At 35.2% G+C, this 144,179-nt stretch overlaps 9 protein-coding genes and 1 long non-coding RNA gene across 20 annotated transcripts; 3 read left to right on the top strand and 7 right to left on the bottom strand.

Annotated features, from left to right (window-relative positions):
• Positions 1–3,633: 3,633 nt before the first annotated feature.
• Positions 3,634–4,273, bottom strand: LOC117905154. The gene has a single exon (XM_034818074.1). The coding sequence runs from the start codon at positions 4,123–4,125 to the stop codon at positions 3,751–3,753; it is 375 nt and encodes a 124-aa protein (XP_034673965.1). The 5' UTR covers positions 4,126–4,273; the 3' UTR covers positions 3,634–3,750.
• Positions 4,274–6,361: 2,088 nt separating this feature from the next.
• On the bottom strand, positions 6,362–16,487 carry LOC117906621 (AT-hook motif nuclear-localized protein 8). 2 transcript variants are annotated; one of them, XM_034819735.1, is made up of 5 exons: positions 15,825–16,487; positions 15,686–15,735; positions 11,051–11,182; positions 7,395–7,556; positions 6,362–7,047 (listed from the first exon to the last, which is right to left on the bottom strand). In XM_034819735.1, exons 1-5 carry the CDS (start codon positions 16,258–16,260, stop codon positions 6,769–6,771), a joined length of 1,059 nt encoding a protein of 352 aa, XP_034675626.1. In that variant the 5' UTR covers positions 16,261–16,487; the 3' UTR covers positions 6,362–6,768. The 2 variants fall into 2 exon arrangements, with proteins under 2 accessions (XP_034675626.1, XP_034675617.1); XM_034819726.1 differs by having other exon boundaries at positions 15,686–15,738; positions 15,825–16,484.
• A 967-nt stretch (positions 16,488–17,454) lies between these two features.
• LOC117933418 (AP-2 complex subunit mu) lies at positions 17,455–42,012 on the bottom strand. The gene is made up of 13 exons (XM_034854778.1): positions 41,766–42,012; positions 32,953–33,130; positions 32,535–32,625; positions 28,029–28,123; positions 27,739–27,828; positions 27,608–27,656; positions 27,395–27,533; positions 20,735–20,851; positions 20,267–20,357; positions 20,054–20,196; positions 19,730–19,844; positions 18,051–18,095; positions 17,455–17,974 (listed from the first exon to the last, which is right to left on the bottom strand). Exons 1-13 carry the CDS (start codon positions 41,846–41,848, stop codon positions 17,894–17,896), a joined length of 1,317 nt encoding a protein of 438 aa, XP_034710669.1. The 5' UTR covers positions 41,849–42,012; the 3' UTR covers positions 17,455–17,893.
• A 619-nt stretch (positions 42,013–42,631) lies between these two features.
• LOC117933715 (conserved oligomeric Golgi complex subunit 6) lies at positions 42,632–62,783 on the bottom strand. Its single transcript, XM_034855220.1, has 10 exons — positions 62,274–62,783; positions 59,678–59,825; positions 59,461–59,568; positions 52,802–52,869; positions 45,708–45,831; positions 45,480–45,626; positions 45,099–45,362; positions 44,729–45,013; positions 44,083–44,229; positions 42,632–43,356 (listed from the first exon to the last, which is right to left on the bottom strand). The coding sequence occupies exons 1-10, from the start codon at positions 62,543–62,545 to the stop codon at positions 42,847–42,849; spliced, it is 2,073 nt and encodes a 690-aa protein (XP_034711111.1). The 5' UTR covers positions 62,546–62,783; the 3' UTR covers positions 42,632–42,846.
• A 10,886-nt stretch (positions 62,784–73,669) lies between these two features.
• Positions 73,670–80,628, top strand: LOC117933920. Its single transcript, XM_034855508.1, has 2 exons — positions 73,670–73,992; positions 80,086–80,628. Exons 1-2 carry the CDS (start codon positions 73,762–73,764, stop codon positions 80,320–80,322), a joined length of 468 nt encoding a protein of 155 aa, XP_034711399.1. The 5' UTR covers positions 73,670–73,761; the 3' UTR covers positions 80,323–80,628.
• A 582-nt stretch (positions 80,629–81,210) lies between these two features.
• On the bottom strand, positions 81,211–81,953 carry LOC117933928 (late embryogenesis abundant protein 18). Its single transcript, XM_034855516.1, has 2 exons — positions 81,726–81,953; positions 81,211–81,610 (listed from the first exon to the last, which is right to left on the bottom strand). The coding sequence occupies exons 1-2, from the start codon at positions 81,813–81,815 to the stop codon at positions 81,314–81,316; spliced, it is 387 nt and encodes a 128-aa protein (XP_034711407.1). The 5' UTR covers positions 81,816–81,953; the 3' UTR covers positions 81,211–81,313.
• An 11,684-nt stretch (positions 81,954–93,637) lies between these two features.
• Positions 93,638–104,055, top strand: LOC117906436 (ferredoxin C 2, chloroplastic). Its single transcript, XM_034819461.1, has 6 exons — positions 93,638–93,964; positions 94,335–94,398; positions 100,635–100,723; positions 102,753–102,821; positions 103,570–103,614; positions 103,770–104,055. Exons 1-6 carry the CDS (start codon positions 93,710–93,712, stop codon positions 103,812–103,814), a joined length of 567 nt encoding a protein of 188 aa, XP_034675352.1. The 5' UTR covers positions 93,638–93,709; the 3' UTR covers positions 103,815–104,055.
• Positions 104,056–106,472: 2,417 nt separating this feature from the next.
• LOC117928104 lies at positions 106,473–113,325 on the top strand. The gene is made up of 2 exons (XR_004653510.1): positions 106,473–106,531; positions 112,734–113,325. It is a non-coding gene; the product is annotated as an uncharacterized LOC117928104 (long non-coding RNA).
• LOC117928093 (protein LOL1) lies at positions 110,261–113,878 on the bottom strand. 5 transcript variants are annotated; one of them, XM_034847932.1, is made up of 6 exons: positions 113,840–113,878; positions 113,369–113,555; positions 112,767–112,880; positions 112,494–112,607; positions 112,254–112,363; positions 110,261–110,662 (listed from the first exon to the last, which is right to left on the bottom strand). In XM_034847932.1, exons 2-6 carry the CDS (start codon positions 113,427–113,429, stop codon positions 110,624–110,626), a joined length of 438 nt encoding a protein of 145 aa, XP_034703823.1. In that variant the 5' UTR covers positions 113,430–113,555; positions 113,840–113,878; the 3' UTR covers positions 110,261–110,623. The 5 variants fall into 5 exon arrangements, with proteins under 5 accessions (XP_034703823.1, XP_034703797.1, XP_034703815.1 ...); XM_034847906.1 differs by lacking the exon at positions 110,261–110,662 and adding an exon at positions 111,354–111,470; XM_034847924.1 differs by lacking the exon at positions 110,261–110,662 and adding an exon at positions 111,354–111,470 and having other exon boundaries at positions 113,369–113,526; positions 113,840–113,872.
• A 3,208-nt stretch (positions 113,879–117,086) lies between these two features.
• On the bottom strand, positions 117,087–130,793 carry LOC117934251 (eyes absent homolog). 6 transcript variants are annotated; one of them, XM_034855945.1, is made up of 7 exons: positions 130,699–130,793; positions 128,284–128,563; positions 127,972–128,139; positions 124,492–124,585; positions 119,896–120,087; positions 118,201–118,485; positions 117,087–117,546 (listed from the first exon to the last, which is right to left on the bottom strand). In XM_034855945.1, the coding sequence occupies exons 2-6, from the start codon at positions 128,539–128,541 to the stop codon at positions 118,226–118,228; spliced, it is 972 nt and encodes a 323-aa protein (XP_034711836.1). In that variant the 5' UTR covers positions 128,542–128,563; positions 130,699–130,793; the 3' UTR covers positions 117,087–117,546; positions 118,201–118,225. The 6 variants fall into 6 exon arrangements, with proteins under 6 accessions (XP_034711836.1, XP_034711816.1, XP_034711823.1 ...); XM_034855925.1 differs by having other exon boundaries at positions 118,206–118,485; XM_034855932.1 differs by lacking the exon at positions 130,699–130,793 and adding an exon at positions 129,655–129,892 and having other exon boundaries at positions 118,206–118,485.
• Between the last annotated feature and the right edge of the window lie 13,386 nt (positions 130,794–144,179).

Here is a 144,179-nt window from a genome sequence, read left to right as displayed (position 1 = left end):
GTCATAGGAGATGTAATAACGTGTTTGGGATGCAAGAAAACTTATGAGGAAATTCACTCTCAGGATGAGAAATAAGTCATGAGTGATCAGATTTTCAAGGATTGAAATGATCCTGGCAAGTCTTCCAGTTCTTGTTTTTTCTTTTATTTATTTCTTTCATGATGATTCTGATAAGAGAGAGGAGGAAAATGACAAACAGGAAGAGTCTGTAAGGACATAAATTAAAGATCTTAGTTTACCAACTGAAATAAAATAGTGCAAGTGTGTTGCATTAATTAATCAAAAACATTGATTGAGATCAGCGGTAGCGACCGAGTCATACGGCTAATACATTATTAATTAGGCCTGCCTTTGTCCACACAATTTGGTTAAGCTGTCACCCGAAAGCTAGTTTGATCAAGAACAGTTGAATTTCACGTTACGACAAGACAACAAAGTTGAATGATCATTTCCATCCCTCTCTCTCTCTCTCTCTGGATGTGGATGTGGAAACATTTTAAGGGCTTCCTTTTTACTTTTGTATAGTGATCATTAGGGCAGCAACAAGGATGATGATCAGACAAAATGTCTATGTTCTTTAGGTCAGGTTCATTTGGTACGAGATTGAAAGCAGTTTTCTAAATGATCTTTGTTCCTCCTGTTCCTGACTAGGATGATGAGTTTATGACACACAAACAGTAGAATTATGAGCTCCAAATCACGATGAACATTTGATTAATGACCCATCATGGTATCGACAGAATGATTTGTATACCCCAGATGAAAAGAGAGTGGTTTGTGCAGACAGAAATCACCATTAAAACTTTGGTTAAGTTGATAACCGACAGTACTGCCGGTGAGAGTAGATACAAACAAGCATAAGGCCATATATAAAAATTAAAAAAAAAAAAAAAAAAGTTGCTGCTCAATGGTTGAATATTCATGGCTTAGAAGCATATATATACATATGGTTGGGAACACTCTTTGTAGAACAATTACTTGGTTATATTACTGGTATGGACATGGATTGAAACTTCAGAGCCTCTGGGGATAACCTACTACGAGGTATATATAATCAAAGGCATTAGGGCAATGGGATGACCCGGAAGTTATATTTTGGCTAGCTACTTCCCTGTCAAAATGGGAGGGAGGTGTAACATGCACCAAGGGCTGAACTCCAGTGACAACACTGGGCTGGGCCCAATCCAAGGATTGAAAAGCAGGCCCTGGTTCAGCCTTGAGCTTTGCAAACTGCTGTACTCATCATGGGCTTGGAGTACCCCCATTAGTGTGTAATGGTCCAAGATATATAAGAGATGGATGAAAAGTGAGTTGAAGGAGGATATCATCAAATGTATACGCAATTGAGGCAGCCGAAACCAATTTTTGCTTGGGTTTTGTGGGATTGTATTAATCACTGGATATGAATCAAGTGAAGGCAGATGAACAATTCAGATGATTGGGTCCCCTCCCCTAACCCACCCTTTTTTTATAGGGCCAATGCACCATTGACTTGATACTATGCCATTAGTTTGTATAGGAAACATGTTTGGACACCACGAACCATGCCAATTAATGAAGTATCCTTTGATAAAGAAGACCCATATATATAATTAAAGGTTTTCAAATTACAAAAATAAAATAGGAACTTTCTACTTACAAAAATATAATTTTAATTTTAAAATTTTAAAATTTAATTTAATTTAATTTAAATTTTTTCATGCATACAACATCTTAATTTTAAAATAAATAAAATAATTATATTAGATCATGTATTATTTAATTATTCACATTATAGGAATTTATAATTATATCTATATTTTAAAAATCATGTATTTATACCAAAATTTAAATAAAAAATGCAACACAATTTCAAAATACCAACAAAAAATGAAATAAAGTTATATATTTTTTATTAAAATGAAAATTTATATAATATAATTATAATTTGATATTTTTTTAACTATAAATAGAGAGTATAAATAAAATGAACATTATTATATTCAGTAATAAAAATAATAAATATTATAAAAATATTAAATTAGGTTTGAATTATACTTAGATTGTTCTAATCTTAGCTTAAATCCAACTTAAATTGAGATTTGATCGAAAAAATTTAACTCAATTCTAACTTAAGTGTTAAAAATGATTGCTCAAATCCACTCAAAGCTAGTTGGATTTGAGTTAAGCCAAATCAACTCACTAAGTTATATCCCTAGTATTAATAAATTATTATTATTTTAGTAATTAAAATATATTTAAATATTAAAGGTTGAGTTTAGAATTGTCATTTATATGAATTAGTAACTAATGATATATTTTATGATTTTAAGACATAATTAGTTTTTAAAATCCATATCTTATAACATAATTTACATTTTATAACTTTTAAATAAACATTTTATTTATAAGAGATTTCATTATATGTATTTATAACCCCGTGAAAACCATAGATGATAATGGATTGCATCATATTGTGTTTTGAAATAAGAAATAATGAAAATTTATTTAACCTAAATATGACTCATTTAATAATTATAATGTGACATAAATACAACAAGTTCATTACGTAGGAAATAAGAATTTATTTAATAAATATGTTAAGTTGGACAGAAATAAGCCAACATAATAATAACTCGTTAAAAAAATTAACATGATTATAATCCTTTTAATCTATTTTAAATTTTAAATTTATAAATATATTAATTTCATATAATTTTTAGTTGTTTCAACTTTAAAGTTTTAATTTTAATTTTTAATTTTTATAATATAAAAAGCAAATTAAAATTTTAGCTTTTATTTATTTATTATTTTATTTAATATTTTTATTTTTATTTTCTAAAAAGGAAAACAATAATAAATTTTACATAAAAAATTAGAATATATTATACAAAAAATATAGATTTTTACCTTATATCAAATTTAAGTAAGAGTTATCATATTTTTTAAAATGTTACTACTTTTTTCTCTAAATTCAAAAAGAAAAACATATCCAAACAATTTTTGTAACTATATGTTAATTAAAAAATATTTTTAATTTTTTATAATTTTTAAATATATAAATATAATTTTTTTTTTTTTTTTTCTTTTATAGATTTGACATGGGTAACCCTTCTCACCGGCCCAAGACCTCTTTCTCATGACCCACAACCCTAATCAGCTTCTTTATAGCTGGCATGGAGTACTTACACGGTTACACCCCAGACCCACTTGCACACCCTGCAAAGACACCAAAGAAGAAAAATGGTGTTTGGGTCCAAGTCTGAGGCTTGAGAAGTGGACTACTTCCAACACAGATTTCAACCTTGCTGTATTTTATCTTCCAAATGCATCATTGTCACAAATTGCAAATTTTTTTCTTGGGAAGGACTATATCAAGATTAGTAAATTGAATCAATGAATCGATGTGGGTTTGATGATTAGTGTACAGACAAAGCAACATAATTTTACTTTGTGGATTGCTGCCTAACATGAGTTAGACCAACTCTATGGACTTGGCCAGGATTGAAACGTAAGATCATCTAGGAAGTGGCAATCATTTTGACTAGGTCAGATCAGAGTCCTAATTTTTATTGATGGTAATCAAAACAAGAGATGATTTCCAAAATCCAAAATCCAATCCCAAAATAAGCCCAATTGGTAAAGCTGAAAGCCTGAAAAAACAAAACATTACTGTATATATTGATGGGAATTATTTGCTTACATGGGATGATCAAGGGGTGTATTTTACAAAGGGAAAACTTGCAGAAAGAGATACCTCCATGGCTGTATCTAATTATCTTGAGCATAGAAATCAATGATCTCCCTAAGATTAAGCTGAAAGAGAGAAGAACAATCATTATACATCAACCAAAGCATATGCTCAAACAGTATGGAATCCACGTCCACATATATAACTCTCTTCTCCTTCTTCTCCTTCTCCCCTCTCCCTCCCATTTTTTCCTTATTCTCCTTCCTCACCATCTCCAACAACACCCGAAACGGGCTCTCCTCCAAAACGAAGGGCTCCACCAGGAACTCCCTCTCCTCCTTCCCAACCACCACTGTCACCGCCTCCTCCAACCCCTCGTCAGAGAGCTCCCGGTAGCCCAGCCGCGACGCTGACCGTCTCTTCCATATGGAGACCGGCAAGACCAAGCAGTCCATCACACAGACGTACGTACAGTTGTATGGGTAGGAGAACGGAAGAAAGAGTATGTGAAAGAAAGGAGGAACAGCAAGTTAAAATGTGAACGAGATCATAAATATATAGATAGAGAGAGAGAGATGAAAGCTGGCAACGGCTACTGAGGAATTGAGGGTAGATTTAGGATTGATGACAATTTTGAGGTTGATGTTTGGATGTAGTGGGGAAAGAGCCGTTGGAGCGAGGGAGATTATCTTCCAGGCAGGATTGGCTATTGGCTATTGGCGCGTGCGTTACGTGTAGGAAATAATATGACCTTTTTAATCCATTACCAATTATTAAATTATTACAAATATTATTTTTCCCAAATTTTTTTTTTAAAAAAACATTCTATATATTTTTCAAAATAAAATGAAAGCTATCTTTTGCTTATAAAAAATTGAAAGAAAAAATAAAATAAAAACAGAAAAAACAACAAAATAAAATAAAATATTTAAAGTTAATTAATTATTTTAAATTTTTAATGTAAATATTAAATAATTTAAAAATACACATATTTTAAATTAATTTTAATTATATTTAAAAAAATTATTTTCTAATAAAATGAAACATAAAAAAAAAAAAAATCATTTTATTTCAACATTTTTTTATTTTATCCACTCAAATGCTTAGGGAAAGAGCTTATAATGGAAAGTGCTTAAGATAATGTTTTAATTATTTAGAAATTAGAGTTTTACATCATTTTTGTTAAGGCGAGTTTGGAAGCAATGAGAAGAGGGCGAGTGGGGATGGGGCTGGGAAGTTGGAAGCATTGGAAGAAAGTGCTTTGTGATTAGATTACTACCTACTTTCCTTTGAAGTCAAATATACTTCGGAGTATAATTCATTTCTAGGTTGTCATGGGTTGTAATCTTCAACTTCGAATACCCATAAATATTTTTCCTCTATAATTAAATTCTAATATTCCCAATTACCTTATTAATTAAATTATCACATAATTAAATATATACAAATAAATAGATGAAAATTGGAGGTTCCATGGAGGTTGGAATTCACTTTGGAGTGGGTCAAGGTTGGACGGTTAACGGCGTGTCCGTGTAGGTGAACGGTGTCCCACAGTAGTCCACACGCGTCTACCATCTTGGTTTCTCCGTTAGAATTTTCTCATTTCTTGTTATTTCCTGTTTTACCGTTCGTTTTTTCCCTGGTTGAAGAGATGGGGGTGATTTGGTTGGTGGAGGAGATCATAAAGGGTGGTTGAAGCCCATGAGTGTCAACCCATAAATATGCTTAATCACAAAGGATGCTTAGGTGTCAGTTTCTTATAGTTTTAACGGGATATTCAAAACGATTAAAGAATTTTAGCTTTTTGGCAATCGATCCAAATAAAGCCTTAGAAGCCTTCACGTGGCCTTGCTTGCCTTGTTAGCCTTATTAAGTTCTTAACCTACTTATTCATCGTGGACGCTTTCAAGGGTCCAAGTAAAGTTACAAAATTACCCTTGAAATGACAGATGAAATTTAGGACATGGACCTCCATGAGGGGACACTTTATTGAAGGACATGTATTGTGCATTGCATTCTAAGGAAAAACCCTTCTTCTTTTTGAGGGTCCAAGAAGATATTGAAATGATGGATGATCACATTATGTCTTTCTGTCACTTAGTGATTTTTTTAAGCCCTTTTCAGATGGAAATGACTCTTTTATAAGGACTTTCACCATAGATGCTTTTTATGAAAGGAGCCTCTCTCCCTCTCTTGTCATCTAGAGAAAAATCTGAAGTCCTGTATTTCCCAAATGCATTTGACAAGGTCCAAGAAAATAGCCTCATGGGTTTTTTTAAAGTACTTTGGGTTGGTGAGACCGCACCATAAAGTATTAATATTTGATAACTAAGCAGATATGGCACCATGTGTTTGTAGGTTTAATGCTGATAAACCACAAGGCACCATTATTAATGCGTTGAATAAATTAATAAAAGGAGGAGACCAAGTCCTTGGCACAACCCTTTCCTAAAAGGATGAAACCACATGCAAAAAACCAAGGGTTTTAATTGTTCAATTTGGAAGCATTGTATGAGTTAGGGAATGTACAGCCATGAGTAATCACAGAGCATACATTGCAGTTATGGATCTGTTGAATTGTAAGTTTGGAACCCTAATCCCTGAAAGCATGAGACAATCAAATACCAAATCCAGGGGGGAGAGTCTCATTCAAAACTATATCACTACCCACAAAAGAGAGAGAGAGAGAGAGAGAGAGAGATTATTTTGTTATAAGGAATAAAGAAAACCCATTCCACTCTCTTTTTGAAAACTTCAGTACAGCTGATGGATTCCAAGGTAAGTTTCCATCTAAGATCAGGAAACAATAAAGCGGAGGAAAAAAAAAAAGAAATACTCAAAAAGCAACTTAAACTTCGGGGATTCTAAGAATTTGGTGTGGTGAAGAAATCAAGCTCTCGGTTTTCAACAATTAGCCATGTTTCCACCTGATCCAAGAACTCATTTGACTAACTCATAAAGAACAAAAAACTCGGTCTACAAGGGAAAAACAAGACTTCCTCTAATTTCTTCAGCACTGCCAGTTAGCATTTGAAATTTAACATCTCATCCATCATGAAGAACATTAACTTACCCACTACCCAGAACCAGGGTCCTTTTTAATTCGGAAGCATCTTCATGGTAGAGTTTGGCCAGCCCATGGCTGCGTACATTGGCATTTGATGCATGGGCTGGCTAACATTATTGTAGGGTAATGGACCACGGTTAAGAGGGCTACCACCATTTTCATCGGATGATTCGCTTGAGCCCCCTTGAGAGGGACTGGCCGGTACCACAGGTGCACCAAAGTTCAACATCTGGGCTGGAGGTGCTGATGAAGACCCAGACTGATTTGTATTTGTTTTCTTCCCATCTGCAATGAAGCTACCTACCACAACCTGGTAGCAAAAAAATAATAATAATAATTAAAAACATGGTTAAAAATCAAGAATATAAACATGGAATGACTCCACTCTTACCAATTCTTATCATGTTGGACATTCACTGGACCCACTTGGTGATATAAGCATGCTCAATTCTATTTGCTTCTCAAATGTGCGTATTTTTCTTATTTCCTAATTATTTCACTACACAAAATGCTTTTATATCCACCAGTATGGGATATACAACCCAAAAATACTGATTCAAAAATATCAGTTTAGTAATTCAATCAGATGCTACTCTTTTCAACAAATATCACTTAAAACACATGAGAGGTACGTAGTAGTAGTAGTAGTAGTAGTACCTGTACAGGTGTTGCTGCCGTTAGCATTCCTGCAACTCCACCACCCAGAACTCTACCATCCGAACCTGCTAAGGACACACTCAAACCACCAGTTCTATGGCGGCTACCATTATCTTCTGAAAGCAAGAAGGAACCTGACAGAGAGATAATATCAAATCGACCCTGCAAAGAAAATGTCGCTATGAAATGAGTAGTCATGCATAATTTGAAAGGGAAAGATAATTTCAAGGATCCACATATGTGTATCTATGTACACTCGTATTTGGAGCAAAAACAAAAATTTACTAAAGACAAGAAATACATCTAGGACAAGTTAACAGGGAACTTACCCGAGTACACTGCACAAAATACCCAGAAAATCTGCTACCATATAAGCCCTCATTCATATAAAGTTTACATTAACAGAAATGAATGATCCTATTGCATGATTTATATATTGGACCAAACCCCATAATTTCCAACATGGATTCACTTGACTTATTAGGACATCAATTCTTACATTGGATCCCACTCCATGAAAATAACTTCATTGCTATGATTCTTAGTCAAGAATCCACCACCTTAGTTTCCTTGCATTCCACCATCATGAGTGAAATTCCTTTCAACTATGATAACCTGCTAACAAATGTCAGCCTTACATTCTCTTAGAGTCCATCTTGAATGCCTAGATAAGTCAGTTCTCAGGTTTGTTCCAGTTTCCCAAACCCCAAAAATTGAACATATGTATTTGGAGCAAAAACAAAAATTCACTAAAGACAAGAAATACATCTAGGACAAGTTAACAGGGAACTTACCTGAGTACACTGCACAAAATACCCAGAAAATCTGCTACCATATAAGCCTCCTCATTCATATAAAGTTTACATTAACAGAAATGAATGATCCTATTGCACGATTTATACATTGGACCAAACCCCATAATTTCCAACATGGATTCACTTGACTTGTTAGGACATCAATTCTTACATTGGATTCCACTCCACGAAAAAAACTCCATTGCTATGATTCTTAGTCAAGAATACACCACCTTAGTTTCCTTGCATTCCACCATCATGAGTAAAATTCCTTTCAACTATGATAACCTGCTAACAAATGTCAGCCTTACATTCTCTTAGAGTCCATCTTGAATGCCTAGATAAGTCAGTTCTCAGGTTTGTTCCAGTTTCCCAAACCCCAAAAATTGAACAAACTAAAATCGTTTCAAGTTAATGTAACCTAAGAATGGTCAAGCACACCTCCAAATGGAACCGAATAAACCCAAGTAGAGCTGAGTTGGTTCAGCAGTTGGGTTGCAAAGACAAACTTGTACACCTCGAATACAACTACAAGGGTGAGCAATGAGGCTGAATGTTATTTACTAAAGATATGGTTTTAACTGGGCAGTAACAGCAGTGCAGATGACTCACTGGTAATCCCAAATGCTAGAGAAAAGCCATTAAAGTTTGGTAATCATACCATCATTACTTGACCCAACGTTCATCACTTGAGACAAAGCTCACCTCATTGTTGCTTCAAATTTACTCTTTCGACTTTCGTTAATTAAGTGCACATTTAAACATCCAATAAAATTTAATGGTGACATAAGAGTTTTTGAGAGCATTGACATCATAAATCCCTCAACATGTTATCAATGTTATAGACAATAGTTTTTTCAAAATCAGATAAATGATTGAGTTCATCAATTGTTCCTGCTGAATCTGCAAATACCTATGTATCACTAAGAGAGGACTGTGAACCTCTGCAGTCACTTTAGGCAGTTTCCTTTAAATTTTCCTTTTACTGAGTCTTTTAAACGGCACTGTAGGAAACTCATACATTTCCAGTTGGACGAGAACTGCCTATAGTTTCCCAAAATTATTGTATTAATGTTATCACATATGTGAAAACTTGTATGGAAACCCAAAGGATCCATGGAGCTTCTGCTTTTGATTGAGAATGCCAACAATATAATTTATACTGTTCAAAACTAGAGTGCATATCTTTCTTTTTTCTTTTAATAAAAAATAGATTAGATATTTTGAATTCATTAAAAAGATCCAGAAGGACAAAATATCCATCCACAATATAAAAATCTGATCAAAACAAGAGAAGAAACCCCTTGACAAGCAGAACAACCAAGAAAGGTCAAAAAATAGCAGAGCATAAACAAACACTAACTACAACTCAAGGAGGCAAAAATCTCCAACTAAAGACAGCAAATGCTCTGATCCATATCTTCATTAACCTGAAATGCATTTCGTCTCTTTAACTATTTAAATTCCTATTAAACCCAAAAACTAGGAGACCACATGCTGCAATATATTAGGCATCCTTGGTCTTTTTCATTCCCAGAATGTGCTCAACACCGAAGTTACGTGTTACTCAACTCAACAAAGCCCTAAATCCTAGCTGCTTAAGTTGGCATTTGAATAGTTTTCAGCATACAGTAATACTAGAGCCATATCGTTCACAATCAACTATTTCCTCACTACCTCAATCCAAGCTCCTTTGGCCTTTCTACTTATGGAGTTCTCAACTTGTATCACTCACTCCTAACTGGTGCATTATTGGTCCCAATTGCACATAAACTGCAACATTTTAGACAATGTTCCCCTATTATGTCCTCAGTTGTTGCCAACTTTAAATTTTTAAAAATGTATTCACTTCTTATTCTTCAAGAAGTATTACTGCATCTCCATCTCAATGTCCTCCTCTCAACCAGACTAATTTTTCAGACATGATCCTACATGGCCAAACGTTATGTAAAGCATATTCAAATGCTTCACCACTTCATAAACCGTGCTATGATTGATGGATAGTGCGCTCTTCAATCTCCAGATAACTACCCAAAATCAAAACAGTCACTTCCAGGAATCTCTGGGGCATCAATTTTCACAATTACCTCGTGCCACTCGTTTTTTTAAATTTACATTCCATAACTCTTACTCCCGGTTACCCTAAAACTGATTCAAAACACCTCTTACAAAGTGTAGTGAACTAAAACTATACCTTCTACAGATATTACCATCAGATGCCCAATAAATCATCAACAAGCCAAGTTAATGTCAAAATTGATGTTAGCATGTTCTACCCCAAAACTCCCTTGTCTCTGTGAGGAACACTACATAGATGAATTATACAAGTAGTACTTTGCAAAACCCAGTCATTTTGAACTAATGGCAACTCAAATCAACAGGTATTATTTCTTTCCATGACCTTGCTCTAATCAAGTGTGACCATTCAGTTGAATATCTAAGATTGGACAGCAGCAGCACCCGGAGCCTCAAGACAGCGTTCACAGAGGATTCCTTGCAGAGAAACAAAATTAATATATGAACTCTTAGGATGACAGATTTCTAAACTCCAGTAGGTTAGTAGTTCCTTCAAGGAAAAACAGAATTACATTTCAACACAGCAGCACTACCCATTCATCGCCGCTTTCCAGATTTCAATAATAAATTAGCTGTCAATAAAGACGTCTATGTGAAATTCAAGGGAATTCACACATACCACCTAGCAAAGATATAACAATAAAATAAATTCAAAGCACAATGAAGAATTATTATCTGGAGTTTATAATAGTAATATTGTTATAATAATTACTATTACTAGCATTAGTATTAATAAGGAGCTTGCCAAATTATTAAAAAGCTATCTATATACCATTGCACACAAACCTCATATGAAATAGTACCACCAGACATAGCTGGCTGGCGAAGGGTAACATTGCAGATGGCACCATTTGCAGAGAGGATGCAAACTGTTCGGGGCCCCTGCTGTGAAAAGGCCATGATCTTTGATGCTATGTCCTGCAAAACCAAAGGGATACCCAGATGAGAAAGCACACTATAGTTTTAGTATTGAACCAAAAGAAAATAATACGGCATCAATGAAATAATGATACACATATTGACAAGCCCAAATAATTGAACAAAATAAATATGGGCCTCATTGGCTTGAAGGACACACAGTCCTTTGCATGCGCTAGCGTAAATCTGTAGAGCCAGGATCAAGTTATACATGTGTAAAACTTACTTTGCAGGACCCAGAAACCATAGGTACACAACCCTCCCCCAAGGAAGGGTGTATCAGGTAAGTCCAATGCTCAACCTAGGACAACTGCCATTCCTGAGGAGTAGGCCCTTCAAATTGAGCTGCCCCTGGGGTTCATCAAAATTTTTATTATTATACCCTTCAACAACTTTTTTGTAAGGTTTGCATTTCACGAAGTCTATAGTCAGAGAAGAAGTGCTTCTCATGCCCATCATGATAGGCATATGAGACCAGTGTTGTCAAAAGTAAAAGGCGATATCAAGGCGATAAGACTCCTTTTAGCCTAAGGCGAAAGGCAGAAAATAAGGCAATAGCCTAACTATAGTAACACGATAAAAAATATACATATATTTACCTATTCAATATTCAATCAATATAAGTGTTGTCTTCAACAATCAACACTATTAATTTTTCATCACTCACAATGTCTTATAAAATTAACAAAATTAAGGCTCTGGTTAGCTTTTCTGAGTTACCAATTTAACCTAAAAGCTATAATTAATTGGTAATAGGATTTCAATAAAAATTTGAATAAGCCTTAAAGCTAAGAAATCTTTACAGACAACAAGGAACGCAATGATCCAGACTGTTCCATTAATGATGTCAGCAACTTGAGGATTCTAGAATTGTCTATTCTCTCTCTAAAAATTAAAAGGCTTGAAAGAAAGCTCTGAACCCACTCTATTATCTCCTTTCTTCTCTTTCTTCTTTGTTAACTGTTTCCAATAGTACCAAAAACAGACAACGAAAAAGGCCCCCCTGGTTCCATTGATCACAGGGAAAAATTTCAATGACAGGAAGTTCAGTATTGAATGTAAGAAGTTTCCCTTGAAGGTGCCTTAAAAATCTGCATGAAAAAAGTTTACAAAAACTATATTGTCTTCCAACAAATGGAGAGTAAATAAATTTTCTTTTTTCATTTATTTTGAAGTGCTAAGCACGAGTTACATAGGAAAAAAAAAAGGTGTTAAGTATTAACTCAATGGAGCAAGGGTATAACGCCACATAAGGTTAAATTTGTCACCTACCAGCTGCAGCAAAACCCTAGGGATGGCATCAAGGAAAAGGCAGCCCATCCTTATTCTGAACCCAGACTACCCACCCCATGCCCAAACATAAATAAATAAAACAATCCCATGACAGGTAAGAATTAGAGAGGATCAAATACTACATGACCCGAGGTACCATCAAGCTTCTCAACATAGACACAAAACACAGAATAATGACATGACAAGTTGCATTTTTAAACTGACATACTCATGCAAAAAAGGCACTGACCCTTTTCCCTTATAATGGACATGATAGTTTCACCTTTAAACTCCTTATTGAGCAAGGCCCATAAGGATCCAAGGGAACTACTTTCTCCGAAACTAATTCCCCTTAGCATTACTTGTCACAACAAATTCTAGAGTCTTTTCAAACACCAAGGTTCCTAATAGCAAACATAAGAGAGATAACCAAGGCTGTTTTAGAACCCTGAGCTTAATGAACATTATTCATGTGTACTTTGTTGTAGTTATCAACCAAAAGCAATGCCTAATCTTTGGAGAAACCTTGGTCTTCCAAACCATCTAAGTAGGAAGAAAATCTGGGAAATGATCCCCTCTAATTGACAAGCACAAAAGAGGAGGCAAGGAAGAAATTTACATGGAAAGACACGTGTCTCTTAAAATATCAAGAAGGGAGGCTGACCTCGGACTACCATTGAAGTTTCATAAAAACCAAATGGAAGTTCCAAGGGGAGGATTTGTTGAATGAACAAAAAAAAAAATCATGACAAAAGCCTTCTTTAGATTTAAAAGGTGATTAATGTAGGGAAAGACTGATAAAAGAGCTCCTTTCCCACTTCCAATATTCCCAAAACCAAATGCAGAAACCATCACCTGTAATGTAACTTGTGAGAGGGGAGAGAAAAACAAAGATTATGAGATGAATTCCTAAAAACAATGATGAATCAGCATCCCATCAATTTCCCTAAATCCAAATTGGCTCTTGATCGCCAAGTGCCTTAAGGAACTTCCAATATTCCCAAAACCAAATGCAGAAACCATCACCTGTAATGTAACTTGTGAGAGGGGAGAGAAAAACAAAGATTATGAGATGAATTCCTAAAAACAATGATGAATCAGCATCCCATCAATTTCCCTAAAGCCAAATTGGCTCTTGATCGCCAAGTGCCTTAAGGAACTCCTTTACTTGATATCTTCTTGCCCAAGCAAAGTACCCGTCAAGCTTGGCTCAATCAACAATTTTCCATTTATTTAACTGGTTTTCTTGCTATCACCTAACCAAGACCCAAAGGATTTTATTCTAAGTTTCTCAATCCCATCAACCACCTCAACCAAAAACCTAAACAGGGAAAAAAAAAAAAAAAAAAAAAAAGGTAGTTTGTTTTCTAGGTAACTTTTATAATACTTACAGGTTGCTTATCGAAAAGTCTACTTGATTTTTAGGGCGGACAAAAAAGGGTACTTGTTGCAACTACCATTTTATGCCTTCTCTAACCTAATTATAATTAGATCAAGCTTTATGTTCTATATTGATTATTACTAGATCAAACTCTATATATTCGCCATTAGATGCAATTATTATTATTTAGATCTCCTAATAGGCTATTACTAAATCAAAGTTTGCACATTATTAGTTATAAACCTCATTGTTTTGTACCCTTGAATTAATCATAACCGGATCAGGTTTTGTATGTTACTAACTACAACCGTCATTATTTGCATTCTACATTTGGTTATAACCAGATCGTTCTCAACAAGTAAACTCGAGACTAAAATAGTGATGCAAAATCCACAATGAACAAGACACCACTGTATTGAGACAAATATAACATGTCACATGACTTAAAAAAACATGTGCTATCATATCCCTATGTACTTATGTGCAGGTCAAGGAAAAAAAATTTAAAAAATAAAATTTATTTATATTATACATTCTAAATTATCAAAGTTGTGAAAACAATATTCCATTTAAAATTGAGAAAGTTAAAAATTCTTAATAGTGGTCATGCCTTAACATATTATACTCCCTAACTTTTATAATACTTACAGGTTTCTTTTCTTTATTATTATTAATTTATTTATTTATTGTTTAAGTTGAGGCTTACACCTTGCTCCACCTCGAAGCTTACACCTCACCTCTTTTGGAAAAGACACCTCAAAACCCCCTTTAGCCCTTTAAAACATTGCCAAAGATAGCCATTAAGGCTGAACTCTTAGCACTCCTGGGAAGGACTGATTGCGGTATCTAATTGAGCATAAGAGGCCTCCAAATGGATGGAAATTCCTAGGTCAATCCTAGTCATTAGTTAAGGATGATTCAGGCCTTATTGAGGGACATCTTCTCCTCCATAGTTTTGGAAATTCCTAGGTCAATCCTAGTCATTAGTCAGAGTGTCTAATGAAGTAGCCAATTGTGTGGCCAAGATGGAAGCTAGATCCATAGGGAATTCTTTCAAGGAGTCCTAATCCTTCTTATAGCAGAGTTAGCTTTTTGTGTTAATTGTTGCATTGTTTCTTGGTTCCAAAGGGGGCAGTTGGACATCCCTAGAAATTGATCTCATCCCATCCTATCTTCGGTAAATTTTAAAATAATTTCATTTTATACTTATAACATCTTAAAAATAAGGATATTGGTGTTGCATATTCATTTTTGGTAGCAAGTAAAATTTTTTATTTTTCAAAGGATTCATACAGTAACAGACTTGCACTTCAAATTTTATGAAAGATAGAACGGAAATCCAAATTCTTAATAAGAAAACTCAACAGTTTATTTATTTATTATTTAATTTCTAACTCGTTTTGTATAATATAAATATAAACACTTCATCTAGCAGATACTGAAAAATAGAGCTGTATTTTATTTCCAAATACCAATATAGTCTAATTAGAGAATTGCTCAGCCCATACATAGGCCACAACTAACAGACGGCTTCTTCTACCATTATAGCATATGTAAATTCTTTGGCATAAAATGGCAACCACCAGTATATATACAATCTCTACACCATATAAATGCATTGATTGATTAAATTTAAGCAAAATAAGCCATCATAAATTATTACAAAGAATTCAATGAAGCATGCAGCCTAATATGGAGTTCAGTGAAAGCAAAATGAGAACATGTATAGTATTTAAATATAGATATTTTCTTTAATAGAAAAAGTATAAATGCAATTAATTTTGAACCACTTGAAAAGGAGGTCAAGAGAATCCAAGAATTGTTCATATAATGTATAATCAGCACCATACCTCACCAACATTCACAGTAATAACATGTGGAGTAAAGCCAACTCCCGCCGCTCCTGACCACAACATTCAAACTCAAGAATCAGCGTTTTTCTAACAATGCACAAAAAATTATGCAGGTATCCACAAAAGATTCAAATACCTAAAGCGTCAAGCTGTTTTTTGCCCGACCCTGGGGGTCGTCCCCTATTCCGCTTCGCCGGAGGCTCCGAAGATGGGGTGCCAGTAGCGTCCCCATGCGCGGCAGTGGAAGAAATAGGGGTTGGGGCCAAGCCCAATGCAATGTTGCCATCGGGGGCGTACTTCCTCGGCCGCCCTCTCTTCTTTTTAGCGGGCTCAATATTGAACCCACAAGGCCGCAAACCAGTTGACGATCCATCGCCGTAAGGAGAATCTACGGGCTTTGAGGCGACCATAGAAGTGAAAGAGAAACGATTATTCTGCATGATAGCCGCGGAATTAGGGTTCATCATCGGAGATGTGTTCGCCATGTTCGTATGGTATGAATTTGGGCCCATCATCATCCCGTGTGGAGGATGCTGCTGCTGTTGCGGTTGCTGCGGTTCATGTGAATCCATTTCACAGAATCGAGAAAAAAAGGAAAGACTTTCAGATTCTCAGATTTTTCCTTTCGGGGTTGTTTGATTTCTAAGAAAATACAGGTCTGGTTTTGAAGAGAGAGTAGTAGCAAAGGAGCAATGGGATCAGCAACAAAACAATAAAAACAGTAATAACAATTTTAAAAAATATAAAAAATAAAATAAAAGGAAGCAGAGAAAAAGTAGGGTTTTGGATGTTAGGGTTTTAAGTTTTTAACAGCCCTCCTCAGTTCTCACCCTTCCCATTCCCCTATCCAATTAAAATCCCTAACATTATCATTATCAAACATTAATGGGACTGAAACTCCCCTGATAAGTATTTCATATGAGCTCCAATATCCCATTTTAAGTGGAGATTAATTAGCTAAATTCAAAATTAGATTAGTTTCAAGTTTCAACTCCCTGATCTTTAAATGCCCACATTACTTTGAATTTTTCTACTAAATTCGTTCAAACTTTAAGTCAATTTTAATGCTACAAAATCACTTAATCAGATTTTTGTTCAACAAACCTACCCCTTCAAATATCTACCTAAATCTAACTCTTTCTTATTTTTAAAATAAATCATTTTATAGAAAAATATAATTTCATCCTATATATATTTTTATAAATTTTAAATTTTAAATTTTAAAACTCTACCTTATTTTTTTTTACAGTCTTTACAGTGTCCCATAATAATTAAAGAGCGGGTGGGTGTCAATGATGATGTGTAAATTTAAAAGACCAAAAGAAATTAAAAAAAATAGTAAATTTTATTAAAATAAAGAAAGTAGGTAAAAGTGTGGTGTTGGGAGGAGAATTATGTATGGTACCACCGTTCAGGATTCAACCAAGATCAAGGTTACAGCAGCACCCAAAAGCTATACAATGATATGACGGGAACAAAGGTATTCTTTCATTCTTTTTTTCCTTTTATGGAAGTGTTTCTCTTCTTTTCACTTTTCTCATCACTTTCCTTTTACTTTTACTTTGCTAAAGACCAAAAGGAAAAGTGCTTGAGTTTCAGGACTGTTAGCAACCCGGATTGGGATTGTGCCTTCCAACATACTAATTCTAATAAGACCCCATTCGCAGTGGCATACTTGGAATGCCCATGATACTAATAATTGAAGATGATTCAAACAGAAAACAGTAAAATGCATTGGGAAAATGGTCAGTAGTTGAATGTTTGAATGGCAGGTTCCAAGACCCCAACTCCAAAGCAATTGGACAATCTTTTATTTGTGACAAATATGAGATCAAACCTTTTTAAAAGGAAAAAAAAAAAAATTGTTGCAGAGTGTAGTAGTAGAAAATATTCAGTGTTTTTGAGATAGGACTACATATAGCCTTTACAACACAAAAACCAAATCACAATATCAGTTTTCCACTCCAAATAATCAAATATATTGACAGAACACTGCTACCATAAATGACAAGTGCCTGGATAATACAAGAAACTAGATTGGAAGCAGCATCTTTTGAGAGGGATGACTGGAAGCTACTTCACCATGTCCACGTGAGCAAAATTATGGCATAAATCCTTACAACCCACCCCAGCTGCTAGTACATGTTTCCATTTCTCCACCCTGATCATGTCTTCTAAGAAGCCTCACACCTGCATTTCACAACTCTAGCACCTAATTTCATATGAACCGGCTTTGGTAATATAGCGCACCCACTCAACGGTATTGTACCCGCTCTTCTCCCAGACCTGTAGAAAGTTGGTAAGGGTGAAGCTGCTTTCAAAAACATTGGCATGGGCATTCTGACTAGTTCAGCATACATACCTTAAGAAACCGAACGCGTAAACCAGATGCTGTAAACATGGGAACCTGCAGGAACAAGGGTTCAGATTGAATCACTATTCTCCCCTGTTAAGAGACTGTATTATCACATGGCATGAGATTGGAAATACATTTTTTTTTATGAGAAACAACAGTATGGTATATTGAAGTAAGTAAAATAAGCACAAAAAAGGATGAAAGATCCTCCAAAAAGTACACAAAAATAAAGCAAGAACCTCCAATTTTAAGAATCTATACAGCTATGAGGTTCTACAACCTATGTCCCATGTGGGAATATACAAAAATAATCTATCCTAGCTAGCCCACTCCCTTGGAATTACACAGCAACATCCAATCAAGTTGGATCGAATTAAGGGGAACACCCTTAAAAGTTGTGTAACAAGATGCCCAAAAGGAGGCTAGTTAAAAAATCATGACCCAAGACCCACTGAAGATCCCGCCTTATCCTCAAAGATCCTAGCATTTCTCTCCAGCCACACTATCCACATCAGAGCAAGACAAACAAGCTTCCACAACACCTTGCCTGTATTGGTGTTTCCCAATCCTCTATATGAAACACTCATTATGTTGCACATATTCCTAGGAGGAACCCAATCCACATGAACCAAGCTGAATAGTCTGTGCCATAGCCCCAAACTCAATGGGGCAATGTAAAAAGATGTGATCTACCATTTTGCCACTCTCCATACACAAAAAACAAACATTAGGACTGAGGGTTTTGTAGGATCTGCTCAATTGTAGCAAGTCATTGGTGTTTATCTTCATGAGTATCTAAACATACATGTTAACGATACTATGAATTTTAGATTTAGTGGTGCTTAGGAGTTAAGAGTAACAACAGGTTGTCATATAATCTTGGTGTCAGTCTATTATCAATAATAGGTTACACTCGATGAAAGTATAGAAACTATTTATCAGCTACATAACGGAAATATGCAGAACAATCAGATAAAAAAATTATGAGATAGAAGGCTGCAAATGCGAAGAAAATAAGAAACAACATAATTAATTAAAAAAAATATACTTGTCCAATTGATAAACCTTCCTTTTTGTTAAAGTGGGGAATGAGAGACCAGATAGGCATCTATAGGTTTGATGCGTAAAAGTGGATTTGCCCAAAAGAAGACAAAACAAGCACTATCATTCGAAGAGAATAATAGTTAAAGAGAACCAAATACAAACTATTGTTTCAGACATGAATCAATATACTTGAGATTCCTCCCAAGTTCGTATTGGGTTTGAACCCACGGAGGCACTATTGCTTTTTATTGTTCCTAGTTCCCAACCCCCCAAATGAAAGGAAATCCCATGATTACAAGAATTTCCTATTTTCATTAGATTGGTTGATATTTTCTGTTTAGATCAATTACTAAAAAAAAAATGGAAGAATAAAAAAATGAGAATAATAAAAAAGCAGCACCCTGCTGCTTAGTACAATTACCAGTAGAATTTTCCTGAAGAAAAGTTTCTTATCCGACCCACAAAGAGCCATCACACAGATGTTAAAATAGAAACATCTGAAAAATGGAACCCAAATTTTTAACTGCTTCTACTTTTATGATTCCTGAATTCTGGCATTAACCTCATCAGAATGCATTATAGTAGTAAAACATTATCATATAAAGCCACTCTGATGTACAGAAAAATATTTTTTTAGGTACCTGGAATTCCATCTGAATCGGTGGCCTGGTCCAAGACTTCTTTTCTGCCATCGTGGAAATCAACTCTACTTCTGCACTCATTGTTGGCTCAGTTTGTCCAGGAAACTTTCTTATCCTACAAAGTTAAAAAGAAAATTACATACATAAATTAGCTATTAACCCCCCCTTCTGAAATGTGACATTTAAAAGAAGATTTCTTTTTGTTTTTTATTTTGGATAAATATGACATTTAAAAGAAGACGGACAATATTGGAGTGTACAAGATAAAGAAGAAATGAAATTAAGGTGATAAACAGTTCATAGATTAACATCTGTTGTACTCACTTCCAGATCAAACAATCAGTAGCAGCATTATACTTTGCTCGACCTGATGTAACTTGGAAACTCGTTTTTGCTGTCTGCTTTGGTACTGGAATCTTAATAACAACTCCAAGAGCAAACATTTTTGCACCAAATACACTCTTGACCTGAAGATTGGGTCAATAAGATAATTGCACAATCTTGAATATCATATCATTTAAAATGTGAATTACAAACCTTGACATTCACTTCCATGCGTGTCCGACCCAGTTCCTTAATTGTTGGCAATACTCGGAATGGAAGATTTACACCCTCGGTGATACGATACCTATGGAAAATATAATCGTAAAGGTGGAGGTATAAAAATTAAACAAGGATCTTCAGTCTGGAACCGTTAACCAGCTACAACACCCCATCTGGTATCTCTTTAAGAATGTTATGACCAAAAATTTATCCAAAATAAGCATCGTCAAGGATCTCATTGTAAAAAGGAAAGTATACCATATTCCTTAGCATTCTAAAATTTGCCTACAGCTGGGATGGTGTATCCAGATGCCAACTTTTACAGTAATGTTCAACACAGAAGGAAAATTATGGAAAACCAATCAAGATGTCATTAATACGTCATCACTACTAATTTACAAGGCAATACATAATAAAAAGAGGTTGAACGCATGAGTAAACAAGAGAAAATTTTGAGCTTACTTCATCAATTCAAATTCACCATCTGGTGGCACAAAACTGACGGTCTTTTCTGAGTTAAACCTCGTCAAATTTACGCACTGGTGGAAAGTAACATCATCAAGCTCAATGGTTTTGCCACTGTAAAAGGTAGCATTATCAGAGACTAAGTTATCAAATCAACCAACATCACAGCCTAAAACAAGCCATTTGAAATAAATATGTGATAAACAAAACTGTAATGCCCAATATACTGCAGTAACAAATGAAATAAAAGCACATTCCATATGTCAGTGAGAAATAATAATTTCAACTAGAAAAGTTATGTTAAAAGAAATATAACCAACAAAAACTTCCCAAAACAAAACAGGAACAACATTAACTATCATAATTAGGAACCTCATACTGAATCCAAACTTCAAAGTGTACTTTCTAGGAATGGAAACATTTAAGGATTGTGAAATATGTCCTTCTATGTATCTAGGAAGGCTTACAAAGAACCAATCTGGATTAGATTAAGAATAGAAGTCAGGCCGAACCACATAAAATTGGTTGCAGATGACGAATGCAGGGAGAAAGTGAGCAATTGGGATATAACGATAATCTTAAAGCTGAGGGTAATGAAACTTAAACTAGAGGAAAAGAAAAGAAAATAGGAAAATTTTAAATAAGACACAATTTACAGAAACAGAGAGGATAATAACCTTGCTTCGAAATACTTCTAGTAGCAAAATATAAACCAACAAATCCTTTGCCCCCTCCCTCTCCTCTCTAGCACCCTAATCTTTTTTAATGAATAAAGCCGGTTCCACAATTGGCAAAGAAGTCCTATTTTAAATATGTTAACATTAGTTAAAGCCTTCCAGAAGTGGATCCTCCAAATTGATAAAATTAAAGTTCCCACACAGTAAACAACATTTTGATACTGTTGAAATTTGGCATTCAAAGTTAGGGTTTTTTAATTTAGGAAAGTATTTTAGGAATAAAGAAGGAGAGATCATTTAGGATGATTCAGTTTCCTAATTTTAGGAGAGAATCAAGCTAGATTGATTTTTCTTATTCAATCAGTTGTGAATATATATGTGTATGGTGTGTACCTAAAGAATCAATAAAGGAATTCAGAAATTCTTCATGGTATCAGAGCCAGTTTTCTGAAACCCTAATCCCTTCTGGCCACCTCGTATTCAGGCCATCATTCATTCCGGCCAAATCTCTCTGGCCATCTCTCAATCCGACCATCTCTCATTCCGGTCATCAGTCCCTGTTCTCAGAGCCAAGGGAGAAAACGCTTTCCAATCGGTAATCGTCGTCAGAAAAACATTCACCGCCGGCGAACTTTTCCGGCGAACTTTTCCGGCGAACTTTTCCGGCGAACTTTTCCGGCGAATTTTTTTTCACACCGCAAGGAGCGTCTGGAGGAGATCTACAACTTTTCCAAAAACACCGGAGCCAGAAAACCATCCACGCGCCGCCCACGCGCGTTTTTCCGGCCGGCGACTGCATCTCACGCGCCGGCGCGTGAGGGCGCGTGAGCCACTTTCCGGCGACGCGCTTCCTACTCCAAGCTCGCCTGACGCCGACCAGCCACCCTACGTACCTGTTTCTGCCATCCAAGCCCTGCACGTGCCTCTTTTGGGGTCTTTTTGCCTCCGCGAGCCCTCCGATCAGCTTTTCCGACGTCCTCCGGCTATTTTTCCTCAACTCCAATCCCTGCACGTGCCTTGGGAAGTGTTCTTCTACCTTTCCGGTCCATGACGAAATACGGAATGGCATCATCACAAGTATCCAGCGTCACGTCACCAGAATTAGGAGGCAGATCTGAAATTCCAAACCTTGGTGGTAGTGATTCCTCTCCTATTCTCATCACAGGACACAAATTAAATGGCCATAACTACTTACAGTGGTCACAATCTGTGTTGCTGTTCATTTGCGGTAAAGGAAAGGATGAGTACCTCACTGGAGAAGCAGTCATGCCAGAAACTACAGAACCGGGTTTCAGGAAGTGGAAGATTGAAAACAGCATGATCATGTCATGGCTTATCAATTCCATGAATAATGACATAGGTGAAAATTTCTTGCTGTTTAGGACTGCAAAGGACATATGGGATGCAGCCAAAGAAACTTACTCAAGTTCTGAAAATATTTCAGAACTTTTTCAGGTTGAATCAGCCCTACATGACTTCCGCCAAGGAGAGCAGACAGTTACTCAGTATTACAACACACTCACAAGGTATTGGCAGCACCTTGACTTATTCGAGACTCACTCATGGAAATGTCCTGATGATGCAGCAACATACAGGAAAATTGTGGAACAAAAGAGACTGTTCAAGTTTTTCCTAGGACTAAACAGGGAATTGGATGATGTTAGAGGCCGAATCATGGGCATTAAACCCCTGCCAAGTCTCAGGGAGGCTTTTTCAGAGGTTAGGCGTGAAGAAAGTAGAAAGAAAGTGATGATGGGATCCAAAGAGCAACCTGCCCCAACATTGGATGCCTCTGCCCTTGCGACTCGGTCATTTAATAGTAGTGGTGGAGATCGTCAGAAACGGGATAGGCCTTGGTGTGATTATTGTAAGAAACCAGGCCATTATAAGGAGACTTGCTGGAAGCTTCATGGCAAACCAGCTGATTGGAAACCAAAGCCACGGTCTGACAGAGATGGCAGAGCACACGTGGCTGCCAACTCTGAGAGCACCTCTGTTCCCGAGCCGAGTCCATTCAACAAAGAGCAGATGGAGATGCTACAGAAACTATTAAGCCAGGTTGGCAGTGGCAGTACTACCGGTGTAGCCTTCACTGCTAATCGAGGAGGAATGAAGTCGTGGATAGTGGACACAGGTGCTTCTGATCACATGACAGGAGATGCTACCATTCTTCAAAATTACAAGCCAAGTAATGGTCATTCATCCGTCCATATTGCTGATGGTTCAAAGTCAAAAATTGCCGGGACAGGTTCTATAAAACTTACTAAAGACTTGTATCTTGACTCTGTTCTCCATGTTCCAAACTTGGATTGTAATCTTTTGTCCATTAGCAAATTGGCCCGTGATCTCCAATGTGTTACTAAATTTTATCCAAACTTGTGTGTTTTTCAGGACTTGAAATCGGGGAAGATGATTGGCAGTGCTGAACTGTGTTCCGGGCTCTACCTCCTCTCATGTGGTCAATTCTCAAACCAAGTTTCTCAAGCAAGTTGCGTACAGTCTCAGAGTATGTTAGAGTCTTTCAATTCTGTGTCAAATTCTAAAGTCAATAAAGATAGTGAGATTATAATGTTACACTATCGCCTTGGTCATCCTAGCTTTGTTTACCTTGCAAAATTGTTTCCCAAATTATTTATCAATAAAAATCCAGCATCTTATCACTGTGAAATTTGTCAGTTTGCAAAGCATACTCGAACAGTCTATCCTCAAATCCCATACAAACCTTCGACTGTTTTCTCTCTAGTACATAGTGATGTGTGGGGTCCCTCCCGGATAAAAAATATTTCTGGCACTCGATGGTTTGTGACATTCGTTGATGATCATACACGGGTAACATGGGTTTTCCTTATGAAAGAAAAGTCAGAGGTCGGGCACATTTTTCAAACCTTCCATCTTATGGTTCAAAATCAATTCAATTCCAAAATTCAAGTCCTCAAGTCAGATAATGCAAAGGAATACTTTACTAGTAGTCTCAGTACTTATCTTCAAAATCACGGCATTATCCACATAAGTTCTTGCGTTGACACCCCACAACAAAATGGGGTGGCTGAACGCAAGAATAGACATCTCTTGGAGGTTGCCCGGTGCCTTATGTTTTCCTCTAATGTTCCAAACTATTTCTGGGGGGAAGCTATTCTCACAGCTACTTATTTGATTAACCGTATGCCATCCAGAGTGCTTACCTTTCAATCCCCACGTCAACTTTTCTTAAAACAATTTCCTCACACCCGTGTAGCCTCTTCTGATTTACCACTCAAAGTATTTGGTTGCACGGCATTCATTCATGTGTATCCTCAAAATCGTAGCAAATTTGCTCCTCGAGCGAATAAGTGCATTTTCCTAGGGTATTCTCCAACCCAAAAAGGGTACAAATGCTATTCTCCAACCAACAAAAGATTTTACACCACCATGGACGTCTCTTTCTTTGAACATGTATTCTTCTATCCCAAATCTCATGTTCAGGGGGAGAGCATGAATGAACATCAAGTTTGGGAGTCTCTTCTTGAGGGTGTACCTTCTTTTCACTCAGAGTCACCAAATCCTTTTCAATTCGCGCCCACTGAGTTGTCCACACCCATACCGTCATCAGTCCAGCCATCTCCTATGACCATCCAGTCTCCCATGCCTATTCAACCTATAGCCCCACAACTTGCTAATGAGAACTTACAAGTTTACATCAGGAGGAGGAAAAGACAGGAATTAGAGCACGGATCACAGTCAACATGTGGTCAATATATTGACTCCAATTCAAGTCTTCCTGAAGAGAACATAGGTGAGGATAGGGCTGGAGAGGTGTTAATTCCCAGCATTGATGATTCTACTCTGCCGATTGCATTGAGGAAGGGTGTTAGGAGATGTACAGATCACCCAATTGGGAATTATGTTACATATGAAGGGCTATCACCATCTTACAGAGCATTTGCTACTTCTCTTGATGATACTCAGGTTCCCAACACAATACAAGAGGCATTAAAAATTTCAGAATGGAAGAAGGCAGTACAAGATGAGATTGATGCACTTGAGAAGAATGGGACGTGGACTATCACAGATTTGCCGGTTGGGAAGAGGCCCGTGGGGTGCAAGTGGATTTTCACCATAAAATACAAAGCAGATGGATCAGTCGAGAGATTCAAGGCTCGTTTGGTAGCTAGAGGGTTTACGCAATCCTATGGGATAGACTATCAGGAGACTTTTGCTCCTGTTGCAAAACTGAACACTATCAGGATTCTTCTCTCATTGGCTGTCAATCAAGATTGGTGCTTGCAACAACTGGACATAAAAAATGCGTTTCTAAATGGTGACCTAGAAGAGGAAGTCTACATGGAAATACCACCTGGTTTCGAAGGAAGTATGGCAAAGAATCAGGTTTGCAAACTCCAAAAATCCTTGTACGGCCTTAAACAATCTCCCCGAGCCTGGTTTGATAGATTCACAAAAGCAGTCCTGAAGCTGGGCTACAAACAAGGTCAGGCTGATCATACTCTATTTGTCAAGAAGTCTCATGCCGGGAAAATGGCCATATTGATAGTCTATGTTGATGATATTATTCTATCTGGGAATGATATGGAGGAATTACAGAATTTGAAGAAGTATTTGTCAGAGGAGTTTGAAGTTAAAGACCTTGGAAATTTGAAATATTTCCTTGGTATGGAAGTGGCTAGATCAAGGAAGGGAATTGTAGTCTCTCAAAGAAAATACATACTCGATCTTCTTAAGGAGACCGGTATGCTTGGATGCAAACCAATTGATACTCCTATGGATAGTCAGAAGAAACTTGGTATCGAGAAAGAAAGTACACCGGTAGATAGGGGGAGATATCAGCGGCTCGTCGGGCGCTTGATTTATCTCTCACACACTCGGCCAGATATTGGCTTTGCAGTGAGTGCTGTAAGTCAATTCATGCACAGCCCCACTGAGGAACACATGGAAGCAGTCTACAGGATTCTTAGATATTTAAAAATGACACCAGGGAAAGGTCTATTCTTCAGAAAGACAGAGAACCGTGACACTGAAGTATACTCAGATGCGGATTGGGCAGGAAACATCATTGACAGGCGGTCCACTTCTGGATATTGTTCTTTTGTTTGGGGAAATCTTGTTACCTGGAGGAGTAAGAAGCAATCCGTTGTAGCCAGAAGTAGTGCAGAAGCTGAGTACAGAGCTCTTGCACAGGGAATCTGTGAAGGGATTTGGATAAAAAGGGTTCTTAGTGAACTGGGGCAAACGAGTTCATCTCCAATTCTGATGATGTGTGATAATCAGGCAGCTATAAGCATAGCAAAGAACCCCGTGCATCATGACAGGACCAAGCACGTTGAGATTGACAGACACTTCATCACAGAGAAGGTGACTAGTGAGACGGTTAGATTGAACTATGTTCCTACCAAGCACCAAACCGCAGACATCCTCACCAAAGCTTTACCTAGGCCTAACTTTGAAGACTTAACTTGCAAGCTGGGATTATATGATATATATTCTCCAGCTTGAGGGGGAGTGTTGAAATTTGGCATTCAAAGTTAGGGTTTTTTAATTTAGGAAAGTATTTTAGGAATAAAGAAGGAGAGATCATTTAGGATGATTCAGTTTCCTAATTTTAGGAGAGAATCAAGCTAGATTGATTTTTCTTATTCAATCAGTTGTGAATATATATGTGTATGGTGTGTACCTAAAGAATCAATAAAGGAATTCAGAAATTCTTCAGATACAACTAATTTCTGGCATACAGGTTTGATAAAGCATTTCTTCAAGCCAAATTCTAGTGTGCATGTTGAGGAGGGGAAAAAGAAGGAAAAAAGACACTAGAAACACAAGCTCATATAAAATTTCATATTATTATGTCAAGAGCAAACTTATGCAAGCAGAACCATTAAAGAGAAATCAAATTTCCGAAGGAGACACAAATATTGAGCTAACAACTGGCAAAAGAAAAAAATAAATAAAGAACCATGAAGAATAAGATAGGTGTGCCTCAAAAAGTTACCTTTTAGCAGGACGGGATTTAAGTTGGGACTCTTTCTCAAGGCCAATTTTATCATTTAAACCCAACTTCAAATCAGGCATTCCAGAGAGGAAGCATTTCATTAGAATTTTTCCAGTTACATCACAGCGTAGAACGCTACCTACAATCACCAAATTTTACTAAGTAAGCAAACAGAAATGCATTGCACAAAATATTTCCAAGAATAGCATTCACCTTTGGAAGACATTAGAAGATTAACACTTTCCACAATATCCAGAAACACCTGTAATGAACAGATGTCAAAAATCCATCAGAATGACCAAAATCACCATGGAAAATTGCAGAAAAAGAAAAGGATAAATCACCTCATTCTTTTTATAAACAAGGCCCTCTCTCCTCCAACCAACAGCACCTGTAACTTGTAAAGTTGCATTGGGGACTGGTTTATCTGAAGGCTATTTATATTTTGGCACATCAAAGAAAAATAGTATTAAGGAATCTTCAATAAAAAATTCACTTTAATATAAAGGAATCTTCATTTTAATAATGTATACTTAAAATATAAACCATTAAGTACAACTTAGAAATCCACGGTAATGCCTCATCTGCTCAAATTACTAGATTCCAAAATATATAGCTAAAATAAACATCTAACCTTGGATGAGAATGGAGACCGAACTCCTTCTTGGGTGATGTAGAGCTTCAAAATTTCTGGAGAAAGATTTTGTGGATAACCAAAGTCCATGATTTCTGCAAGTTCAGAGTATCAAACACTCATCCATTTACATAATGATTTCAATGCTGCATGAATATAGTGCACCCTTTCATTTGTTACATGGTGATTAATACAGAAAGTTCTCCATGAAGTTGAATACACACATATTTATAGATAGATTAGATTAGATTAGATTAGACAGAACATAAAAAGACAAACAACAAGCAGATGGTCCAAAAATGCAGACAATTTATCCCAGAAAATTAAAAAGTCTAGACTCTAGAACAAACAATCTGTATGTGGCACCAAGCGCAAATAAGTGTAACCAATGAATGTAAAGAACACAATACAAAAAGGAAGATCTAACCAAAAAACCTAGAGATATAATAACAACTACTCAACTCTCCCCCAGTCTTTATGCAACTTCCACTCTCTCTCTCTCTCTCTCTCTCTCTGTGTTCCATTAGTAAAAAAAATAAAAAAATAAAAAACTACAGCATGGACCTTAAATACTAACCAGCTAGAGTAGGATTCCCTTGGAGAATTAAATAAAACACTACATTAGCAACATCTCAACAAATAAATGAAGGGTAAATCGATCACAGATTCACAACTCAGGAAATGATAAATCCAACAATTTTAATTAGAAAATCTCAGCCTAGACTTGAACCTAGAAAGTGGCACATCCTACAAGTCTACATTAGATTTTACCAGCTTGATGGTGTCCTATCTAGTGTGCCATATGGGTCAATTAACAATCTCCATGTGCCACCACATGACAAGTGAGTCCTAAGAAGTATGGAAAGATATTTGAGGGACACATCCATGCCAAACAAACATCCTGGAGCCCACTAGAATGCCACCATGTTTCTTTTCATATCTCCATGGCTTCTCCTTCCTATGCCAAGGGATAGAGGCACCCTAGTATAGACATTCAACCCTTGGGCGAGATGCAGATGCTCACCTGGCATGAATGCCAAGAAAAACATCCAATCACTTTACTCCTTCAGGATGAAAAGGCTAGCTCAATGCCCAGGCACAGCTTTCTCCTTAAGATCAAAACAGAGAAGTCACTAGCCTGGCTGCCCCTACCCTTTGTTGAGGGCCTGATTCAATAAGGGGAGCTTATACATCACTAGCTGATCTTCAAATCAAAGGACCTAGATCCATCCCCATGCACAATTCTTTAAGATGCCCTCTAAGCACAGAACCCTGAAACTGATACTTCCATCCAACTCAGAGATGGGGGAATCTGACACAAACTCAATGCACCTTATGGTGGGCCTGATCTTCCCACCACCAAGAACTTAGAGATAAGTTGAGTCTTAATTTGCAGCTAGAACAAGTAGTTCACCAATGCAGGAATGGATCACATGCTGAAACTGTTTCAGCCAGTTTGGGGAAAAAAAAGCATGGATGCCCATGTACAGGGTAGACATGTAAGAACCAGCAGACTTATTATCTTATCAGTGATAATTATCCACGGGACACTCTAACTCCTCATAAGAGAAATTCCTATGAAAAATAAAGTTACTTGATAGGAATATTGTTCTAGAACACCATTGTTTATGATTCCCAACAAATCTCACTCTTCCTTGTTGCAAGATTCTCCTTGAGTTTAGTACCACATTCTTTAAACCCTCTCTCTCCTCTTTGTTAGACTCTGACATCTTACCATCAAAGTGATCGACCTCCTCTCTTACTAAGAACCAACAACAAGCATAACTTACTATCTCCTAGCATACAGCTACCAAGTAGTATCCTATGGATTATGGCATTGATACAGACAATCAATGTTGACACAATGGACATTCAGAGAGCCACATTGGTGAGGTTGTTAGCACCTTCGAGGAAGAGCCCTTTCTCTAGTGATTTAAAGATGAAGGTGGAAGCAGATTTGGATACAGACTTGCCATGGGTTACTAAAGGGAGTAAAGCTACTAGCAGTATGGTCTCCAGTGAGTGATTAAATTAAACCTTTGAAGGATGCACTCTAGGCAACCTAGGTCATCTAGGAAATGGAGGTACCATTAGCATAGTCGTTAAAAACTTATGATATACGATACGGTCCAAGGATACGATACATTTTTTATGAGAATCTATATGTATCACAATTTGTATCGTATCTTAATCATATCTTAAGATACATATACAATCCACAATGTTGTACTTTGGGGCACCTTGGTGTTTTTTGTTTATGACATTCCCTTGCATTACTCATCAAATATATATCTATCTATCTATCTATCTATCTATATATATATATATATATAGACACACACACACATTTCATAATACAATACAAGATACAACAATACAAGAATACATACACATTTAACTTTTTTCATAATTTGTAAGAAAATCAAATTCAAAAATTTTCTTTCTTAAAAGAATTATTGCATCAATTATTTAAAATATACAATAAGGCTATAAATTAATTATAAAAGGGATGGAGAGGTAAAATAATTATATATGAAAAGCTACATTCATGTTATTAAAGGTCATGTTGGAAGTTAAGTAAATTTATTCTTACAATGAATATTGGAGAAGTTCCATTTGAATGATTTGAATTTTGACATTGAAAATGATAGTTATTGGTGACTAAAAACTTTTTTTTAAATATTAGTTTTTCAAGTATAAAAAGTTGGAAGCTTGGCGAAGATATATAAAGACATATAAATCAACAAAACTTATAAGAACATATGTGTAATAAATTTAGAGCTAAAAATTATATCTAAAAAATTTAAAAAGTTATTTTTGTGAATTTTGTGATGATATATAAAACTCATAACTTGTTAGATTAAACTTTTCAAAAATCTAGTATTCAATGTTTTCATATGGTATGCTATGGTTTAAAATCCTTAAATCCTACTATCTTTCATGAGACTAGTTATCGGTCATTTTATATTTCATGCTTCCAATATTTATGTACATGTATGCGTATTTTTTGTATTTAATTTTCCACTATATAAAAACTTACTATTTTTTATATGATACAATACACGACACAAAAAATAAAGAAATGATACATAATATTTTTATGAGTTAACAACTACAATCATTAGGCACATTAGGGATCACAATGGTACATGTTGAGAGCCTTCTCAAAACCTATAGAAGAAGACTTGGCCATTGCAGCAGAGCTTTGAGTCTATCAATTTATGGGTGGAAGGGGGTTTTGCTATTATGATTTCATGTGTCCAACTCCAAGAGGGGTCTTTGGAAGTATGACAGATGGCTTCACTTACGTTGATCTTTTTCTTGGCTTCCACATTCAGGTATGCAAATCAATTAGTAAAACAAGGAGCTAAGCAAAGGATTTCTTTGGCAAGGGATATCTCTTTGAGTTGTGCATGGTTTCTCTATCTTGTACATGCTCTTGTTTTATCCTTGACTTGTATGGTCATATTACTACTCTACTTAGTTGGTTCTCCCTTCATTTTTTCATCATCCTTTGTTTTTTCAGAAGGATCCCTCATCCTTTGCTTGTACTTAAAAAATTATACCAAGGAACTGCATATGCTAATTGGAAGAGGAGGATCTTGCAAGTACATAGATATAGGAGATTCTTTCTTGTGGAGATCTGTGTTGATAACCCAACAAGTGAACATGTTGCCACCGGAGGGAGCCAACTCCTTTGTCTCTTCTATGGGGGGTACAATTCCTAATCACCCTTGATTGAGAAGGCCTTTTGTACATGTAGTTTGTGCCTTGTTTTATTTCTCTATTTTATATTTTGTTAAGGTTCTCCCATCCTTCTATGTAAATTCTCATATGCTTGCTCTTTGTTTAAGAATATCTTCCAAATTCTACCGAAGAAAATGTTAACAATCTTAACCATTATGCAAAGTAGTTTCCTTAGTTTCAAATTTTTCGATAATTTTAAACTGAACCACAAACATCCTCCATATATAAACCTAATCACATTGGGCAAGTATTTGTAACATAATAAAATAAGTATGAGTAAATTGGTTAGAATAGCACCCAACCCAACATTAGGCTGAGTTAGCATTTCTCAACCCAAACCCAATCCAAGTTTCAAAAGCTTTAGCCTGATGAAGTTAGATTGACTCATTCCATGCCATTTCCTTCCTAGCTAGCCAAGATCTCCTTGCTTTTCTTTTTGTTTTTCAATTAGCTATGATGCAGTGTGGTTGTTCAACTTCTCCCATGCCTTTGTTATTTTAATATTGTTTTTCCCTTTTATATGTACTCCCATTCAAATGCTCTATGTTCTTTACTTATAGGTAATACTCCTATGTTCTATCAAATTTGTTATTCTACTTAGTCAATGAAGTATAGTTAGGGTTGCTGTGGATCTAGCCTAACAAACAAGCATATCTTCCCCTGGTCATGCCAGGTAAAGGTGCAAAGCTATAGAAAAATGAAAGAGTTACCAACTGCGACCTAAAACCATTAATACAAAATATCCTCCAAATTGCGTACCATCCAATAGCTCATAAATCAGAACAAAGTTGTTACGAATAGCATCTTCATCAAAAGCCCCACCAAAATAAGATTTGAACAGCGCAACAGCCTGTGTACAAGATAAATAGTAAAGGTATCAACTATTGCAAAAGACAGAATATCCCTTTTTACAATTAATGACTATTTAAGAGGAACACCCAAGGGACAGGAGAACAGAAAACAAAAGCCAAGAAGCCCTGGCTAGTGACTACAGTCACGAGCCAACAATAGCCTGTCAATTAAATCCAAGAAATAAACAAGTTCACCATCCCTAAAAAATTCTTAGGCCACAGAACAACCAATTCAAAGACTAACCTTGTTGACTGAAGCTTATTGCTCATTTATATGGACATAGTCAAATTCGATAAGATGCAAAAAACAAGGAGATGACAACTACCTCAACAACAAACTTGAATGCACAAGCTACATTGGCATTGCTGCTGACCACAATCACAATGTACACATTGCTGATTCTCATATAAAAGAAAGAGCAACCTCCAATCTGCCGCACAGGACATGTGCCAAGTTCTTTTGTTTGCATTATATGCATCCGAAAGGCATCCACCATGTTTCCCCTGAAAATTTTTTTATAGAAGATATTGAGCATAAAAGGTATACATTATAAATCATAAAATAGCTATTTATTAAAGTGCAGCTTACAACAGAATGACAAACATTAATTTGGACGGAGGGGAAAAACAGATGTTCTACATGGCAGAGTTAACAAACTGACAAGAAAAAATGCCAAGGAATCAAGATACTTACTAATGCATTAAATAAACACAAAGAAAACTTAGGGCCTGTTAGGGAACTAGCTTTTAGAACAATTTTCTATTCTCCAGAACAAAAAATTACAGAAAACACATTTAGCAACCAAAAACTGTTTTCTGTTTTATGTTCTTAAGAATAGAAAATAGGGTGCTTTTAGAGAACATCTTTTAGCTGTTTTCTATTGTTTTCACTTATTTTCTACGGGTTGTTTTAACAAATAATTATACAAATATATAAAATAATTAAAAAAAAAACACTAGATATAAAAATTATTTTTAAAACATATTTAAATTTTTTTTTTTTTTTGATAGATAATCACAAATATATTAAAGGGCAAAGGCCACAAAGCATACAAGGAGTATACAAATCAGCCTAAAACAAGAACACAAAAAACAAGCACCCTCACCCACCCTTAAGTGGCCGCTAGCCACTCCAAAAAGCCTAAGAGTGAAGAGGACTCCTCTCCAATATATGCCCTAGCCCAACTCCACAAGGTACATACAAAAGAATTTTTTAGTTTCTGTATATCTAAAACACCCCCCCTAAAAGCTAATCTATTCCTCTCCTTCCATACCGTCCAAAAAATACACAACGGGATGAAATTCCAAATCTTTTTCCTTTTTTTCCCCACAAAAGAGCCCCTCCAACTAAATAACGCCTCTTTAACTAACTCTGGGAACACCTACTGAACCCCAACAAGGGCAAGGACGACCTCCCATAGGGCCCTTACCACTATACAATGTAAAAGAATGTGATTTACATTTTCCTCTTCACAACCACACAAAAAACAGCGGTTAGGGAGCTGTCATCCCCGTTTTTTAAGCCTATCCAAGGTGAGAATCTTCCCCCACGCGGCTTCCCAAGCAAAAAAGGCCGCTTTGGTTGGGACCTTGTCCACCCAAACGCATTTAGTCGGAAAGGCGCATGCATTGGTAACAGCCAGCACATTGTAGGCATCCTTAACCCCATATTTGCCATGACCCCTACCTTTCCATAGCATTGCGTCCTCCTCTGAAGATATCCTGAAGTCCCTGAGCATATTAAGCAATCCTCTAATCAAGTCCAGCTCCCAATCATTAAAATCTCTATGAAATCTAAGATTCCAACCTCCTTGACCAATGCTTGGGTCCCACATCTCATTAACCGTTGCATTCATGTGAACCGCCAACTCAAAAAGCTGGGGGAAAGTTTGGGACAGCGTCGCGTTGCCATACCACTGGTCAGTCCAGAATTTAACTCTAGTCCCCTTCCCCACCTTAAACTTTATGTTATCCCAGCACCACTTTGCCTCCTTCATAATCACCTTCCAAACCCCCACTCCATAAGTCCCACGGGCTTCTTTAGTTCTCCACCCAAATTCTTCCTGACCATATTTCACCCCAATCACCATCTTCCAGAGATTATCCTTTTCAACGACAAATCTCCATAACCATTTACCCAACAACGCTTTGTTCAAGGGATCAATCTTCCGAATGCCAAGGCCACCCTTCTCCTTTTGAGTGCACACCACCTCCCAATTAATTAAGTGGACTTTCCTCTCCAAGCTTCCCCTCCCCAAAGAAAGTCTCTTTGTAATTTTTCGAGTCTATTTGCAACACTCTTAGGCATTCGAAAGAGGGACATATTGTAAATAGGCAAGCTGGCCAAAGTGCTCTTGATTAAGGTGATACGCCCACCCTTCGATATATATTGTCTTTTCCACTGGGCTAATCTTCTGCTCATTCTCTCTTCCACCCCATCCCATATAGAGATAGCTTTGTGATAGGCTCCAAGGGGCAGCCCCAAGTAAACAGTGGGCAGAAACCCCACTTTGCACCCAAGCTCCACAGCCATTTCCTCAATTTCTTCCACCTCACCAACCGGAATTAAGACGCTCTTATCTAGATTAATTCTGAGACCAAAAGACGCCTCAAACCAAGCCAAAATCCAGCTTAGAGCGGATAGTTGCTCTTTCCTAGCTTCACAAAAGATGATTGTATCATCAGCAAAAAGAAGATGTGAAACTATCATCTCCACTTCCCCTCTCCCCCAAATTCTGCAGCTTAACAAGAAGCCCCCATCAACCGCCCTTCTTATCAGATTGCTTAGCACTTCCATGCCCAACACAAAGAGATATGGAGAGAGAGGATCTCCTTGCCTTAGCCCCTTGGAATTCGAGAAGAAGCCAGCCGGCACCCCATTGATCATGACTGAAAATTTGGCGGTTGAGATGCACCACCAAATCCACTCCATCCACCGCGACCCAAAGCCCATTTTAAACAGAACTTTCATGAGGAAATTCCAGTTGATGCTGTCATAGGCTTTTTCAATGTCCAATTTGCAAATCAGCCCTTTCTCGTTCCTTTTGTGCCAGAAATCAATCACCTCATTGGCAATAAGTGACGCATCCAAAATCTGTTTGCCCCTCACAAAGGCATTTTAATCCCCATAAACCACCTTGTCTAACACCTTCTTCAGCCTATTCGGCAACACTTAGCCAAAAGCTTGTACAAACTCCCTAACAAACTGATTGGCCGGAAATCTCCCAAGTCTTCAGCCCCTCCTCTTTTAGGGATAAGGACTAAGAAAGTGGAATTGAGGCTTTTGGCAAAAGATCTCGTCATAAAATTCTTTAAACAGGTCCACAATCTCCTCCTTCACAAGCTCCCAGCTTGATTGCCAAAAAGCAACTGTGAAGCCATTTGGGCCTAGAGCTTTATCACCATTCATATCCATTAGGACAACGTAAATTTCCTCTTCAGTAAACGGCATCTCCAAGACTTCAGCTTCACTGGAATTGAGGCGATTAAGGTGCAGCCCCTCAATATCTGCTCTCCAGCCTGGCTCTTCTGAGAGCAAATGCTGAAAAGAATTCACTATCCCCTCCCTCACCTCCTGGTTCTCAGTCATCCATACTCCATTAATTTTAATTTTATCCAGAGAATTATTCCTTCGGTGAGCATTTGTCATCCTATGGAAAAAGCCAGTGTTCCTATCCCCTTCCTTAAGCCACAACTCCCTTGACAATTGTCTCCAGTGGGTCTCTTCCATTAAGACCCATTTTTTAAAGGAGTCCTTGGGACTCTTTTTTCAGCTCAATTTCTCCTTCAGACAGGCTCCTCTCACTTTCCACCCCGTCCTAGAACTCCACTTGTTGAAGAGCTGAGTTCTTATTGGCTTCCAGCCTACCAAACACCTTCCTGTTCCACACTTTGATTTTTTGCTTCAACTCCTTTAGTTTAGTGGCTAACCTGACACTGGCCCTCCCTCTCACCTCAAATCCCTGCCACCAACCCCAAAGAAGGTCCGTAAAACCATCAGTTTTAAGCCACATATTTTCAAACCTAAACGGAGAAAGACCCCTCCTTAACCCACCCCCCATCAACAAGATAGGAAAATGATCTGAGGTAGGTCTGGGCAGCATGCTTTGCACGACCTCATTGAAATGATCAAGCCAATTCTGGGTCACCAGGAACCTATCCAATCTGGCCCAAGCCTGATTATTCCTCCCCCCACTCCATGTAAGCACACCCCCTTGCAATGGAAGGTCAATGAGCTCTAACTCATCAACAACCTGGGCAAACCTTCTCATTGCACTCGTTAGCCTTCCCTGATTACTTCTTTCCCTCTGGGAAAGGATGACATTGAAGTCACCCCCTAGACACCAAGGATCATCCCAAATGCCTCTAATTGCTCCTATCTCCTCCCACATCCACTCCATTTCCTCTCTAGAGAAAGGCCCATACACACCAGTAAACATCCAAACTAGCCCATCTTCCACGTTCCTCCGCCTACAAGAGATTGAGAAATTTCCCACTTCCATTTCAATCACTTCCAGGGTCCTCTTATCCCAGCAGATCAATAAACCTCCCGCAGAACCATGGGCATCCAAGGTACCCCAATCAAGAAATCTACCAATGCCCAAGCTTCTCACCAGCCCCTCTGTCATTGCCTGAATTTTGGTCTCCTGGAGACAGAACAAATCCACCCTTTGACTCTTGATCATGGCCTTAATCACCTTTCTTTTTGAACTGTCGTTAGCTCCCCAAACATTCCAACTCAAGAGTCTTAACTTCATTTAACCACCATGATCTGACACCCTCTTACTTGCATTCCACACTTCTGTTTCTTCTCCCTCCCCCTCGTAGTTAATTAAGCATTCTAGTCTTTTCAATTCCCTTTTGAACTTAGATTTTTCTAGAAGGTTTTTGTTGTGGACTCTTTCCCTTCTCTTTCGGATTTTAACCAAAAAATCCAAAATTTCTTTCTCCAGACCTTCTGTCAAAAACCCCAAAAACTTGCTGAATTTGGCCAAATCACTCTCCTCCCAACTATCCTCCTCCCATCCCTTTCCTTCTCGTGGCAAAGATTGAACTAAACACAACTCATGTCCACAGTTGTCCTTGCAGCCATTAATAACCTCCGTCAATTCCCAGCGGCTGACCTTCTCCTCTTCTAGGGGTCCCGGGGTGAGAAGCATGCGAAAAGGGATTTCCCTCTGGTAAGTCACCCTGACATCCCCAGAAAGGTCGCAATACCCCCCCAATGGAGTCCGACCAAAAAAGAAAGAAGGAGAAGGTGAGGACCCAGACAACATATTTAAAAATAGGTTCAAAATATTTTAGGTTTTCAAACAGACTTTCATTCTACAAAAATTAGAGAATAATTTTCAAAAACTATTTTTCAAAATTATTTTTTAAAGCAACTACCAAACAAACCCTTAACATCCAAAAGGCCATCTTTGTGTCTGAAGAATTTTAATTGAGAATTCAAACTCTTCAAGTTGAATTTCCAAGAAGTGAGATTCATGATGTTTTAATATACATCAAATTTAGAAAACGCACATCACTTTTGGTTGATTATTTTTAGTTTAAACAAAAAAGAAACTCATTTTACCAAAACAATCTTGTTTTAGTAAGTTCACATTTTTCTAAGCCAAACAAACTGCATAAGTCACCACAGTACTCATGTTTGCAAAAATGCCGCCAACATAGACCGGTCATTTTTGGTTAAGCTACACAAGAAAATTTTGAAAATCATCTAAATATAGAAGTTTATATAAAATTAGCAGTTCATGCTAAGTCGAGAATTTTGAGATAAAGGAATTAGCAACTCTTTCCTGCAATGTTTAAAGTTAGAACTCATATGTTTCAGAGGAATTGGACTCCCCATGGGAATTGCAAAATCCCAAAATCTTGTTGAAAAACAATTGAACTTCTAAAAATTCCTTGGAATTCACAATTCCAAGCTTAAATCTAAGGTAACAAATGGGCACTAAAGAAAATAGAGGCATATATTCTACCAAGCTTAAAAATCATGGACAAAAATAGCTTCCACTCCTCAATCCCTTATAGAAGTCTTCAAGAAGCAACCAAATTTCAAGATAACATTTCAGTTGACCTTTTTCCAATCCAAGACTCCACAATTTTTTTTACTGAAGTTCAAGTTCTCAAAATTTTAAGACAGAATCATAAACTTGAATACGAGCAATGAATGGTAAAACTAAAACCACGTTTAAAAGGCTTAAAAAAGAAACCCTGGTACATGAAGGTTTTTTTACACCGAGTACACTCAGACAGTGGTTTTCAGTTTTCAGAAGTCAATTTTGCTAGTAATTTGGAATTTGTTCTATTTCATTTGATAGAGGAAAATAACAATGATAGACTGCATTAAGTGATCACTCAAAATGTATGTGCACAATCTTCGTCAAATTCTAAGAATTTTCTCATCATTGATCATGATCCACATCAAGGAATGCAATGATTATTATACCATTGCAATTCAAAGATCCCTGTCGATATAAATTGCTTCTAAACTCCTATCACTAACCCTAAGATCATTGGACTTGGATTTGGAAGCCGACTCATGAGTTTTTAGTTTTTCCAAATGCTAACCCAAGTAGTAATAGCCATTGTTTAAAGGCTATTGAGGCTCACCTCAAGGCGAAGCGAGGCTCTGTCAATTAGCCTTGAGGCTTAAGCCTCGCCCTATTGAGGCTTACAATTTTGAGGCTATAGCCTCAAGACTATTGAGGCCTAATTTTTTTGATAGATAAACATAGAAAATTTATTAAAAGAAGGGAGCAAGAAGGCAACCTGAAGTATACAGGGAGTATACATGAGAAGCCCCTCAACAAAAAACACAAGGAAGCAAACACTCACCAACCCTCAATTAGAACCCAACCAATCAACAAAGTTAATTAAGGAACGGGGTTCTCCATCTAAACAAGACTTAGACCAAGAGAAAAGATTACAAACGAAGGAGTTTTTCAATCTTTGGATCGACAAAGCCTCATTATAAAAAACTATCATATTTCTTTCTTTCCAAACGTCCAAAATAAACAAAGGAGAGCTGCCCGCCAAGTCTTTCCACGCTTCTTGTCCACAAAGGAAGTGGACCAACCAAGGAGAGTGTCTCTAACCGTAAGCGGAAGGACCCAATTAACCCCAAACAACGAAAACACAAGATTCCACAACACCCTCGCCTTGGGGCAATGAATAAGGATGTGGTTTATTGTCTCCTCATCATCACAACACAAGAAGCACCTGTTTGCTAAAATCCAGCCCCTCCTTTTGAGTTGATCTTGGGTTAGCACCTTCCCCCAAGAAGCTTCCCAAGCAAAAAAACCCACCTTTGTAGGAACGCAAGGGCTCCAAATGATTCTCCAATGAAACGGAACTGCACCACTAGAATCAAGACTATTGAGGCCTAATCCTCAAATAGTCAAAGGGTTTTTATCCTTTGTGGGCTTTTGATATATATTCTATAAGAGGCTTAAGCCTCAATATTCATTGAGTTTTAATGGGTTCCATTATCAACTATGCTTTTGTGGGATATTTAATGAGTTTTAATGGGTTTCATTATTATCATCTATGCTTTTGTGGGCTTTTGATATAGACTTCATGAGGTCAATATTGGGTCCCAACTTGGTTAAACTTTTTATGAAATAAGAGCTTAGTTGACTTCCAATTAACCTCTTAAATGGAAGGAAAACAGAGATATTAAGAAGAAAGAATAAGGGAATTGTCGATTGTCCCAAAGGTTGATCTCATATATAATTATTCTCTTACTACTAATAGCTAAGAAAAATACCACTACAATTGGTGGACCAAGGAGAAGAATGGATGGATATTAACACTTATATGAGGATAATATAGAAATTAGATATAATTATATTCCTTGGAGGATCCTATTAGTGATGGTGATAGTGATGTTGAAAATTATTAGGTGAAGCCATGAGAGAGCTAAATATTAGAAGAGAAAAAAAAAACACTAAATTACAAACTATTAACAATGATAAACAATTAATTTTATAGCTATGAAGTTTATGCCTTTTTTATCATCCCATTTTCTTATGACTTAATAAGTACTTTTCTGATTTTTTTGATAATTTTTTATCATTTATTTGCTTGAGTTAAGGCTTATGCCTCACCTCAAGACCACCTTTAGCCTTTTAAAAGGTTGGTAACAGCCCCCATGCATAAACCAGAGCCTACACCAATTTCTACTCATTTAAATCCATCATGGGAATGTTATAGAACCATCAAAACAACTGAGCAACAAGTTAAATTTTTGAGTGACACTGGATAATACTTTCCATTTTGTTTCACTTAATATCAGCAACACTTAGAAAAACAATAAATATGAAGTTTATTTTTGAAACAAGTGTTTCTAAGAATACTCATTTGTTTAAATCAGTATTAGTATTTAAGTCTTTCATTTATAGGATTAAAAATCTGAAAAACTAATTTCAATAAATTTTTAATCATTGGCCCCATTTTTATACAACTGGCCAACTACATTTCACCATTGGATGCATTTCTGCATGATTTGCAGTTCCATCCATCAGGACCCTTTCGCCCGAATTTTCCGATTATTATCTTCTTTAATCTTTGCACAAAACCATCCTTCCTTCTCCCCTTTTAATTGTATATACTGATACCTATATTACATATTAAGAAAACCCTTTCCAACACATTAAAATTATAATGCTTGAAAGGAGCTTTCTTTCTCAAACATGACATGCAAGGTGATACAAATCATCCGTATAATAAACCAACACTTTGTCATAACGTATACATAAAAACACACCATTTCTATACAAAAATGATAAGAATATGAAAGTTCTAGGTCAAGCCATACCCAGAAACCCAAATTTTGTCAGATGGCACAGATCACCATATGATACACCAACATTTTTGTTATATATGGATATTTTTATCTCAAAATTGTCGAACTACGAAATTTCTAGCTCCAATCACCGCATACCCAGGAACACAAATGCATAAAAACAGACACCTATTATTGAGATTATACAAATCAACCATAAAACAAACCAACATTTCTGTTATACATACAAGTACCCTGTGCTCCAAACCCCTATCTCAACAAATTGAAACCACCAATTTCCACCAATCAAGACACACAAAGACATAGAGATAGAAATAGAGATGAATGTACCCGACATCGTCGCGATAGAGGCGATTGATGAGGACGTCGCCCCGGAGATTCAAGAAGTAGATAGCGGAAGCAGCCACCGGCATCTCCGATCCAGTGGATCCGATGCCAAACAGATCAAGGAATGGGGTTCAGATCTGCGGTGGTTGAGGCCTTGTTTCAACGACGTCGTTTCGATTGGGTTGGATCACAAGCTCTGGAGATGACGAGCTCAACTCTCCCAAACGAGAGTTGCACTCAGCGCAATTGATCTTGTGTTCTAAACGCGGTGTGGGCGCTTCGGATTAAAAATTCTACATATTATTATTATTATTATTATAAATATAATTTGAGGCCTAAAAAAAAATCATAATTAACATCAAGCACAAAAATGTAAAGATTAATTTATATTAATCTTAATTAAAATTAATTACTAAATCATTTTCAAATTAGTCAATAAAGTTTTTTAATTGCCTAAATTTAATAGATTCAAAACTTCAAACCGGGCCTATTTGAGAATGATTGGACATGTGAGAAATGCTTTTATGAAAAAAAAAAAAAAATGATTAAAAAAAAACACACAAAGATAATAATTGATTTTGTTATGACATCAAGGTTTTGTTTGAGAACTATATTTGAAAATAGTTTTATATTATTTAAAAAAAAAAAAACACATTTGACATTAAAAAAAAACTATTTTATATAATCATCACATAACAACTAATACCGAATAAATTTAAGATATCATCAATGATGAGATTCAATCCCAGGTCCATATGTTATTTACTGAGACCACACTTTCTAATGGTCACCCTAAACAACGGGGCTAAAGTATCACATATAATCCAAATGGTTGATTAGATTTCACATCAAAAAAGAGAGATTTGGGATGAAGTGGTATGTAACAATATGTAGCATTATAACCTGTACCAGAATCAACCACAAAAGAAATTATTACAATGCAAAATCCATTCCATCATATGAAGGAAAAAAGGTCCAACACAATAGTAGTTTTTGGAAGAATATCAGAAGAGGGTAATAAGTTGTTAAAAGACTAACAAATTTGGAACTGTTCCTTAGTGAAAATACAAGTAACAATTCAACTTCAAATTCCTAAAATGGTTTGAATCTGGTGTGGAGGATGCCTTGCCAGTGACTTGGGGTCTGGGTAGCCATTCTTGGGATCCATGATTGCACTGTAAATAAGTTGATAAGCTTCAGCCAGTAATTTAGCAACCTGTAAACAAGCATCAGCTCGCAGCTTTGGAACCTGCATCTGCTCGAATTCTGGCAGGGAACTTTCACTTCCCAAAATAAGCCCAAAGAAAGCTTTCAAACACTCTGAAAGAGAGGCAGGTGAAGTGTCCTCCATCTCTGCCAATGGTGCCTCCACAACTGCTTTGTTAAATGAATTGCGGAAGTGAGGCATCTTGTTTGATAAGCCGCATCTTCTTAGAATGGCGTCCACTTGTTTTTCGACAAGAATGTTCATGTGATTATCTATCATTGCTCCAAGTTTCTTCACATATTCAGATGCAATCTCATGTCCTAACAAGGGTTGCTGGATGGCACACAAGCAATTGATGAGGAAGATTTTCGAGGGTGTTTCACTATCCTGCATGAATCAATAACATTAGAAACTAGGAGGCTGAAGCAATCGAACAAAACTTCACTAGAGATTGAACCCATAATTCTTATCAAATCTATAGCCATAAATTCTATCACATTATCTTGGGATGGAGGATGACTATGTATGCAAGGTCTTCAAATAGCAATAAGTTGGGGATTCAGAAATTCATTTCCACAAGGAATAATCTAAAAAAGGGAAATTGAACAAACAGAATTCACTTGGGAGAACACCGAATGATTTTGTAATAACATTCAAAAATACTTGATTGTTAAAAAAGGAAATGCACCATGCAACTCCTTTGGAATTCATTCAGAGTACATGGTCAAATTGGGAATTTGATTTACATGCGATGGATTGGGTTACTTCAACTTAAAACAAAAATTGGCTATAGTTGAGGAATATTTTCCCCCTAATGTGAAGAAAATTGGCATTTCTGGTTTCTCCAATCACATTGAATTACTATTTTTTTTTTTTTTTATAGGACATTGAATTACTATTATTTTCAGAAGCTGATCTCAGAAAGTTCTAGAGGGTGGCCTGCTGCACTGGCACAGTGCACTCCATAAACCATTAGGCTGTTTCTAAGCCAATCTCCAACATCAATAATTGCTATTATACACATTCAGACATATATGCCTGTGAGAACTGCAAACAACAAACAATTTGGAATAAAATGTGGAAACCTGTAGAGAAGACAGGAAAGAAAGTAACCTGAGAGAATAGGGTGGAACCGCTGTTTGATAAAATTGCATCGAAAGATGATTTACTCATTTGGCCTGACTCAGTACTTGCTCTACTTCTTCTTGATGAGTGGGTAACTCCCTTAGACTTATGTGCTTCTGCTGCCTGCTCACACATCTGCAAGTATTGAAAGCAATGAACTATATTACAGATGTAGGGTGATTCCAAAGAACATCAAGAATTATAAACTGATATGCATTATTGGGGTGTGGACAAACTGTCTAAACCTTAATCTGGTTTTTGAACAACTGAGTTTTTCAGTCACACTAAATTCCCAAACAAAATTATATATAGAAGCCAGACACAAAAACTCTGGAGGTTTTTTGATGCAGTGCAAAAACAGTACTCAGATTGGGGTGAAAACATAATTGAGTTGCAAAGTTCAATATGCCAACCTGAGAACCTCTTAATGGATAGTTGTCCTAATTCTTTTGGCAGTATCTGTTTGCAGGATAACACTATCCTTAGTAACAAGCACTTTACATAGAATGTATTCCTTCTATATATAATTTTGCTAAAATATTTAGTATGATGATTGATTTTGTCCTTTTGTTTCAGAATCAGCAAACTGGCACGAGATCCATCAAGGACAAATTAGATTCAACCACAAACAGACCTGAATAATAGGATCTAGCAACGCGGATATCACTGGGTCAAAGGCTGGCTTCTTTTCAGAAGCAGGAATCATCATGCTGTCATGGGTCTCGATTATTTCAAGTAACACAGAAACTCCTTCCCTTAGTGCTGCTGGTGGGGAAAGATCTACTGCAACAAGGGGAGGATACCGCAAAAGTTTTTCTCCTCGAGATTTCAGAATGTCAAAAAAGGTTTTCTGAGCAGCATCCTTGAGTAACCATAGCGTATTACAGAGAGAGGTTTCTCTCCCAAGCAAATCTGATATCTATGAGAGAACAAACAGTTAAAACAAAATGAAGAGCATAACAGATTCATAGATCAACAAGAGCAATGGATAGAGCTCAACTCACAGTATAACAGTAGAACTCCAGGGTATTACTAAGTTTGTATGTGATTATAAGATTAGGTTGAGACTGCAAAACTTGTTCTACTCTCACTTTAAACGGCCGGCAAACACCTTCAAAAATCCTATCCAGAACAAATTTCAAATCAGATTCCATCTTCCCACCATCACTCTCAGATATCTTGGATAATCTCTGAGCAGTTGGTTCAGTATCTACTGCTGCATCTGGATCAAGTAACGCAAGAACAAGTTCTCTTTCGGATGCCAAGGCCTGTAGAGAGGGAAACAGAGAAAATGATATACGACAACAGATATCAACAATGATGATAACTCCCATCCATCTCAGATAAATGAAAATGGAAACCAATGAAGAGGAGTTGAAGCACACCTGATGTAGCCACCCCAGCATGTCCCCTACATATCTCAAGGGATCATGAGCATGCACCTCAATAGGTCTTGGTAGTTCACCAGGTCCTCCACGCGTAAGAGCACTTATAAATCTTCTAAATAATGCATTATGTCTCATATTTGCCACCTGTGTGATTAAGAAAGCAGTGTATTAACACCATCCACTGTTCCAAGTTATTAAACATTATTAAGCTTGATCCAGACTCACCTCTTCTGCACAATAGTTGAAAAGGACAGGGCGTTCCTTGAGGCATCGAACCGCTGTTTTCAAAAGCTCACTAACCTCAGGATTATCAGAGTCACCCAATCTTCTACACTCTGCCTGAACCCACCTAAAACAAGAAATAGAAACCATATACAATCTAATTCTTACATGCACCATGAAACAAACAAACCTAAAAACAGTACATCACAGACATTCCATGGATTCCTGTCAGTGGGGCCAGAATAAAACAAGCACACCAATCTAACATAAAGAAATATTATCAATGATACCTCAATGGCTTCTCTCCACTCTTGTTATTTATTTATTTGATAGGAAAACAATGAATACAATATATTGACTACCACCAATCAAAAGAGGGACGGCACAACTAAGGACAAAAAATCAGGAAATTTCAGAGATATACAATCAAAATTTCATGTGTGGTGGATACGATATATGGTGGTGAAATTTCAAGGCACTGAAATTTCGGAAAAAAAATCCATTCATAATGCCGAAATAGTCAATTGATTTCAATTATTTTGTTTCCAAATTCCATTTTATAATTGAAAATATAAAAATTATCATGATGTTTTTTAGTTTTTATATATTAATTAAATATAAATAAAATTTGAAATTTAAAAATCATAAATATATTCCTATTTCTTTTATTTTATTATATAAATATAAATTACATACATCGGTATAAAACATATTTTTACATTCTGCATATTATTATCAAACATCATAACTTATGTCCTATATGATGTTTTCAATAAAAACACGTCAATATGTGTATAATTGTTTTGTTTTTTGTTTTTTTTTTAGTTTTCTCAAACATTTCTATGAATTTTGATCAATTTCCATCTATCGATATTTTTTTTCAAAATTTTCATCGATATTTTCCAATATATCTCTATATATCCATAAAATATAACCATCGATATTTTCATCCTTGGGCATACCCATTGTAGACCAAGAGTACACGAAGGGTGCAAAAAGGCTAGACATAATATAAAAAATTTGGCAAGGTCTTATACAATCAATAAAGTAAAACAAAGAGAAATAATAACGAAAAGACTGAAGAAACAAAAATAAAAAACAATAAAATAAATCAACACTACAGCAGATTGGTTGGGAACATTCAGAGAACCGGCTCTGATAAAAGTCAGCCAAGTCATATCTAGAATGATCCTCACAAGTTAAAGACGCGGTACAATATTTTTCAACTCAATACCAACTTGATCAGTTTGACAAGTCATAAATGAGATTAGAAATTAAATGTGAGTAGCACTGCTACACGGTAGAGTTGCAAATAATGTGAGATTTGGACAACTCTTCCAACTAAACTTCTACTATGAGAATTACCATCTCTATTTATATACTCAATATAAATTGGGTTTATTTTTATTTTTATTATTATTATTATTATAAATTGGGTTTTTTTTATTTTTTTTATTATTATTACATGATATCAAATTATAAAAGAAATCAATATTATCCATTATAAGAATAGATCTCATAACATGACATATAAATTATATGAAATCTTACTTATATTTTCTTCACAATTATTATTATTATTATTATTATTACATGATATCAAATTATAAAAGAAATCAATATTATCCATTATAAGAATAGATCTCATAACATGGCATATAAATTATATAAAATCTTATGACATATAAATTATATAAAATCTTACTTATATTTTCTTCACAATTTTGTACATTAATGAAAGCTTAAAACCAAACAAGATTTAACAAAATTAATTTTTTTAGAAACATTTTTCACTTTTCTTAATCGAATGCATTTTCAAGAACAGAAAAAACAGAAAATGAAAACAAAAGTGATAATAGAAAATGAAAACTTAAATACGTTTTTCCGAACACAACCTAATAATTAAAATGATGATATTAAACCACTTTAAAATTAACATAATAAATTTCAATTTATCTATTAATATAATAAAATATTATTGGATAATATATTTAATATGTCTATTTATAAATATTATTTATTAATTGATATCATATTCTTAACTAAATTATTGGTATATCATGTCATTTTATATATTATATTAATTCATTTAAATTATTTATAAATTATTTAAAGGAAACTATTTGTTTGAAATTACTCTTTTTTTATTAATGAATATATATAGAAAACTCCTAAATCTAATTTAAATTATTTCATTAAATATGGTGAAAAAAATAATTCACAAAAGTTTAGCTATATTTAAAATAATAAAATCAAATCTTCATATCCACTAATTACTTAATTTCCAATGCAAAAGTAATTATCAATGATAAATAAAATGAGATTTTAAATTTTGTATTAAAAAAGTCATTCCATTAGAAAATCAATTTAATTAAAGATATAATGCAAATCATTACTTATGATTAAAAAATTAATAATCAAAATTAACTTTCAAACATTTTTTTATAGACAAAGAGAAAATAAAAAATAAAACACGCCAAACAGGGAGTGCTCCTTATGTACACAGGCAGTATACAAAGAAAGCCAAAAACAAAGCAACAAGAGAAAGAAAAAACCTAGAGAGGAAAAAGCTAACCAACAAGCCAATCACCAAAAAAATTTAGAAAAGACAGATAGTCCAAGTCCAGAAACTATTGAGACCACTCAAGAAGAGACCGAAAAAAGAGGTTCCTCAAGCAAGTATCTGACGTCTCTTCCTCTTGGAACGTTCTTTGGTTTCGTTCTCCCCAAATGCACCAAAAAAGACAAATGAGCGCCAATCTCCAAACTACTCTCCTTTTCTTCCCTAGGCCCTTAATTTTCCATTCTAGAAGCAGATTTCTCACTGAAGCCGAGAACACCCACACCACCCCAAAAGAAGAAAGCAACAAAGTCCAAAGCTCCCTTGTCTTACCACAATGAATTAGGATGTGGTCAGCCGATTCCTCATTCTCTTTACAAAGACTGCACCTATTAACCATAGACCAACCCCTCCTTATTAACATATCTACAGTAAAAAATTTACCCCAAACTGCTTCCCAAGCAAAAAACAAGTTCTAAAAAGGGCATACGAACCCCAAACCTCTTTGGCTGGAAATAAGGGGCTATTCTCATTTTTTAAAGACCTATAATAAGATTTAACATTAAACTTTCCCCTCCTCTCAATCTTCCAAACTAAAGAATCCTCCCCTTCTTGAACCTTTACTGCAGAAATGTGATCTAAAAAACGAGTCACCTCCTCCAATTCCCAATCTTGGAAGGATCTTCTAAAGTGCACCTCCCAACCCCCACCACCACCTCCTTATCTCCCCCAAAGATCAGCCACTACAACAGAATTATGGGTTGCAATTCTGAACAGCAAAGGAAAAAGATCCTTCAGCTTAGAATCTTCAAACCAAATGTCCCACCAAAATCTTGTGCGTCTACCATTTTCAATATGATTACTAGTTCTAAGAAAGAACTCCTCCCAACCCTTTCTAATGTCTTTCCAAAGGCCTGTCCCGTAAGACTCCCTCACCTCTCTAGTGGTCCAACCCCCTTCCTCCTTTCCAAATTTACCAATAATGACTTTCCTCCAAAAACTCTCCCTCTCTAGAGGAAATCTCCAAAGCCATTTTTCGAGCAAAGCATGATTGAAATCCTTCAAATGCCTTAACACCAACCCTCCATGCCTCTAATCCTTGCAAATAACCGTCCATCTTACCAAGTGGATCTGCCTGCCATTGCTCGTTTCAATTGGAAACCGCACCACGTTGAAGCCCTCTGCTATACACCAAGGATCATTCCAAAGCCCCTTAACTATGGCTAGCTCCTCCCACAACTCCCTCCTCTCCCTTCCTTTGATCGGGCTATATAACCCAAACAAAACCCTCCTCGCAATTTCTAAAGCGGCAAGAAATAGAAAAAGAACCCACTTCGACCTCCAACCCTTCCAAAACTCTCTTATCCCACATTACTAGCACCCCACCTGCCGAACCCCTTGCATCTAAAGACACCCAACCCAAATTCCTACCAATCCCCAAACTTCTAATAATCCTATCAGACATTTCCTTCACTTTTGTCTCCTGACAACAAACCAAATCTGGCTTATGTTTTCTCACCATAAACTTAATGACCATCATTTTATCTGGGTCATGCATGCCTCTAACATTCCAGGACAATAATCTATAAGCTTCATAGGGGACCACAACAATTTGTCTTCCCAACTCCCCTTCCTCTGCCTCTCTTCCAGCCAATCCATCATAATTAATAATACTAATGAGCTTCTTCAACTCTCTATCCTTCCTTGAACCCGACAACATTCCCCTTTTGCTCTCATTAGGTTTCTTGATAAAACATCTCCTATTCTCAATCTCCTTGAGGATTCTCAAAATATCCTCTTCGAAACCTTCAATCAAAACCCCCACAGACTTATAGAACCAAAGAAGTTCTTATTCACCCAAGGGGATTTGTCATTTTCCGCTTCTCCTGCTCCAGTGATATGAAGATGTGGCGTCTCCTCCTTTGAAGAACCGGGGAAATCAAGCAAGATGGGAACCTCATTATCTCGAGACCTAAGGGTTACCGCCTCATCCCCACCCTCTGGGTGGCTGGCCCCATCATTACCTGACAAGGTGAAGGATCGTCCATCCTTGAGAACCATACAAAGCAGCAACTCAGGCTCCAAAGGGTCTTCAAACGTCCCCTCAAACTCCCTTGTCCACGAGTACCCCACAGAATCCCCCATCCCCGAAAGAGAAGTAGAAGAAAGGCCAAAAGATTCCCCGGACACCCCCCCAAGAGTAGGAGAACACGCGATGGGGAACATACCTGAAATATAACTCTTCAAAGGCAAAAGGCTAAGGCCTTGGTCCAACGGGGACGCCTCCTGCTCTGAAATCTCCCCAGTAGAAACTGGCTTTGGGAGCTCCAACTTGAACTCCCCTGACTCAGAAAAAGAGAACCCTAGGAGAGAAGCTTGGGCCAACCCCTTTTTAAGCCCTTTTTTTCTATTGGGCCTAATAGAAACAGCCCAACGCCCCACCTTATTAGAGAAACCCAACCCCACTTTCTTAAATGAAAACTTGGCTCGATGGAGACTGGGCTTTCGAGTGCTAGAAGGCCCTCCCAACGAGTCCCTAGACACCTGCTCGGCCCACTTGGAAATTTGACCACCCTGTCCACCCTCAGGACCCCTTCCACCGCCAAAAAACTTCTTTCCATCTAACCTTACCAATTCAGACACCCCACTTTTTGTCACGTCAGAAGTCTCTTTCACCAAACCGGCTTCCTCTTCACAGTCTATTTGCCTAGCTTTTTCCTCGAGAATCCGAGACTCCAATCCATTGACCCTAACACCTACACCTGCAGCAAGAGTTCCTTTTCCATAGAGCTCCCTTTCCACACGCACCACAGTACGTGAATCGCACCCCCCTTCTTCCTGCTCGAATGGAACCTTGCTCACTGGTTCAACTCCCCTTTGAGGCTTTAGATCAGTCACCACCTGAAGGGCCGAGAACCACACCGAATCCTCCTACCACAACAGTATAGAGAACGAAGCAAACCCAGCTATCACCCCTAACCTTCCAGGCACCTCCTTTCCATTCTTTTTAACTAGGATTCTAGCCCCCTTCCTATAACGGGGCTCTTTGGTCTCCTCATCCACAATTACAAAACCCCCACAAACATCCCCCACCATTTTAAAAAACTCCATACTCCAAAACTGTAAAGGCAACCCTGGGATTCTCACCCAGGATACATCCCTCTGGAACTCCATCCTAGAACACCCCACAGTTGGAGCCCACTAGTCTAAGGATAATCGGACGCCATTGAGAAAGCGACTCCCCTCCTCCAACACTTTTTAAGCAACACCAGCATTAGAAAATTCAAACAGAAACAAAGAATCTTTTAAAGCAGCTACGCTCACTTGACCACAGAAACTCCAATGGGTGTTTGCCCAAATCTCCACCACCCTTAAGTCAGGAGCTGCCTCTTCCTCAATATCCCATCTACCCACCAAATAACGGCTGAGATCTTTCAACTTCGAAGTATAAGCCTCATTCCCAACTTCAACCCAAACTTCCTCACTCCTCCTTTTTGCCTTGCTTTTGGTTCCATCTACAAAGCTTAAGCCGGTTTTAACAAGAGAAGGTCCATGCCCTCCACCATAGGTATAAGAGACCTCTGCTCCAATCTTAGAGTCATCTCCAATTTTAGCTAACTCCTTTAACTTTCGTCTCATGAAGTCCCAACCCAAAAGGTCAAAATCCTCTGGGATAATAATGAAATATCTCCTATCATCCTCTCAAAGGATAGAAATCAAAAGGTAACGTCCAGCTTCATTTTGACACATTTCTATCCTGAACCTCCTACCTTGATCATTCACGTCTCCCTTGAACAGCTTCTTCCCTCTCCATTTACAGCAAACTTCCAGCGACTTCAGAATCCAAACCACTACCCCTCTACTCGCTTTGATCCACCTTCGGAAACCTTTGCCTTTCTCCACTATCTGCACCTCACCCCTACCCTTTGTCCAATCAACCCACAACTCAAAGGATTTGGAGTCGATGAGGAAGAAGCATGAGCTTTCCCCCATCATGCTCTTTGCCTTGTCTACAAGTCCACAGATAAAGAGGATCTTTCTTACTCCCTCAGCAGCATCTTTTGCAGCTCTGAAATCTTACTGCCACATGATGGGGGAAAGCATGATGAGCTTTCCCCCATCATGCTTTATTATGGTAACTTTAGATGTTAGATTATTTAATTCCTAAAGTTATTATGGTATGAAAATTTAGATCCTAATGAAAGCAAGCTATTAATTTCATTTCATCTTGCTGTTCAGGTTGGTAAACAGGAACATTTAAGAATGCACAATAGTAAGGAAATTTAGATCCTCATGAAAAACAAGTAGAAGTTTATAAAAAAAATCTGATGGAGCAAGTAGAAGTTTTAAATTCTGCAGTGCAGGATATCAAATTTCATTTGATCTTGCAGTTCCGGTCAGTAACCAGACACTTAAGAATGCACCATGGCATAAAATTTAGATCCTCATGAAAAATAAGTAAAAATTTTAAATTCTGCAAAAAGTTCAATTATGATGCAATTCTATAAAGAAGATGAACAAGAACAAGAAGTTTCACCTGCACAAGCGCTCATAGGCTCCTTCCTGGTACACAGCCATCATGTCCATCAACTCCAAACCTGCACGCTGCAAAAGAGTCCTAAATTTAATGGTAACCATCATAAGAAAATAAGATGGATAAATAAAGAGGTTGCTAAAAGAAACAGAGAAAAAGGAAAAATAAACAATTTAAGCACAAGATAATGGATAAATAGCCAACTAGAAGACAAGAGCCTGACTTAAAACCTCAGGAGTGCCATGAAGAAATTGAAGGATATATTTCACACCTAGGGAGCTAAGCTAGCCCATATGTAAGAAAACGAGCACCATACCTCAAATCTATCTAACAAAAACAAGCCCTAACCTCAAGTGGATTATGGGACCTGAAACTTTTATTCTTGCAGTAACGCTATTATTTACAGATGAACATACTACAAGAATATTGTTCAGGGCAAGTCCACTTATGTTGAGGATGACAAAAAGCTAAAAATTATGAAGGACATGAGTTTTAGTATATGTTAATAAAACTATATTGGGAGGAGAGAATGGCATACAAGGAACCCTAAACAAAAAAGAGTTCAAAATGGAGAGATGGAGAAAGAGATAAAGTTCAAAATGGAGAGATAGAGATAGGTAGAGAGTTGCGAAGGACATGAGATAGATGGATAGAGACAGAGTTGTAGAGAAACAGAAACAAATCCACCACCACTTTAATCCATGATCCACTATATTGCATTCACCAGAACCTTCTAATTTGGCGATCCATTGCACTCCTTGATCTCTATTTCTGTCATCATCTTTCTTTTCCCTTGTAATCTCTCTTTCGTTCTCCCTCTCCTCCTTGAAATTTTCCTGTCACCTCTCATATTCGATTGTTGATTTCCTTTTGACACAGTTAACATCTCCAGCAACTTTGATGGGTAATTGAAGCAGTGATGGAGACTCTAGAGATTATTTTAGCAGTCGGAAAATTCGGCAATGGTTGTTTTACCAGTGACAATGGTGGTGAGATGATGATCCCAAACATAGAGATGATTGTCAATTTCTATTGGAACCACGTTCTTTTTCAAATGGGTATCTAACCTAGGTGGAGTTTCCAAACCATCCAGAAAGGGAATTGCTGCACTTGTTGCTGCAGTCTCCACAGGCAAACAAGTCCAATCAATAAGATAAGTCCACCACCACCTGAACAACTGCAAATTTAGGATTCCATCTCAGTGCCCCTGATACCACCACTTCTTTTTTTTTTTTTATTCCTTTTTGAAAGGAAAACAAGAAAATGTATTAGAAGTCCCCGAAAAGACTGTAGCAAAGTACACATCATGTATACAAACAGTGCCAAACAGGCAAGCACAAAGGACACTTCTTGCTGCCACTGGTGGCTGAAATCCAAAAAATATGGTCGATATCCCGGCACCAGATTCATGAAGATGATATATACAGTTGGCTTTTTCTATTTCCATAAAGTATCTTCTTTATCCTGTTGTTGGCTTCCAAAGGATATAAAAGGCTCTTGGAATGTTTTTTAAAGTGGCCTTAACAGACCATGTTGACCCTAATAATGTGCTGTTAAACCTGGACCCATGTTGACACGAGACGATATGGGTGCTGGTATTACTCTCTTGCTCCCAATACAGGATCGAAAACAAGTAAAAGGATCCTGTTGTTGGTTTCCAGAGGATACAGATGAGCTTTTGGAATGTTTCTAAGATGACCTCAACACATTCTGTTGCTTCTAGTAATGCCCTAGATACCCTGGACCCATGTCGACAAAAGACAACATTACCGTTGGTATGGGATCCACATCAGATATACTTTTCTTGCTTCCAATTCAGCACCAGAAACACGTAAAATGGATTTATTTTATCATTATTATTATTTTAAAGATCTTAGGAGTTTTGCCGTTAGGATTGCCATTACTGTTGAAGAAAGACTTTCATTGCCCTTTGAAGAGACAAGCTTTCTGAATACACCACGTTTAGAGAGTGGAAATAAAATAATAATTTCACTTTGTACAGGAAACCAATAATAGTTAAAATAGAAAAATAAAATCTACTTCTATGGGCTTACCCACTTTGTCCCATTTTAAAGTAGAAGATATAATAAGTCAAATAAGATCTGCTTCTCTGGGAGGATATTGAAGCATAGAGCATTTGACTAAACAGGAAAGTAGTCGCACCCACGTACACAGGAAATATACAAAGGAAACCACAAAATCTCAAAAATAGCCAATATATATATATATATATATATATATATCCCACAACCATTAGCTTTATCACAATGAAGAAAATATATGGTTTGCCAATTTATCAGCTTTATAAAGACTTATTCAGTAAAGACCATCTACTCTTCATTAGTTGGTATGATTAAAATCTCTCCTAAACTGCTTAACAAGCAAAAACAAGCCTTAAAGGGCACACAAGCCTCGCACCTCTTTCACAGGAAAAATAGTATGACCCTCCAAGCACTTTGAATTATAAAAGAACATCATGGAACCTCCCTTCATCCTTATCCTCCATAAGAGCCTATCCTCCCTTTCCCCAATCAAATTCACATAATAGATGTTTTTTATAAAGCTATCCATTGCCCCCGACTCCCACTCCTGAAAAGGCCTCCCACAAGAGATGCGCTAATGACCCTAAACCCTTTCAATCATCAAACATCCAACAATCCTGCTAATTGGGAAGTGGCAACACTATAAAGAGAAGGAAATGCTTATTTCAAGAGGCTCTCTCCAATCCACCTATTCCTAACCAGAATGGTCGTTTGAAGGTTGACCTCATCCCAAGCCTCTCTACTAGCCTTCCACAACCCTATACCAAAGTGTGCCCTAATCACCTTTCATCTCTCCAAACCTTCCTGTAATGACCTTACTCCACAAATTGTCTCTCTCATTTGCAAATCTCCACAGCCACTTGCTAAGCAAGGCTCTATTTCAAGTAGAAGCTTTTGCATGCTCGAACTTCCATCCTTTTTAATCAAGCACACCTTCATCCAATTCACTAGATAAAACCTTTTTCCCATCTAATCCATGTCCCCATAAGCAATCCCTCTAAATCTTGTCTAATATGACTCACTTTTCTACAAATGACAAATAAAACCAATATTTTTAAAGGCTAAAAGTGGTCTTAGCCCAAATGAGATAAAGTGTAAGCCTTAGGGTCAAACAAGGCATAAGCCTTAAAACCAATATTTTAAAAGGCTAAAGGCAATCTTCAGGCATTTCGCCAAATAAGACAAAGTATAATCTTTAGGGCATAACAAGGTGTAAGCCTTAACTTATTATTATTACTATTATTTAGTGGGATCCTTCAAGAAATCATAATCATTTCCCAGTACTCTATTGTTCTCCTATCAGTGTTAATATCCACCCATTCTTCTTCTTTATTTGTCAATTGTAGAAGTTTTTTTTTCTTTATCAATAATAAGATAGTGATCATATATGAGTTCAACTACCACAACTAATAACTCGTCTATTTCTTCTTCCCAATTCCCCCTCCCCTTCCTTTCAAAGGGTTAATTGGAAGTCAATTGTCATTTTTTAAAATATTCGACCTAACGCAAAAAGCTCATAAGGCACAAAATCATTAAAACCATTGAATATTAAGATTTAAATCTCTTACAAAATATAGACCAAAAGTTCATTCAGACCTCAAACCCATAAAAACCATTCGAATATTTTAAGATTAAGCCTTGATAGCCTCACGACTATATCCTCAAGGTTGTAAATGTCAACAATGTGACACTTACTTTGTGTGTACTTGGTGCACCTTTTCCAAATGCTTATGTAATATATTTTGCTTTTGACCAATATAAAAATTATAAAATTAAATAAAATAAAAGCAGTTTAAGGATTAAGCCTCAACCATAATTTGCAATGTCTCACCTTGAGGCTTGCTTCAAGGCATAAGTTTCAATCGCCTTTTAAAGCACTAATAAGAATATGAAGTAAATTGGAAAATTCAAAAGAGTGTTTTTAATAAGAGTCAATCTTCCCCCTTTCTAAAAAGTATTGTTTCTTCTAGGAAACCAATCTCCTCTTAAGTGTTCCTTTAACCTAGTCCCAAAATTGCGCCAAACTTAAAAAATTCTCCAAAAGATAGGCATAAATATGTAAAAGGAAAGTGTCCAACCCAACATCCAAAAGAAGACAATTTATCCATCTCCATCATCTAGCTCCTTGAATCAAACTCATTATCAGCTCAAAGAATATCAACACCCATCTGCAATGCCTCAATTAATCCTCATTAGCCTCATAAAAGAGCAAAGTATCATTCGCAACAAGGAGATAAGAAAATTCCAACCCTTTCCTCTCCCTTACCCCTAACCTTAGAATGTGGTAAAACCCTTCTGCAACACCCTTGAAAAGAAACCATTGAGAACCTCCATAACCAAAACAGAAAGGTAAGGGTACTGCAAACCACTCTAACACAATCCTTGGAACTTTAAAAGTGACTTGCGGATTTTCCATTCACCAACACTATAAATCTCACAAAAGGAAAGCAATTTTATCCATCTCACCCATTTTGCATGACTTCTACTTTCTCCATTATTGAAACATGAAACTTTTAGCTTACATGGTCATAAGCTTTCTCAATGTCCCGATTCGCACCTTAAGCCCACTAAAGAACTCCTTATTGGAATAGGGCCATTAGCTATCAAAAAAGCATCCACAATCATTCTTCCATTCATACTTTGAGAGATTTTGATATCACCACCCACCCTTCTTAAGCTTGTTCCCCAGAAAAAATTGACAAGATCTTATAGAGTTCTCCCATCATATGAGCCTAAAATCCTTTATGTCCTCTGCCCCTCTCATTTTAGGAATTGATACCAAAAAATTAGCGTTAAGACCTTTCAAACAAACAAAACAAAACAAAACAAAACAATCTATCCACATGAAATCCCTCCCCATGAACTCCATTTCCCCACATCTACCCCCTCCCTCTCTTGCTTTTCTTGTATTAATAGCCCAACAATTTTGCAAAAATGCCATTAAGAGAGCATCTAAGTGATTAAAGCCAAAATACATGCTCTTATGGTACATATATAGTATGACTTGAATTGATGCTAACACCCCAATGATGGTATTAACATCTACTTTGAGCTTAATTTCCCAAAAAAAAAAAAAAAAAGAACGAATTTGAAAACTTCACCTTTAGATATGGGAGAGAAAGGAAAATTGAGTGAGCATAGACAGGAATTGAGAAGTGAGGAAAAGATGAGAGCCCAAGCAAAACCAAAAGAGCAAGTCATGAGCATGACACATGAGTGACAAGGCCTATGAAGATAATTGGAGAAGATGAAACCATGTGGAAACAAGTTAAAGCAAAAATTGAGAGGAGATGCAAGATAGCTAAAGTTGAATGAAGCTAACTTGAACTTTGCACTACATTTTGGAGCACTTCATGAGGTCATTTTGGGATAAGTCATATGTGATTTTGAAGCTCGAGAAGTCAAGAATCCAACGCTTCAAACAGTTCTTGAATCGGAATTAAAACAAAGAAATTATGACCAATTGAAGTAGTGAAAGAATAGAAAGTCGAGTAAAAAATTCTTACCACATGACAAAACTTTCGATTGCAAAACAATTCAATAGTTTTCATATCGAAAATTTTCAACTTCACACATTGGTCATGAATATTTGCAACTTTCCATGTCGAAGATTTTAGTACATGTCTTGCCTAATTCAAAATCAGTCGCAAACCTTTGAGATTAATTTTGGCATTTCTTGAATCCCAAGTGGGTCCCAGAAAATTCCAAATCGTGATTATTTTTAGTGATTTTTAAGTAATTTTTAGGAATAAGTAACCAACAAGAACATGCCACGTGTTAGTTTTTTTGTCTTTACTATGAAAACTAAAATTTTTAGGGTTTTTAGGATCTCTTTGAGAGTTCTTGAATTTCTAGAGAGAAGAGGACATTGAAATTTCTTTTTAATTTAAGAATGGATTGTGTATGTGACAACACGCCCATGATAGGCTAAAAATCCATCTTGGAGTGTGAAACATGAAAACCTAGGGTTAGAGCTTAGATGAAAGCAATGGGAAAAGTTGAGCTAATAATGGATTAAATAAAAGGTTAAGGCAATAGCATGTCCTTCTCCAAAATCGGTGATTTTCCATCAAACCTTCTAACCCCTCTGTCTTTCCATGCCTAGATTTCCCATTTTTTCAGCGAAAAATCAGCTACTTTCCTTGATTTTTTAAACACTGCCCACCTTATATTCACTTTAATTCCTTCTATTCATTGGTTTACTCCCATTTTCCATCTATTCTAATCTCTAAATCTTAGCTATCTCATTTCATTTATAAATCATAAACCCTCTTCATACTTCTTGAGAGAATGATCAGACTATAAGGTTCCCAATGAAATTGGCAACACAATGAAAAAAAAACATTATGATATGAAATTTTTAGCAAAGGAGCAATTTACTTATGATCTTTAACACCTAAAATGTAATAAAATACCACCTTCACTATCAATTTTGAGTGCAGGAAACATGTCCATCAAATGTACATGCATTTGTATAACACGTATACTACCAACATCAACAAAAAGAATTTATCTTTATCGCTATAGCCCATAACTCTCTGTGTATATGTTTGTGCAAGAGAGTGAGTGAGTGTGTGTGTGTGTGAGTGAGAGAGAGAGAGAGAGAGAGAGAGAGTTTACCTGGTGATGTGTCCTGAGTAGTATTTTGCAGTTGGCATGAATTTCTTGAACATGAGAAAGTGCCTTAAAGAAGTTTTCATTCAGGTCTTCCTCCCTCAGTGCACTTATCTACAAAGGGGAGAACCATTAGGGATAAGTAAAGATAAGCACACAGCAAGTTCAGTTTGCACCAACGGGAACAAAGTATTGGTGGAACATCTAAGGATCAAACATAAACCTCTTCATTTGAGAGCTGATAATCACGAAGGAAGCATGAAGCAATCTCCTGCCTCTGCGTGGTGATTTCAAGTTCCTGTTTAAGCCTCTCTGTTGTACTGATAATATCTCCAGTTGTAGCATTACAACTGTTCAATGCTTTTGCAATCCTGTGAAGGCACAAAACTTATAGTTTCACATAGAGTCTCACAAGGCTTTTCTTTTCATATTCTAGCAAGTGAAAACTGAAATGAACATGGGACCACACAACATCACAACCAACCAGTGTTTTAAGAGGCTAAAGGCAGTCTTGAGGTGTTTTACCCAAATGAGGCAAAGTCGTGAGCCTCGAGGCAAAAAAGAAAAAAACCTTAAAAATCAGAAAAAAAAAAAAAAAAAAAACACTAAAAAAATCACATGAAAATTAAATAATAAGAAACCATAAAATATATAATAATCAAATTAATTGTATGTGATTTTCAATAGCTTCTAATTTAGTTTTTTTTGTCTTTTCTAAAATCCAACCCTCTCTCTCATGCATTTATCAAATAATCTTCAAAAACTACCACTAGTAGGATCCTATGATGAATCATAATTATATCCATTTGTTCCATTATCCTCTCCATCAAAGTTAATATCAATCCATTTTTCTTTTTTATCCATTAATTACAGTTATCTTTTTTCCTTTATCCATCAACAATAAGATAATGATTATATATAAGCTCGATTACTACAATGACCAACAATTCTTTTATTGCTTCTCAATCTCTTCCTTTCATTTCCATTTAAAACGTTAATTGGTAGTCAACTAAGCCCTTACTATTTAAAAGGTTTAACCCTAATCTTGATGCAAGACAAAACTTATAACTATATACCAAAACCCCATAAAAGCACAAGTTACTACAACCAATAAAATATTGAGGCTTAAGCCATGTATACAAAAAGCCAATAAAGACCCTCAACTCATTAAAACCTTTTAAATATTTGTGGCTTAAGCCTCAACAGCCTCAAGACTATAACCTCAAGGCTATAAGCCTCAATCAGGTGAGGCTTAAGCCTCGATAAGCCCTCTATTGAGGCTATCGCCTCAAGGTTAATTTGCATAGTCTCACCTTGAGGCAAGCCTCAAGGCGTAAGCCTCAATAGACTTTTAAAACACTGCAACCAGCTGCTCTAACCAGTTTGACAAAAAATGAAGCTCCCCCACTTTAGTAAAAGGCAAAGATACAAATCACAACCACATTTCAAATTTGCAAATTGAATCCACCTATAAACTTCATAAGCCAAGAAGATCTTGATCCCATAACCTTGTGCACTGAGGATATAAATGGACTAATCCCACATTCAAGTGCCTCACGGATACAATTGGATTGTGATGTCAGTGGTAAATAACTAAATAATGTCATCATCGTAGTCTTTCTGTAGGAATGTTATCACATAATAGTTTTGTTATTTTGTAGGGGTATCACAAAAGAATCAGCCTACCATAGTTCAAGTGGTAAGCATTAGGGTGGGACTGATAGAGGTTCCAGATTAATAATAATGTCAACACAAGAATCGTACAGAAATGAACATACACACAAGCATCCATGTACAGAAGCACCTTTTTTGTTGGTATGCTGCTGCTATTGGCCTTGAATAGGCTTATTTTTGTTGTATATGAACAGTACCTGATTGTGGAACTATTTAGCGCATGTTTGGGTTGTTTTCCCTGATTTATTGTTATTTCCTTCTTTAGTAGCTTGACCTTTTATCTTATTTTTGCTAAGAAAATGTTTCTTTTACTTCAAATTTATGAGTGGAATCTGTAGATTGTGATATTTGAGATAAAAGTCTCCACTAGTAACACAATCCTATTCCACTCATGAATCAAGCTTCTAATCACATCTTCTCCCAAGCCTGGAAACATTCACATTCCAAATGAGAATAAGAATTTTTCATATATGCCGATCAAAAAGCCCCGTGACTCCCATAGAACATTCTTTCTTTTGGACAGTCCTAAACTTCAAACTCCGACCTCTCATTTTTTAAAGGGAAATTGACATTTGGTTAGAACTTTCCTTTCGCTTCCACCCATCAACCAAAGTTTACCTGAAATCTATTTCAAATCCCACTATCCGATCTTCTCAATCACCCAAAATCCAAATTCACTACTGATATGACACTAATCCTAATAATTTATCATAATCACAAACAACTTTAAAGAGCAATGACATTTTGGCTAAAACTTTGATTCAAATTCCACCATCAACCAAAATTCATCCAGAAAAATGATAAAACCCATTATTCGATCTTCACAATCACCCACATCTAATGCACATAAGATCCTAATCTACCACCTGAAGCCATCCTAGCACTATCTCACAATCGCAAACTCAATTAATTGACAAACTATATTCAAACGACTTGAAAGAGAAAGAAGAGATAGTTAAAGCTTTTATTCAACTACCACCCATGAACGAAAATTCACCCAGAAACACAATCAAAACCGTTTTCTGATATCCACATTTCACAATCACACAACGCTCATGCACAAGTAAATCACAACGCAAACTCAATTAATATAAATTATTACACTGAAACAACGTTCAAGAGCATGTGACGGGATAAAGATCAACCTGTCGCAGCAATCGGCGAGGGCGTTAACCTCCTCCTCGACACAATCCAAGGCCTGCTGAGCAGCATCGGAGGCGCGGAGGAAGTCGTGGTTGATGGAGAGGCAGCGCTTCTCAATGGTGGATCTGAGGTTACGGCGAGCGTGTTGGGTGTTTTCGGTGTAAAAGGTAGAAAGGGTGTTGAGGGAGGCCAGCAGATCCGGAGAGTCTGTGCGAGATTCCAACACCTTCTTCAGCTTCCGAGATAGCCCCGGCGCCACACCCACCGTGGCCATTTCCCTTTGCTTGTCTCTCGGTCTCTATTCCCCCTCTCCGCAATTTGGGAGAATTGCCTGACTTCAAGCTCTTGCCCAGCTTTACCAATGGAACATCCACCGTCGCCCGATCTACAAATTTGTTCTTCTCTGTTAGTAGCAAGCAACAGGATACAGACTCATCCGAAGAGACGTAGTAATTGGCCTGAGGAAAACATGATGCAGGCTGAAGAATATTAAAATAAGACCCTGTTTGTAACTGTTTTTTTCGTAACAAAAAGTATATGAAAGATGTTTGGTAACAAAAACTATTTCCGGATAACAAAGTTATTTTTTATTATTTTTATTTATTTCTTAAAAATTATTTTAAAAAATAATTATACATACATATAAAATGATTAAACATAATACACCATATATAAAAATTATTTTTAAAATATTAAAAATAAATTTAAAACATTTTAAATTTGTAAATAGGTTTTTGCTCTATAAAAATTGATGAACAATTTTCAAAACTATTTTCAAAATTATTTTCGAAAATAATGACAAAACAAGTCCTAAGACCCGGAGACATTTTTTTGTTTTCTATTTAAGAGTGCAAGCTAGTTTTATTTTATATTCTTTAATATTTTATATTCTTTAAAACCCAAAAAATAGAAAATTCCTCATAAAGAACTATTTTAAACTTAACTAAATAGGTATTGACTATTAAAAATACATAAAAAAAAGTATTATAAAAAAATTATTACGTAAAATTTTAAAACTAATTTTTAAAAACATAAAATAAATCTATATTATTTGTTTTGTGGAGAATTGTGAAATGTTTATGGAATTGGATTGTAATCACTATGTCTATATGATCATTTTTTCTTAATGAAAAAATAAACATTTTTTTCTCCTTTTTCAAATCTAATTTTTTTCCTTAGGATCGAATTTTCAATAATTATATGTAAACTTTTAACTTCAAATTTAAATTTGAAAAGTTAAAAACTCCAAAATTGAACTTTACACTTTAAAACCCTATTTGTTTAAGTTATTTTATATTTTTCTTTTCAAATAAAATAAAAGTTGGGTTGAAACAGAATGGTATGTTTCCATTTGTTTTTCTAAAAAAAAAAAAAAAACTCAAAAAATTAACAAAAAAAAGGTAAAAATACTAATTTAATTTGGTGTTTTTAAAAATTATTTTCTATTAGGTAGGATAGAATGATAAGACTTTGATAATTGGCAGGTGTAATAACCCAAGTTTGAAAGCAAAAAGAGGCCTAGCCAGAAGAAGGCACAACAATCATATCTATACTAAGCATGCAAGTTCACCATATTAAGTCCCTAAAACTTCTTAAAGTGTCTATGAGATCTTGGCATTAGCATCAATAAGCACAAGGGTATGGGAGATGACAATTTGTTATTCTTTTAGACGAGAAATGTCACTTTGCTTAATGACTAAATTCTCATCAATTTCAAAGAGTAAGTTATGAAGTCGCTCCCTTCGTATACTTAATTGTTCTAACTCCTTAAGCGTGTCTTGTTTAGTGTCAAGAGTAACTAAGTCAATTTTTAATAATTGATGACATTTTGCCTCTGTACTCTTAAAGCTTAAAACACTAGCAAGCTAAGATGTAATATTAGTTAAATGTTCACTTTGAACTTTTAAAGACATCTTCATAGAGTTGGCTCATCACATTATGTCAAAACAATTTACACCCACCATTTATTTCTCGATATGAGATTTTTGTGGTGAAAAGTTCACTCCATTTTTCACAATATCATTGAAAAGCTTATTAATTTTTCTTTCTAGTAATGAAAGACGCTCACTATAAATCTTGAGAATCATTTCTTTAATGTTCTCTCAAATTATAAGTGTTGTTTGATGCTACGCATTAAGGATGATTTATTTCATATCAAATGTGTGAGTGAAATCAAGAGGAGCCACAACAAGGGTAGTAGGGCATAGAGATTGTTGTTTAGCGATTAAACCTGCAATGGCTAAAAGTGTTAATTCATCATATGTTATGTTTTCAATGGTGGTGTTTTGATCTTGAGATTCAATTAAAACATCACAAGATAGGTTTGAGGTAGTATTAAGGTTATATTATTAATTATGATTGGTACATTTGAACTATACTTAGCTAATATTAGTTTTTCTTGATCATGTTGGACTAATTCTACAAGTTGGATTAATGTTTATTGGTCTTCTTGAGGTACTAAGGTTTCAAATAAAATATTTTTTGCTGACTCCAATTTCTAACATTACATCTACTTTTAATTATATGGTTTTTAGTTTGAATTATTTTTCTTTTTTGCTAGGATTTTCCCTTTTATTATTATTTGTAAATATTTTTGAAGATTACAAGGGTTTAATTTATTTTCTAAATGTTGCACAAGGTTTTCTAGATTTAAAGGGGTTTTCTTAGGTTGATTTTCTTCATTTTCAATAATCATACAAAATTCATCCCTTTTAGTTTCACTATTATCTAAACTATATATACTTGAATTTTTGTTTTCAAAATCTAATTTACTAATAAATTCTTTGTCTTCATTATCTACTTGATATTCATTTATTAGGTTAGTTTTCACTTGAGTTTGTCTACTTCATTCGTTTGATGGTTTTTTAAGTTCAGAACATTTGGGTCTTATATGATCGTTGCAACCCTAGAGTGAATCTTGGAGCGTGATAGAACATGATGCAGTTTTGTTCATCTTAAACTATTGAATTGGCCTAAGTGGCTACTAAGATTCAAGTCCCAATCTTTCATGACATAATTTAATTTGAAACTTAGTTTCCTAAATGTGATTAATTAGATTATGAGTCTCATGTGTAGTATATTATAGTGGATAGTAGGTTACGAATATATATTGACATATGTTCCTTGTGAGATTGATAACATTTGTTTTGTTAGATTATAGATATCGGTTCATGAGAAGCCTACGTATAGTGGACAGGTCATGGACTTGAGTTTTTAAAATAGTTTGGTAACTGTTTGATAAGTCATGGACAAATTAAGAAAATTAAGGTGGTAACTATTTTTTAAAATGGTTTTCTATTATTTAAAAAAAAATTAGGAAAAACATGTTTCAAAACCTTCAAACAAAATATAGTTTTTGTTTTTAAAAGTAGAAAATAAGGTACTTTTAGATAGTATCTTTTAGTTGTTTTCAATTATTTTTACTTGTTTTTTTAGAGTTGTTTTAAAAAATAATCATGCAAATACGAAGAATGATTAAAAGCATAGTATTACATATAATAGTTTATTTTTAAAATATATTTAAAAATATGGAAATTTAAGAACATTATAAATTCTCATAAAGATTTTTGTTCTATAAAGTATTAAGAAAACAATTTTTAAAAAATATTATAAAAAACTATTTTTGAAAACACTTTCTAAATAGAGCGTGAGAGTGCATTTGAGAGTGATTTTAGAAAACGTTTATAGTATTTTTAACATTTGAATAATAAAATTTTTAAAGTATTAGTAATATTAAAAGCGCTTCTTAGAATCACTATTAAACGAACTCTAAATATTTTAACAAAAGATATAACTATGTATTTGTTTACTAAATGTCATAAAAAGTTACTACAAAATATGATCAAGTACAACCAAAACATAAGTGGAAATTGATAATCTTCTTATTTAATCATAACTCATAATATTTGGGTTATAAATTCATATAAATTCTTTAAAATTGTTGATAGAAAAAAAAAAAAGGAAATATGTAATAATAGTTATAAATATTTTAGAAATAACAACTTTTTCGAAAAATTAATAGTTACATCAAAATTTTTATTGTGATTTTCTCTATGAGATATTATATTTGACATATAAAGTACTCTTTAAAAAGACTCACTAGTATTTATTTTTTAAATCTAAATATGTCTTAATTTGTTGGAAATTTGAATAGAAATTTTAATAAATGGTTATTTAGAATTAAAATTTTAGATGAAAGTTAAGTTAAAAAAAAATTATATTGAAAAAAAATACTTCAAAAATAAAACTTAAGAAACGAGTTAAAGCATCTTCCATCTTGCAAATTAGAGGCGACTTGTTTGTATTATTTAACAAACTTAAAATAGTTTTTAAATAATTACGAGGAAAAGTGGGATTTGAGTCACTAATTTTAAAAAAATTAACAAAAAAAATTCCAAATTTTATAAATTAGATTTATCTTCATCAATTTAAAAATGTTTTAAAATAAATATTTTTTCTTTCATAAATCAAATAATTATTTCTTGACCTTTTTATTTGTCAGGTTAATGATACAAATTGACATTTTTTTGATCGTGAGAATTGATTTCAGATCAATAAAATAAGAAAGTTTAAAAATTAAAAATGCAGTTAAAACTAAAAAACTTTAAAACTGAAAATATAAAAATAAAATATTAACTTTTATTTTATAAAGATATCGAGAGAGAGTTGAAAATATAATGAGAGTTAATATTTTACTTTTTTAATTTTTAATTTTTTCTTTTAATTTTAATTGTATTTAATTTTTAAGTATTTTAGTTTTTAATTATATTTTTAATTTTTAAAATTTCTTATTTTATTATTGATGTCAACTAAATTTTTTTTATTCAATTTTATTAAAAAAAATGAGAAGATGGGTGGATTAATAAAATACAAAATATAAAATTATTATTAATTAAAAAATTAGAAAATTTTTATTTATCACTCGAGCATTCTAGAGAAAATTTTCCAATAATTTTTAATATTATATAATAAAATATTTATAATATATTTATTTGTAATTGTTGTAAAACAAGGACAAATATAATGCAAATCAAAGTAGTAGAGAAAAAATATATCTTACTTTGATATATAATATGGAAAAAGGAATCAAATAAGAGAATTGAGAAAGTGAAAGAAAGAGAGAGAGAGAGAGAATGGGAGTAAGAACTTTTCTTTATTTTTCTTGGGATGTTCTTACATGGGGTGTAAGAAGCCTTTTATAGGCTTCATAATATGAACTCCCATTACTCATCTTAAAGATGAGTAAATGGAGTTCATAATGACCATCAATGTGGTCATTCACTACTCTTCATTTACAACACTCTCCCTTGGATGACCACCATATTAAAAAATATGTCTCATTAAAACCTTTCTAGTAAAAAACCCTATAGGAAAAACCTAGCGAAGGAAAAATAGTACAATATTCTTTTCTTGGTATATTAGGATTGTTTCGTTAAAAACCTTGCCAATAAAACCCAGTAGGACAAAACCTGGACGAAGGAAAAAAGAGTACAGTACACTAACACCCTTTTACAAGCATACTCCTCCTCATGTCAATATCTTTGAGTTGACGCATTCCAATCGTGTGTATTAACTTCTTGAATGTTGAGGTTGACAATGATTTTGTGAATAAATCTGCTAGATTATCACTTGAGCGTATTTGTTGCACATCAATTTCACCACTTTTCTGGAGTTCATGTGTATAAAATAATTTTGGTGAAATGTGTTTAGTTTTATCTCCTTTAATATAACCCCCTGTTATTTGTGCAATGCATGCAGCATTATCTTCAAATAATATTGTCGGGTCACCTTTAATAGAGGAGAGTCCACATAATTCCTGAATATGCTGGATCATAGACCTTAGCCATATACATTCACGACTTGTTTCATTAATTGCCAGTAGTTCTGAATGATTTGATGATGTGACCACCATTATTTGTTTGACAGATCTTCATGAAATAGCAATACTATTGCAATTAAACACATACCCTGTTTGCGACCTACCTTTATGTGGATCTGAAAGATATCCTGCATCTGCATATCCAAGCAATTGTTGCTTTGATTCCATTGAGTAAAATAAGTCCATATCAGTAGTCCCGCAAAGATAACACAATATATGTTTGATACTATTCCAATGTCTTCGAGTTGGAGCGGAACTGTATCTTGCTAATAAATTGACAGAAAAAGCAATGTCGGGGCGTGTACAATTAGCAAGATACATAAGTGCACCAATAGCACCAAGATATGGTACTTCTGGACCAAGTAACTCTTCATTTTTTTCGCAAGGACAAAATGTATCGTTTTTCACATCAAGTGATCGGACAACCATTGGAGAACTTAAAAGATGCGCTTTATCCATATAAAAACACTTCAAAACTTTCTTAATGTATGTTGATTGATCTACTAAAACTCCATTTGGAAAATGCTCGATCTACAGGCCGAGACAAAATTTTGTTTTTCCAAGATCTTTCATCTCAAATTCATTTTTTAAGTAATTTGTTGTTCTTGTGAGCTCTTCAGGAGTTCCAACAAGATTTAAGTCATCAACATACATTGCAATAATTGTAAATTCGGTTTCTGATTTCTTAATGAAGATGCATGGGTATATAGGGTTATTCACATACCCTTCTTTTAGCAAGTATTCACTAAGGCGATTGTACCATATGCGTCCAGATTGCTTTAATCCATACAAGGATCGTTATAACTTGATTGAGTACATACTACGAGGCTTTGTACTATTTGCTCTAGGCAATTTCAATCCTTCAGGGATTTTCATGTATATATCATTATCCATGGATCCATATAAATATGCTATAATAACATCCATGAGACGCATATCCAGTCCTTCTGAGACTGCCAAACTAATTAAGAAATGAAATGTGATTGCGTCCATGACGGGAGAATATGTTTCCTCGTAGTCAATACCAGGTCTATGCGAGAAACCTTGTGCTACTAATCACGCTTATATCTTATGATCTTATTATTTTCATTGCGCTTTCGTACAAATACCCATTTGTACCCAACAGGTTTTACATATTCAGGTGTTTGGACTACAAGTCCAAAAACTTCTCGTTTTGTTAATGAGTTTAATTCTGCCTGTATAGCTTCTTTCCATTTTGGCCAATCATTTCTATGTCGACATTCTTCCACATTTTGTGGTTCGGGATCTTCATAATTTCTTATGACTTCAGAGGCCACTTGGAAAGCAAAAATATTGTTAATAACATTATTATTTCAATCCCATTTTTCTCCTGTGTGTACATAATTTACTGAGATCTCATAATTTTTAGGTATTTGTGCATCTTCAGGGGCTTCTCGTTCAATATGTGGATATTCAGGGGCTTCTTGTTTAATATGTGCCTCTTCGGGGGCTTCTTGTTCAATATGTGCCTTTTTGCATTATTTGTGCCTTTTCTAGGGCTATAAATTTATCAATTTTAAACTGATCAGTCATTTTGATGGTCTCTTCTAGAGTGCCAAGTTTTTCTTGGGTTCTCCTCTTCCGGTGAGTTACATCCTTTGAGCCGACAAATCTACCATGCTTCAGGCGTATCTTAAATTCATTTGTTAACTGTCCTACATGGACATCAATCCGTGCTAAAGTATTTGCAGTAGGGATATGTGACTTTGTCACTTTCTTTGTATCAATGAATGCATCTGATAATTGATTTGCAAAATTTTGCAAATGAATGATCCTTTGAATTTCTAGTTCACATTGATTTGTATGAGGATCAAGATGGGTCATAGTAGATGCCTTCCAATTAATTTCTCGTCGTTCTTCAAGAATCGACTTTTCTCCCCCTAATGATGGGAAAACACTCTCATTAAAATGATAATCCGCAAAGCGGGCTATAAAAACATCGTCTGTCAAAGGTTCAAGATATCTTATGATAGATGAAGAATCAAAACCTACATAAAACCTCAAGTCTTCGTTGGAGACCCATTTTAGTGCGTTGTGTAGGTGCAATTGGAACATATACTGCACAACCAAAGATTCGTAAGTGAGAGATATTTGGTTGTTTTCCAAGCACAAGTTGTGAAGGGGAGTATTCATGGTAAGTTGTAAGTCGAATATGGACTAAAGCTGCAGCAGGCATAATAGCATGTCCCCAGGAGGAAGTAGGTAATTTGGTTTTCATTAGTAATAGTTGAGCTATTAATTAGAGACGTTTGATGAAGGATTCTGCTAAACCATTTTGGGTATGAGTATGAGCAACAAGATGCTCAATATTTATCCCTACTGACATGCAATAGTCAATGAATGTTTGAGAAGTAAATTCGCCAGCATTATCAAGACATATTGTCTTAATTGGTTAATTTGGAAATTGTGCTCGTAATCTGATTATTTGTGCAAGGAGTCTAGCAAATGCTATGTTACATGTAGAAAGGAGACAAACATGTGACCACCTAGTAGAAGCATCTATTGAGATCATAAAATAACGGAATGGTCCACATGGTGGATGGATAGGCCCACATATGTCCCCATGTATTCTTTCTAAAAAGATTGGTGACTCAGATATGACTTTAGTAAAAGATGGTCTAATTATCAATTTACCTTGTGAGCAGACAACACATGAGTATTCATTGGGCGAAAAAATCTTTTGGTTCTTTAGTGGATGCTTATGTGAGTGTTCGATTATTTGACGCATCATTGAAGACCCTGAGTGACCTAGCCTGTCATGCCAAAGGACAAAAACTTTTGGGTCGTTGAACTTCTGGTTCACGACAACATATGATTTAATAGGCTTTATAGTTGTATGATACAACCCAGAAGAGAAAGCCGAGAGTTTTTCCATTATAAGCTTCTGGTTAGATATAATGGAAGTAATGTAAAGATATTCTACATTATCTTCATTCATAATTTCAATATGATATCCATTTCTGCGGATATTTTTAAAACTAAGCAAATTTCTTCTGGATTTGTTAGAATATAACGCGCCATTTATATGGAATCTAGTTCCATTTGGCAACGTTATGTTTGCTCTTCCAGAGCCTTCAACTAAGCTTGTAGTACCAGATATGGTACTTACATTAGCTTTTATTAATGACAATTCGAGGAAATATCTTTTATCTCGAAGAATTGTGTACGTGGTCGCATAGTCTGCGAGACATACATCATCCTCATTCATCTTGAGACCAAATAACACATGGATTTCAAATATAACAAAAAAAACAAGGCATAATGTAAATAACAAAGTAAATCAGATGTAAATATAAGACATAATAATATATTATTTCACATATAAAGTAGCATCAATCAATGTTAATATTCTCATCATTCATCAAATGGTCTGTTTTTTCATTGGGACCTCCAAAGAAATCAATGTCATAGTAGGTTAGATCCAATCCATCACCATCGGTAAAGTTCATCTCTATCTCTTTTCCTTTAGCTTTTATTGATGCTTGGTAAAGGTCGACCAAATGTTTGGGTGTACGACAGGTACGCGACCTATGCCCCTTCATACCACATCTATAACAATTATTCTCATGGTTCTTAGGAGGTTTATCTTGTAAACGCTTCCCATTTTCTTGTATTGTCTCAGTATTGTTCCACTTCTGGTGGTGCAATGAGGCTTTCATTTTTTGAGAATTATTACTATAAGAACCATGGTATCGGGGATTTCTTCCACGACCACGTCCTCGTTCACGTCCACGAGTTTAGGACGATATTGCATTCACTTCAGGGAATGGTTCAGATCTAGTTGGACGAGACTGGTGATTTCTCATCAAAAGCTCATTATTTTGTTTAACAACAAGAAGACATGATATTAATTCAGAATATTTTGTAAATCTACGCTCTCGATATTGCTACTGCAGGAGCACATTCGAGACATGAAACGTAGTAAAAGTTTTCTTTAACATGTCTTCCTCTATGATTTTTTCTCCACACAGTTTTAATTGAGAGCCAATTTTGAAAAGTGCAGAGTTGTATTCACTAATAGTTTTAAAATCTTGCAATCTTAGGTGCATCCAATCATATCAAGCTTTTGGGAGAATCACAGTTTTCTGGTGGTCATATCTTTCCTTCAAATTACTCCATAGAGTAAAATGATCCTTTACCGTAAGATACTCATTTTTTAAACCTTCATGGAGGTGATGGCGAAGAAAAATCAATGTTTTTGCGCGATCCTGCAGGGATGCTTGATTTCCTTGTTTGATCATAGCTCCAAGATTCATTGCATCAAGATGTAATTCAGCATCAATGATGCAAGATAGATAGTTCTTTCTTGAAATGTCAAGTGCCACAAATTCGAGTTTTGTGATATTCGACATTGTCAAATAACTTCATATATATGACAAAACAATGTTATTAGAATCAGTTATAATAACTTGATAGCATTGGTATAACTTTGATTATAAACAAAATCAAATAATTTGTTTATAACTTTTAACAATATGTAACAAAACAAATCAACAATAATATAAATATGTAAAATTTTATTCTATATAAATAACTTCAAGTTTAAGATACGAGAATTACCTTCAGAGCAATTCGTGCTGATAACGTGTTGTAAAACAATGACAAATATAATGCAAATCAAAGTAGTAGAGATAAAATATATCTTACTTTGATATATAATATGGAAGAAGGAATCAAAGAAGAGAATTGAGAAAGTGAAAGAAAGAGATAGAGAATGAGAGGAAGAACTTTTTTTTTTTTCTTTCCTCAGGATGCTCTTACATGGGGTGTAAGAAGCCTTTTATAGGCTTCATAATACGAACTCCCATTACTCATCTTAAAGATGAGTAAATGAAGTTTATAATGACCATCAATGTGGTCATTCACTACTCTTCATTTACAACAGTAATATATTTTTTAGCAAATTAAAATGATAAATTATTATTTTTTTGATAATTTTATTTAATATTATCAATGGGTGTGTCATAAAATAATTATCTGATTTATGAAAAAATATATGTATTTTAATATATTTTTAAATTGATAAAGATCCGATTGATTTATAAAAGTCAATTTTTTTTTATTTTTTTAAATGAGTGAGTCAAAACCTATTTTTGCTTGATAATTATCTTCTATTATGTAATAAATTAATTAGAATCATCACCTTTAACCACTTTTATAATAATAATAATAATAATTATTATTATTATTATTCACATTGATGAAGTGGCAAACCATTCTTAGGAAGAAAAGAAAGAGAAAAATAATGAATATAGAATTTTCATTAAAGAAACTTAGAGTAGGCCTTCTAGGCTTGACTCTTTCAGAGCTTCTTGTTGTTCATCGAAAGTTAAAAAAATAAAAAATTCAGATTGTTAGGAAAATAAAATGAAGTTACATTTATATGGTGATTTTTAAATTTCTATTAAAGACAAAGGCAATTTCAAGAAAACCTTCATCCAGAAAATGGGGAACCCAAACAGGCCTTAAAGGTTTGTTAACTTTCCACCAAAGCAAACAGAGCCCTACGGACAGAAGCCAGTTGGGCGGAGCAAGGGTCTCTCATCCCGCCTTTCTCTCTCTAGAAAGATCCGCATCTTTTTCCGCAGGAGATGGGGTTTCTGAGAAGGATCGCGGGCATTCTAGGGTTTACTAAAGATGAACCTCACGAAACCAGGGACGTAGACGATGAAAACGATGTCGTTCGCGATCGCACTAGCAGAGAGGAAGTGGAAGTTGAGGATACTCGCCTTCCTCGTAAAGGCTTCAGCGTCCCCGCCCAGGTCGTCATCGAAAGAGGCCCTCTTCTCGTCCCCTGCACATCTGGAGAGGGTGGAGTCCAGGTTTATTCGCTCTCCCGTTTCTTTACTTGTTCTGGTTTCAAAATCTTGAGTTTTTTTTTTTCATGTTGAGTGTTTTTTATAAAATGCTACTTCTAGTTGAAATATTAAGTTGAATTTTTCTAGATTATTGATCAAAAGTGGAATCAGTTGGATTATATGATGTTGAACTTTCCAATCAAACTCATAAATTTGAACTCTTTTATTAGCCCTAAGGATAGCAGCTAGGGGCTTTCATATTAAAAATTTAGCTCTGAGCATGTGTCATGGAAGAATTTTTGGTGATGTTTCAGAGAAGAGAGAGGAATGGAATATTTTAGTGCAAATACGGAGCTTCTTATGGCTTTGGATTTGGAGCTCATGTTAAATATGGAACCCTTTCCCACTATTTTGGTAAAGGGTTGAGGGTTAAGGCTATGGAAATTTGTTTGGTGAAATAAGGTGTTAGGAGATATTTGCATGAAGTTACTACTGTTTTTTTAAGAAATTCATTGACTTGGTAAATATTTTCAGCTGACTATAGATACATGGACCCTCCTATTATTGGCTGCAAACCTCCAATCAATAGTTGTAATACTAATAGGAGTGCCAGACAAAAGGGTGTGCATCCCTGATGCTGGCAAACACAGTGGTAAAGCAATCCGAAGTAATGCCAGATAATAAATTTTCTTCCCCCTGAACAAATTGTTTCAATATCTTCTTCATCCCATGATTATAACTACAAAGTAGTGCATGTTTTCTTATATGTCTTTGTGTGTGTTTATTTATTAATTACTATGACTAATTCTCTTGGTTTCCTGCCACTTGGTGACGCAAGTGATAACTTGTGGTAATATAAACTGTTGTCTTCATATATGATCGGAACAAGTCTGGCACATAACATTCTTGAGTACCTATTCCTTCTTATGCAAGGAACAACAAAAATAACGGTGCTTTCATAAATTTGTCTCTAGTTGCTGAGCAGTTGCCAAAAGAATGACGAACAAGCTCCCTATCAATGTAAAAGGAGATGCACAATCTGCTATTACTGAATTAGTCCCATTTCATTGTTTTTAGACCTTTCGTCTTCTATGGTCCATTGGTTTGTGAGATTACTTTTAAGGAATGCATTTAGAGTGTTAGGTTGTCTTGCCAAATTCATTAGTCATGTTGCCTATGAAAAAAGAATCTTAGTAACATTTTGTGGTTTAATTGCTCTTCTTAATGGAGAAACTATACTTAGCCAGCCCATAGATCTTGACCTGTCATTGCTTATCAAAAAAAAGTTCTTGACTGTCATTACTTTTCCATTTCATTCCTAGACTAAATAAACGATGCTGTGCCACTGTGAGAAATATGCTGCCTTATCATTTTACTTAAAGGCCTAATACTTACTTGCATTGAACTAATGCTAAGTCTTGTTATTGTAGAACACCAATTCTGTTTTAGCTAAAGAAAAAGGAACTGAAAATCAAAGTAAGAAGTAAATTAAAAAAAAAAAGAAAGTAAATTAGTCATATTTAAGTAATGTTGCCATCTGGACCTTACAGCAGATAGGAAATAATCCGAGCCCTCTATATTGGAATCCACATTGCTGGCACTGCTTCCTTTGTCACTCGTCACCATGGAAATTCACAATGATCATTGATCTTGACCTCAGTTATATATTTTTGTGTGATGAAACTGTTATAGGCAAAAGCTCAATGTCTTTATTTGATTTCATTGATTAGTTGGGTTTGGTTTGAAGGAGGGAGTAGTTTTTTGTTTTCCCTTTTCTTTTTTTGGTGCTTTTTGGTAACTGTTATATACATCGTATGTACTTTGGTGCGCCCTTTTTTGGCCCTTTTCAATATCATTTTTATTTACCTATCAAAAAAAAAAAAAAAGGGAAAAAGAAACTGTCACTCCACTCAACCTATACAATCTCACTTGTTATATTATGCAAAAATCATAAAAAAAGCTGAGGGAGAGAGAATCACTGAATCAGCATATTGCATAACATGGATTCTACTACAAGTCCAAAACCATGTTTCTATAGTTCTTCAGCAACTGCATGGGAACCCCTCCAACAACCCCCCCTTCTTTCTCTCTCTCTCTCTCTCTCTCTCATGCGCATGCACATGTGTACAGGCACGACCATGACCACAAACCAGGACCCAATGTGTAACATCCAGATCATTTTCTGACTTTGATCGTGTCAGGACGATCATGGGTACTTGAATATAATTAAATTACCTTTTTTGTCTCTTTATGTCCTAGTGTACTTGTATGGGTACTTTATGGTTTTTGCATGAACTGAAACAGAATCAGCATTCTATACTAGCAAGAACTAAACATTCATGCCAGTGAAATTCAAATATTTGGCCTTGAAGTAAAATAACATAGTCGCATAGTAGTAGTTATTTCACTTTGAAAATGGAACAAAAAAGGGATGAGTGATTGAAGATGAATGGCTTGCCTCCTTTTGGGACCTTTTGCTCTCCTTGTTGGTTTCGATGGTTGTTCCTGCGGTCAGTTTGAGAGAGCTTCTTGTTAGGGTGGCTTGGTACAGGAATGGGCAAGAGGCCGAGGAAAGTATGGGAGTTATCCCCTCTTTGCTTGTTTTGGTGTGCCTTGAGAGAGCACAATAGCAAAATTACCAAATTTTTGAAGAGGTGGAGCATTCTGATAAGCTGTTTTTCCTTAAATTCTTCGTTTTGAGTGGTGCAGGGTTAGAGCTAGAATTGCCAATATTTCACTTATGGATGTATTGGTGGATTTGACGAAGGATTGGAGGCTGTGGCATTGTCTCTCTCTCTCTCTCTATATATATATATTTTTTAATTTTTTCTCTTTTCTTTTTTCTGTATCTGATTGATCTTCTTGGCTTGCAAGGTAAGAAAGATACCTTGATGAATGCATAGTTTGGAAGGACAATTAACTGAATAAGATTTCAAAGAGTTTTTTTCCCCATCTCAAGTTCATAAAAAGGTTTCTTCTTTAGATTGATTTTGTTTTCTAAAGTGTATTGTCATTTCGTGTTTAAGACATTTTGCTTGTCCTATCTCAGATAAGCATCTAAACTGTTGTCATCTATGACCTCTTACTAGGACATTCAATTTTTTTTTAATGGCATTCTTATTTCCATTATACTCATTTATTTGAGCATGTTTCTCCTGGGTCCCCAACATTTGTACCATAAAAGCATACATGGGCTTGTGGGAGTAATTTATATATGTATATCTATGTGTGTGTATTTGTATTTATTTATTTATTTATTTCTTTTAATTTGTTCTGGTGTTCTATGATAAGAGAACACTCCAGCATTTCATCAATTCCACTCTAATTTTATGGAGAACTTCCTCTTTATTCTCCCCTTATGGATAATAAATTCAAGCAAATGAAATAGCAGCCTAATCATCAATTTTGACTTTTTCTAGTTTTAGACTCCTGGTTTTACCTTCATTTATACTCCCCCATTTTACTTACATTCCATTGGTTATTCAACTTTGTTGGATTTTGAAGTATCCTTCCATAACTCTTACATTAGCTCCTGCTCTAATTTTGCCAACTATATTGTCACTGCACAGCCTATGTGTGTTTGATAAATGTATCCATGAACAAAGCACTAAGACAACAGCTTAAGACAGATCATTGATGCATGCCTTTTGTGATTGAAAATTCACTCCTTCAATTATTCTTATGCTAGTTATTACTTAATCTTATTTGCTTTCAATGCATTAATATATCTAATAAATGCTTCTTTCTCTTTTAAAAAAAGAATCCCTACATTATAATTCTATGGTAATCCTATCATAGGCTTTTATTTATTTATTTATGAGAAACAACAATGTGATATATTGAACTAGGAATTAAGAAGTACAATAGAAGGATGATGAATCCTCCCACAAATAGAAGCTGAACATAAGGAATATTAAAAACCATAAATCATATGGTAAATACAAAAAGCAACCTCTCCTTACTAAGCCTTACTCTTAGAACTATAGAGTGCTAACCAATCAAGTTGAACCACATTAAGGGGGAATGCCCTTAAAAGTTGTGGTGCAAGAGGCTCAAAAGAAAGTTAAGGAAATGAATGGTATCCCAAAGAACCTCTGAAGTCCTTGCCTTGTCCTAAAAAAGCCTAGCATTTCTTTCCTACCACACAACCCAAATTAGTGCAATACAAGCGGTTTGCCACAATACTAGGGCATGGAGCTTCCCAATCCCTCATATGAAATGATCATCATGTCACAAATACTCTTCGGGGGAACCCAATCCATCTTGGCTAATCTAAATAATCTATACCATAGCCTAATGCCAAAGGACAATGTAAAAAGAGATGATCTACTGATTCTCTATACTCCATACACAACTTACAGATATTAGGACTGAGGGTTTTTTCGGATCTTTTCAATTGTAGCATGTCATTATTGTTTACGTTCTTGTGTGCCACTAACCAAACAAAGGACTTGACCTTAAAAGAGACTTGAGATTTCCAAATAAAATTAGTAGGGAAAAAAGGAGTTGGATTAGAATGGTGGGATAAGACTAAAAAGAAAGACTCTATTGTAAATAAATCTGAAGAAGATAAAGACCAAGCTCTCGCATCTAGAACGGATGGGGATAAGTGCAAATGAGCAAGAGAGGACATGAGTCTTTTTAAATCTTCTATCTAAAAATCAAAAAGGTTATAATAGAAATTAAAGTTCCAAGATAAGGTATAAGTAGACCCAAGAATTGGTGAAATAGGAAGGTTTCTAATTGTGACCATTCTTGATAGTCTTGAAAATTGAGAACCCAAAGGTTGATTTCTCTACCACAAGTCTTCTAAAAAACGGATTCTCTCCCCATCTCTCACCACAAACCGAATGTACTTGGTAAAATCCTAAAATACCTATGGAATAGCCTTCCATGGGCGTGTGACCACTTGACTAAAGTGTTAACATCCCATTCATGAGTATGTGTCCCATATCTGCTTAGAATAACCTGGTGCTATAGAGCAAAACTCTCCCTAGGAAACCTCCATATCCATTTCCTTAATAGAGCATGATTCCTTAGAGAAATCTTCCCAATCCCCAATCCCTAATCCCTAATCCCCAATCCCCTTTCCACCTTAGGCTTACACACTAAACCCAATAAATAAGATGGTCTCTCTTGATCTCCCTAGCCCCTAATTAAAGAAAATCCCTTTGCAATTTCTCAACTTTTACAACCATTGCAGTGGGAAACTTGAACAAGGATAGGAAATAGGTAGGAATGGATAAGAGTTATTCTTTCAACCTAATGATAAATAGACCTTTTTCCATCCATCTAATCTTCGTGAGATTCACTCAATCACTGGATTCCAAAAAACACAAGCCTTTAGGTTCTCTCCAGAGAAGGTACTCTTGTCAAGATTGAACTTAAGTCTAGATATCTGCCCAAACACTAACAAAATAATCTTAAGAGTTTGCAGTTCTTTTGCGTAGGCTCTAGAAATTGGATAACATTATATGGAGGTTTTGTTTCTTCCTAAATCTTTCCATTCATCATCTAACAGAACTTCGTAATAGCTGATAGTTAAATTTATTTTTTAATACACTTATTTTATGTCCCTTAACCGTTGAATAACCTTTCTCATGAGAAGTTCTATATAATGTTGCATCCTACATTTAAGAACCAATTTATGGTCAATCTTTCTTGTATGTAGTGAAACTGACGTTTTGACACCCTTGCTTAATGTATAACACCTCTGAATAATCTGCATTGGAAGATCTATATTATGTTTCATCAGGTAGCACTATATTATTATGTAGGTGCTACAGTGTTCTCTCTCTTTCTCTCTCTTTTCCGTTTTGTACAGGTGGGGGTGTGTGCTTTCTTACTCATGATTTTGTTAAACAAATTAGAATGTTCAACCATAATGTATCATAGTTTTCCTAATTTAATCTTTTTCAGGACTCCCATCACTTAACGAATGGTAACTTCTGGTAAAATGTTGGTGGCTAGTTTCAATCTCTAATTCTTGGTTTCATGATTGAACTGTAAATTCTTTCAACTAACCAGTGGCAGCTCTTATGATTTGCACTATCTCTATTAATGTTAAGGTTTCTGCTTTTAGTAGTAAATATTTTCTTCATGTGTGCATGGCTTCAGGGATTAAAATGGTATGCAAAGCGTCTGAGAGTAGATGAAGATGGGGATGTGGCAGATGAGTTCATCGATGAAGTCTCACCAGACACATCATCTAGTGCAGAAGATCATCGCAGGCCATTACCAAGGTTTCAAGTGAATTACCGGAACCGAGCAGCCAAAGTGAGGAACCAGAAAATGTCCCTTGATGGGAAAATCCAACAGGGACTAGAATTTCAAGGTAGATTGATGTGGGTATGACGGACCTTTCTGAAGAAAGTAATCTTTTAGTTTATAGCATACGTATGTTATGAGCTTTTATTCTTTTGAGATTGACGTGTGCTCTCTCCTTGTGGTATCAATTATACAATCATGTACACCCCATTCTACCAATCTCGGCCATATGAGGGTTCTTTTAAATGGGCCTTCAAGGATCTAGTTTGTTTGTCTGTTAGAAGACATGAACATCCCTGAGCTGGGGCCTGTAGAAAATTGTTGAGATACTAAGAGAGAAATGTATACATTTAACTTTGGGTCAGTCTATATCATTCTAGTGCCATTAAGTTATCTTTCGATAACATGCCAAGCAGAGTGGCGATGATTAAAAGAAATAAATGTTCATAATTATTACCAGTAGGTGAGGTCCCGAGGAGGAAGATTTCATCACAGTTACAGAAGCTCAGCCACCGCCCACCAGGATTCAATTGCCATAATTAGTCACCTGAGCTCTAAGACCAGTCGACCTCCCCCTAGATTTAGCAGAAAATCAACACAATGGCCACCGAGTTTCAATGGTCAATACTAGGCTGTTTGCCTTTGCTTTTTTGGATTGATGAAGATGGCCGTTTAATAGTTCTCTTTGGTTCTTTGCCTTTGGAGAAACGGACTTCTTTTAGTGGCTCTCTATTTTTCTAGGGAACCATATTTTATTACACCCACTTATTTTCAATAGTGTGGGGCTAGGCCTCTTTCTGCTTTCAGATTTGGGCTATTACACCTACCAATGATCAAACTCTATACCGTGGTTTTTAGCTTTGAATCTCCATTTATTACAGTACCATCCATTTATTACAGTACCATATGTAATGAAACAATTACTGAACTTTTGCAACTAGTAATATATCTCTCTGAATAGCCTTGCTAAAGAGATGCACACGGAATACAGAGATTTAACCATAAGTTAGTTGGCTCAGAGTACACCTACTCCACTTCACATATACTGATACACATGATCTCAAACCTCAATTAAACTCTAGAAATACTTGGCCTCTGGAGGAGGATGCGTTGAAGGAGGATAGGTTGGGGCGGTAGTGGCTCCAACAACAGGCTGAGGCTGAGGGTACATCGGAGCTGTGGCCCCAGCAGCAGGCTGATTGTAGCCTTGGTGGGTGTGAGTCGTGTGAAGATGTGAGTGCTTGGCGTTGAGTTTGCGGGCGGCGTGCTCCGCCTTCTCTGCATGCAACTGCATCTTGGCTTGAGCCTCTTTGGCCTTCCTACGCTCCTTGGCTATCTCTTTCTCCTCCTTTGTCCTCGCCATTGCTTTCTCTGCCTGCAATATTCCATCACAACCAAGCCATCTTTATAAATATATTTTCCTTCACATTTTCCCAGCCTTTCTCTCACTATTGATCTTAGATTATAATCCAAAGAGAAAATGAGCGTACCTTCTCCTGAGCTCTGGCCTTGCAGATGGTGATGTGCTCCTTGGCCACGCTGGCCATGTTGCTTATCTTCTCCTTGTAAGATTGCATCATATACTCCCTCTTGATTAATTAATCTTCCTCTCTTGTGAATCCCTGTGGGAAGATGCTGTGATATATATGAGGAATGAAGGGAGAGGGTGGTGAGACCTCTATCTTGAAATAGGATGCCAAGAGTAGGCCACGCTAGCTGCCACGCGCCTCACATGCGCTGCATGCCTCCAAGTTCCTGCCATTTGTCCATACAGAGATTTGTAGCCAATTATCATTTTTTGCTTTTAAATCTCATCATCTGGCCTCACCTCACTCTTTCTTCTGTTAATTAGAATCTGTTTGGTCGTCCAATTTAAAAATAACTTTTTATTTTTAAAAGTAGAAATCTGATTTAGCATTGCTTTCTGTTCGCAGTTTTTAAAAATAAGGTGAAATAGATAATTATTTTTAAAAAATAACTACACGCAGTTTTCATTAATTTTAAAAACAAAGAAAAAATATAGAAAAATTAAAAAAAAAATCATAAAAGTAAATAAAAGTATAAAACTAAACGTGATATCATTATTCTTCTTTCTCTACCATGATACAAAATATCTTCAAACATGATATTCCTTTAAATTACACATGTTTTTATACTTTTTTTTAATTTATTAAAATTTTTTATTTACAAAATAAATTCCAAATCAAATTATTTTCATTTATAAAATTTATTAATTTTTAAAAATATTTTAAAACTCAAAAATCAATTTAATTAATACTAAAAAGTCATGAAACTTAATAGTATTAGAAAGTGATAGACCAAAATTCATTTTGAATGTCTTAATTAGTTTTTTCTTTATCTATAATTATATTTTTGCAATGATGTATAAATAGACATCTATAAAATTAATTTCTTTTTATAAAAAAATACGTAGGTATAATAAAAATATATTACAATTACAATATAAATACAATAACATTATGATACATTACAATAAGATATAATTTTAAAAATTTAAAATTTCTTACAAAATTGGGTAGTTGTGGGTTATTTTGGTATATTCGTAACATGTCTAATGTACAACAACTATTGTTCTTTATGATATAAAATATTTCCCAATTGATTACGATTTTCATTTGCTTGTTTTGTGTTTGTTGTTTTGGTTGTAATATTGTGAAATAGGTTGATTTGATTATCAATGAAAGAAAATCTACTTCTCTATTGATAAATGGATTTGAGAAATTCCATTTATGATTACCTTCACGAAGGAGGGGAGATTGTACCTAGAAAAGATAAATAAACACAATATAAGGGTGGGCAACAAAAAGACATATATGTTGGACGAGGGGTGTCATCTAATGATTTTGTTTTAAAGGCATGTAAACGGTTGTATATTAATCCAAAAGGATACACATTTTATTATAACCTTGAGTTTGATCCATCTACATTTCAACAGTTGGATGATGATAAGGATATGCATATGATGTTATCCCATAGTTATGATTATGCTTGTATTTATGTACTAAAATGGGCTTGAAGAGTAGAAGTGGAATGAGGTATAGTTTGTAAAATAATTATTGGTAAGTGATATATAGTGCATTAGTTGTCATTCATTCCATGATGCAAGTTGCTTATAATATTAATTAATCGAGTGTGCTATAAAATGTAATTATAATAGTATATAGGATACACAATTCAGTTGCATTATGTCAAGCAAACTGTAGACCCTCTATTTTGTCCTCCTACCACATGTCCTTTATAACAATTCCCTGGTGGCTCATTACTACTCGCGTGACCTATCTTTTTTAAGCCACCTCGGGGACTTGGGTTGAGGGATTCATTTAACCCCATTGTGACTATTGACAGCCCTAATTTAGACTTAGACTCACTTAAGCACTTTAGGCCCACTTAGACACCCTAAGCCCATTTAGGCACCCTAGGCTCACCTAACCAACTTAGGTCCACTTAGGCACTTTAGGCCCATCTAGGTGCACTTGGCCCATTAGGCAGAACCTTAGGTCCATTTAGACACTTTTCTAGGTTTAGTTTCACTTAGATTTGTTTTCTCGTTTTTTCTTTATTCATTTATTTTATTGATTAATTTTAATATTAAGTGAGTTTTGATTTATTTTATATCATTATTATATGTATTTTTTTTTGTTTTTTTATTTTATTTTATGATTGCATGAAAGGAGTTTTTTAATTTTTGGTGGTTCGAGTTTGACACTTTGATTATTATTATATGTTGCATTAGTTTAATTTCTTTTTATTGAATATGTCTAATATTTATTTATTTATTTATGTATTATACTTTTCATCTATTTATTCATATTTTCTTATTTACTTATTTAATCATTTCTTCAAACTTTAGTGAAACCAATGTTGACTTTTAACCACTTGAATTGTTTCGACTTCATATATGCTCGAGATTGCTTAACTAATTTTTAATTGAATAATCTTGTTCTTTTTATCCTCTTTTATTTTATTTTTATCTTCAATCTCATAATTTTATTTATTTTTTATTTTTTATTTTTATTGTGCATGAGGAAACGGGCTCCTATTGACTTTTGAGAGAATACCCAAACCTTTGATAGAAGGAAAATTACCAAAGTTGGTTTTGGTAAATGAAAATAAGAAGATGAAGTGTGTACATGGACGGAAAAGAGAGTTGTGTTAGAATGAAGTGAAATTCTGAGCCGCATAGGAAAGGTATATTCGGCTGGTCAAAGAGGGACGCTTATGGGAAGGGATCAAGATGGCTTGAGGAGGTGATTCCCGACATATAAAGAGAGCACATTCAGCGGCTCAGAAGAGAATGCTCATGGGAATGAATGAGGACAGTTATGTGGGGAAAATACAGAGGAAGAGAAGAGTTTTTTTTTTTAAAAAAAGAGGAGCGGGCTGCTGACGCTTGTATAGATATATTTTCTCATCACCGGATTGAGGAGGAGACCATTTTGATCATTTGACGGCTGTGACTTCGATTTTTTTTTATCATGCCGCACGAAGTCTAGAAGGGGGATCATCGAATGAAAAATGGAGGGGATTAGAGGCGGCCATTTGGAAAGAGATCAACAGGAATGTTGAAAAGATCATAGGCTGCTGTTCGAACAAAGATCAGTCCACGTTTTCGGAACGTAAGGAGTTGCTGTTTGAGACAATCTGAAGAGAGTTTTGAGAGCATGAGATGGGTTGTTTGAAGGGATTGAAAGAGCGAGCTTTGAGAGCATGAGAGAGAGCTGTCGTTTTGGATCTATGCAAGGAATTTTTCAAAGGGAAGGATGCCATTTTGTTTGAAGGGATCTAGAAGGAATTTTTCAGAGCGGAAGGGCGTGATTAAGAAAGAAGGAAAGGGAGGAGCGGACTACTGCTGCTGCTGATTTTTATTTAGATCAGGGGACTGCTATTGCTTCCAGAGATCATCACAAGCGAGAGAGATTGTGTGAAAGGATCAGTGCAAGGAGATTTGAGAATAGAGAAGCGGTCGTTTGAACTCACCAACAGAACCATTTGGACCTATTGACGCCCATCCACCCACGCATCACTGAAAACGCATACTAGAACACCTTGGTTCCTGAACATATTGGAGAAAATATCTACATACTGTTATTTTGGTAAGCTAGGTGAGTCATTTTATATATATATATGGCAGCATGTGTTTCATGTAACAGTGCAAGTTTGGATATTTTTTTAAAGTGGAAATATTATTATAATGGTAAGTGGTTTGACTTTTACAAGTTCCGACATGTATTGATTTTGATACAATAGCCTGAGTTTAAAGACTAGAATTGTTATTTAGGTTTGTGTAATAGGGCAAGTTTGGATATTTTTCTTTAGTGGAATTATTATTATAATAGGTAAGTGGATTGACTTTTATTACTAATGCCAGCATATATTTGTTTCGTTTTAATATGGCAACATGACAATTGTGTTTAGGGTTAGTTTTTGATTTATTATATTAAATTCGAAAAACATAATTTTTTTATGCAATTATACTTTAAGAAAAAAAATTTAGTTTGATATTTATTTAATTTAGTTTTGATTCATTTAATTATTAGTTGTTTATTTATTTATTTGCTACTAATCTAATACTTTGTAACTTATTTATTTATTAATGAGATTGAACCTATGGGTTAAAAATTCAGTTTAAAATAAAAATAAAAAAATCTATTGAAGGTGGTTTGAATTGGCTTTAGGTTTAGTTAAAATTATGGTTTGTTGAAATGATTGATTTTTATGTGTTAAGTGTTATATTTTAAACTTGTCTTAATTAGTGATAAAAATGTTTGTTAAGCCTGAATTTATTTTACTAACGTAAGTTTATTAAAAAAAATTACTTAATTCATTGAGTTTGTATTTCGTTTCATTCATATTTTATTTTATTCATATTTATTTGTCTGTGTCATCAACTTATCCATTTGATTATGAGTTTAATTTTATAGGTTAGAAATTTAGTCTCAGGTAGTTTTTTAATTTAATTTGTGGTTAAGGTAAAATTTTAATTTGTTAAAATAATTGATCATGTGTGTTAAGAATTTAAGTTTAGATTGGCTTTAATTAGTGTTTAATTCATTTTATGCTTAGATTTCATTTTTATAACGTAAGTTTATTTAGAAAATTGATTCCATTAATTCGTGTTTTTTTAATTATATTATTTATTTATGTGATGTCTATTTATCCATATGTCAATAAAATTAATTCTATAGGTTAGAGATCTCATTTTAAAATATATTATGGTTAGTGTTTTTGTTTAACTTCAGGTTTAGGTGCTCTTGTAAAATTTTTGTTCGTTAAAATAATTAATATTAGGTGTTAAATATTTGATTTTAAACTTGCCTTTATTGGTGTTAAATGGAAGATTAATTAAACAAATTTTAAAAATATGTGAAATTAATTTATTATTTTTATTATTTATTTTCCTTGCCTTTTCCTTCACATGAACTTAGAATGATAACAACATCTATACTATTCATCATACTATTAAATTTGGGAAGGAAACATCATATTCAGATTTCAAACAAAAAGATTACCTACTATAAATAGAAAAAAAGGCAATTAGGATAGAATTTCCACTTTGGGAGCAATTCCTTGTTTGAACTACTATCCCCCTGCCAACTTAACGTAATTCACATAATGAAAAACTTTATATAGAATAACCCTAAAGGCAAGCTGACATAATCCAACATAATTTCAGAATGTGTCTCTCATGCTTACAATGTTCATAATCAAGCATAATTTCAAAATATATTTCTCATGCTTACAATGTTATTAATCAAATGGACTAATACAATGACTTTTCTGAACTAATACTGTGACTTTTCTCAACTAATACAATCTTAAATTAGACAAATTTCGAAAACAACATAAACCAATTGCCTAATGAAACTATCAATGATCCATAGATCGATAGACATTTTCTCTGACTTCATTTTATGGTTTCATTATTAATTGTGTTAGCACTTTCTCCCATCTTATTTTTCACATCAAACTGTTATGAAAAATACAAAACATGCATTAGATTAAAGCAACCTACATAAAACAAGAAAATGAATGTATAATTCTTACAACATATCTTGCAGCAAAGTTGGGAGATAGGAAATGCTTTGTATTTTCTTTATTCTCGCTATTCAAAATTCGACAAATCATTGCTACAACCTTCATTGTCGCTTCATGTTGCACATACGGGGATGGTAAATGACACTAACACAGTTGGGATGTAGAATTTATTTTCATAAAAAATTGATATACAAATATTCCACACATTAGTACGTTATTTTAAAAAGACTTGTTAAAATCGAGAAAATGATATGGAAACTGTTGAGGAGAAGAAAAAATGGTATTCTTCTATATATAAAAGATACAGCAGATGAGGGCTATATATAACCTGTACATGAAGTTAATTTAGAAGAAACTAATCACACTAATCTAGGCTACAATCTTGGATGATTTACAATCAAATAAAACTAACTTGGTAACTAGAATATTTTTATTTCTATAATTACTCCTTCAACAACTCACGTCAATACTCCCCCTCAAATTGGTGCATAGATATCATCAATGCCCAATTTGTCAAGTGAGTTGTGAAATATTTTGCTAGAGACAGCCTTTGTAAGAATATCTGTTAGTTGATCTTCTGACTTCACAAAAGGAAATTGAATGACCTTGTCTTCAAGCTTCTGCTTGATAAAATGCCGATCCACTTCAACATGTTTGGTGCGGTCATGTTGAACTGGGTTGTGCGCGATTGCTATGGCTGCCTTATTATCACAAAACAGGTTCATTGTATCCTGAGATGAACACTCAATTTCCTCTAATAATCTTTTTAACCAAAGTAGCTCACACAATCCTTTAGCCATGCCTCTAAACTCAGCCTCTGCACTAGATAAAGCAACTACCTTCTGTTTTTTACTCCTCCAAGTGACCAGATTGCCTCCCACAAATGTGAAGTAGCCCGATGTAGATTTTCTGTCAGTAATGTTCCCTGCCCAGTCTGCGTCCGTATAGCCGTCAATGTGCAGATGTTGGTTTTTCGTGAACATCAGTCCTCTTCTTGGAGAAGACTTCAAGTACCGTAAAATACGAACCACTGCACTCATATGATCTTCGCTAGGACAATGCATGAATTGACTCACCAAGCTCACCGCATAAGAAATATCAGGTCGTGTGTGAGATAAGTATATCAGCTTTCCCACAAGGCGTTGATACCTTTCTTTATTGGTAGGGGTCTGGTTAGGAAATTCTCCCAAGCCATGGTTTTGAACAACTGGTGTATCAGCAGGTCTACAATCAAGCATTCCTGTTTCAGACAACAAGTCAAGCACGTACTTCCTTTGGGATAGAAATATGCCTCGTTTTGATCGAGCTACTTCAATCCCCAAAAAATACTTCAACCCTCCAAGATTTTTCATCTCAAATTCAGTTGCTAAATGCTCTTGTAATTTAGAGATTTCTTCCTCGTCATTTCCTGTAATTATCATATCATCAACATAGATTATTAGAGCTGTTACCTTCCCCCGTTGGTGCTTCAAGAAGAGAGTATGATCTGAATTACTTTGCTTGAAACCGTGCTTTCTCATGGCAAGGCTAAATCGTCCAAACCATGCTCTAGGAGACTGTTTCAATCCGTATAACGCCTTTTGTAACTTGCAAACTTCCTTCCCCTGTGTCGAAGAAACAAAACCCGGTGGAATGTCCATGTACACCTCCTCTTCAAGATCCCCATGGAGAAAGGCATTTTGACGTCAAATTGGTGCAACGGCCAGTCCAAGTTTGCAGCAAGAGAGATTAGTACTCTCACAGTATTTAATTTTGCTACAGGTGAGAAAGTTTCTTGATAATCTACCCCATATGTCTGAGTATATCCCTTCGCAACGAGCCTTGCTTTATATCTTTCAACTGATCCATCTGCTTTGTGTTTGATAGAGAACACCCATCGACATCCCACAGTTTTCTTCCCCTCAGGCAATGGCACAAGCGCCCAAGTATCATTTTTCTGTAATGCTTTCATCTCTTCCTCTATCGCTTGGATCCATTTGGGATTATTCATAGCTTCACTCACTGTATCAGGAACACCATCTGCAGATAATTTATGAACCAATGCCTTGAGAGGTTCAGACAATTTTTGAGTTGAGATATGGTTGGCAATTGGGTACTTTGACTTGCTCGTTCCATGATCGGGTGAATAACGGTTTGGTGGTTGCCCGCGGTTATGCCTGAAAGGTAGTTTATAGCCAGCAAAAATATTGTGAGGAGAGTTTAGAACTTGTACCTCAGGAATATTCTCCGGAGATTGGTCTAATTGTGGTACTGTCAAGTCATGGAAGGGTTGTTCACTTTCAATTTCCGTAACTTCTCCATTTTGATCTACTCTTGTTGGTTGTTGTTCGATCTCTGCTTCGACATGATCAACATTTTCAACTTCTCCTCTTTGATCTATCAGTATTGCCATTGGTTCTCTTGGCTGAACCTCCCTTATATCATTTGAAGTTTCTTCGAAGCCTGGCCAATTTTCCCAATTCTGCTCTTCACTCATCATCTCCCCCTGAAGAGAGGAGCGGGAAGATTGAGAAGTGAAGAAATTCTCCGATTCAATGAAGGTGACATCCATGGTGGTATAGAGTCGCCTTGTAGCTGGATCATAACATCGGTATCCTTTCTTGTGAGCTGCATAGCCAAGAAAAACACAACGGACAGCACATGGATCAAGCTTTGTCCGTTGATTCTTGTGTAGATGAACATATGTAACACAACCAAACTTTCTTGGAGGAAGCATTAGAACTGATGGTAATGTCACATGTTGTGCGAGAACTTGAAGAGGGGTTTTGTAGTGCAAAACTCGTGATGGCAATCGGTTCATTAAGTATACAGCAGTCATTACTGCATCTGGCCAAAATCGCTTAGGGACATAAGCAACAGTCAAGAGAGCTCGAGTGATTTCCAAGATGTGTCTATTCTTGCGCTCTGCAACACCGTTCTGTTGCGGTGTTTGAGAACAAGATGTCTCATGATGCAAACCATGTTCCTGAAAGTATTTGTGAAATTGTGCATTATCATATTCCCCACCATTATCAGATCGAAGAATTTGAAGTTTAGCAGAAAATTGTGTTCGAATCATATTATGAAATGATCGAAATATTTCAAACACTTCATGTTTATTTTTCATCACATAAAGCCAAGTCATTCGTGTACAATCATCGACAAAGGTTACAAACCAACGAACACCAGAAAAAATAGTAATAGGAGCAGGGCCCCAAACGTCAGAATGAACAATCAAAAAAGGAGTGTCACATTTATTCAAACTGATTGAATAAGGTACCCGATGACTCTTAGCCTGAATACAAGCTTCACACTTAAAATCTGACTCATTAAACTTCGTAAATAAATCTGGAAATAAACATCTCAAATACCGAAATGAGGGATGCCCCAACCGATTATGCCATAACCAAATCTGTCTTTCCTTAACTCCAGCAGAATGCATATTATTTGCTCGACCATAACTGAAATCATCCATGTAATACAACCCTTCCCTTTTAGTACCACGACCAATAATCTCCTTGGTGAGAATATCCTGAAACAAACAGAAGTTAGGGTACATTAGAGCACAACAATTCAATTCCTCAGTCACTTGTCCAATAGATAACAATTTATTGGAAAGTGATGGAACTAGTAAGGTATTTGGTAATGAAAAAGAAGGAGAAAGAGCCACTGTTCCAGCCCCTGTTACTGGATATGTTACTCCATTAGCATTGGCAATGCATACTCGTTTTGGTTGGGTGGCTTTAGAGAAGTCACAAGGGTCAAAGGTCATGTGGTCTGTTGCCCCAGAGTCAATGATCCAGCCATCATGGTTTCCCATTTTCGAGCAAGAAAAAACATAACCTTGGTTACCTGAGTCATTCTGAACAATCTGTTCACTAGTGGAGATAGAAGATTCTTGTTGTGGTACGAGAGATAGTTGAGGCTCTACGCTCATAAGAGCTGCACGACCAAGATTGTCGCCTCCACTTGCTTCACGCTTTTTCTTTGCCTTGAGTTCATGCCACCAATCTGGATAACCATGTAGTTTGAAGCATGTTTCTTTGGTGTGTTTTGCATTCCCACAATGTGTGCAGCCTCCTCCTTCCCCTTTTGGTTTTGTGGTTGTGTTAGGCTTTCCATTCGATGGCGTTTGAAAAGATAATTGGTGTTGAGGTTTATGTCCTCCTCTTGAAAGCATAGCACCACCAGATATGGTATCTTCATTCATCATCATTACGGATTGCCTCAAATCCTCTCTTCGAACTTGTGCATAAGCTTGTTCCACTGTTGGGAATGGTTGTATCTGCAGCACATCTGCTCGGATCTTGTCAAGCCGATCATCAAGTCCGTCTAAGAAAGTGTAGACTCTATCCTCCTGCAAAATAGAGTTATATTTTTGTATATCAATATCACATTCCATAGGATTTGGTCGACGAAAGTCGATTTCTCTCCACAAGCCTTGCAGATTGTTGTAGTATGTCTCGATAGATCCTCCTTCTTGTTTGAGTCTGGTTACTCTTCTTTTGAGATCATATACTTGTGATGTATCAGTGCCATCAAAGTACGTAATAGCAATATTATCCCAAATAGCCTTAGCCGTTGAGAATCTGATAAAGTTACTGACTAACTTTGGATCCATAGAATTGATTAGCCATCCCTTCACCACTGCGTTTTCGGTTCTCCATTTTCTGAATGCAGGATCTGTTTGCAGAGGCTGTGGAAAATCTCCATTTATGTATCCCAACTTGTCTTTACCTGAGATATACATCTCGACAATTTGGGACCATAGTGCATAATTGGTACCATCTAACTTGATTCCAATCTGTGTAGCAGGTTCATGACTTGTGATCTGGTTCTGAGTTTGGTTGTGGTTCAGTACTTGTGTCATTCTTGTCGTAAGATCTGCGAGAATTGAACTCCCCCCTTCGTGTTTTTCCACCCCAGTAGGAGGTGTTTCCATTTTCCTCTTTCTATTTTTTTTTTCAGAAATTCTGTGGCCCTAGAATCTCTGCTCTGATACCATGTTGAGGAGAAGAAAAAATGGTATTCTTCTATATATAAAAGATACAGCAGATGAGGGCTATATATAACCTGTACATGAAGTTAATTTGGAAGAAACTAATCACACTAATCTAGGCTACAATCTTGGATGATTTACAATCAAATAAAACTAACTTGGTAACTAGAATATTTTTATTTCTATAATTACTCCTTCAACAACTCACGTCAATAGAAACATATAACATGTTATATAAAAAAGGTATGTACTTGTAAAAAAAGAAGACAACTTATAAACCAATCGCAAATGTCTAATTCCAGCAACCAATGAGTAATGTATAAATTGACCCCTATTAATATTTCACCTTTAAGGTTGATGTCAAGTAGTGACCAGTTAATACAAAAAAAATTATGAATAAAAAATAAATTTAAAATGACTCAATTGTTTCGCCTCTCTCTCTATATAAACTAAATAAATTGACTCTAAATTAAATAAGATTTAATACTTTGAATCTCTTAACAAGTCTATTAATATTGAAAAATAATTTAGAAATAAAAATAACAATTATTATTAGAAATTCATATATTCAAATTAGTTTAATATGATTTTATTGTCTATCTTGCACATAATGTGTTGAATTTAATAATAAGTTTAATATATATATATATGTTAAAACTTTGGAACTCAAAAATAGATCCAACCAATATCATAAATAATAAATTAAAAAGGGTGTACAGTGAGTTGTACCCTTTTTCAACACAACTATATTTTCGGAATTTGCTTATTATGTATCTAATTTTTAATAATAATTTAAAATTAAAAAAATCTACCTAATTAATTACTAATTAATTATAGACTAAATCAAAACTAATCTAGAATTCTTTGAATTTGTTTAATATTAAATGCCTACCTGTAATGAAAACTTTGCTTATTTACATATTTGAAAAAAATTAAACTTTCTTTATTTTTAAATTTATTAATAAAATCAATTTATTAATATCCATATTTTTATAATATATGCTAAACTAGTATAATTTTTTTATAAAAAATATTTTATAAATTTATCATAACATTATAAAATTATTTATTTTTAATTTATTTTAATCATAAAACTTATTCAAATGAGTTCTTAGTTTTTTTTTCTTCTAAAAAGTGTTTTTGAAAACAACTTTCCAACAATTTTATTTTTAAAATATGCAAATTTATTTCTTCTTCCAACTTAAAAATAATTTTAAAAAACGAATATAGGAAAACATCAGCAATGGGGCCGCAGTTTGAGTGGATTGTACATATTTGAAAAAGACGACAATCCAACGGTCAATGGATCGTGTGCACATTCCACTCGGTGCAAATACTAGTTCTGAATTTACAACACCCTCCTCCATTATCTGTTAACAGTCCGTGGAGCTTAAAGAACGTTCTAAGTGAAGGGGAGAAGAGAGAAGGAGGGAATCATCCATGGATCTTCTACCACTCTGCAATTCCTGCACTTCAATCCACCGACAACCCACACTTTACCGGAAACTTTCTTCCCCATCAATCACCAATTTTCCATACAATTCCTTAAAATGCAGGCGTAAAACAACATCGGAGCTTCAAACCCCGGTCGGAGTCACCGGTCTCGCAGGTGGCTATTCTCCTTCAATACCCACCCACAAGGTTACTGTTCACGACAGACAACGAGGAGTGGTTCACGAATTCTTCGTTCCCGAGGTGTGTCTTTTGATACTCTTGGCTGCCGGGAAAGGAGAAAAAGAAACTGAAGTAGATTTTTTTTTTTGAATTTTAGATTTTTATTCGTGTTTATTGTTTGGCATTTGAGAAAGCAAACCGGAGCCCTGTTTGGTTGCCAAGAAAAATTTGAGGAAAAAAGGGAAGAAGGAAATTTGCGGTCTGTTTGTTTCCTGAGAAAATGAAAGATGAAATTAACTTAGCTGAATAATTTTACATATCTTATGAAGTGGATATTTTTCGTTTTCTTGGGAATTGGAAGAATGAAAACTTTGCAGTTGTGCCTCTTATTGTTTTTATCATTGTTCTAATTGCTTAGAGAGATTTGGTGTACTGATGGATTCAAATGCAGGACCAGTACATATTGCACACTGCTGAATCTCAGAACATATCCCTTCCATTTGCTTGCAGGCACGGTATTGTCCTGTTAGTTCAAAATGTTTTATGTCTGTTCTTCACTCTATCCTACACGTCTGTTTCTTATGCTTATCAAATATTCTATACACTGCTTCATATCTCTTTCTATTCAAAATTGAAATGTGCACTGTCGAATGTGTCCTCTAGTTCTTAACATGAAAGGTTTAAGTCTGATTATATAATTAGTGGTACAAATATGTGCAAAAAAAATGAATATTGGTGGGAAGTCAACTAATTGGACCACACATAGGCCAATAGTAGAGTGAGATTCTGCATGATAATTTATCAATTTCTAATGACATGTCACAGTGGCTAAGTGAGAGATGACAAGATGAAAATCAGTAAGACCTATCTGCTTCTACCTACTGCTAGAGACATTTGGGAAGCAGTCTCAAAAACCTACTCCAAGGTAGGTGTTTCTTCACAAATATTTGAGTTGAAACGACATATTATTAACACCAAGCAAGGGTCCTCAATTTTTACAGAGTACTACAATACTCTCAAAGGATTGTTGCTGGAACTAGATTTATACCAGAACCTGGAGATGGAATCAACCACTGATACAAAGAAATAATGGAAAGGGAGAGAGTATTCCAATTTTTGGTGGGTCTTAATCTAGAGTTTGACCAGGCTAGTGGCCAAGTATTAGGCAGAGAACCATTTCTGTCTATGGATGAAGCATTTGCAGGAGAGTAGTAAGGAACTGATGGTTGGAAATTATAGAAATCCTATACCTGAAAATTCAGCTTTGGCAGTCTCTAAACCCCTTTCTATTGCTGGAAAATATATGAGAGAAGGCAAGAGGATGGTGGACACGGATAAATTATGGTGTGATTATTGCCATAAACCAAGACATCTACCAAGACACACTAAAGAGATGTGTTCGAAATTGCATGGGAAACCTCAAAACTTGAAGGGAGTTGGCAACAAAGGAGGACACCACACACCAAAATCTGGAGAAGCCCACCAAACAACTGCTGTAGAGGATTCTCAAGAGGCTACAATGTTCAGCCAAAGTGACATTGAGAAGCTAAGAAAGCTGTTAAACCAGTTTGAGAACCAAACCTCAGATTCAGTTCCAAAATCAAGTTCTTGCTCCATGGCTCAATCAGGTAATAGCTATGTGTTAGTTATCTCCAAAAATGATTATCTTGCTATGTGGATCATTGATTTAGGTGCTTCAGACCATATGATTGGCTCCTAAAAAAATTTCTCTACATATTCTCCTTGTTCAAGAAAATAAAAAAATCAAAGTGGCCGATGGATCTTTTTCTTCTATAGTGGGAAAAGGAAGTGTTCAAATATCACCAATTTTATTTCTAAAATCTGTCCTTCATGTTCCAAATCTATCTTACAATTTGTTGTCTATAGGAAAACTCACTAAAGACCTAAATTGTTCTGTTATATTCACTTCCACTGGCTGCATTTTTCAGGACTTTGTTACAGGAAAGATGATTGGGCATGTTGAGTTAAAAGATGGTCTCTACTACCTGGAAGCAGGATCTGGTGAATAATAGTGTAGGGTCTCAAGGCTTGGTTTCTACTACCTATCAAGAAAGGATAGATCAAGTTTGTCTATGGCATAGACGTTTAGGCCATCCTCCATTTTCTATGCTGTAAAAGTTGTTTCTTCCTTGTTTGAAAACAATAAAATAGAAATTTTCCATTGTGTAATTTATGTGTTTGCTAAACATCATCGTGTATCTTTTCCTTTGAAAACTCCAAAAATTTTATCTCCATTTAGTTTGATAAATTCCAATGTTTGGGGTCCCTCTCGTGTTCCTAACACTTCTAGTTCTAGATGGTTTGTCACCTTTGTAGATGATTGTACTCAAACTACTTGAGTATACCTAATGAAATCTAAATTTGAGGTTTCATCCATTTTCCCTACCTTCCACAAATTCATTAGCACTCAATTTGGGGCAAAAATACAAACACAAAGATCTGAAAATGACAAAGAATACTTCAATCAAGATCTCATCACCTATCTTCAAAAGGAGGGTATTCTTCATCGTTCATCTTGTGTTGACACACCTCAACAAAATGGGGTTGTAGAAAGGAAAAACCAACATCTTCTTGATGTTGCCAGATCACTTCTTTTCCAAATGAAAGTCCCAAAAATTTATTGGGGGGAAGCTATTCTTACAGCTGCATATTTGATAAATCGAATGCCATCTCGTGTTCTTGAATGCCAATCTCCCATGAGTAATCTCTCAACTTTGTTTCCTAATTTCCAAGGGTTTGGGTCTCTACCTTCAAAAATATTTGGGTGTGTTTGTCATGTGAACATTCATAGTCACTTGCAGGGAAAATTTGATCCTAGAGCAATCAAGTGTTTGTTTTTAGGCCATTCATCCACTCAATAGGGGTACAAATGTTATCCTCCAACAAAATGAAAATATGTCACCATGGATGTTACCTATATGGAAAATCAGTATACTTTGAGGACACCTATCTTCATGGGGAGAGCAAACTAGGAGAAGATAGATGGTGGGAGTCTAATCAGCCTTTACCTATTCCAAGTGTGGTATATTGCCCCATGCCTAGTGCAACTACTGATCTAGGTAGAAATATTGGTACTGGTCCTGGTCTTGGTTCCATATCTGGTACTGGTACAAGTACACATTCTGATTCCATTCTGGTACAAGTACACATCCTGGTACTGGTCCTAGTTCTAATTCTGGTACTCCTGGTTCCACTTTTGGTACAAGTTCAAATTCTGGTCCCAATGAGTCTTTGAGTCATGATTCTCATAGTCAAAATCCATCCATTGAGTCCATTGAACCAACTCAGATCTCAAGTACTTCAAAGTCTCTGAAGATCAAGAATGAAAGGCCTAAAACTCCTATCTCCAATGTGTATTGCAAGAGGAAGAAGTCTATAATCACTTCACATGTTTCAATCTTTGACCTTGTGACAGGTAATGAAAATGAAACTCAAGCTTTTGATACTAATTATGATTTGAATTTGCCTATTGCCATTAGGAAAGGAGTTAGGTCCAGCACCCATCACCCTATCTCTTAATTTGTGTCTTTTCAGCATCTTTTACCTCGGTTTCAGACATTTCTCACACAAATATCCTCTCATGAAGTTCCTTGTACTGTCCAAGAAGCTATCATGTTTGAGCTATGGAGGAAGGGCATGGATGAGGAAATGAGAGCCTTGGAAAAAAATCAAACTTGGGATATAGTGGAGCTACCAAAAGGGAAGAAAACTGTGGGATGTAAGTAGATCTTCAATGTTAAATACAAAGCTAATGGCACCTTGGAGAGGTATAAGGCAAGATTGGTTGCTAAGGAGTATACACAAACATATGACATTGATTACCAGGAGACTTTTGCTCCAGTAGCCAAGATGAACACCATCAGAATTCTAATTCATTGGCAACAAATTTTGATTGGCCCCTACAACAATTTGATGTAAAAAATGCTTTCCTCCATGGAGATCTAGAAGAGGAAGTATACATGGATATTCCTCTAGGATATGAAAAGGAGTCATGGGCAAATAAGGTATGTAAACTAAAAAAATCACTATATAGTCTCAAGCAATCTCCTTGGGCATGGTTTGGAAGATTTATGAAAGCTATGGTGAGGAGAGGTTATCATCAAAGCCAAAGTGATCACACACTATTTATCAAACATGCTCATCTAGGGAAAATTACAACCTTAATTGTGTATGTTGATGATATTGTTGTCATTGGAGATGACCAAGAAGAGATTATGGCGCTAAAATCATACTTAGCTAAATAATTTGAAATCAAGGACTTGGGCAAGCTTCAATATTTCCTTGGACTTAAGCTGGTTAGATCAAACCAAGGATTATTAATTTCTCAACAAAAGTATATAAAAGATTTACTCAAAGAGATAGGTATGCTTAGGTGTAAACTAGCCAAGACACCTATTGAACATAATCACATTCTAGAGGAGAAATTCGAAAGCTAACCGATTGACCCGAGGCAACTACCAACGGATGGTGGGAAAGCTAATTTACTTGTCACACACAAGACCAGACATTGCATATGCCATAACTATGGTAATTCAATTCATGCATGCTCCACTTAAAACCCACCTAGAAGCTGTATACTGGATTTTGAGATATCTGAAGACAACTCCTAGTAAGGGTGTCTTGTTTAAGAAGGGTAGAGAGTTGAGGTTAGAACCCTACATAGATGCAGACTGGGTCGGATCCATTATGGATAGGTGATCAACCATTGCATATTGTACTTTCTTGGGAGGTGATCTTATCACTTGGAAAAGTAAGAAACAATCATTAGTAGCCCGTTCAAGGGCTGAAACAGAATTTAGAACCGTGACACGAGGTATTTGTGAACTTCTTTCGATTAAGATCATACCTCAGAATCTCAAGATTAAATTTCAAGAACTTATGATATTGTTGTGACAACCATCAACATAGCTCACAACCCGGTCTATCACGATCGAACCAAACATGTAGAGGTTGATAGACATTTTATAAAGGAAAAGATGGATCGTGGTGAAGTGTGCACACCATATATATGTATTGCTAATCAGCTAGCTAATGTTCTCACTAAAGGACTCCCAAGTTTAATATTTCAACAAATGATTGACAAGTTGGGAATGCAAAATATCTTTGCACCAATTTGAGGGGGAGTGTTGGAAGATTTAGGACTATATTGTTGACCATGTCATATAGTTACCATAGTTAAGTATTGTATAGTTGCACAATATAATGTAGATCCAAAAATTTTGCTTGGATTAATTTGTTTCCTTGTTAGATTCGTTGTTTCCTTATTTAGATTCTAGAGTCAAAAGCTTTGTTTAATATATAGCCTTGTAACAAGACCTTAGACAAAATAAGAAAAAGAAAATAACTCTCTCTTGTTTCTCCCAAACTTCAACAATTACCTACCTTGAAGGTTTTATGCCTAATAGCTTGAGTATGTTCTCAACACTTAATGTGGTAGTTATTATTATTATGTAGTTTTTCTACGTAGTGAATGCTACTTCCTACTTACACTTTGGTAAACATCCTTTACCCATGTTTTATACTCCTTAGATACTTGATAGGGTTGCAAAGTTCTGTGGTATTATAGAACTTTGTCTTAGTTTTCTTGGCCAAAATGTTGCTTTAGGGTTTTACTTCAGTAGATAAAAAGAGGGCTAACCAAACAAACATGTCTCCTCTCACAACAAGGGTGGACAATTTCTTGCCATGATACTTTGAGAGGGGTCAAGGAATGAATTGGATAGTGGCATGTGTTCAATCTCATCCTCAACCTGCAATGTACCAGGTGCTCATTAGTTGATGAAATCTTATTCCTAAAATAATAACCTGGGTAATAATTGCTACAATTCCTCATATATCAATCATAATCAGTATCTATCAAAAAAAATATATCAATCATAATCAGGCCTTTCCCCCAAAGAGAACATGATTTTTGCTAAAGCTCAATTATGGGAAGGCTTTAAGAGATTTAAAAATTCTTTACTACAATCATACAAAAATACCCTTAGGTGATCTTAAGTTGATTGCTTGTGTGATGGATCAGCACTATCCTCGATACCATGTTAGAGACTTGAAAGACAGTTCAGTCAGGTCCTTCTAACCTTGTTGCTACTGCTGCCCTTCGCATGCTTCCCTCAGTTTCTTTGGTTTCCCCACTTTGACTTGCATGTGTATCAATATCACATTGTAATGTCAGCGTGTATTTTGTGTATGTGGCCCACATGTAGACAAGTGTATTAGGTTGGACTCTTTTCATAGAGTAGTGAACCTTGTGGCTCTCACAATAGAGAGGTATTTAATAAGCTAGCATATGTTAATTGCATTTGCACTTGCACATGCAATTGCAAAGAAGACATGATGCGATGTTAGAGGCAAAATTTCAAAGCTTACAGGATGCCACCTTGTTTTGTTAGGTGCCTTATAATTAAATTCTTTTTTGCTTACGCTAAAAAGAAAAGGAAAAAAAAAAAGGAAAATTGCAAATCACTTCTGGATGAAGAGAAAGAAAATAGAAATTATGGTCTCATGGAATCTGTATTATGGATAACAGAAGGCATATTGCCACCATTCTGTGATCCAAATGATAAAAGGAAAGTATCCAATCTTACTCTGAGGTGATGAAAGGTATGGTAGTTCAAAAAACTTACTCCCAAAGTGAGCAATCAGACCATATATAAAATACTTGGAGATGGAGTAGTATTTGCTGTTTTAATTACGAATAACATACTAACAAGAAGATTCTTATATGCAGGTTGTTGTACTAGCTGTGCTGTTCGTATAAAATCTGGACAAATTAGACAGCCAGAAGCGCTAGGGATATCTGCTGAACTGAAATCAAAGGCATGGATAATTACCTTTCTTTTAGGTTAATGGAATATAGTCTATTGTTTATTTACTTATTTGTTTTTGATAAACAATTAGATACATTTTTTCCTTTAGTTGTTGCCATTTCTCACTTAGATCAACTTTCTGTTTAGTTTGCATGTTTTACTTAAATTTCATATTAGAGGCTGAGTTTTCAGAGAATTTTCTTTCTTGTACTGATATTACATTCTTGTAATCAGTTTATTAGTCTCTCTTTAATGTGTATCATGCATTTGATGAAACAACATTAACCTAAATTTCTCATGTTGATACTATAATCTGAGTTATTTTTTAATCAACAATATCCAATATCCAATATCCAATATCCATACTAAGCCAATCTTTTTAGTATAAGCTGTTGCTCCAAAGATCCATGATGCATTCTTAATGAAAGTTAAAATGATAAATTTCAAATAATTTATCTGAATTGAAAAGATGACCTTTGCCTACTAACTTTCAAATATCTCCTTGAGAGAGGGAAATATTCTCTATTTACATATGAATTCACTTTTTGAGTACCATCCTTAGTTGGCATGTAAATTAGGACCTAAGCAATGTTTTAAAAGGCTTTTGAGGCTTATGCCTTGAGGCTTTGCGATTAGCCTTGAGGCTATAGCCTTAGTTAGGGTAATTGAGGCTTAAGCCTCACACCATCGAGGCTTTCAGCTTTGAGGCTATAGCTTCAAGCTATTGAGGCCTAAGCCTCAAATATCCAAAGGGTTTTCAACCTTTGTGGGCTTTTAGTATATATTTTATAAGAGACTTAAGCCTCAATATTCAATGAGTTTTAATGGGTTCTATTATCATCCATGCTTTTGTGGACTTCTGATATCCTGATTTGGTTAAACCTTTTATGAAAAGAACTTAGTTGGCTTCCAATTAACCCTCTAAATGGAAGGGAAAAAGAGAGATTGAAAAGAAACAATACAGTTGGTGTTAATTATGCCTATCAAATAAAAAGGAAAAGAAGAAAAAGAATAGGGAAAGCGTTAATTGTGCTAGTGGCTAATCTCATATATAATCATTATTTTATTCTTGATGGATATTAGGAAAAAAAAAACCAATACAGTTGGTGGATGAAGAAGAAGAATTAGTGGATATTAACATTGATAGGAAGGATAATATAGCAATTAGATATAATCATATTCATTCCTTGGAGGATCCTACTAGTGATAGTGACATTAATGTTGAAATTATTTGATGAAACTATAAGAAAGAGCTAAATTTTAGAAGAGAGAAAAAGGAACCAAATTAGAAACTATTAATAGTGATAAATAATTAGCTTCATCATTATGAAGTTTAGGCCTAGTAACTTTATAAGTATTTTTCTGATTTTTTTATAATTTTTTATAATTATTTATTTGTTTAAATTGAGGCTTACACCTCGTTTTGCCTCTAGGCTTATGCCTCGTCTCATTTAACCAAAACGCCTCCCTTTTAAAACAATGGACCTAACCTAAAGGAGCAAATCAGTGGCTAGTGGGCAACCTAATAGTGTTTTTCTCATTGGCAGAAAATTTTGGTTTACCTATTCAATATTGAGTTAACTCCTAAAGAAATGACTGCAAAAGCATTTAAAAATATTGACAGTAAAGAGGAAATTTGACAAACTAGGAAGGTGTTGAAGACCATTTGAAACAATGTTTGTATATTTCTCTAAATGTACTCATTGGATTCAACATAGATTTTGGTTCTTTTAGCCACTCAGTGTTGTTAGTTGGATGTCCTTACCATCTCCATTGTTGAAACTTGAACATTACATGTATCGTGGACTCGAAAGTGGTTCATTAGTTTCTTATTTATCTTATTTTTATTCCACAAACTATATATTTTTATTGCACCTGAGGAAAAGGAGCCTTAAATCATGGAAATTTTCATGCTGGATTTTTATATTTTTTTTATAGGGGATACAGCTAGAAAATATTTTATGCGGGACTTTTATAGCTTGTATCATAGTGTGTTGAAAGCAGATAAGGAGGTTAATTTTATTTCCTCTGCAATGCAGGGTTATGCACTTCTTTGTGTTGGCTTCCCGTCATCTGATATTGAAGTAGAAACTCAAGATGAGGATGAGGTAATGTGTGGAATTACATCCATCCAATTAAAGAAAATATAAACTGCATGTTTAGATTGGAATGAAATTGTTCCATGGTGATTTTAAATAGCATTTGAGGTGAAATTATCCTCTCTATGTTGCAGTTAAGAGAAGCCTATTTTTAGCATATGTCAAGGATCAAATTTTGGGGTTTGATTATATGTTTGAATAGCATTTCAAATGAAATCATCCTCTCTTAGTGGCAACTAAAATGGTGCTATGTTGTAGCAAATGTCGAGTATTGCTTTTTGGATTTGATGATATATGTATGTCTATGTGTACACATGCACATGCACATGCACATGCATGTGCAAGGGTGTGATGTTTTAGTTCTTTACAATCACTTGAGGTAATCACTCTATTTACTCAAGATCACATTTTAGATTTGTGCATTGCTCAATTGCCTGGAGGTATTCTTCCTTTGCCCCATCAAGAATTGCAGGACCAATCCTGCAGGGCTCTTTTAAGCTAATAGATGTGATATCGTGCCTGTAGAATTTTTGTTTGGGAACATGTGTGGGTGAAATTTTCTTTTGAATTGCATATTTTGCTTTTGGAACTCTTAAAGTTTGCAACTTCTGTTTTTTGTAGCATTGCTCATTTACCCTTTTTTGCTTTCTTTCATCTTTTTCTTCTTCATCTCTCTCCCTCTCTCTTATTATTTTTTACTATGTTGTTGTTATTGTTAATTTGTGTCATGGAAATGTGAAGCACTTGTTATTTACAGGTATATTGGCTTCAATTTGGAAGATATTTTGCGCGTGGACCTATAGTAAGTTCTGTGATTCTCAAAAAAAGTTCTCAAACATAGAATTCTATAATAGAAAAATGAAACAGAGAGGGATGTAAATGATAAGAGGAGCTAACATCAAATGCTCTCATTTGGTTCTAGGGTTATCTTACTTATACAACATGTCTAATGTGCAGGAAAGGGATGACTATGCATTGGAGTTAGCCATGGGTGATGAGTAAGCAGTCTAAAATCAGACTAGAAGCAAGGATCTGTCCACCAGAACCTATAGATTGTACTTTTTCCCCTCCCACTTTTTGTCCTTTTCTCTCTTTTTAATTCTAACATTCTTCTGGCCCTTTTGTAATATGATTGTTGAGTAGATATTCCTTGCAATCTATGGATGGCCTGTAGAATTGGATGTTGTTATCTTTGAGATAATAACTACTTCTATGAAGTAAATTTCCTTGTTGCTAGTGGATATCATTTTTTTGTTTTTTTGTTTTTTTTTTTGAATCTGATAGCTCATAAGCTGTTGCTGGACATTCTCTTTTGGTTGGTGACCCAATGTCAGAAAGATCGTAATTTCCCAACCTTCAGTTGTACTGGTCAGCTAAGCCACCGAAGCCCTCTTTCTGAGAAGAGGAATGGGCATTGCTCATTTTTACAGCCAAAATATTTTTTTTTGAGCAAGCCAGCAGAAAGATGAGACGTGGATGATGACATAGACAGATCAATTGATCAACTGATACCTGGATTATTTGATAAAGGCAGGCATACAAATACATAGTGAATAGGTGGAAAAAGGTTGTAAGGGTTATTTGCACAAGGATTTCTTCTCACTATTGCACAGAAGCAATTACAAAAGAGAGGAAATCAACTTTGAAGGGAGGATACTTTTAAATTAGTTATGAATAGGTACTACTATAAGTACAATACATAGGTGATGATGCTTATAGAAAACATATTCAAGTTTTATAATTTTTTCTTAGGAGATTGCAGGTTTTATGCAGTTCCTTGTGAAGGTGAACTTGATTGTAGTTCAATGAAGGTTGTTGAACCTATTTATTTCATTCTTTTATCATTGCTCTGAATTGTCTTTCATAGCCTAATGAATTATTAGAAGTCCTTTTCATTGAAGCACTAGAACTTAAACTCTTGCTTGTGTAACTTGAGTCTACTTGTTTATTGAAAGTTTAAAAGGATAACAAGTTAAGCAACACCCACGAGAACTCTCCTCAATATGATGAAGGTTGATATGGATTTTGCTTAATATAGCGAAGATCTAGGGGGCCTAGTTCATTTATTTGTCAATTGTGAAATGGACTCAGAAACTTGCAGAGTTTAATTAAGACAGTTGCCTGAATCTGGATTCAAATATATCGACTGCTGCTTGGATAGGAAAATAGAAGGTTGTCATCCTTAGGACTATAGAAATTGGAATATAGACCCCTGGAGTAGATGATATTTCATGACCTATAAGTGTCCTAGCCTCCTAGGAATGAAGCCAGTTTAGAGGAAAGAATTTCAATCAGTTCGTACTCATAGAACTGCTACTTATTGTAGGCCATCAGTTAATTCATATAACTATCATCTGAGGCAGGTTAGGACTAGGAGTAATTGAGGTTAAGAAGATGATATTCTTATAAAGACAGGCAAAGTCAGAAGCTACAGCCTCAATTACTAGAAATGAAGAAGGCACGTTGCTTGTTGGAAAATCTGAACACAATGTTTCTGTGGCTTTGGGTTCTTGCCATTTCAGACTGGTAGAGATGCAAAAATCTTAATATAATGTATAGAAGGGGTGCACGACAGCTCTTTAAAGGTTGTGAATGTTGAGGATTGTGAAAAATTAGCTGAAGTTCTTGGAGGAGAGATTAAATAATGACATGTTTAGGGAGGATAATCAAGGGGCAGATTACAAAATTAGGTCACAATATCAGGCAAATCTAGGTAGGCAGTTTCCCAGACGAGCCTGGGGAAAATGTTGGCAGGGCTCCTTATTTTCCTGGATTGGAGTCAGGTTTAGCAAGTAGAGTGAAATGTGAATTACAATTGGTGGTTCTGATGATAATCCTATCCATTGTCAATCCACCAACATCATTACTGCCACGTGACAAACATCAAGACTACCATGCCACACAGGTGTGATTCCCTTAGTGCTAACTTTATATATAGTTGAGTAAACACATAATACGCACTATGCAGCATGATGGAATATATACTTTTGAGTAGTTGGTTAATTTTCCCCAATCATTTGTCACATTATAGTTGAGCTGCACTTTCTTCGCCATGAGCCGCTTGCTCTGTAATTCACACAGTATGAACAGAGAAGTCAATTTTAAGGGCAAATTTTGTTTGTCATATTATGAAAGGTCTTTCTGTTCACAGAAAGTTAAGAAACAGGCATAAGCTTCCTAGTGAAATGGCAATGTAAAACTATCATGCGAGATTTTTTTTAGTTAGCATCTCCACATAACTCAAGAATCCCTTTGGGAATTCTGAACAAAAAAGACTCTGAAGATGGTATTTTATAAAACTATATCAGCAGTTATCTTCAGCAGAAACCAAGGAAGCAAAATCTGTCAAGTCTCCTGAGGGAAACTACATATGGATTTGGTGAGCTGGTGCTAGGATTCTTTGCTTCAACTCATGCTGTTTGCTGTTGTGGTTGAGTAGAGATAGATAGGACAAGGGTCTGCTTCTTATGAGGTAAAAGAGAATCACAATTTTAAGTTTTTACAGGCAGGGCTATCTTGAAAACTATCCACTTGTTAATTATCCTTCAACTGTCAGTTGGTTATCCTAATATCCTTTAGAATGTGTTCTGATTTTGTGATTAAGCTAGTTTCATAGTTGATGTTAGAATGTTACACATTTTTCTTCCCCAGGTCATTCTGGTATAACTCAAGATATCAGCATAATGCATGTGGAGAGAGTAGACTGCGGACAAAACAAGGTTAGCTTTCCATCCCTTTCAGATATAGAAAATCTAGCATTGTTAACCATCAAGAAAGGCCTGCATTGTAGTAAGGGTTCAATTGAAATAGAAATTACATCTTTAGTTTTTGGATTCTTCTGACCAAGAAGACCAGTATAACACAATTGACGCAGACCATGGTTGCTTGCCTCTTGGATAAGTTTAAAGGGTAGACCGGTTGTAGTCTTGGTTTTTGTTTTTCTTTTTTCCTAAGAAATAGGTTTCTATGGAGAACCTTCTGATTGAATAGTTCAATTATGGCTGTATTTTGTTTCTTTTTCTTTTGTCCTTTTTTTCCCCCCTACAAAGTTCATAAATTATTGTAAGAATATAAATTGGAGACAAGTGGGTGACATCTACACAACAAAATATGTGGGACTGAAACAAGATTTTTTCATGTGAAGGTAACTGTCCAAACTTTGTAATATTTGGGGGGTCAAAATTGGTAAAAAACTGAGATGTAGTTGTCATAGTCATATGATGCTTGTGTGGCCTCTGTCTCAAGGTGAGGCTCACCCCAGGGAAAGGCACAAGAGAAATGTCTCAAAGCACAAACTTTTGTTTTATGCCTAGTGTTAAACATCATCTCTTGAGGAGGTCCACCTTATGCTTGAGATGTGCAACAGCTCATACACCAATTAAAAGCATAACTGTCACACAATTTAAGTAGAACAATTTATGTACTTTAAGAGATAAAAACGAATAAGCTAACCATAAACTAACCTTAACCAAACTAAAATGTAATTACAAGCTGTGTCTTTTACTACATTACAATGTAATACTTCCTTCTTGCCACGTCAGGTTTTATTTTGCTGTATCTGAAAGTCCCCTTCAAACTGATGAGGATTGGTTGTTTGGAGTAGTTTGCCCCACATGTGTTTGTCAAAAGACATTTAGGTTTCACAACTGACTGCTGCGTTGATATTTTTAGGTGCTAAGTCCCCTCATTATCGCTGATATAATTGAAAGACGGCATTCCAAATTCACATACACATGATTGGGAAGTGCTTGCTTGAAACCCTTCTATTGAATTTAGCAACACTTGCTCTACTATTGAAAATTGGTCATCCTAACATTATGCCTGAATCTTTATCCCCACAGGCAGACCTGGGGTCCATGACCCAAAGTACTGTTGTTTTGGTCTAGGAGATAGCATTAGTTGCCTACAGATGGGATGATGTTACCAGAGCAATTAGCATAGGAGGAATATGCCTTTTTGATATTATGTTCTGATGAAATATCTCAGAAAATGACATGAGAACAGAAGACAAATTGAATGTTCTGAGAGCTTGAAACATGCTTACCTAACGAAGTGATTTTTATTATTATTTTTGTGTGTAGGGGGTGTTATAAGGGATGGAAGCTCTGTGAAAAATCAGATCAGCTCTAACTGTATGGATGTTGTGATATACAGAATGTTAAGGTTGAGTTTGAAGTAGATTCCCATTTAAAGGAAGAGAATGGAATGGATCCACCACTAAAATGGATTCAGCAGCAATACAGAGCTGGGGCACACTGGAGAACCTTATGCTTTGGAAAAAGATGAGGTGGTAAGAGAAGGGAACATTATTAATTAAAAAGAAAAAACAAATAACAAAGAAGGAGAATGTAGAGGTAGTTTGGTCCATTGAATAGGATAGCTTGTTGCCCATCAATGATATAACATCAACTAATGAAGTCATCATAGGCATTAACTTTTTTTATATTATGCTGGAAAATTTTAATTTTATTGAGGGGTTTGGTCCAATGAATAAGATAGCTCGTTTTGAGCTGCTAACCCCATGTGATTAAAATGCTAGCCCCAAACTAAGTTCAATGAAAGGAAATGCCATCTCTAGGCACAGCCTTAAATTAAGGGGTCACCAAAACATTAATACTAGCATTCCTTTTATTACATGAGAAAATTAGTGCATATTTACTTCTATATTTCTGTGGTTCTAGTTTCGTAGGACTTTCTGTATAGCTGAAGGATTTCTTTGCTCCCTACAGGTTATAAATACATACATATGTGTTTGTTTCTATAGCTATCTTAGTGAAGTGTGTTCCTCATCTGAGTGTCCTCATATAATATGATATGGTAATGAAAATGAATCTTACATCACACTCACCACGTGATATAGCCTCAACCTATTCCTCAGAATTTTTACATGTTCAAACATCAATCTTCTCACCACAAAATTGAAGCTCAAATATCTCCCTCTCTCTCCCTCTCCCTCTCTCTCTTATAATTTATACATGTTCAGACATAAGAAGTTCTCACCACAAGATTGGAAGTCAAATCCCTCTCTTTCACTCTCTCTGACTGTCTAATTTTATATCACTTTATTTTAGGAACTATTTATTTGCTATAACAACACATTTGGAGTTTTGAATATTACTGCACCAACAGTACTTACCAGGATTTTGAACCATTTACCTATGAATTTCTCTTATCTGTGCAGTTTTTTCTTTATACCTTCATTGCTAAAATCTCCAAAAAGATGAACCAGTGAATTCATTTTGAAAGTAAAGTTTTTAATAGAAAGTAAAATCTTAAAAGATAAAGAAGGAAAGAAAGAAAGAAAGAAAAGCCAGCTAGAAAATTGAGTTCTAAATTTTGTGATGTGAGATAAGTGACGTGAAAGAGTTCCAATTGCATGAGTCCAGAGCTGGGATAGATGCTTAGAAGTATGAAATATGATTTAGCATCACATGGTTTGGAGATAGCCAAATCTGAAGTTTGATGCATCAATACAATCTCACTTAAATATGGAGGAGTAGCAACGCTTGATAAAATTGATGTCTGATGAATACTTAACGATAGGGAGGGGAAGATGGAGATTGCATTGTTTATACAGCTATAGTAGGATGGATAATGTGGTGGAAATTGCATTTGAAGTTTTTGTGATTGACATAATATAGAGGAAAATCCTTATCTTATTGGAAGGGGAAATTTAGAGAAAAATCCTTATCTTTTTGGAAGGGGAGATTTAGAGAAAATCCTTATCTTATTGGAAAGCGAAATTTGGATATCATTGTCGAACATGTTCCTTTGAGTGGAAAATATGAGATGGTTGGTGTCAGGAAAGGAAAAACTTGGATACACCAAGAAATGGATGAAAACTTAGTGATGTGATTGTGCTCAGCAAAGGACAATGACTATGCCATTAAGGACTGACATTGAATTGAAGGCAAACGAGGATAATGGGAATCCAAAATGGAAATGGATTGTGTTGATTGGGTAATATTTGGTGGTCCTTTGTATCGAAGTCATGCTTGTGTAATGCTTAGCTAAGACCAGCTGAAGAGATTCATGACAACAGAGTGCAATTTTTCGAATATTCTGTTTTCCCTTGTCTTTTTACCATTTCATTTTCAAATTAAGCTCAATATTTCTTATAGCTGAACTGAAAGGAGGAGAGAAATTTACCTCACCTCTAGGTAGATTGAAGAGTACATTACTCTCTGATGACAGAGAGATAATGATGTTAAATTTCTCTTGCAGGATTAGTTTTGAATATCATCCACACTGCAAGTTTATCCGATTCTGAAGTAGATAGATACCTCCTTTTCTGTCTTTATCTGGAGATTCTTTCAGGTTTTCTCACTCTTTGAACTCCCATGAGCTATTGGTTGAAGTCAAATAAAGCATTATCAACCATCTAATATGAGTAATTTTCTTGGATCATTCAGTCCAAGGCATTATGTGCCTTAAATGACAGCAAAACATCAGTGGGTATCTGGAACTTTTGGCAGTTCAAGAAACATAAAAGTTAATGAAAATAAATAGATCCAGTGTCCTTGATGCCACCCATACAATACACACTTGTCAAAGTAAAAGAAAACAAAGTTTTTCTTATCCAAAAATTTTCAAATGAACTCACAGCCTAAAAATCTTCTCATAGAATGCCGTTCACACACCCAACCTGCTGGTAAAGCTAATTATTCTTATAGATCGCGCAAATGGAAAATAACTCTATACATGTGGCCTGAGGAGAGTTCTCTTCTTGTTGAGGGATGCAATCATGTGGAATACCATGTACATAAGAACCAAAGCTGTAGAGTCTGTAATAACAGAACTTCTCATCACTTTTAGCAGTTGAACTTGTGTTCAGTAGAGCTTGTTGAGGCCTGTATCATCCAATAAGAACACATTAAATATAGTAAAATATAGGAGAAAGATTTTAGTCTATATGACTACAGCTTTTTTCAGTTTTTTCTTTGATATTCTAACCATGTTGCTTATATTGTTCTTTTCCAGGATTGAAAATAGAAAATTGAAATTGCAAAAGAAGGAATCATGTACTGACGATTCAATAGGATCAATGGTCTGTGGGTGTTGTGACTAACTTAGTGTCTAGTTATCCTACAGCATGGTTATTGGTTAGTGATGCTTTATGTAGTGGAATACAAATAAATATACCACATAAAATGTATTATACCTTACTACTGGTATTACTACTATTTTATTGTTGCTTTTCCCACCCCCAATACATTTTTTCTTAATTAAAGCAAAATTATAGCATTCTGATAATTTGACCATGTTTGGTCTGTGTAGGCTACGGATATAATGTGAAAATTATGTTATAATTCAGGATACATTTGAGGAAAGCCCAACCCTTGCCCAAAAGTGATTTACTCAGGGTCTGAGATGGAGATGGCTTCTTCTTGGAAGTGCTAGTGATACATAGATAATGTTTAATGTGGTTGAAATCTAAACTTTAGAGTGTCTATAATATCTTATATACATATGCAGCACAACTAAATGAGAAGATATTGGAAAGCATAATGGGAAAAAATATAAACCAAAACAGTGGTATGGGATTTCACCATACATTTAGAATGTAGATGTGCCTAGAAACCCAAATTTGAGGTCCTGAAAATCATTCTTCATGATTGAGCCTGGTATTATTTTTGTAGATTGATGTTTCTGTACAAGCTAGGAAAAAAACGAATTATGATTTCAGAAACTAATCAAGCAACTTATTTGTTGACAATACTAGATCATTTAGTTCTAGTACTTTGTAGTTATTGGCTGATACCAATCTTGAATCTGTAGTATTGAATGGGAGTAGTGCTTCACACCTTGCCATATGGCCAAATATCTCCAGAAACTTGAAGCCTTGTAACTCAATAGGATAGGTTGGATCAAGGATTGGATGATAAGATTAAATCTTGTGGGTCCCTAGAAAAATCTTGAGTGAAATGATGATTAGATAGTCTCATCCTTAAGCTTGAGCATTTGTTTAAAGTGAATTTTCTTGATAATAGGAAAACTAAAGGGTGGAAAGAGATAAGGCTTTTGATTTATAACCACCTGCCTAGCATCAAAATGTCCTCAAGTTTACAGTAGCTAGCTTGCCTGATTACCAGGTGGTTCTTGTCATGCTGCATCGATGAAATGGATAAGATCATGCAGCTTAGAACAATTGCTTGTTGGCATTAAAGCAAGAGACCTGGCAGCAAAATTTCAATTTGGGACTTGCTCCTACTTTATATGCACCTTTAGTGTCTTCTTAGTCATGAACCTCTTTTGAATATCATTCATCTTTTGCTTGAATAGGAATGAAGTTGGTCTTCTTTGACTGAGGGTTGAACTCTACTTCAATTAGTATTTCTATCTTGTTTCATGCTTGTGTCTACATCTTAAGAGATGTTTATGTTAACGAGGCTACCCATCAATTTTGCTAAATGCATAAAGTAGAATGAATTATGTACTTACCCCAACAGATGTCACAAAATTGCAAACTGCACATTTTACAGATCTAGCTCCATATTGGTACATCAACAGCATCCGGCAATTCCCGCAATTAACATGTGCAACTTGATTTGCTGTTACAATATACATTTGATGCTTACAAAGTTTTTAACTTGAGAAACATATTGAAAGTTTCATATTCTTGGGTAAAAAAGAAAAACCTTAAATTCATTAAGAATATTTATGCCATCACAAAATTTATACCTTCCAAGGCTAGATTGATAGTGTGACAACATGAACACTGTACACTTGTTGCTCCACGGATGTACATGAGTAAGGTGTGGCAGCCCCCACAGACCAGCTGAGCCATTTCTGTGCCTATTCAATGTTACAAAAATTATTACAGGGAAGTGATTGTGCTCAGGCCTTTCCAATTATCTAGTCCAGATAGAAATGAAAATTACAAGAATAAAATTAACTTATTCAGTTTATATAATATGGCAGGGTCATGTGAACCAAGAAGACTAGCAAACATACCAGGCGGTGGAACAGCTGTGACTACATTGCAAACAGCACAGCATACAGAAGTTGCTCCAACTGGATAGAGTAGAAGGTTTCGACAACCAGAACATACAAGTTGGCTCTGTGCACCTGATGACCGACAGAAGCTTCTTTTAGAAATTAGATCGCTAGTTATAAATTACTGAAAAAAGCAGAGCAACTCTTTATTGCTGCAAGACTGAGGAGATTCTATGGACCATGCCCTGTAGGACACTTGGTGAGACAAATCTTGTTGGTCACTGGATTGGGTAACATTGACCCTTCCTGAATCAGCTACTTAGGTAATTGCAGAATCTCTTCCTTACCCAACTCTCCTAGTATTTTCTTCCAGTGAAATACTTGGATTTTTCTTTATTGATCTTTCAATTTCTCTGCTAATTGTGTAACTAGACCTGGTTTGGTTGACCAGAAGGTGGAAGAGAAGAAAAGGAAATTTGGAATCTTATAACAGCTATTCTTTTTCCCAGATAGTTGTTAGATCCCAAGGATTCTTTTGTTCTCTGTTTATTGGGCTACCAAATGGAAAGAGAATTCACATTGGTTTCAAACTAAGAATAGTGTAGAACTGAGGAAGATACCATTTGCAGGCTGTGTAAATGGCACTGGGGGCGTCGGGTATGGAGCAAGAGGAACCGGCATTGTAATCCTTGCAAGGGTATGTTTTCTCTGCCAAGCTCTTAAAAGCTTCCTGCCTTTGGCCCAGACAGCATCAATATTTCTCCCATCCTCGCCATTTCTGGAAAGCAGAGAAACTTAAAAGGAGAACTGCAAATGCATTTGCTGAGACAGATCAAAAAAAGCCCAAGAAAACACCAGGATTGTGAAGGAAAACCATACCATTTTAAAGAACAATCCCAAGAAAAATAGCAAGACGATGAAGAGAGTGAGAAAATTACATAAACAATAAAATTCCCATTACCCAGTTGAAAAAATTTCCACTCAAAACCATACATGTAGCTTTATTAGGTACCCAGAAACAGAGAAAAGCCCAATGACACTCTCAAGCAATCCAATTCAGTTAAACATTGTGAAGTGGGGCGAACACATACCTTTGCAAGTTGCAGAGTGAGAAAGAGAGAGAGAGAGAGAGAGAGAGAGAGAGAGAGAGAGAGAGAGAGAGAGAAAGAGGATATAAACGCACAAAGGCAGAGTGAGAAAAGGTGGTGTCAAGTGAAAGTTTTTTCTTTTTACCTTTTCCCTTGTCTCAGTTCTTAACTTCTTACAAGGTGCAGTGAAGCTTTCGCTTTCTTCTGTTTCACATACAAAGACAGTCTTCCTTTTCTGTTGGTGGCATATCAAGATCAGCTTTGCCAGAAACACTGTGCCCCACCTCTCTCTCTCTGCTTTTAGTGTTTTACACTGCATGCACGTGAGTGATGTGTTAAGCCACACGCTCCTTTCTGGGGTTCCTGTGTCCTTGCATTATCATGAGTTTTTGGGAGTTGCTGTAATCTGTTATGAGCAATTAATACCCCATTGGGCTAATATATGCTGAAAATCAATTAATGTTGGGCTCATGGGCAGGCCTAGATCATGCCTCGCAGGGTACAAAACACCTAGGCCCATGTTCATCATGAAACTAATCTTCTGACATGAGCTGGGTCTATCTCTGTTCCCTTCTGATTCGTGAAATCACAGATTTCCATGCTTCTACTTACACTATTCATTTTATGCATCTCATACTAGGATCTGCCTTGGAAAATTTGCACAAAATGCATGTGTGTATTGTTTTTGCTTAGTTTTGCTGTCTTTGCTACCAAAAGAAAAAGGCCATTGATAATACCTGCAGGCTGCTTATCCAACTGTTTTCGTATTAAAACAATTTTTGCTTCCAATACTGTATGGTACGTATGAGTGAGGTGTTTGTTTTTTTACTTAATTTTAAATAGATCCTTAATACTTAATAGTGTTAAATATTAAGTTGTTTATTTTTATAATATTTTATTTCTATTAAATATTAAAAAAATAAAAAAAAACTAATATGTTGTTTTTTTTATTTAGAAAAGTTACATATTTTAGTTTTTTTTACTTAGTAAAAATTTTATAATAAGTTATAAAAAATTAGAAAAACAAATAATCTAAATTTTGAAAACAAACAAATTATTTTCATTAAAAAGTCAAAAAAACAAACAGAGACTAGAATTACGAGGCTAACCGGATTGGTGGTAAAATGCCCTGAATCATGTATCGGATGATGCCATGATGTCCTGCAGTACCACCTTATGTCGTATATATGCCACCTGTCACAAAGCAGCACCAGGTATGACTGATACTTGATGCTTCCTACTTCTTTTGAGTATTGATGTCATGGTAGAAAGGTTTATCCATTTTACTCTCTTGGATGGTATCAGGGAAAGGGATATAACTTTCACTTGACCTGGCATAAAGAGATATGAAGAATAGTAAAGGGGAACAAAATTAGAGAAGGATCAGAACATGATGCTTTTGCACTTAAAACAAGTTTTTATTATCTGGGATGTTCAACAATGAGTGTTGAGATAATGAGCACACTGGCGTCGGCATGTTGCCATCAAACGGTAAAACCTGTAGTTTTACCGAAAGGGAACAACATGATGGTGTCCCATATCACATGCCCAGTAATTTCACCTAAATGTTTCAATGGGGAACCACAAGCTAAAAATTGGGTTAATTATTTCTGCTCTGACTTCTTTTTGTTGTTGATGATGATGATGTTACACTAGTGGAAAGAGGGGAATCAGCATGAGGAAAGTCTAGTTCATTTTATCTGAATATATCTGCTTATATGCATGTGGTGTTAGCTGAAGATCTGTCTAAAACAAGGGAGCTCTTCAGTCACTTGAAATCTAAAGATAGCTGAAGATTATGAGTCAATTAGAAACCCCAAAGCTTAAACAATTATTAAGGTTGAAAGAGAAAGAGAACAACATTTGTAAGGCTTCCAAAAAGAAGAAGAGAAAGTGTAGATATATGATATTTTAACGAACGTGGTGGGGGGAGGGACAAAAAGCGGCAGAAATGAGAAGTCCATGTAGTATGGGCAGTGGCATTTATTAGTTTGGAGAAGAATACAAAAAATCATTGCAGGCTTGATAGATAAGCATGTCAACAAAGGGACCACATTTTGTACTTGTCTTGGCCTTTTCTCCCCACTTCAACCGGATGCCAATTGGATATTCTTGCCAAAGTTCTAGAAAAATCCATCAATAATTCAGCTTATATTTTACTCCCTACAAATTTTGATGACTTCTTTTAACTGGACTTCATGTCTAGTTCATTTGTATAGCTACAAAGAAATGACTCTTTCACTCAGTCTGTAACCCTTCATGTCTAGGGCTAGTTTGTTTGCTTCAAAAAGACTAGATCAACATTTGACTATATTTTAGGACATGGGTTCTTGAAATTCTAGGACGAGATGTGTAATCATTTTGAGTGATGGAGGTACCATGGGAGGAGATATGGATTTGTATATTCAACTTGACCCAATCTAGTTGTTAATCAAACAAGTCAATCACAAAAATTAAGTAAAAGACGAGTGTTTTGGGCTTTTCCCCTGATACTGTTGGAGAAAGATCTACGACAAACCTCATTTTAGGCATACGAATACGGATAGCTTATAGAAAAGATAAGCTTAATGTCATGTGATAATGTGGACATGCAACAGTCTATTCAGTCCATATTGGCGGCACGCTGCATTTGATAATTTTACTGTTCATTTGCCTGGGATCTGGGCAAGTTTTTTCCTGCACTAATCATTTATCTGAAACAGGCCTTTGGAATCATTAGGGTTTATATCTGAGAGGAGATCAACATCAACAGCTTACCTTTCCTTTTCTGAGTGTCATTAGTGAAACCACCACTTGATGATTTAAAGAAATATAGATTGGTCTTTGCAATGAAATATTAGGCAAGAACATTATTTGATGTGATAAGGCTGAATTCTGCGCAGAAACTGAAGGCTTTCGGCTTTCGTATGGATTTTGATTAAGCCACTGTCAAACTGAGAACAACCCTTGATTTGTGAAGAAAGAACAAACATGGGTTTCAACAAAAGGGAATAATTTTTTATTGTTTTCATTGAAGGAAAGAGATAGAGAGAGAGAGAGAAAAAAAGTTCAGAAAGAGGTCTACTTGGATGGAAATCTGGAAAGAAATCTAATCCTTTTGTCCAGATTCGTAGGCAATTACATCATTCTCTAGACACTTCAGTCCTTGGGCTGCCTGGTTTCACCAGGTCAATTTTCAGGAACCAAAGATGAAATGGACTCCTAGAGGAAGAAAACAAAATCTAAAAGGACAGCATCTTGAATCAAGACCGCAAACTAGAAGCAGGGACCCTTAAAATTTATATACATTTATGACCCATACTCCATATATGTGTCTTGCCAGCATCTCAAGTTCCGAAACTTGTAATATTACAATTTTACATGTAAACCAAACACCAAAAACAAGGTTTAAACATTTCTACAGAAATTTGAAGTACTTGAGAACGACGGGCTAGCTCTCAGATGAGTTCACACATAAATGACTTGTTTCCTTACCCACACATCTGAACTGTTCCAAGGGATTCCGAACCCGATACATTCATATTATGTTAGTCTTCACTCTTTTTACAATCGGCTCTTCCTATTAATTTTGGATAGCATGTCCAGGCAAAAACATGAGGCTATTTGCTGCTGGAAGACATCCTTGTGAGTAGCTCAAAGGTGTGCATTTCCAAATATGCTCAAAGTACCAACTGACTGAAAGAGGATCTCATGCAAACCTGTTTTGACATCTGGATACGAAAAGGTAGTATGAGATAATAGCATAATATTTCTAGCAGGTCAGACAAAATTATTAAATAGAAAACAAATCTCAACAATCTTAGTTGTACAACTATGAATGGTGGAATCAAGTTAGGTCTTTTGCTGAATAAGAACAAATTCTCAAGAATCTGAACTATACAACCATTGATGCAATCGGAGCAAATTTTCCCATGAATAGAACAAATTTTCAAGAATCTAAACTATACAAACCATGGATACAATGTAAGTGATGTCTCTCATTGAATAACAACAAATGCCCAATAATCTAAATTGTGCAATCATGGATGCAATCCAGCCAATGTCTCCATTGAATAAAACACTCAAAAATCTAAATTTTACAACTATGGCCACAGCCTCATGAAAATCAACCCGACAAATACAGGACAGTACATAATCAGTCTGACCCACCATTTGTAATCACCATGTACATGGATGGTTTATGAGGAAACCTTTTATCTTTTTGTTTGGCCATGCAATAACATGACTCATTAGTGGCTTCGCCAATCTGAGTACTGTATGATTCACATGATTCTGTTATACCTGCTTTTATAACATTAATGTCTCATTCCATATGGAATAATTTTTTTATTTTAAAAAAGAAGGAAAAATTAAATAAAAGAGACCTTACATGATGCAGCTGGTGTACGGCTACTCATCATCATTTTCAGCATCTGGGATTCCATACACGATAGAGAAATAGTGGCCTACTGTCCTCAACGTAAGGCCTGGAAATCTGTGAGAACTGCCTGGCCGTAGATCAATCTTAACAAATGGCCATCTCATAGTCTGTGCTGCCTCACACTCTTCCCATCCATCCCCAATTACGCAAAAGCGGACATTTGGACCACTGAAACGCTCCTTGATCCATGAAAAACATTGGAGCTTCCCCACCTCCCATGAGCTGTAAACTGAAAAAATGGGAGATTTGTCACAGCCCAAGGGTGGAACCATAATGTACATGCATAAACCAACTAAGTTTGCAGATTAAGATGTTAATACTTCATACAATCCATTATTGTACCCAGAGTCATGTGGGGAGCAACAGCATGGCATGAGTTACATGTTGATGTCCTTGCCTGTTTTCTTTTCATAACAGACACAACTGGTTTTGTGTAAGAAGTTGAAGCAGTGAAATTTTGGAACCATCGGAGTATGTTTAAATAGATCAGTTGCTAGTCTAGAAGCTATATAATTAAGAATAAATAATAGATGTTTTAAAATAACACCAGAACAGGTGACAGAATAAGTGAAAATCACAAATGACAATCCATGGTTGCCAAAAGAGTTTGCCAGCATTAGAGGACATTAAAGTTGGTTTATGCTGTGGTCCAAAACAACAGCATAGGCGGTAATATGATGATTTTGCATGTGAAGAACAGTTTTTCTGTCACACACGATGTGACTATGCAAGGGAATAACAATGTCTACTACAGGTAAGGAATGTGCTTAGGCTCAGCATCATACCACTGAACGATCAGGGCAGTTTTTCTATGTTTGGTTCTCAGAAGATATGAGGGGAAATGCGAGGGAAAAAAATAGAGAAGAAAAGAAAAAATAAATTTAAACTCAATAAATTATTTTTATATAATTTTTCAAATTCATTTCACTTATTTTCCTCCACCATATAAAGATTATATAATTTTAAATTTTAAATTTTTTTAACTAATTCTAATTATGTTTGATTTTCTTTTGTATTTCTCATAATGAAACCAAACATGAGAAGACTATTTTCCTTAACATTTTTTTCTTTCCTCAATACTTCTAAGAACCAAACATAGCCTAAGGGGAGAGTCATTGGAAGCACAATACAACAGTATAAAATTGTTATTATACCCTTTTTGGGAAGACTAGATAATGATGGCTACACCATTCTACCTTTTCTTCCTGTAATTATTCATCTCCTTTCAGTGGAATGTCTCAAATATTTGTTACTTCAGGCTGTGTCAATCATACAATAAACAAGAACTAAGACCCTAAAGAAAGAACAAAATCAATTACATTAAGTTCATTAAACTGTAAATTGATTTTATCAATTTCATGCTTTTCTGGATGGTCTTCTAGCAATAACTTCCATACCATCTTATATACCATATAATAACATAAACTTTTGGACAAACTTAAACAAGGCTGAATATTGCTATCCAGATGCTTTACACGAATATAAAGTACAAAGGTGGAGACAGGATCTGTATTGTTAAGGGTAGTTAAAATACATGAACCATGCAAGATGTCCATGAGTCCTAAAGTAAACCAAATTGGGGTAAATGAAGTAATAGTGCATTGCAAGTAAGAATCAATGAAACAGAAGGCATGCTAACCATTTCCATGTGTTATCAGATCATCCAGTCGAAAGAGTAAGCATTTAACAAGACTGGGTATCAGTGATCCAGAAGTCACTAAAACATTAACATTCTGGGATTTTGCATCAATAGAGTCAACAACCCCATTGGCAGGAGCAAGAGGAGTTGAATCTTTGTTCTCATCTGAGCACTGCTCCAAGAAGGCCCGTGCTACATTTCAGCAAGTATGAATGTCATAAGAAATGCATGCAGAAATTGGGCATAACAGTGCGGAAGCTCAAGGTACAATTTTCTCTAGATTATTGGATGATGACAATAGAAACATATTGAGAATCAGCAGAAACTGGGCCAACATTCAACCACAATGCATAAAGGTCCATGGCTTTTAAGGTAGATTACAGCTAAAATTGGAATAAATAATGAAGGGTTGAAACTAGAGGACTATGAAGGGAAAGTCGAAATTCAGCTACATGGCAAACCTTTAATATGTGTACTATTGTTTGTTTTATTATTTCTATGAGTTTTTTTTCCCCAATATTTCTAAGAGTTTTGATCAATTTCCATCTGAGTTTTTTTTCCAGAATTCTCATTCAATATTTTCAATATTTCCATAAAATCCAATAGCCGATATTTCACAAATTAATGACATTTCATCCATGCTAATAATTACATGCACCATTAGGAAATGTCCTGAGTGAGGTAATGGATTCTTTGCAGGCTTGCAACCCAATGTACAAGGTTATTCCAGAATATTAAAGGGTATCATTCACTTAACATATGAAGCCCCACTTTTCAACCTCATTTAGGTGTCCTCAGGCCTTCATTGAAAATTCAACATGAAGATATGCGTTTACTATTCTTATAAGGTAATGACTCTGAGGTGAGGAGTATGATGTTCTCTGCTTTGCTTATGCTGAATCCTGATCCAAGGACCCACTGGACTTCACAAATCAAGCCTTAGGTGACTACCTCAATCCGGTAACAACATTTGTTCTTACAAAATAAAGCATACGGATTGGTTTTAATTTGATGCAGTTCACTGTATGAATTAAATATTTCCAGCTAGAAACCTCATTGTTATGATCCAAAGAACATCGACTATTAACATTGACCATTCCTATGAGGTTCACAGTCTTTGTTCCAAAACTAGAACAAATGGATCAGAAGTTATGTAGTTAGGTATTGATAAAAAAAAAAAAAAAAAAGTCATGTAGTTAGGCATTGCATATTTCCCATCTATTTCTAACTATTAATTAATTTTCTCAGTCAATGCCAATGTCTTTTTTGTCATTCCAGTTCAACTTAGAAAGCAAACACTTGCTTTTTTTCTTTTTTTTCTTTTTTCTTTTAAACCAATAATAAGAGATCTTATTAAATGAGGAACAATATCAAGCAAATGGCATGTTGAAGGTGTAATGAAGCAACAACACGAAGAAAATGAAAGAACCAAGAATACTTTTCATTATACTTTTTTTTTTTCTCAATAAGCAGATATACATAGGAATGGGAAAGAAACATTCAAACATCCATAAAAGCATATATGAAGGGGCTGTGAGTTGGTTGTTAATGTGGTTTGAAGCCATTTTGGGGCTGAGAATCAATTTGGATAAGAGTGAAATTTTGCCCGTGGGAATAGTAGAAAATGTAGAGATGTTGGCCCTAGAACTTGGCTGCAAAGTGGAAGCTCTTCCTTCCACTTACTTGGGGCTCCCCTTGGGTGCTCCACACAAAGCGGTGGCGGTTTGGGATGGTGTGGAGGAGAGGATTCGGAAGAGACTAGCCATGTGGAAGAGGCAATTTATTTCTAAAGGAGGGAGAATTACTCTCATTTGGAGTACGTTGGCTAGCATGCCCATTTACCTCGTGTCTTTGATGCGTTTGCCAAGAGTTGTTAGATTGAGATTATAGCAAATCCAAAGGGACTTTCTATGGGATGGGGGAGCTTTGGAGAAGAAGCCTCATCTTGTAAAGTGGGAAATTGTTAGTTCAGATAAAAAGAAGGGTGGTTTGGGTGTTAGAAGTCTCTCTACATTCAATAGGGCCATTTTGTGCAAGTGGAGTTGGCGCTTTGCGGTTGAAAGGGAGTCCTTGTGGAGGCTTGTCATTAGTAGAAAGCTTGGGGTGGAGAAAGGAGGTTGGTGTACCCGTGAAGTTAAGAAGGGCTATGGGGTGGGGTTATGGAAGGAAATTAGGAGAGAAGGGCCCCTGATGTTTAAAAATTTTGTTTTTTTTTGTGGGAGATGGTAGAAGAGTGAGATTTTGGAAGGACAAATGGTGTGGGAACAATTCCCTTTGTGATTCTTTTCCTTCTTTGTATGCTTTAGCATATTCAAAAGATGCGTGGGTAGCAGACTGTAGGGATCCTTAGGGGGAAGAGGGGGAATGGAATCTCTGGTTCTCTAGACCTTTCAATGATTGGGAGGTGAAGGCGGTGGAGAGGTTCCTTTTGACTTTACAAGGAAAGAGGGTAGTCATTGACTTAATAGGGTGCTTTGGAAAGAGACTAAGGACAAGAATTTTTTTGTTAAATCCCTTTATAGTGCTCTTGAACCCAATAGTGCAGTCCCGTTTCTGTGGAAAATCATTTGGAGCCCTTGGGTTCCCACGAAGGTGGGCTTTTTGCTTGGGAAGCTTTGTGGGGGGAAGTTCTAACTCTGGATCAACTCAAAAGGAGGGGGTAGCCCATAGCCAACGGATGTTTCCTTTGTTGTGCTAAAAAGGAGTCGATTAATCACATTCTTATCCATTGTTCCAAGGCTAGGGTTTTGTGGGAGCTTCTTTTTGCGTTGTTTGGTGTGATGTGGGCCCTCCCGCTTTCGGTTAGAGATACTCTCCTAGGATGGCATGTTTCCTTTGTGGGCAAGAAGTGTAGAAAGGCTTGGATGACAGCTCCTCTTTGTTTATTTTGGTCAGTTTGGAAGGAAAGAAACAAGATAGCTTTTGAAAATGAGAATCTCTCGATTCAAAGGATGAAATATTCTTTTACATATAATCTTTGGTCTTGGTTTAAGTTGTTTATAGATGTAGGACCTCTTTCTTTAATGAACTTTTTTGATTGGTTGGGTTCTAGATGAGGGCTAGTGAGTTTTTGTATCCCCTCTTCTTTTGTTCTTGCCTTTAGGCGCCTCTTGTATACTCCTTGTATGCTTTGGGTTGCCCTTTAGGCACCTTTGTCTTTTAATATAATTTTTCTGTGTGTTTATCTATCAAAAAAGGGGCTGTGAGAATGTCTGGGTTAGAAAAACCAGCATAAAATTTCTCAACCAAGGTAGCCCTTTGTTCTTCATAAAACAAGCTTTCACCTCTCTTATCATTTTCCATCATGAATTTTCACCATATTTCAGTTTAAAGAAGGATCATCAATCTAGATAGAATGTTTGAGCCACCTACGATCATCTTACTTATGCAAAGGATGATAACATGAAATTTCCTGTTTAGTACCATTTTTTTTATTGGTTCCTATTTAGTATTTTCCAATGTTTTAAAAACCGGACCGGACCGGCCGATCGGACCGGTTCAACCGTCGACCGGTCACAATTTCGGTCCGCCCTGCCCTATTGAACCGTTTAACGATCAAACCGGTCACGAACCGCCTAAACCGGCGGTCGGACCGGTGACCCGGTGGAACCGGACGGTTTTAATCGAACTGAACAGTTCCAATTAATCACCATTTTAAAGGCTTTCTTATATGAAAGGCTTGGGCAAAAGCCCATGCTGGGCCTTGTCTCATAATGACAAAGCCCACACCCCACTCTATCATATTATGGGCTTAGTCTTGAGCCCAACAGATGAGGTAATGCATTGCCCCTCAATGTGGATAGCTTTTATAGGCATCATTTGCATCCTCATTTCACTTGGAATCCGATGTGGGATTGCTAACCAACCTAATTCAATGAAAAAAAAAATAGCAAGTCCCACCCGAGAGGATTTGAACCTTGGACCCCAAGGTCTATAGGCATCCCAAGACACCACTCAGCTACACAACTTTTGTTATATTATATGCAAACAAAATAATATATATTGGATTTTAATTTTTTTTATAATATTAAATAAAAATAAAATAATATTTTTAAAAATGATAAAATTAGTTTAAATTTTCATTTTTAATATATTCACATTTAAATATTTTACATATTCCATTTAATAAAATTAAAAATATTAATATGATTTAATTTGATAATATTATTGATTTTTAATTTATTTATATATATTTTAAAATTTTTATAATTATTTCTAATTTTAATAATATATAAATTATATATTTATGACGTCACCGGTTCAACAGCGGTTCGATAGCGGTTCGACCGCCGGTCCGACCAGTGAACCGTGAACCGGTAACTTTTCCGGTTCGATCACCGGTCCGGTTCTGAAAACATTGGTATTTTCAAATAAAAAATAATACAATTTGCAAACATGTAAAGCATCCTCTTGATGGGTTATTTTTATTTATTCCTTATGGTTTATTTATCTCACAACCTTCTCAAGCAAGTAAAACCTCTGAACTTTTAGAACAGATCAGTAACATTGACTAGCAGGAAAATTAAATTAAACAATGGAAGTATCAAAGGACTTAATTAAATTGCTCCACAGCTGCATCATCATTAGATAATGTACCTGAGGAGAGCCATCTATCTGTATAACTGTCTGTCATATCATAGAGATCATCCCAGAGTTTTATCATATCCTGATCAAAAGTGTTATGCAAGCCCTGCAATAGTGGAAAACACAATTTAGTTGATTCCACTAGTTCATACTACAAATTTCTGTCCAAAAATTCTTGGAAGAGTAAGTTAGCTTTCTTAATCATGCAGAAAAATGAGAAAAGAAAATGTGGCATCCTGATGAAAAAAGCATGGTTCTTCCATAAATTATTATCATTAAAGGGGAAGTTCAAAACCCCAGATACAAAGATGCAATATTTGATTTACAAAAACTTCCAGAAACTGTCATCATCTTGGAAGGATGAAACTAAAATATAATAAAATGCAAAACCTTGGGAAAAGTATTAATTAAACCATGTTTAACTTTGCCTCATAAATCTAGTGATATTTATATATAGAGGAAAGGTAAAGACATTTTCTAGGTGCAAGGGAGAAACAAAATTTAAGTAGATGGAACTTCTTGCTTGAATGGATTGTTCAGATAATCTGAGACTGGAAAATGCTCAAAGTTGATGTCATTCCTTTTGCCCTAACTATTGGAAATTCAGTATGAAGGAGATTGGCACTAGGAAATACACCTGACTGTTACTGATTTAGGGACTGAATCATAAAATCCTCCACTGAGAGCCTTGTTACCAGAGAGATGCTCGAATAAGCCTTAGCAATAAGTTAGAATGGACATGATGAAGAAACATGTATCAAGGGAAAAATTATCAAGCTGATTTATTGTCAAAACTGTATAATATCCTTTTCCCACTGCTGAAGAGGGCTGTAATAGTGCTATTGACAATGGGAATCATTGATGGCTCCATGTGCAGCTTGGGTTAGTGACAGTGTAAGGTGTGTGGGCAAGGAGATGAAGTGGAACAGTGTTCATCATAAATCTTCATGATTGGGAATTCAAAAGCACTCTATTTCTTTAAGTAGAGCTTTGTTTGCATGTCATTAAAGGGATGGAAGAACAATTTGTTCAGAGGAGCAATGCAAATGGTTATTTGTTTCATAGTAAATCTTATTTTCTGAAATTTAGTGCATTATGAAGGGGTAATTTCCCAAATAAAGGTACTGGTCTCAGGTATTCCTTTGAAAGTGGCTTTCAATGTGAGAACGGTTACTTTGGATAACCTTCAGAGGTGGATCATTCGACAAGCAGGAAATGTGTGTTCTTAATAGGAGCATCATGTGTAAAGAGCATGGGGAATCAGTTAATCATTTCTTCTGCATCATCTGGTGACCTTAGATCCTTAAGCTTCTGTTTTCTCTGTTTTGGTATTTGGTGGGTACTGATGTAGGTATTAGTTAATTTTCTGGTGCAAAAGAGGCAAAGGAGAGCTTTCAAATAGAGTTCAACATGTATTTTGCAGCATTTGGAAAGAGAAATAGGAAAATCTTTGAAGATGAAGAGCTTCCTCCTGTGAAGTTGAAATTAACTTTTCTTGAGCCTATCTATCATTGATTTTAGCAGGATCTTTGTTGAGTTGTATCATAATTCTTGGAATTCTTGGATTCTCTGGATATTTAATTTTCTCATTTCCAGTTTTTTCTTTTCCATTGTGTATGCATCCCATGTCCATTGACTTTGGCCCTTTATTCTAAGCCCCAAGAATTTTTTTTTTTAATTTTTTAATTTTTTATTATTATCGTTATTGTTTTGTTTAGAGTATTTCTATGCTTCAATTAATAGCAAGTTTGAGTTGCCAACACAACTCTAGCTCAAAAGACAACATACATCAAGAATGAGGAGTCAGCATGAATTCTCTTTTACAAATTAACTCTATCCAGGATCATGTTTATGTTAAATAATGGACTTTCCTGTTTTTCCTCACTGCCTAAACCCACTTGTCCTCAGCCCTGGCTGGTGGATCATTGATGTTCATTGTATAACCAAACCAATTTAGACTACTTTCACTCATCTTGTTCTCGATTGATGCCACCCCTTGTTCTAAAAAATGCTAATTTCAGCAATGACAACAGAATGTCAGAAACACTTCTCCAAGCTATCTTGCCCACTTTATTTCAATTAACCACATTCTCTTCCCCTCCTTATGGTGATGATCCAAAGAACAAGAAGCCACTTTTAGGTAGGTCAGACACTCTGACCACTCTGTGTTTATCTTATTTTACTTTTTTATTAAATCAATCTTTGTTTAACATTCCCTCATTTTTCCTTCAAATATTTTCTGAGCTTTTAAAAACCTAGGCTATGTTTGGTTCTCAAAAAATTTAAGGGAAATAAAATAGAGAGGAAAACTAAAAGGTAAGAAAAAGTGAAAGAAAATAAAAAACAGATTTAAAATTAATAAATTACCTTTATATGCTACTTTAAACTCTTTTCACTTACTTTAACTCCTTTATATCAAGATTAAAAAATTTGAAAATTTACAAATTTCTAACAAATTTTAATTATATATTTGATTTTCTTTTGTATTTTTCATAATAAAACCAAACATGAGAAAATAATTTTCTTTAACATTTTTTTTCCTTTCCTTAGTATTTCCTGAAACCAAACACAACATTAAGATTTTAACGCATTCTTCCAATTTTAACTTAGAATCAACCACTTAAAAAACATCATCATTTAACTGCATGAGTTTGTGCCAGTTTACACCTCTGATGGATTGCTAAAACTTCACTAGAGGTGAAGGAGAAAGAAAAGGCAGAAAGAACTTAAAAACTAATATATACAAATTATTCCTTTTAGTTTAAGACGTTTCATTTTTTTTCTTTCTATCTTTTCTATCTTTCAAACTGTGCCTTCAGTTTGAAAGAAAATGCAAGGTTCATTTAGATGAAGGAGAAATAGGAAAACAAAAGAGACAAATGAGTCTAGATAACAGGATAAACATGTCAAGGAGAATTGAACTCCCTCTAACAGGCTCAAGTCCTTAGAAAATGTTGTTTTTAAACACACTCTGAAATAAAAGGGAAGGGATTTAGAACTAATGTATCAAGAAACACCGATCATGTTAGGCATATGATAATGTATTTACAAATATGTACATAAAAGCATGCAACAAAAGAAGAAAATAATCCCTCTACCATGAGAATAGACAGGAAAGTGAAGGGAAAAAATAGCCTATCATGGGCATTTAACCAGATCTCCATTAACTACAAGATGAATATCCACCCACAGAATGTAATGTGTCATACCTTACAGCAATACATGCCACAGTAAAAGACTTTCCATTAATATCCATCGGATGAAAGCCAGCTCTATTTATATATAGGATAATGCAATTGGACCATAAAAAGTACAAATCATATATTGTGTGACAAAGTGGATAAAAACACCTCCCAAAGCCTTGTAGTGAACAGAGGAAAAAATATGGAAAAAACGGTGATCTCATTTCCATTGGATTATTAAATAGGTATAATCATCACCCATAAGGGAAAAAGAAAAATCTCATACTTAATTGGTGCGTGTTATCAATACCTGTTTGTATTTATGGGCTATAACACGATGCCTGTAAGCTAGTTTTCTTTTGTTGAGATCATCATATGGAGAACTACAGCCATCATGGTTAAAATCATAATCAGAAAGATCCTTCCCATCATCATACTGGCTCAAGGCATCAAGAAAGGGCTTATTATAGTTCTCGATCTGCATTTTGACATGTTGTAACAAGGTTAGCAAATAAACTCTTCAGCTACAATATGCAGATTTGTATATGAAAATCATAAAACTAAATTGACAGTGTGCAACTCAGAGGGAGGGAAGGATGTTTAAGACATACATTAGACTTACTTGTTCATAAAAGAAAATATCATCAGCCACTTGAAGAATGTATTTCTCCCACATCTTGCCAATTTCTACACCCTTTTGTACATCCTTCAGACCATTGAAAGTTTCTGCATATGTTCCATTCAACAAAGATTTGAGCAATATAAGAGTCTCATCCATGTCCCAGATATATACATTTGTTATCGGATCCAAGGTCTTCTTAGCAGAAGCTTTCATCTTTTGGTTGGGAATTGTTGAATTGCCACTCATTAGCTCATCCATTTTGGTGTCCTATGCAGGAAGCCTGGAAAACAAAGATGAGATTTCCGATTGATATAAGGCTAAAGTACTTTACATAAATAAATCAGAACCAACAGGTGAATAATAAATCAACATCAGATCAGATTTACTAATTTGCTTTACCAGCATTTAACACATTTATACCAGTAAGCTATTTGCTTTTCTAGATAAATATGATGCCAGCAGTACATGCAAGAGCATATCATATGTTCACAAGTTTGCAAATTGGGGTATGGGAAACAAGCAGAAGCTCTACTTGTAGCCAATCACTAACAAGATTCACTGCACAAACTCATCAGTTGGAGAAAATTCAATAATTACAAAACTTTATCTGGTTGATTTATAATGTGCCAAAAGTTAGATGAAGCATGAAGCACTTTTAATATATGCTCTATTTACCTATCAAAAAAAAAGTTAGATGAAGCATGAAAGATTGTTTCCCGAAAAGCAGAAAAGAAGAAGAAGAAGAAGAAGTAGAAAAAATCACAAAATTAGAAATGTAGCAGTTGACTATGAATAAAATTCATTGAATTGTATCACCCTGTGGAAAAACAGAATAATCCAACTGAATTGCAAAGAAATAAATTGATAATTGGATGAAGAAATTGTATGAATTATTGCCAAGTGATTTACTAATTTTTCATTGCAAGGGGTTGTTCATAGAAATTAGAAGGAAAAAAATAGTGAAAACTAAATTATATTAGCATAATCTTATCTTAAGCAATCCCACGATGTAATAAATTTCCAATTCCAAAAATATTTCATAGTGAGATTGTGATACGCTGTGTATCATGCACACTTCACTATAATTCTCCTTCATGTGCTCTCTACTATTCCCTCTCAAAATCCAATCTAAATAGCAACATTAGATGAATGTTGCATGTTTTGCCACAATACCATCTGTCATTGCTTCTGCCACAGTAAAACAACAGAGTATATCAAAATGACCATATAAATATATGATACAAAAGATGAGTCTCTTATAGGCCAAGCAAACAATTCATAACTTCCAATGTGGACTACTGTATAGGTCCTTCCAATATGTTTGGGTCCATAAAAGAAAGCAAAGTAAAAAGCCTTATGATAGAGTTTAACCTGCCTGAGTCCTTGGAAAACAGGGTGCCTCCATGGCTTCTAAAATCATAAATTTGAACCAACACATGGGCTCTTTTCTTTCATTCTAAACCTTTGCTTTTTAGCACAAAAAAGGTCTGTTTAGCAGAAGACCTGACCCTAGATTCACCAAAAAAGATTCATATAGCTTATCCCACGTAGTTGGGATGTAAGAAGCCTCTTCACTCAAGGAATGGAGAACTCTTTTTTGTCTTCAATTTTTTGAAAACAGAAAAATGAAAGCAGAAACTGGTTTTTGAAAACATTTCTTGAAAATGGATGAATTTTAGAAAACACGGAAACACTATTTTCTGTGCTCTGAGCAATTAAAAATGATCCAAAGCAAATATATCCATTGTTTTCACTTTGAAGATGAAAAAGCTACTGAAAATACCATCTTCATTTTTGCTACCAAACATAGGAGGACTAGTTTCCTAAAACATCATAATCTTCCATGTGCGCCAAAGGAAAGGTGGGTTGTTGACACAAACATGGTCCAAATGATGGTAGGTGTCCCAGCCACAGCTTTCCATTTCTCATCATTCAAATGATACAACAATTAATGATGATAAATCATGAATGTGCCTTAACATCCCAACAATGAACCCTATTCTAAAAGAAATAAAACCCATAAAAACTAGTTCAGTAAATTACTAGTAAGTCAACTCACTTTAAACCCTAAAAGGGTTTTCCAAGAAAATTAGGGGAAAAAAGAACACAACCCATCATCAACATGGGATAAGAATCAACACTGACATGATCATATTTATGTTATAATTACAACTTTATTATCATCGATTATGTATTAGTCAACCCCATTAATATAAACCAAATCATGAATATAGTGACAGTGATTCAAACCTCTAAAGCCCAAAACCCATAATAATCATACACTAATAATACAAGAAAGAACATGAGATCTGAGAAAGATTAGCCAATTGAACATGACCCATTTATTCAAATTAAAAAGAAAAAGAAAAAGAAAATGTGGGGATAGAGAGAGAGATATAAAGAGAGAGTCCGTACAGAATCTTAGGTTAGGGTCAGTGCAACGGAGAAAAGGAACAGAGCAGGCGAAGCTAAACGCGACCTCTGAGAAGGTTAAATTGTTGAAAAGGAGAGAAAGGCTCTAACGACGTCGTTTCAAGTTCAGATGTCTTTTTTTGCGGGGTGCATTATTGAGGTGCTTGATTCCTGAATCGTGGCCCGTGGGTTCTAATGGGCCAACCTTAACCTGGATTCGGCTGCTTAGCAACCCAAGATTGGGCCGGGCTTGGATTGGTTTGTTACTTTTGCAATTATTAGCTCTTTAGTTATTAAGTTTAATTTGATATACTAGAAATATTTTGACACCTCATTTTTTAAATAGATTTTCAAATTATTACTTTTTTAACACAAACTTTTAAGAATTTTTATATTTATATAAAAGTTATCACTATTTTCTAATTTTAAAAATAGAAAACAAGAAATGTATCTAGTATTTTGTTTTTAAAAACAAAGGGTAATAATAACTAATAACTTGTATAAAAAAATATGTATATAGGCTTATCTTTTTTCCTTAAACAATTACTTTAAAATTTTTTAAATTTGAGGTGGGCAAAATTGTTTTGTACCTTAATTTTTTAAATGGTTTTTAAACCACTAATTTTTATTTAATGTAGATATAACTACTATTTTCTATTTTTCAAAAAAAACAAAAAACAAAAAAAATGTATCGAAATGGACACTAAAACTATGAGGAGAGGAATAGGTAGTTGTCACAAGCACGTCTCTACCTTCAACATTTTTGTTTTTGTGTAGCACTTAGATGTTTTCTAAGTCAACTTAAAAGAGGCTACATGAGATAGGGACAAAGAGAAACCCAAAGAACACATGAGATTACAAGGTTAAATTCCCCCACCTTATATATTTACTCTCTCTGTAAAATACAAGACAAAACCTTTTAGCAAGACTCACAATTTGCTTGGTGAGTTCAATGCTTTGAGAAAGCACTCTTGCTATTTTTATACATGTTGGTGGTACCAGTCATCCCCACATATCCAGAAGCAAACCTACATATTTGTGTTTACATTTTCAAAGGTCTTCAGCCAATTGTTTCATCCCTTTTAAAATTGTTTTCCTTATTCATGCTACTACCATGTGTCCAAACTTAACAAATCCACTATGCACTTTAAAGACTTGGTTGCTCCACTTTCTCATTTGGTTGAGAGGAAAGCTCAACTCGAGCCAAGTGTCCTATTCTCTTATTCAATCCATGCTTTAGCATGCCAATTGTCCTACCCCATGACTCAATCCATATCTCTGCTAAGTGTCCTGCCTTATGACTTAGTTCACATTTCTACCAAGTGTTCTACCTCATGACTCGATCCATGTTTCTACCAAGTTTCCTTCCTTATGACTTGGTCAACATCTCAACTAACCAAGCACCTATTGGGAACCCTGGATCTCTTCGTTCCCATACCCTGGATTGAATAGATACATGTAAATCTACACTAAGATTCTCTAGAAACTAATCTAAGCATAAACATGGCTTTTAAAAATAATTTAGATCAATAAAACTAGAGAAAAAAATCGATACCTCGATCTGGATGTTCCTAGATTAGTTTCCTGTGGTGAAGAAGAAGTTTGAGAGTTTAGAGGTCTTGTATGCCCAAGATCTTCCACCAGATGACTCAAATCATGATCTTAACATTTCAAAGTCTGGGATTTGGAAAAGAAGATGTCTTAGCGCTCTCTCTCTCTCTCTCTCTCTCTCTCTTTTTGGAAGTGGAAGATGATAGTCTAAAAAAAAGTTTAGAAACCTTAACCTCTAAAAAAGTATTTATAGGGTTCTCCTATTGGGTTTAAGTAACTTACTTGAGTTCACTTAGGTTTAAGTTACTTAATCTAGCTCAAAATGAGACCTAATTGATTAATTAACCATATAGGATCATCTAATTAATCAATTAGCTTTAATTCAGATACCTTGTTCACTATCTCATGTGCAACCTTGTTTAATGCCCAAAACACCCTTATGCCTAAGAGTGAACCTAAAATCAATATAACCCTTATAACCTATGTCATCATGGTGTATGAACTTAGTGTAGTAACCATTAGGACCCAGAGGAGTACTGGCTCCCTTATAATCCAATTTTGAAGTTGATTCAACATTCCACTAAAGAAAATCAACTGCACTTCAGTATCTTATGTGAATAACAACAAGACAAAGTTCAAGTTTATGACCTACTATTCATTGCATGCAAACTTCTCATAAACTCATGTCTGTAATCTACCAAAATAGCATTATCACCTATCAAAATTACTTCTCCAATCCTTGAGTTGCATATTTCACATATTATGTGAACAACTGACATACTTTAACTCCAAGGAACATATGTCAAATTTCCACTAAAGGACATGCTATGACCATGGTCTTTTAGATCATATGTCCTTTAGATCACATAAAGGGACACACTGTCTTAATCCATGAGATATCATGGTATCTTTATTGAGAATACTTATTATCACCAACCTTCATCAACAATTACTTAATCCATAAGGATATATGATCATCTTAGAGTCTCACCTATAGATAAAAATCTTTTATTGACTTTAACACCTGTTTGATATCATTTCAATGTTAAGAGTCATGTAGTATACTAGATTGGTGAATCATGACAACTGATAACTTTATGTCATGATTCACCGTAGGTACTGTCTGGTGTGCATCACATACATTAATGCTCTCACTATGAGAAAACCATCCTAATGATTAAGACAAGTCATCCTTATAATGATGAGGTAATTGTTAGGATAGAACCTTTAAAAGCATGACATGATATAACAAATTTGGAAATCATTATTTATTTAATAATATATCAATTTCCTTTTTATCTATCCTTATTCTATGCATTACACTTTATGAGTGTTCTTGTCTGTATCTTTTGCATTATACATGACTTGGTGCATTATGATTTGCATGGAAGATCCAAGTCACAAGTTTCTTGCAAATGTTCACAACCGGTTCATAGGTTTAGGCAACCCATTAGAGACTATAGTGCACCACCTTCTAATTGGATGGATAATTAGTTTGGGCTATCAACATGAGTTTTCCATGATGAATGCACTAGTGTATACAGTTACACATTAAACAAGACCTATAGTGAGTCATGATTTAAGACTATCAAGTAGTCACGATCTCACCAAGTTGTTTCATTATGTTGTCTCTTAACCATGAAAAAAAATATTGAGTTTACACTAAAGTTAACAATGACTTTAACCTACGAGTACGATTGTAAGTTGATTTGGGTCACTGTTGATGGAAGTCGATAGCGATAGGTATTCTTAATAGAGGCACTATGATATCTCATGGCATTGAGACAAAGTGTTCCCTTGGGTGGTCCTAAGGAGGTGTGTTCATGGAAACTATGATCATAATAGTTCCTTAAGTAGAACTTGACATAGACTCTTTGAGAATTAAGACATGTCAATTGAACACATAATAGAAGGATTTGTAACTTAAGGATAGTAGATGTAGTCTTGAAAGACTGATAGCTTTGACCTTATTAGACTATGGACAACAATTCATAAGGAAATTGAACACAATGGCTAGTAGGTCACAAACTTGAGCACATAGTGTTTCATTGTTATTTACATAGGATACTAGAGTTCAATTGATTCTCGGTAGTGGGATATGGAATCAAATTCAAACTTGGATTTTGAGGGAGCTAACACTTTTATGGGTCTCAATGGTCCCCGCTTTGAGTTCATATACCTTGTTGGCATGGATTATGAGGATCAAATTGACTCTAGGTTCACTTCTATGCATAAAAAAGATTTGGTAATTATGCAAGATTGCACAGAGGTAAATGAACAAAGTTTCTAGATTATGTGAATTGATTAATTAGTAAGCTTTGTTGGGTTAATTAATCAATTAAGACTCAATTTGGGTAAAATTAAGTGATCTAAGATCATGTGGGCTCAAGTCACTAAAGCCTAGTTAGGAACCCCTATAAATACCCCATATAGGTTAGGGTTTCTATCATTTTTTATCTTCTACCATCCAGAAAGAAAAAGAGTCATAGCCTCTACCCTTCTTTCCTCCCGACTAGAAGTGTGTTAAGATCAAGGCGAGTCATTTAGCAGAAGATCATAAGTCTACAAGACTTCCAATAGCATCGATTTGATTCTTCAACAATTAAATTCAAGGTTTGGGAACATCCAAACATAAAAGTTAGTACTTTAACCCTAATAGATTAATTTTTGAAAAATTGGTATTGCTTTCGTTGCTTAGATCTAAAATGTTAAAAGTAATGTACTATAGTCTAAATAAGTTGCCTAAATCCATGAATTGACTACGGACTACTCAACATTCTACAAGAAACTCATGACTTGGATCTTTTGTACAACTTTTAATACACTCAAGTCATGTACAATACAAGTGATATGGGTGTGTATGTTCAAATAACCAATTATTGCAAATAAGATAATAAAAGAGAAACCAATAAACATAAATAAATAAATTTATAAATAAATATTAATATGTTACATCATGTCATGATTTTTAAGGCTTAACCCCAACAACACTAACCCTACATCTTATAAGACTATTGCATGTGTCTCTAGGCTACTTATGTGTGTGTCAAACGCTATTTTGTCCCACTCACTTAGCAACATGCCTTATTACCAAGCCTACCTTTGGCTCATGGCCAATGGCCCATGTTACTCCATGTTGGCCCTTAGTCATGCTAACCATACTCATGTGCATTCCCATATTTAGATCAAGTCCAAGTTGAGACAACCAACTTATGTTTGTTCCATGCCCACACCTAGTGTTATTACGCCCACAGTTTATACCACACACCATGACTCAAATGCTCATGGGTGTGTTTGGCAAGGATCACTACCATCCTTTGACCACGTCGAAAGCTCTCTCATGTGCCCTTGGTTGGGTGTGGCTTCTGCTATTTTTCATTCATGCACGCTAACAATGTGAGTCATGTGCTACTCATACCACTTGCTACCAATCCATGTTAACAATGTGAGTTATGTACCACTTGTGTCTGTTAGCAACATGTGCATATCTTTAAGCCACCCAAAAGTCATACTCAATTCATCATTTGCCTTAGTCCTTTACCTTGTCATAGTCATTAGCAACTCATAGAGTCAAGGTTCCCTCTATGAAGCTTTAGTGTTGCATACTTAAGGAAAAATGCTAACAAACTCCTTCCTCACTAAGTAGAGTTGGTGTCCTCATTGACTTGGTCTTTAAATATTATTGCACCATATTCTCAAACTACCATAAAGTCTCACTTTTTCCTAGCTTGCTTCACTTTCAAGTGTATCATTCCAATTAACCAAAAATTATGTCCATTTGTTATTCCAATTCCTTATTTTTCCCATGTTTTAGTATACGTACAACCTCACAATTGAGATGTTTTCATAATTAGGTAGTGTTCACTTAGCTTGCATTCTTGCAAGGTTAGGATCCTTATAATAAGGTTTCAAAAAACTCACATGAAAGGAAAAATGTTCAACCTTTCTAAGAGCTTCAACCTATATTCTATTACACTAGTTTTCTTTATAATCTCAAAAGGCTTATCATACTTGGGAACCAATTCCTTTTGAAACTACTTGCTATTGATTTTCTTCCAAATTTAAGGAATAAGATTCAACATAACTCTATTTCCTACTCTAGTAGTCTTCTTCCCTTATTAGCATACTTTTTCATATGTTTTCTTACTTTCTCCAAGCTTTCTCTTGATTCCTCAAGTAACTCCTGTTGAGTCCTAGCAAACTTGTATGTTACAAAGCCAATGTTTTTGCACGGTTGCATCGTAGTCATTACATCCAAGGGCATGTGAGGCTAGTACCCAATTGGTAACTCAAAAGGGCTTAGCCTAGTTGCAAACTTTTATGTATATTGTAACACTACTACTTACATCAATTAGCTCCAACCAATTTGGTTGTGTAGTCATCACATAATACCTCAAGTATTCTTCCAACATCATGTTCACCCTCCCTATTTGCCTATCTATTTGAGGGTGGTTTGTAGTAGAAAACTTCAATGTTATTCCTAGTATTTTGAATAGCTCAATCCAAAATCTTCTAATGAACCATGAGTCTCTATTGCTCACCATGTCTTCAAGTATCCCAAAGTGTTTTGCCACATTATTGAAGAATAGTTTGACTACTTTAATAGGACACTCATGTGGTGCAGGTATAAAAGTTGCATATTTAAATAATTAGTCACAACCATAATAATTGGTTTGTATCCTTGCACATTAAGAAATCCTCTAATGAAATCCATAAAAAAGTTGTCATGGCCTTTTCAAAATAGGCAAAAGTTGTAGTAACCCAGTTTTCTTCCTTTTCTATATTTTATCCATCTGAAAAACCAAACATAACTTAATGTATGCTTATACATTCTCTTTCATTCTCAACTAAAAGAATGATTTAGACAACAATGTCTAGGTTTGTTGTTTTCTTAGGTGTTTACTCTACATTGCATCATGTGTTTTCATTCAACAATTCTCTCATTAACTTGCTTGAAGGAACATAAAGGTTTCCTCTTATAGCATATGACTCGTCATCTTCTAACCAATACCACCTCATGATGCATTTTTCACATATTGTATTAGCTTGTTATAGGTTACATCTCATAGAGCTTACTACTTCATTCTAACAATGAAATCTATCATAACCCGAGACAAAGAACCCATGAATTTTGTCACTTATTTTTTAGTTAAGGCGTTTGCAACTTGGTTGTTTATGCCTAGTCTATGCACCCACACAAAATTAAAATTTGCTAAGAACTCTTACCAACAAGTTTATTTAGCAGTCAATTTCTTTTGAGTTTTGAAGTAAATGAAAGGAAATACTTCCAATTTATCATCGTTGTCTTCCTTTTAATGTGTGGAATAATGTTGCTTTATGACATCAAGCTTTCTATTCTCAAAAACCACTAAGTACCCCTCTTATACTAGTATACCACCTAGATCTTTATTATAGGCATCTGTCTACACCTCAAAGAGAAACTTTGGATTATGGAGTCTTAACACTGACCCTATTCTAATACTGTCTTTCAAGCTTTGGAAAGTTATTTGACAATCTTACTCCCAATGTCACTTTGTCTCTTTCAACAAATCAATCAAAGAAGCAACAATTTTGGAATAACTTTTTATAAAATGATGATAATAATTAGTTAAACCAAGTAAAAAACAAAGTTTTGTTACCTTTATGGAGTAGACCAATCCCTGATTACCTTCACCTTAGTCTCATCCATGTAAATTTTCCCTTAAGATCAAGTGTCCTAGAAACTTGATTTAGGTCTAAGCAAATTTGTATTTTTCTTTCTTCACATATACTTGTTGTCTTAGTCATTGCAACACCTTCCTAATGTGAATGACATGGTTATCTAGAGTCCAACTCTAGATGACTATATCATCTAATTATACCACCATGAAAGAGTTAAAGAAGATGAACTTGACATCATTTATTAGGTGGAAAAAAGTAATAGGGGCATTGGTGAGACCAAATGACAAAACTAAAAATTCATAACTACCATACTGTATGACATGTGTAGTCTTTTCCTCATCCCATTTTGCAATTTGGACTTGTCACTACTTGGAATACAAGTCCAACTTTGTGAAATAGGTAGCTTTTGGATAATTTATCAAACAAGTTTGTAGCTAGTGGAATAGGATACTTGTTTTTTATAGTTACCTTGTTCATATCTCAATAGTCCATGCACATATGAAGGAACCCATGTTTTTTTTTTTAAAAAAAAAAAAAAAACATTGGTGTTCCATAAGGTGCTCTTGAAGGCCTAATCATGCTTGTATCTAGTAACTCCATTAGCTACTTCCTTAATTCTACCAACTTTGGTGGAGTCATACTATAGTGTACTTGTGTAGAAGGCATGACTCTTAGCACTAGCTCAATTTGGTAGTCAATAGGTCACCGATGAGGGAGCATCTTGGGAGTATTGGTGTCATCATGTTAATGAATTCCTGTAACACATGCAAGACTATATTAGGGACTTCTACAACTCAGTCTAGCTCAATCCCTATTAATGTAGCAATATAGGTCATTTGATCTTCTTATTCTCTTGTATGGCAAAGAGCATCTCTTCCTTAGATGATCACTAATTGTCTTAAGCACCTTACTCAATCCTTGCATAGAATAAGGATGGGTTTCATCTATGACCAATAACTCATTTAAATGCAGTAGTACAACTAACTTTGCCTTCAAGATAAACTTATTGCCTAAGATTAAACTTAAATCATCTCATGGGACACCGATTTGATTTACTATACCTTTCCATTTACCCTATTGTATCATTGCATTTTTTCTCACACCTTATGTCTCATGCACATAACTATTCACGACTTTCAACTTGTTGTCATCTTTGCTCAACTTTAAGACCAATATGGTTGTTTTTCTAGTAACAACAAAATTATAAGGTACCCCACTATCCACCATGGCCACCACTTTCTGACCACCAATTACCTACTCAACATGCATCAACCCTCTATGAGCTAGTTTTGCCCAAATAGTGTTCAAGAGTTAAAAGGGGTGCACCCATGTTAAAGCTTTGGCTCATTATCATTTTCTTCTACAGTTATGAGGGCATTCAACTTTTCCTTTTTAGGACAATCCTTAGCTTGATGCAGACCATTACAAATGAAATATCCAAATGTTTGCATCTTGGTAGTCTTCTTTCTCACCTTAGCTTGAGATGTTTTAATCTTCTTATCTTTTTTGCCTTATTTTTTCTTAAAGGCTTTGGATTTCCCTTTCTTGCTTTGTTATTGCTACGGTCCTTTCCTTTTTTGACTCATAGAAAAAGAAAAAAAATATTTAATTTATAATTAAATAAACAAACATCAGTTGTTATAGTTGTAGGTAGATTTTGCCCTCTTTATCACCTTAACCTAATTTAGGCTCAATCTTGTAGCCCATAATGAAGTTAAACAACTTGTCAACTTTAAACATATCCTTAATGCCAAAGATCAATTAACTAAATTCCTTAACATAGTCTCTAACATAACCCATCTACTTCAACTTTTTTAGAGACTTCCTAGCCATCCATGTAGTGTTAGTGGGAAAAAAATTGATATTTAAATTCCTTTTTTAGGGTCTCCCGTGTTTTGATTTTTGATTGCCCAAATTCAACATTATCATTTTGTAAACAACAAAATTAGGTGGTGTTTGTTTTTTGGCTGAATAGAAAAAGCCAAAATATTTGGCTTTTTCTATTCAATTAAAAATAACATGTTAACATTATCCAATATAATTAAAGTGAACTTGTTATCAATATATTCAATTTAGTTATATTGGATGATGTCAATAAGTCACTTTTAAGTTAATAGAAAAAGCCAAATATTTTGGTTTTTTCTATTCAGCCAAAAAACAAACACCACCTTAGTCTTAGGACATTTTTATTTAAATTTTTTTAGGCCCATGAGGTTAGAAAATTTTAAACCATTTATTTATATTTTTTTAGCCCAATTTTTTAAGGCCTACTCATACCCATTTTATCTAAGGCATTCATTTTTTGTTTCATCCCCACCATCCATTCCACAAAACCTTAATCATATGTCTCATTTATTTCCCACTAACAACCACTTTTTCTCATATCTTTTTTTTTTTTTTTTTTTTTCGTTTTTTCATTCCTTTACCACTTTCTTCCACATCTCCATGACAATACCAACAATCCACGCCTTATTTTCCTCATTTTTCTACTTCTCTTCTTTCTTCCCTTTGCTTTTCTTTTCTTTCTTCCTTCTTCCTCTACCCTCATCCAATTGTTACCTAAAACTCACTCCATCCCTTATCGTGATGCCATAGCTTCATCATACCTCCTATCCATGTGCCACTCATAGCCATTATTCCCATGTTTGCCATAGTTACCACCATTGCTCGTCACCCTTCTTTCTTTCATAGTCCTCCTACCACATGTGGCTCTATAGTCACCATTAGCTCTGACCAACCATTGTTACCCTTTTTATAGTCACACCCACTATCGTCATTCATATCATGATCCACCATGGCTCCTTATAGATCTTGGCTTCACCATCATTTGATAATCTCCATCTCCACCCATCCTTCTAAGGTTTTTCAAAATGGGTAAGATCTCATTTGATTTCTACAATAGGTGTTTGGATTGTGGGCAATGTTTACAGGTTTTTAGTTGGTTCCATTATTTTGGCTTAGGCTGATTTGAGTCACCATTTATTTTACTTGGGATTATTGATATTTGGATATATGTTTTGGGTCTTCCTTTAATTGGGTTGTTAACATGGGTATCAGGTTGTTAAATATTACTTTGGGCTTCAGTTATTGAATATTGGGTTTTAACTTTAATTTTATTTCATTTTAGGCCTCTTGATGTTGATCTCATTTGGGCATTTTGGGCTTTGATATTTGATTGTAATTTGGGCCTGGTAGACTTTAGTTATTGATTTGGACTTTTTTTTTTTTTGGGCTTTGATATGTGTTATTCTACTTATTTACATGTTGTTTCTTTTTATTTCATTTTTAGTTCTATCAATTTATACATATATATATTAGTTTATTGTTGATTTGTTAAATTAATTTAGGTCGATAATTCAATTTTTTTTTATATTTCATTTATGTTCATCTGTATAGTATCTCATGTAGTTCCATTTCATTTATTTCTTTTTATTCGTTAAGTTTGCAAATAAAATAAATCTAAACTCTTTTTTCTCAAAAATAAATTTGAAACCTTAAAAAAAAAAATAGGAAAATGTTTTTTTATGAAGTCGGGAAATAATCTTTTTAATAAAATATAAAATCATTATTTTAAAATAAAATTAAAAATCATTGTTTTTAATAAAACTAAGAAATCATCTTTTTAATAAACTAGAAAAAAAATTAACAAAATAAAAGTAAAATAATTTCTAATGTATTCTTTGAATAAATAATTTTTTTAAATAATAAATTTGAAATCATTTTTTATAAAATTGAATTGAAATATATTTTGTGGATAAAATTGTAAAAATCCTTATTCTAAATAATTTTTTTTTATAAAAAAATCACTTTTCTTAAATATAAAGATGAATTGGAATACTTTTTTGTAAGTAAAATTGTATATATATTTAATAAAATTGAAGCAAAATTCAATTTTTTTTTAATCAAAATTGTAATTTTTTTTAAAATAAAAATCAAATTGGAATACTTTTTTTATAGATATAATTGTGAAAATTGTTCTTTTTCCAACAAAAGTAAATAAAAATCATTTTCTTGTATCTATTTTTTTTTTTTTTTAATTTTTATAGTAGATATTTGGATTGTGAGTATTGTTTGTAGGCTTTTGGTTGGTTCCATTAGTCTCGGCTTGGGCTTATTTGAGTCTCCATTTGTTTTACTTGGGCTTTTTGATATTTGGATATTTCTTTAGTTGGGTTGTTAACATGGGTATCGAGTTGTTAGATTTTACTTTAAGCTTCAATTATCAAATATTAGGTTTTAACTTTGATTTTAATTTCATTTTGGGTCTCTTAATGTTGGTTTCATTTGGGTCTTCTGGACTTTGAATTTGATTGCATTTTGGGCTTGATGGACTTTAGTTATTGATTTGGGTTTATTATTTCCTTTGGGCTTTGATATGTGATATTCTATTTATTTACGGGCTCCTTGTTTGTTTGAATTTGGGCTTAATTTCATTTTGTGCATGGACCCATTCTATCACTTCTTTTGCTTGGAGCTTGGATGTCCACCATGTGGAGGGCCAAATTTTGATGACTTGACTAACCACCTAAGGGCCTATAAAAGTAAAAACCTTGGGGTATATGAGAAAAAAGGGAAATGACTCTTTTCTTCTTTTACCCACTCTTGTTCCAAGATCCATGAGAAAGACATCAAGTGGAAGATCTATTTTTCTTCAAAAGGTTCTACATCAACTAGAAAAGGGATTTAAGAACATTCAAATGCAATGTATTTTTTCTTTAATTCCCTAGAATATTTTTAAAAAATTAGGTTTCTTTCGTTACGCCTAGGGTTTTAGTTGCATGCTCCCCAAATCTAGATTTAGGAATTGTTTACCCAACAAACGTGTCATCTCTTCTCTTTCCCATTGGAATTTTTGTTCAATTTCCTTAATTTTTTTTTTCATGGATCTGCAATAGCATAGGATCATCATAAGTGCATTTGTTGTTAGTGTAGGGAATCCCAAATTACTTTGTTATTTGGCCCTAGATCTAATTAGGTGCATGCATTCTTCCTAGGGCTATTAGATCCTAACACGCGAAAACAAATATAGCAATAAAAACTTTTAAGATCTAGATCTACAAGTTTAGATGTACTTACCAAAATTTGAATGTTCTTAGATTGATTCTTGTTGATGAATAATGCAACAAAAACAACAAAAGATCTCATACACGCAAAGTCTTCGACCCAATAACTCCTTGAAGTTTAGCATTAAGATAGTGGAAATCTCAAAAGGGTGAAGACTAGGTTTTTTTTTTCTCTCTCTTTCTCTAATGTATAAGAAGCAAGAGTGTCTAAAATAAAGCCCTAATCTCTAAAAGGAGTATTTACAGACTTCCCCATAGGCTTAAGTGACTTAAGCCCACTTAAGGCTTAGGTCACTTAATCTAGCTTAAAAGAGGTTTTAATTAATTAACCTAACTAGGCTCCAATCAATTAAGTAGCTTAATCTAGACAAATTGTTCACTAACTGTTGTGCAACTTTACATATTTATCAAAATACTTTTATGCACAAAAGTGAAATAACCAATTCAATACTCACAAATCATAATATCAAATAATATGAGTTCAAGTGGGGACCACTAGGACCCATAGAACAATACTACCTCCCTCATAATCCAATTTTGAAATTGACTCAATATCCCACTACAAAGAATCAATCGCACTCTAAACTTTGCAACAAGATCAATATTCTCTTAAGGTTGAAAGACTAGTACAGTAGTTTGGTAAAGTCGTGGCACTCGATATCCTTATGTCATCGCTCTCCGTAGGCCTTATCCAATATATAATCATACACACTGATACACTCATCATAAGAAATTCATCTCGATGATTAAGACCAATCATCCATCCAATTAGAAAGTAGTTAACCATAACCCATAACCTCAAATAAATTGCTTAAGTTCATGAACCAATTGCAAACTAATCACTTACTTACAAGGAACCCGTGATTTGGATCTTTCTTACAACTCCTAATGCACCCAAGTCATGTACAATGTAAAAAATATCATACCAGAATACTTATAAGATATAATGCATGAAATAAAATTGATAGAAGTAAACTAAAATCTTATTAAATAAACAATAAATCCAAATTTGTTAAATCATATCATACTTTTGAAAATTCTATCCTAACAGTTAGTTTGAATTTAGATCAAGGCTAAATTGATCTAATTATGGCCTTTATGTTCAATTTTCCATAAATAATGTCAATATATTGTGTCCTCCTTTACTAGATCAAACTAGGTGTTAGTATCCTTCCTCAAATTATTAAAAATAAATAAAAATGAATTAAA

Source organism: Vitis riparia, chromosome 2 (genome assembly GCF_004353265.1).
Source record: "Vitis riparia cultivar Riparia Gloire de Montpellier isolate 1030 chromosome 2, EGFV_Vit.rip_1.0, whole genome shotgun sequence".
Lineage (NCBI taxonomy): Eukaryota > Viridiplantae > Streptophyta > Magnoliopsida > Vitales > Vitaceae > Vitis > Vitis riparia.
Note: the sequence above shows the minus strand (reverse complement) of the source record. Positions and strands in the feature narration are given on the sequence as shown.

What these genes read in the sequence shown, in the direction of transcription:
- LOC117933418 (XM_034854778.1), bottom strand. Translation starts at nt 41,848, where the DNA reads ATGCCGGTGGCTGCTTCCGCTATCTACTTCTTGAATCTCCGGGGCGAC. An exon ending in TCTTCTAATGTCTTCCAAAG is followed by an intron (nt 27,534 to 27,607) that starts GTGAATGCTATT and finishes TGGTGATTGTAG; the next exon opens with GTAGCGTTCTACGCTGTGAT. An exon ending in GCATGGAAGTGAATGTCAAG is followed by an intron (nt 20,197 to 20,266) that starts GTTTGTAATTCA and finishes CCCAATCTTCAG; the next exon opens with GTCAAGAGTGTATTTGGTGC.
- LOC117933928 (XM_034855516.1), bottom strand. Translation starts at nt 81,815, where the DNA reads ATGATGCAATCTTACAAGGAGAAGATAAGCAACATGGCCAGCGTGGCC. An exon ending in AGGCCAGAGCTCAGGAGAAG is followed by an intron (nt 81,611 to 81,725) that starts GTACGCTCATTT and finishes GGAATATTGCAG; the next exon opens with GCAGAGAAAGCAATGGCGAG.
- LOC117933715 (XM_034855220.1), bottom strand. Translation starts at nt 62,545, where the DNA reads ATGGCCACGGTGGGTGTGGCGCCGGGGCTATCTCGGAAGCTGAAGAAG. An exon ending in TGCTGGGGTGGCTACATCAG is followed by an intron (nt 45,363 to 45,479) that starts GTGTGCTTCAAC and finishes CCCTCTCTACAG; the next exon opens with GCCTTGGCATCCGAAAGAGA. An exon ending in TGGAGTTCTACTGTTATACT is followed by an intron (nt 45,014 to 45,098) that starts GTGAGTTGAGCT and finishes GTTCTCTCATAG; the next exon opens with ATATCAGATTTGCTTGGGAG.
- LOC117905154 (XM_034818074.1), bottom strand. Translation starts at nt 4,125, where the DNA reads ATGGACTGCTTGGTCTTGCCGGTCTCCATATGGAAGAGACGGTCAGCG.
- LOC117933920 (XM_034855508.1), top strand. Translation starts at nt 73,762, where the DNA reads ATGGGGTTTCTGAGAAGGATCGCGGGCATTCTAGGGTTTACTAAAGAT. An exon ending in CTGGAGAGGGTGGAGTCCAG is followed by an intron (nt 73,993 to 80,085) that starts GTTTATTCGCTC and finishes GCATGGCTTCAG; the next exon opens with GGATTAAAATGGTATGCAAA.
- LOC117906436 (XM_034819461.1), top strand. Translation starts at nt 93,710, where the DNA reads ATGGATCTTCTACCACTCTGCAATTCCTGCACTTCAATCCACCGACAA. An exon ending in TCCATTTGCTTGCAGGCACG is followed by an intron (nt 94,399 to 100,634) that starts GTATTGTCCTGT and finishes TCTTATATGCAG; the next exon opens with GTTGTTGTACTAGCTGTGCT. An exon ending in ATTTTGCGCGTGGACCTATA is followed by an intron (nt 103,615 to 103,769) that starts GTAAGTTCTGTG and finishes TCTAATGTGCAG; the next exon opens with GAAAGGGATGACTATGCATT.
- LOC117934251 (XM_034855945.1), bottom strand. Translation starts at nt 128,541, where the DNA reads ATGGATGAGCTAATGAGTGGCAATTCAACAATTCCCAACCAAAAGATG. An exon ending in TAGCCCATAAATACAAACAG is followed by an intron (nt 124,586 to 127,971) that starts GTATTGATAACA and finishes CCACTATTGCAG; the next exon opens with GGCTTGCATAACACTTTTGA. An exon ending in AGATAGATGGCTCTCCTCAG is followed by an intron (nt 120,088 to 124,491) that starts GTACATTATCTA and finishes GCTGAAATGTAG; the next exon opens with CACGGGCCTTCTTGGAGCAG.
- LOC117928093 (XM_034847906.1), bottom strand. Translation starts at nt 113,429, where the DNA reads ATGCCGGTTCCTCTTGCTCCATACCCGACGCCCCCAGTGCCATTTACA. An exon ending in CACAGCTGTTCCACCGCCTG is followed by an intron (nt 112,608 to 112,766) that starts GTATGTTTGCTA and finishes AACATTGAATAG; the next exon opens with GCACAGAAATGGCTCAGCTG. An exon ending in ATTTTGTGACATCTGTTGGG is followed by an intron (nt 111,471 to 112,253) that starts GTAAGTACATAA and finishes TTTTTTTCCTAG; the next exon opens with CTTGTACAGAAACATCAATC.
- LOC117906621 (XM_034819726.1), bottom strand. Translation starts at nt 16,260, where the DNA reads ATGGATTCACATGAACCGCAGCAACCGCAACAGCAGCAGCATCCTCCA. An exon ending in AAAACAGCTTGACGCTTTAG is followed by an intron (nt 15,739 to 15,824) that starts GTATTTGAATCT and finishes TGTTGTGGTCAG; the next exon opens with GAGCGGCGGGAGTTGGCTTT. An exon ending in CGGCAGCAACACCTGTACAG is followed by an intron (nt 7,048 to 7,394) that starts GTACTACTACTA and finishes TTTTGCTACCAG; the next exon opens with GTTGTGGTAGGTAGCTTCAT.